Source organism: Hibiscus syriacus, unplaced genomic scaffold (genome assembly GCF_006381635.1).
Source record: "Hibiscus syriacus cultivar Baekdansim isolate YM2019G1 unplaced genomic scaffold, ASM638163v2 tig00110220_pilon, whole genome shotgun sequence".
NCBI classification, from domain to species: domain Eukaryota; kingdom Viridiplantae; phylum Streptophyta; class Magnoliopsida; order Malvales; family Malvaceae; genus Hibiscus; species Hibiscus syriacus.
In genome coordinates, this window is record NW_024062634.1 from 503,626 (window position 1) to 628,863 (window position 125,238).

At 34.5% G+C, this 125,238-nt stretch overlaps 8 protein-coding genes and 5 pseudogenes across 9 annotated transcripts; 8 read left to right on the forward strand and 5 right to left on the reverse strand.

Moving 5' to 3' along the window:
• Window positions 1-15,900: 15,900 nt before the first annotated feature.
• Window positions 15,901-24,047, forward strand: LOC120114143 (ATP-dependent DNA helicase 2 subunit KU70). The gene is made up of 19 exons (XM_039135137.1): window positions 15,901-16,064; window positions 16,166-16,243; window positions 16,532-16,648; window positions 17,112-17,226; window positions 17,434-17,539; window positions 17,665-17,782; window positions 17,902-17,985; window positions 18,078-18,136; window positions 18,520-18,653; window positions 18,742-18,785; window positions 19,839-19,915; window positions 20,672-20,819; window positions 21,637-21,698; window positions 21,837-21,897; window positions 22,206-22,298; window positions 22,377-22,497; window positions 22,970-23,072; window positions 23,181-23,358; window positions 23,640-24,047. Exons 1-19 carry the CDS (start codon window positions 15,999-16,001, stop codon window positions 23,751-23,753), a joined length of 1,878 nt encoding a protein of 625 aa, XP_038991068.1. The 5' UTR covers window positions 15,901-15,998; the 3' UTR covers window positions 23,754-24,047.
• An 8,860-nt stretch (window positions 24,048-32,907) lies between these two features.
• On the forward strand, window positions 32,908-34,021 carry LOC120114079 (the record flags this gene model as incomplete). Its single annotated transcript, XM_039135096.1, has 4 exons — window positions 32,908-33,015; window positions 33,162-33,286; window positions 33,431-33,560; window positions 33,720-34,021. Coding segments are annotated over 4 exons (489 nt in total), but the record flags the coding sequence as incomplete, so codon positions are not given.
• A 2,923-nt stretch (window positions 34,022-36,944) lies between these two features.
• On the reverse strand, window positions 36,945-37,877 carry LOC120114113. Its single transcript, XM_039135113.1, has 2 exons — window positions 37,563-37,877; window positions 36,945-36,977 (listed from the first exon to the last, which is right to left on the reverse strand). The coding sequence occupies exons 1-2, from the start codon at window positions 37,875-37,877 to the stop codon at window positions 36,957-36,959; spliced, it is 336 nt and encodes a 111-aa protein (XP_038991044.1). The 3' UTR covers window positions 36,945-36,956.
• Window positions 37,878-43,644: 5,767 nt separating this feature from the next.
• LOC120114061 lies at window positions 43,645-50,653 on the forward strand (annotated as a pseudogene).
• Window positions 50,654-53,791: 3,138 nt separating this feature from the next.
• On the forward strand, window positions 53,792-55,774 carry LOC120114144 (cytochrome P450 87A3-like). The gene is made up of 8 exons (XM_039135138.1): window positions 53,792-54,097; window positions 54,218-54,539; window positions 54,610-55,014; window positions 55,091-55,156; window positions 55,227-55,305; window positions 55,379-55,484; window positions 55,551-55,678; window positions 55,749-55,774. Exons 1-7 carry the CDS (start codon window positions 53,901-53,903, stop codon window positions 55,561-55,563), a joined length of 1,188 nt encoding a protein of 395 aa, XP_038991069.1. The 5' UTR covers window positions 53,792-53,900; the 3' UTR covers window positions 55,564-55,678; window positions 55,749-55,774.
• A 751-nt stretch (window positions 55,775-56,525) lies between these two features.
• Window positions 56,526-58,484, reverse strand: LOC120114081 (receptor-like protein 43). The gene is made up of 6 exons (XM_039135097.1): window positions 58,379-58,484; window positions 58,050-58,265; window positions 57,880-57,979; window positions 57,753-57,817; window positions 56,864-57,381; window positions 56,526-56,762 (listed from the first exon to the last, which is right to left on the reverse strand). The coding sequence occupies exons 1-6, from the start codon at window positions 58,482-58,484 to the stop codon at window positions 56,526-56,528; spliced, it is 1,242 nt and encodes a 413-aa protein (XP_038991028.1).
• A 410-nt stretch (window positions 58,485-58,894) lies between these two features.
• On the reverse strand, window positions 58,895-61,932 carry LOC120114082 (annotated as a pseudogene).
• A 26,566-nt stretch (window positions 61,933-88,498) lies between these two features.
• On the forward strand, window positions 88,499-92,774 carry LOC120114146 (axial regulator YABBY 5-like). 2 transcript variants are annotated; one of them, XM_039135140.1, is made up of 8 exons: window positions 88,499-88,527; window positions 88,969-89,058; window positions 89,896-90,015; window positions 91,523-91,649; window positions 91,759-91,807; window positions 91,888-91,963; window positions 92,252-92,320; window positions 92,554-92,774. In XM_039135140.1, exons 2-8 carry the CDS (start codon window positions 88,984-88,986, stop codon window positions 92,587-92,589), a joined length of 552 nt encoding a protein of 183 aa, XP_038991071.1. In that variant the 5' UTR covers window positions 88,499-88,527; window positions 88,969-88,983; the 3' UTR covers window positions 92,590-92,774. The 2 variants fall into 2 exon arrangements, with proteins under 2 accessions (XP_038991071.1, XP_038991070.1); XM_039135139.1 differs by lacking the exon at window positions 88,499-88,527 and having other exon boundaries at window positions 88,889-89,058.
• Window positions 92,775-93,682: 908 nt separating this feature from the next.
• LOC120114145 lies at window positions 93,683-97,247 on the forward strand (annotated as a pseudogene).
• A 1,220-nt stretch (window positions 97,248-98,467) lies between these two features.
• Window positions 98,468-100,225, reverse strand: LOC120114147 (multiprotein-bridging factor 1a-like). The gene is made up of 4 exons (XM_039135141.1): window positions 100,010-100,225; window positions 99,771-99,854; window positions 98,761-98,843; window positions 98,468-98,653 (listed from the first exon to the last, which is right to left on the reverse strand). Exons 1-4 carry the CDS (start codon window positions 100,149-100,151, stop codon window positions 98,534-98,536), a joined length of 429 nt encoding a protein of 142 aa, XP_038991072.1. The 5' UTR covers window positions 100,152-100,225; the 3' UTR covers window positions 98,468-98,533.
• Window positions 100,226-104,801: 4,576 nt separating this feature from the next.
• Window positions 104,802-106,696, forward strand: LOC120114104 (annotated as a pseudogene).
• Window positions 106,697-107,424: 728 nt separating this feature from the next.
• On the forward strand, window positions 107,425-110,342 carry LOC120114148 (annotated as a pseudogene).
• Window positions 110,343-114,002: 3,660 nt separating this feature from the next.
• Window positions 114,003-114,606, reverse strand: LOC120114083 (protein LIGHT-DEPENDENT SHORT HYPOCOTYLS 7-like). Its single transcript, XM_039135098.1, has one exon. The coding sequence runs from the start codon at window positions 114,567-114,569 to the stop codon at window positions 114,003-114,005; it is 567 nt and encodes a 188-aa protein (XP_038991029.1). The 5' UTR covers window positions 114,570-114,606.
• Window positions 114,607-125,238: the final 10,632 nt, after the last annotated feature.

Sequence of the window (125,238 nt, forward strand, 5' to 3'; positions counted from 1 at the left end):
TGTGTGGTAGAGCTGTTTGAACAACTCCCGAAGCGAGTCAACCCAGCACCAGCCATCTTAGCCGAAACCTTTCGATCTCTCAACCATTGCAGAAGAGCTGGCGGAGGAGGAAGGTTCCTTGGGTGTACACAGCTTCTTCAAGTCTGGATCCACAGCCACTTTTGGAAGACTAACGGGGTGGTCTATCGCTGTTCAGCACTACCTATTCACCTTTGGAAGAATTCATCACTAGGAAATGACATGAAGATGCTTCAAAATAAAGTGGATGAAAGTCTTTACACATCTTCAGGATCATAATATTACCTGGAGAGCCCCTTGGTTGTTCCTCGGTGACGTTATTTTTCGATGTGGGGATTCTGACACTATGACCTTACTCGGACTTTGGGGTACAATTCGGTATGCTCCATTGTTAGAACTTAGACAGTATGGGGCACGTCAGTTTTTCCTAGCAATAAGCGGACTAACTAAATCAGAGTTTGTGTATAGCGGTGATAGTTATAAGAAGATGATCAAGGAAACAGCTGATTCGTGGAAAAGTATTTCGGATGAATATTGTAGCTACAAGAGACATGCTTACTCCAGATTATGTGAAGTGGCAAAGGCTGAGAAAGAATGATAACATCCCGGTGCCAGACTGTGAGGACACCCGGACCATGGAGGAACATCTCAGGCTTGTCTCTTCCGGACTTGAGATAGCCAACATAGTTTGAAGTTGTGAATAACAAGCTGAAACATAGAGTTAAGGAACTCAAAGCTGAACGTTATCAATGGAAGCTCGATGCCGACTCTCATAAAGATAGAGCAGACAAACTGGAAAGAGAACATAAAAGAATTCGTTTGAGCTCGAAGATTTAAGAAAATGGTATCAGGATAAAGTAAATGATAACTCCAAGTTGAAAGTAACATCTGAATACTGGAAAGACGAAGCTCACAGTCTGAAAAAGAAGTTCGAGGGGCCTGATGAAAGAGCTTGGAAGGAACAGATGAAGACTGCTCAAAGGCGTTTGGCAGACAGTCAACATCAGAACCAACGCTTGAGAATCCGTGGCTGACTTAGAGAACAACTTGAAAAGGATGGCAAGACAATAGCTGAATTATAAGCTATTGTAGATGGGTTTAAGAGGCAAGCGAACGAGCTCCAGATAGTGTCTTTCGATGGAGGTTTACAGTGGTGTTTCCGTTGGGAGCAAGCACAACGAAGGGTAAGGGCCAGAGACGCAACCATCCGAGATTTCCTGGAACAAGTACAGAAGGTGGCTCGTCATCTTCACGGCCTGGCAAGGGAAGCAGGAGTGGTTCGACAAGACATTCAACCAGTGACAGATGAAGGCAGAAGACTTGTCAACCTACTAGAAGCTGTTAGTGGTCTAGAGGATTTCGTCCGAATGTACCTTTAATTTGTTTTTATGTCTCTTAAAAGATAAAACATTTTTGTCTGAATAAGGATTGTTTATAATAATGGACACTTTTCTGGATCAATGCCCAAATTGCATACATCATTCATTGCATTTCTTGCATTTATATTTCATGTTTGTTTTTATTTTATATTTCCATGTTTTTACATTCGTATTAACTAACATGACATGTCTCAGACATCAGCGTACCACCGCAAGCATTAGATACGTATCACCCTCACAACACTCGTTCAAAAAAACAAATGGATGCCAGAATCGAGAAGATTGAGGAGAACATGGCAAGACTGCAGAAAGAATTGGAGGACAAAATGGCTCAGAACAGTCAGCGTACCATGGAGTCCATTAAGAAAAGCACGGAGTCCTTAATCGACCAGATCGTGGCTAAGTTATCTGGTTTACAACAACAGACAAGTGCATCCGGAGAAGGTGCATCTGAGGGGATAACCATACCACGACCCCACAAGTGGTTGTCTCATCCGGGACCTTACCCGGACTGCAAGGTGACTCATCTGCCGCTAAAGGGAAAGCTGCATCAGTGGAAAATTTACAGACTTCTGCGGCAAAACCTGACAGTCATCCGGACGACTGCCCTATCCTAGATTTTGACGATAAGGTAAGGAAGATGGAAAAAAAGATCCGGATGTTAGAAGACCAAATGAAGATGGTCCAAAGAGACCATGATTATTATGGTGTGGATGCAATGGAACTAAGTCTAGTTCAAGATTTGGTACTTCCACCAAAATTTAAGGTTCATGAGTTTGAGAAGTTCAATGGGAAAAACTGCCCTTCAGCCCATATCACTATGTTCTGTCGGAAGATGACAGGGTACGGGGGAAATGACCAACTCTTAATCCACTGCTTTCAGGAGAGCCTGTCTGGTTCAACTATCCGGTGGTACAACCAGCTCAGCTGAACTCATATCAAGACGTGGAAAGACTTAGCCAAGTCTTTCTTAGAGCAGTACAAACATATCAATGATATGAGACCAGACCAAGTTATACTGCAGAGCTTGGAAAAAAAGCATAACAAAAGTTTCCGACAGTACGCACAGAGATGGAGGGATTTATCTGTGAAAGTTCATCCACCCTTGGATGAAAAGGAAACTATAAAGTTGTTTGTGTAAACCCTGAAGGCACCTTACTTCGGGCATTTGGTAGCAATCACGTCGGGAAGTTTTCAGATTTAGTCATGGCCGGTGAGATGGTTGAACTGGCCATAAAACAAGGAAAGATTGAAGGAGGTGACTCTAGTATAAAGCCTCCCGTGAAGAACAAGGACCGCGAGATCAATAATGTCAACACCTACACAACTAGCAAAGGTGTTATGATCTCAAAAACAACTGCAGTTGTACCATATGGTACTTCTAACCAATCTCAGAGAGAACCAAGTAGGGAAAGGGAAAGGGAGCACTTCGATCCCATTCCCATGACATATAAAGAGTTATATCAACAACTCTTCGACATTCACGCAGTATCACCCTACCCAATGGATCTGATAAAGCCCCCATATCTGAAATAGTTTAACGAGAACGCCCCTGTGAATATCATGGAGGTATGCAGATGCATTCAATTGAAAATTGTCTCGCATTTAAGAGACTGTTACAACGAATGCGGAACAAAAATTGGATTCATTTCAACTCCGGAGCACCGAAGATATTGACAATGAAGACAGATCCGGTATATGCCCCCTGCCACCTGGGTTCGTGCCTAGCAGTTGGTCGGTGGAAGAACTACCTGTGGTTTATAAGAACCTTTCAGAGTAATATTAGAACTATCCCTATTTGCCTATACCCGGGGCAATATGTGATCTTTTGTAAGGGTGAATAAACATTTTGTCTAAATTCAATAAAAGATGTATTTTTTTCTTATGTCTATGACAAACAAATTTTCTTTTCATTTCTTTCTAAATTCACTGTCTATTTTCTTCATTTCAGCACTTCATTTCCATTTTTCTTTCGAATTTGATTCTTGACTGTTTCGTGTGAGATATTTCCTCTCACACACCCATACCTTCTTTGTTCCTTCAGGACCCCAGATAACGATAATGTAGGCACTGATGATCTTGATCCGAAAGTGGATTTTGAATCACCCATTTGCCTCGGGGAATTTGATGAATGCAACACTGAAGAGGAGTGTAACTTGCCTACCGAATTGTTGAGGATGGTAGAAAGAGAAGATAAGCAAATTCTACCACATGAGGAAGCGATAGAAATCTTGAATTTGGGCACTGAAGATGACAGAAAAGATGTTAAAATCGGCACAACTCTCTCGACTGAAGTAAGACAAAACCTAATAGTCTTACTTCAGGAGTATAGAGATGTGTTCGCCTGATCATATCAGGACATGCCGAGACTAGGCACAGATATGGTAGTTCATAAACTTCCAATTAAGCCAGAATGCAAACTCGTGCAACAGAAACTAAGAAGGATGCGACCAGAAATGCTCTTTAAGATCAAAGAAGAAGTCAATAAGCAATTTGATGTCGGTTTTCTTCTAGTGGCCAAGTATCCGGAATGGGTGGCCAACATAATGCCAGTTCTGAAAAATAACGGGAAGGTTCACATGTGCGTCGATTACCGTGATCTTAACAAGACGAGCCCCTAAAGACAACTTTCCTCTACCTCACATTGACACGTTGGTAGACAATACAGCCAGGAACGCTTTCTTTTCATTCATGGATGGATTTTCGGGATATAACCAGATCAAGATGCATCCTGAAGACATGGAGAAAACCACGTTCGTCACAATATAGGGAACCTTCTGCTACAAGGTGATGCCATTCAGACTAAAGAATGCTGGGGTAACATATCAAAGAGCTATGGTGACCCTGTTCCACGATATGATACACAAAGAGATAGAAGTTTATGTCGACGACATGATTGTCAAGGCACAAACCGAAAATGAACATGTCGAGAATCTGAGGAAGCTCTTCCAGAGGTTGAGGAAGTTCCAGCTACGACTGAACCCTAGCAAGTGTACCTTCGGGGTAACATCTGGGAAACTGTTAGGCTTCGTGGTCAGTAGAAAAATGCATTGAGATTGATCCTGACAAAGTTAAGGCTATCCAAAACCTACCTCTACCTCGAACACAAAAAGAGGTTCGAGGTTTTCTAGGTAGACTAAATTACATAGCTCGGTTCATATCTCAGTTAACCGATAAGTGTGACCCAATCTTCGGTCTTCTCCTAAAGAACAATCCAGGAGCATGGGATGAAAAATGTTAGATTGCATTCGAGAAAGTAAAAGAGTATTTGTCTCACTCTCCTATCCTGATGTCCCCTATTCATGGCAAACCTCTATTCTTGTATCTCTCCTTATTCGAGAACTCCATGGGGTGTGTCCTAGGACAACATGATGAATCCGGGAAGAAGGAAAGAGCCATCTACTATTTAAGCAAGAAGTTCACCGATTGCGAGGTCAGATATCCTCCTATCGAGAAGGTCTGCTGTGCTTTAGTCTGGGCTACAAAAAGACTCCGATAATACATGTTGTACCACACTACTTGGCTGATTTCGAAGTTAGATCCCCTGAAGTACATGATGGGCGTACCTGCTCTATCTGGAATGTTAGATAGCAGATGCTCTTGTCAGAATTTGACATTGAGTACGTAAGCCAGAAAGCAATCAAAGAAAGTGCCATATCGGAGTTCTTGGCCAGTAGAACCGATGAGAATTACGAGCCTTTGGACTTTGACTTCCCAGATGAAAACTTGATGGCTATCTCCTTAGAAGAAGCAGAGACTTCAACGGACAGTTCCTGGAGAATGCATTTTGATAGTGCGTCAAATGCATTAGGACATATCATCGGGGCAGTCCTAATTTCTCCAGAAGGGAGTCACTACCCATTTACTAGCAGGCTCAACTTCGATTGCACCAATAACATGGCAGAGTATGAAACATGTGTCTTAGGAATCCGAGCTGTTCTGGGGCAAAGTATAAAGACCTTGCGAATATATGGGGATTCGGCATTAGTAATCTATCAGCTCCGCAGAGAGTGGGAAACCAAGGATGTAAAACTGATAGAGTACCGAAAACTAGTATTGAATATGCTCGAAGAGTTCGACGAAGTCACCTTCCACTACGTGCCTAAAGAAGAAAATCAAATGGCTGACGCTTTAGCTACCTTGGCAACCGCATTCAAAGCTGGCGGGAAGTCTGAAATGATGCTAATTAACATGCAGTCGTATGAGTACCCGGCTCATTGTTACCAAATTGAAGAAGTAAAAGACACTAAGTCTTGGTAATACGACATTTTGCAGTATATCAAGCATCGGAGTTATCTAGAAAAAGCCACTGAAATTAATAAGAGAACCCTTAGAAGAATGGCAACTGGATATGTCCTTGACGGAGAGGTTTTATACAAGAAAAGCCATAATCAAGTCCTGTTAAGGTACGTCAATACTGAAGAGGCAAAAATGATAGTGGAAGAAGTACATGATGGAGTTTGTAGAGCACATGCAAATGGACATATGATGTCAAGACAAATAATGAGATGCGGATATTTTTGGTCCACACTGGAAAGTGATTGCATCAACTATGCTAGAAGATATCATAAATGTCATATTTATGGAGATAAAATCAATGTTCCACCTCATCCACTTCATGTAATGACGTCACCATGGCCTTTCTCTGTGTGGGGCATAGACGTTATCGGGCAAATCCATCTGAAGGCTTCGAATGGTCACTATTTCATTCTCGTAGCAATTGATTACTTCACGAAATGGGTAGAGGTTACATCATATGCCAGTGTCACTCAGTCCATTATTTGTAAGTTTCTGAAGAAAGAGATTATATGTCGGTATGGTCTACCTGAAAGGATCATTACCGATAATGCTACAAACTTGAACAACAAAATAATGAATGCTGCTTGTGAACAGTTCAACATAAAACATCACAATTCCACTGCTTACAGACCAAAGATGAACGGATCAGTAGAAGCAGCAATCAAAAACATTAAGAAGATAGTGGAAAAAACGACTGAAACTTACAAAGACTGGTATGAGAAGTTGCATTTCGCTTTGTTCGCCTATCGAACCTCGGTACGAACCTCGACTGGGGCAACTCCATTTTCACTAGCTTATGGAATGGAAGCAGTGCTACCCATTGAAGTAGAGATTCTGTCACTCCGGGTCTTGACAGAAGTCAAACTGGATGATGCAGAGTGGGTACAAACCAGATATGATCAGCTTAATCTGATAGATGAAAAGAGACTGAAAGCCATTCATCATGGTCAAATCTATCAGAAACTAAAGATCCGAGCACATGACAAAAAGGTGGGCCCGAGAATATTCCGTGAGGGAGATCTGGTGCTAAAAAGAATTTGGTCAGTCCATAAAGATTTCCGAGGAAAATGGATGCCAAATTGGGAATGACCTTATGTCGTGAAAAAGGCCTTCTCTGGAGGAGCCGTTGTCCTGGCTGAAATGGACGAACTTGAACTGCCACATCCCATCAACTCGGATGCAGTCAAAAAAGTACTTCGCTTAGGATGAAAACTTGAGAGGGCGTCCTAAGTTGAAAAAAAAAAGAGGAAAAAATTGTTTATGGTGAAAACCCGAAAGGACGCCCTAAATTGATAAAAAGAGAAAAAACAAAAGAAAAAGAGAAAAATAAGGTGGGTTCAAGATGAAAACCCGCAAAGGGCGTCTTGCAACCAAGGATGGGTCCAAGTCGAAAACCCGAAAGGGCGATTTGGATATCAGTTCAAGAAATTCAGACAGTGGAAGCATCCCGGCATATGAATCTTCTACAAACTCAACAAATTAGAGGAATGTTGCACTCTCCTGAACGTTGTCGCAATTTCAAAGATCCTTTGGCAAAGGTTGCATTCAAGGTCACCAAACGGCTTTTCAGCTCAGAAGTGCCCACATTATCGAGATCTAAGACATTCATTTACACCTCATTATGTATTCATTTTTCAGAATGTTTGTCATATATTATTTGTTCTTTTTTCTCATGAATAAAAGACAATCTCTTTCTCTAAATCAATTCCTTTTGAGCATCTTGGATTGAGCTTAAACTTAATGATTTATTTACTTACGCAAAAGATAATTGCATATTAATGTACAAAGATTCTTTGAAAAAAATACAGGTACCCGAAGCCGATCAAGGCTCATGCACATACTTAAGATGGTCGAGAAGCATTTCCCAAATCAAGAAGCAAATAGAATATGCACATCAGATTGAAACATTTAAAGAATTCAAGATCAAGGATCAGAACTTCAAGATTTCAAAATCAAGAGTCAACACGATAGGCAATCGGAGATCGAGATTTCTCTCCAGAGTCCCAAGATAACATATGTTGCATATGCATTTTAGGCACACCTAAGAGCATTACATTCATAACATCGAATATATGCATATCTTTGCAGGTTTTATCTAGATCCAATTTCAACTTCACAGCGAAGGATATTGGACTCAAAAAATGACACAATTTGCTCTAGAGTAGATTTCAACTTCACGACGAAGGATATCTAGCTCAAAGCCAAACTTCACAATAAAGGGGTCATACACGGTTTCAACTTCACGGTGAAGGGAATCGTGTCCACCCGCAACATACAATACTTGGATTTCAACTTCACGACGAAGGATATTCAAGTCAAGGCTCAACTTCACGACGAAGGGGCCATCCGCGATTTTAACTCCACGACAGAGGATATCGTACCCACACATCTACGATTTCAACTCCACGACGGAGGATATCGTGCCATTCAGGGCTCAACTTCACGACGAAGGGGCTTCCCAATTTCAGAACCAATTTTAACTTCACAGCGAAGGATATTGGACCCAAGACAACACAAGCTCAACTTCACGACGAAGGGGCGGCTGATTGTCAACAAACAACTTTCAGAGTCAATCTCAACTTCGCAACGAAGGATATTATACTCGAGACAAGCACAAGCTCAACTTCACGGCGAAGGGGCGGCTGACTGTCAACAAACAACTTTTCAGTTTCAGAGTCAATTTCAAATTCACAAAGAAGAATATTGGCCTCGAAACAACGCAACTTACATTGGATTTCAATTTCACGGCAAAAGATATCCAATTCCCAGGCTCAACTTCACGACGAAGGGGTCGTATACGATTCTAAATTCACAAATAGATTAACCCAACTTCACGACGAATGAGGTATCTGTGACACATCAACACCAAAGTTTTCAAGTCAAGTTTCACATTCACGACGAAGTATCTTGAGCAAGAAGGCGATCCATGAGTCATTTGCCAAAAGCTTCGAGTTCGATTTCAACTTCACGACGAAGGATATCGTGCTCAGAAGTTTTCGGTTCAACTCGACCTCACGATGAGGGAGTCATTTCATATTTCAGTTCAAATTGACAAACCAACCTTACATCGAATTTTAACTCTACGACAGGGGATATTCGATCTGGCCGAAATTCGTGTCTTTTAATCTTTGCTCCATTTTTGTTACATGGAAATGAGCAAAGAGGGGCAGCTGAAGACACTCAATTTCTATGATGCTATTAATATTATTATTATTTGATCATATACAGGCCCAAATGTTTCCAGCAGTCTGCTATGGCCCAACAGTGGACCCAATAGCTGCACGTGAGCCCAAACATGTAGGGACTCTAGAAACCCTAGCAAGCCTTCACTCCCCAGCACCGCAAGCTCCCTTGACCGAAGAATCCTCATCGTGTACGCCCCTCCCCACTCGCGTCACCGTTTTTTCTGGTGAGCATAGCTCCAAGGCAACCATTCACCGAGGATTAAGGCACCCATCACCAACAAACACCAAGAAGTTAGAGTTCTAATGGGAATCAAACACCAAAATCCTAAGCTATAAATATCCAATGTAATCATACTCAAATGGACACGATTTTCATACGAATATTACGCACAAAAACACACAGAATAAATACCAAAAATCCTAGAGATTACGCGGCTTTAGAGCACTTCGTTGTGAACATTTCAAGAGAAATAGAAAAGGTATCGATTTTTTTTACCTTGTTCATCCATCTATAGCCCCTGCATGTTGATGTTTCCTCGAGAGTTGGCTTAAAAACAATAAAACAAGGAAGGCCGAGGACCCGGGGAGGGGCTATTCGAAGAGATCTCTCTAGATCTACCCTTCCGAGGCCATTTTTTAAACAAAATATACCATTTTTTTCTTTTGAAAATGTGACCCTTGTTCGTCGCTGTTGAAGAGAGTTTGAGAGGAAAAGAGAAATAAGGGAAGGCTTGGTTTTGAACTGAAGAAAGAAATGAAGCAAAATGAAATTAATTTTTTTTTCGTTTAACCTATATGCAACCCACAAAACTTATGGACCCGATCCATGGACCCACAAGGTTCGCGTGTTTCCATTAAAAAAGGGGTGAATTCCCTTATTCATCCCTCCGTGTTTTTAAACTTTGATTTTACCCTTTAAATCTCGTTTTCAGTTTTAATTTTCTTTCGAATTGTGCTATTAGTTTTGTTTTAGTTTCAAGATAACCCATATTATTATCATGTATATTTAATTTTTTTTCTTTTTCTCTTTTATTTATTCTTTATTACTTTTTCAGTATGTTAATATACATATATATATATAATATATATATAATTTTATATTATTATTATATTCATTATTATATATATATAATACGTATACGCTTAGTATCGTATTTACATTATTTAAATCTATATATTGTAATTACTTTTATTTGATTATTTTTTATCACATTACATTGTACATATGTATATTTTAGTTTTTTTATTATGATTATTATTACTACTACTATTTTCATATATATTTTTATATTCTTCATTTTCACCTTTTTGTTTGCCTTTATATTTATTTTATACATGTATTAATTAATTAATTTTTTTTATTGTTCTTATTTGTTTATTTATGATATATATTATTATTATTATTATTATCTTTCTTCATTTTATTTGTTTTATTTGTTTTATTCATTTTTTACCTTTACTTTATTTTTTTTATCTTCTTCATTTTATATTACTTTCATCATTTCATTCGTTTTTATTATTTATTTTCATTTTTTTAAAAACATTTTTTAACTTTTAAATGATACGTTTTCAATCAATTAGAGGTAAGCAATTTGGATCGTTATTTCACATTTTAACTTAAACTTTCAACTTTCGCAATTAAGACAACTGGAAATTACATAGTACCGAAAGGGCAGTTCAAGGGTGCTAGCCCTTCCTTGACTGTAATCGACTCCCGAATCCGACACATCTCTGTTAAAATGCAGATCAGGTAAGAAATAAAGTATTCGATCTACCTATTTGTTTTAAAATAAAAGATCGGTGGCGGCTCCAATCCATATTTTTCAAGTCGAATCCCAATTCCGGGACCCAACCGAAAGACGGTTCCGACACCTCTCATCTGATAACCATAGTATCAAATTGTGGTTGTGAAATTTGTCGCGGTCACGATGTTGCGGTTGCGGATACTGCAAACGTTACGTAACGCATCGTGATTGTCGCAGACATGATTTCTTTCTCAAAAATCATAATATTTCTAAAATATTATATTTATACATTTTTACAATTATCTTTTAATATTTAAATATTAATATACTCTTTTAATAGTTTATTTAAAATAAAAGTTTAATTTCATAGATAAAAATTTATTAAAAACAAATACAAACCATACAAGTGCTTAGGGATGGTAAAATAGCCCGAAGCCGACGGGTTTCGACTATACCCTATAGGGGCAGAGTTTTTTTTTTAAAAATTTTGGGCTTTGGGGCGGGGCGGGACGGATTATATGATAAATAATTTTGGGGTGGGTCAGGACTGGGTTTAAGGTGAAAAAAATAGCCCGATCCGACCTGATTTAAATTATTAATTTTCTTTTATATTTATATAATATATTTAAGATTTTAAGGATTTTTTTATTATTAAAATATATTCTTTAATTATTAAAAATATAAAAATTATTATATAATATATTATTTTAATAATTTAAAATATAATAAATAATTATAAATATATTATTTTAAAATACTAATATATTTGGGTTTGGTTGCTTTTTTAATCTAAAAATCGGGCGGAGTGGAAAAATATTAGAATTTATTGGGGCGAAGTCAGGTTTAAATAATACAATTTTGGGTTGGGATCGGGGAGGCAAAAAATCTGCCCCGTCTCGTGCCTATCCCTACAAGTGCTATCATACTGGATAATGGGTAATAACAATTATAATATTAATGAACAACATATAAATAATATCACTAAAAATATATCAAAGTTATCATATTTTAACATAAAAAATTCATTATACATAACTTAGAAATGAAAAAAAAATACATAAATATAAATATAAAAATTTAATTCTTATAGTTCACCACCAAAATGAATGTTGTATGGTAAATGATGATCAAAATAATTTAATTTTAAAACGTGAATAAATAATTTAATTTTAAAACAACGTTAATAAATAATTTAAGTAATTCAAATTTAAATAACTAATTTTAAACATAACTATTACGATATTATTCATTATATATATTTATAATCTATTTTTAAGGATTAAATAAAAACATTTCATCTATGTAATTTTATACTTTGGATAATTTAAAGTTTGTTGCGGTATTATGGCGTTACGGCACAATTTATAGCATGTTGCGGCTTTACGTTAACGGTTTAAGACCACAATAATCGTGATACAGTTTCCTTATCGTATTGTGCCGATATTACATCGTGATAACCTTCAAAATCATTACGATACGAGCATTACATTACATTGCGGTTGTATGACACGCGTCGTTTTTCGTGTCAAAATAATTCATTCCTCTCAAATAATAAATTCATGATAGGTAATTTATTACTTTTATAAGCAAAAGGTTATGAGAAAAAGAAAGAGCAGGAAAGGACAATAAATAAGAAAAAGAAAGGAAACAGAAAAATATGAGAGAGAAACTTCCTTTTATGTGTTCATATTGTTTCTTTACAATTATACGAGGAGAGGATTAAGTTTAAGGGATAAGAATTGTAATTAAAACAGTTATAACCATTACATCTACTAGTTTTAGGGGTTGTTTGTTTGGCTCTGAATAGAATCATTCAGCGCTGAATGTTGAACCGTTCAACATTCAGACTGTTTGTTTCTCACCTCTGAATGATTCAGTGCTAAACTGATTCAGCAAAACAGTGTATGATTCAACACAGAAGTATATTCTGAATGATTCAGAGTCATTATCAAATAGTATGTCACATTCAGAGCTAATTCATACAGAGTCTCTGAATCATTCAGCATTTGAATTATTCAACGTTTAATCATTCTGAAGTAAACAAACAACCCATTAGTCTAATACGGGAGAAAGCTTAATTATTGAAATAAATTTTAGGGTAAACTTTTAATTTTTTTCAAAATCACACCTAACGTTTAATTTTCATTTTATTTTAGTATCCCGTTAAAAGTACTTAAACTATCAATTTTGGTCCATTTTAGTACCTACACTTTTAATTTTTTTCAAAACTTAACGTTAATTTTTGAATGAAATACTAAAATGAAATAAAAACTAAAGCTTTTAATGGTGGAGTACTAAAATGAAATAAAAATTAAACTTTAGATAAGATTTTGAAGAAATTAAAAGTTTAAATATTAAAACATATCAAAACCGATAATTTAATCAATAAACGTGTGGTTTACCCAAAATTTTATAAGCGACAAAATGTTTATCACAATAACGTAGTGTATCCGGTCTCAAACTTTTAAAGATCTTTTGCCCATTTTTTAATCTATTGATTCAACATGGCTACCCCATTTTCCTTTTGGGGGTACATGGTTTGCAGAAAACACTGATAAAATAATATAAAATAATTCACTATATAAATAAATTATTATTTATTCCAATTAAGCACTCATCAATCAAAGCATGACTAATTAGTCCCTTAAGTTATAAGGGTTTACTTGAATATTTTTTTATTCATAAGCATTTTCTATAATCTAAAATTAAAACTATATGTTATGAATGTCCAATGAACAAATAGAAATTGTAAGTAGATAAGAACTCAGGGTTGGTCTTGACTATTTTTTGGCTCAGGACGAAATTAAAAATATGAGCCCCTAATTAAAAAGAAATTTAAGAAATATATAATATTAAATTTCTATTAAATTTTTTATTAAATAAACAAATAATAATTTATTACAATATTAAAAATGTCAAAAATATATTTAAACATACAAATACTTATAAAAAATATTGCATTGGAGCATTTCTTGATGCAAAATTATTGATGATATTGTCAACATTAATATTTTCCAACATATTTTTCTCAATACATAATATTTGGAAATAAAATAACGATCTTATCTAAAATTTAGAAATATATAATAAAAATCAAAAAGAAAGAATTGGAAGCATGATCTTACCTAAAATTTCAATAACAATCTTCAATATGATTCAAGCACCACAATTGATGATAAACAACTATGACTTTGTGTTTGTGAGAAATATTAAAAATTAAAAAGTGAAAGTAATAATTTTTAGAGGAAATGTGAAATACGAAAGAGAAAAGAAATAAACTAATTATACTTAAAAATACCAAAATGTGAGAAATGTTTTCTCATTGAGTTTTGAAGAGGAAAATAAATAACGTTAATAAAAATTTTCATTGATATGGAAAATCGAGAAAGAGATTTGGTGCATTGATGGTGGGAATTTGGAAAGACCAAAATTAAAGAGATTCAATTGATTTTTTTTTAATTTTGGGAAAGAAATATTAAATTAAAGTTTTATGTGAAATGGAACAATTTATTAATAATATTACATTAATATGAAAATTTATATTAATGTAATAATGACAATTGATACCTTAAAAAACTCATGGGTCTTATTATTTTATTTTTAAATTTTTTAAAATTTATTATTAAAAATAAAGGAAATTTTATACTAAATATTTTTTTTTAATTTATGGGCTCTGGAGGAGTGTGTCTCCTCGTCCAGAGCCAACTTTGTAAGAACTTACATATTCCTCAATGTAGAATACTTTCATTATCATCAAAATATGACTTAATATTTTCTCTTTCATACAATTATTATTTTATTTTTATTTTTTTAAAAAAATTAGTTTGTTAATGCTAACAATCTTTATTTTTTTCAGTAGTTTTATTTAAGTACTATTTGATTAAAGTAGCAAAATGAAGGAAATGACTCATACTGTTAAATTAAGATTTCATTTGGTATGGTAATTGATTTGATTTTATATATACTCTAATAATTTTTAATCATTAATTATCAGGTGCTATAAAAAAATCTTTAAAAAATCCTAGCGGCTTTCTCCTCCTCCTCGTTTTTTTTTTAACAATTAGTGTTGATCAATCCAACTTTTTCTTCTTTAATTTTGTTTAATCGACGGCGATACTGATTTTAATGTTGTTTGCCGCCCGTCGATTATTTTTTTTTTGATTTTTTTATTAAGAATAATTATGTATTTGTAACATGTTATCTGCCTTTATGACACGTTTATCTCTACCTTTGTGACATATTTTTCTCTGCCTTTTGGTAGCTTATGGTTTTTTTCTGTTGTTTTTCTTTATCTTTTTTCTCAAGGTTGAATTTGACATCGTCAAGACTGATCTAGATAGCGCTTATTTATTATCACGATGATCTTCCATGCTTAAGACCCTCGGATTGTTTTGGATACGTGTTTTGCGTTCGTAGATAGTTTTCTTACGTTGCTTGACTCTGATTTACGATTTATCGATAATCTTTTAGTAGCTTCATCCTCTTTTGTGGTTCGTTTAACGCAATCAGATTTGTTCGTATCTTTATTTTATTCGAGTTTTTTAGTTATGTTTTTAACATTTTCCTTCTTTAGTCCTTATGTGATATAGGTGGCTAATTTTTGTCTTAAAGATAATAAGAAAATGTCATAATTATATTTTAGGTTTATAGTAAGTAAATCTTCATTGTAATTTTAAATATTTTCTATTTTTATTAAAACTACCGACTTTCTATAAAAAATTATCAAGTGCTATAAGAATTATATTCGCGTGTATACACGTCAAAAATGTTATTAAAGTCTTAAATCAAATAATAATACTTCAAAACAAGTATCAACTTATTCTTTCTTGAACGTTATAGTAAATATTAAATCAACTAATTAATTTGGGATAAGTATAAAAAAATATGTTCAAATATAACTCTCTGACCTCTTGACATTAAATCTCGTACCCCTGATATTCTCGGTGCTTGAATACATATCCACAAGAAATAACAACAATTCATTTACTACGTATGTCACTTAATTTGTGCTATCAGCTAATTAGTTAAGACTCAATTAATCATATATGTGTTATATTTTTTCATTATATTATTAATTTATTAATAAAATGAAAATTTAAAATTTAAAATTAATAAAATTTTATTCAATATATGAAATAACATGATTTCCTATTATACATAAACAAGATCATATATTACAAAAAAAAAACCCTGAAAACATAACAGGCCAAGCCTGCGTGAAAAGGCTATGTAGCCTATAGCAAGCCCATGAATACCTTTAGCTTGTCCGAGACACTTCAAAATTTCGAATTGTATTTAAATGGATAGGAACTGGGAAAGTTAGCTCTTCAAAAACCCCGGCAAAAACCTTTGAAAAAATTTCATCTTTAACAATGGATTTGGACCCAGAAGATGTTTTCAAGGACGAAGAAGATGACCCAGATAACGAATTCTTTCAGGTTCCCTCTCTCTCCCTCTCTTTCATTTCCCTTCTTCTGTTTTCTTCTTCATAGTTAAGAAATGAGAGGTGTAATTGTTTTTTTTTGTCCAATATTTGCAGCAAAGCGAGGGTTCCAAAGAATATGTTGTTTACTTGGTCGATGCTTCTCCGAAAATGTTTAAGACGACTTCTCCTGGTGTAAGTTTTATTCGTAATTGATACAGATAGAAAATACCCATTTGCTTTTCTTTACTGGTTTTTCTTTTCCCTTTTTAAGTTTTTCTTCTCCTTTTTATCATGCTTATTTTAGTCTGGGACTTGAATACCAGTAAATCAGTTGGTTTTCTAATTTTTTTTAATGGATTGATATGGTAATTAAGCTATTACATGATGGATATGTCTTTTGACCAATCTCTAATTGCCTTCTTTTTCACTTGAAATGTAATCTGACTTGCAGTTGTTGATTTTTTTTTGAAATGTTGACAGAAGGATCAAAAGGATGAAACTCATTTCCACGTCGCTGTCAGCTGTATTGCAGAATCACTCAAGACTCAGATCATTAGTAGATCATATGATGAAGTTGCAATTTGCTTCTTTAACACTGTAAGATGCAATTCTTGCCATTTAGGTTGATATGTTTTTTACAAAAGAAAAGTTACTGTAGTTAGAACCTCTAGTCTTGCTGTACGTAAAAAGACAGGGCCGAGGCTTTCAACTTAGAGCACAGAGTAAATAAATGATTGCACAATTTTGAGATGTGGCAATCGACTAAGGATTTGACTTTATCACCTCGTGCCTTTTCCAATTTAAACCAGAGGATGAAACAGAAGAGTAACTAAAGTGGATGCCTGTGGTTTATTTGAACCTTGTTTGTATTTTAACTAGTTCAGTGTGGTTGGAAGATGCGCGACTTAAGTAGCATGTGCAAAAGGATGTATGTGTTTCTAGTGGAGGCGTTTCCCAGTCTGAAATAGGCTTTGTTTGGTGTAATTTGCTGTATGCTCAGAATGTATGCTCTTTAAGTCCCTGTCATATGTTTTCTTACTATTTTGTGTTCTTTCCGCAGAGGGAAAAGAAGAACTTGCAGGATTTAAATGGTGTTTTTGTTTACAATGTTGCCGAAAGGGAGCAACTAGACAGGCCAACAGCTAGGCTTATAAAAGAATTTGGCTGTATAGAAGGTAGTTTTAATTGCATTATTGGTGATTAATGATGAAAATTTGATTCTGAGCTTGTGCATGCCTTCTTTGACTTAGATTGTTTCTACAACAATACCCTTGATGATTGTGAAGTGCTACTTTTAAAAGGCTCATCACATTTTCATTAAATTTACTAAATGCAATATTTTATGTTCAATTTTACAATTTTTTCTTAAAACTATTTTGCAGAAACATTTATGAAGGAAATCGGGAGTCAGTATGGTATTGTTCCTGGGTCTCGTGAGAATTCCCTTTACAATGCCCTCTGGGTTGCCCAAGCTCTTCTTCGTAAAGGGTATGGGCTATGGATACCTGTTATATTTGTGTTATGATAAAGCAGTGCATGTTTTAGTTCTTCCTTTGTTTCCCAAGGTTACTGCATCTGTTTTTTGTTAGTTTTTGACAGCAAAACTCTTTCAGGTCTATTAAGACTGCTGAAAAGAGAATTGTTCTCTTTACTAATGAAGATGATCCCTTTGGGGGTCTCCAGGATGCTGCAAAAAAAGATATGACAAGAACTACATTGCAGCGAGCTAAAGTAAATTAAATATAAAGTTGCACATGCTTAGTGGTTTAGTATTCTGAGTGCATTCAGATTTATTTTCTTTACAATGTTATGTCACCAGCATTTTTCCCTCTCTTATTGTTCCTCTCCAGGATGCACAAGATCTTGGAATCTCAATCCAACTTCTCCCCTTGAGTTGTCCAGATTCGGAGTTCAATGTTTCTGTTTTCTTTTCTGTATGCTTATTTGTTCACCTTCTGTTTTCCTGTGCAGATTGAATGGGTGGTTTATATTTTTTCTTCGGATAATAATCTTTTTTGTCTTTCAGGATTTGATTGGGTTAGAAGGTCAAGATCTTGCTCAATTTACGCCATCTGCCAGCCAGAAGTATGTATTTATGGTTTTCTATAACATTAATTTCATCATCTTTTTTCAACTACCATTGCCATCAAGTGAACTTAAAGTCAGAAGGGAGTCACTATCTCGTGCATTGGCATAAATGCATGTTGGTCAGTGGTGACAATGTTGTTATGGAATTAGATTGCATTGATTGCAACAATGAGTTGGTCATGCTCAAAAAGTACGGCATGAGTTATGATGAGATTTTTTTTTTTGATGCTAAATTATGAGTCCCACTCTTTTCTTCTATATGACAGAGGAGGTTGCTACATTCTGCTCACATATAACTCCTTCTTGCAAACATTTTTTTAAATACTCATGTTCTACTCTTGACATTCCATTTTAAGGTTATGTTCATAATCTGAATCCAGATTGGAAGATATGAAAGATCAACTGAGAAAACGTATATTCCCAAAGCGGATTGTTAGAAAGATTAGATTTCATATTGCTAATGGATTATCAATTGAGCTGGATACTTATGCTATAATTCGTCCCGCACTTCCAGGTAGATAATTCTACATGTTCGATTTGAATTTTGAATGTCAGGTGCTATGCTAGTTAACTTTTTCCCTATCACTTTTCTATGTTCCCAGGGGAAATTACATGGCTTGATTCTGTTACAAATCATCCTTTAAAGGTAGTTACAAGTTGTCCTTTTATTTCTCAGATTGCACATAGGCTCTTAGCATTTGGTAATTCTGAAAAGATACGTGCTATGTGTGACAATTTTTATCCAAGTTCTTTTTGGAGCATTGATTATGTTCCCAGCTTTTATCTTCTTTATGTTCCAATTTTCTCTACATTAAATTTCTCTCTCTCTTGTTCTTAGGATATCTCTGAGCGATTTTAATTAAAAAAATTACAATTAGGATGTAAATGTAGATCTATTATACTTTGAGGGGTTCCTTGTTCTGTTTTATACGAGTATTATGGACTATGGAGTAAGATAGCCTTAGGGTTTGATATAGTTTTCTAAATGGAGTAGAAGAAGTAATGTGTTTTCTATAAAGCTGTATGATTTGGTTAATAGTGTTTGCCGAGAAGAAAGTTCGTATCATTTCTCTTCATGAAATCCTTACTTCTCTGCATTTAAATACAGTCACTAACATAGGCTCTTAACATTTGGTAATTCTAAAAAGATACGTGCTATGTGTGGCAATTTTTATCCAAGTTATTTTTGGAGCATTGATTATATTCTCAGCTTTTATCTTCTTTATGCTCCAATTTTCTCTACATTAAATTTCTCTCTCTCTTGTTCTTAGGATATCTCTGAGTGATTTTAATTAAAAAAATTACAATTAGGATGTAAATGTAGATCTATTTTACTTTAACTGAGGGGTTCCTTGTTCTGTTTTATACGTGTATTATAGACTATGGAGTAAGATATCCTTAGGGTTTGATATAGTTTTCTAAATGGAGTAGAAGGAATGTGTTTTCTATAAAGCTGTATGATTTGGTTAATAGTGTTTGCCGAGAAGAAAGTTCGTATCATTTCTCTTCATGAAATCCTTACTTCTCGGCATTTAAATAGACACACACATATTTATATAATGAGGAGTAAGTAGAAAGAAATGTTATCGAGAAATACTGCTCTTGTGGACCCATTGTGATTTGATCTTTCTTTTTCCAGATGTCCAACTGAAGCCGTCTATGATAGATTTTAGTTGATTATTTTAATGATATTGTGCAGATTGAAAGATCTTTGATCTGTGAGGATACTGGTGCTCTGATTCAGGAACATCCAAAACTTTTTCAGCCCTATAGAAAGTAAGCATGGCTATTATTTATAGTTTTTTATCTAATTAAACATTGAAAGATGCATGCATATGTCCAGTTACATGTAAAATATTGGAGTTAACTCTTATCGGATGTTGACCTTACTAGCAGATTGAATATGCTATGACAATACTATGGCATTGTATTTCTCTCAGTTACATGTAAAATATTAGAGTTAATTCTTATTGGATCTCGACCCAATTAGCATATTGAGTATAATATGACATTGTATTTTATTTTTTGTAGGAAATTATAATATAATATGTCCCTTTCTTCATTTTATTAGATTTGTTTCTGATATTGGGATGACTAGGGACGAATTTGTTCAAGAGGTTATACAAGATATTTCTTCATATGTTATTTGATATACCATAAGCCTTTTTCTAATAGAAACTAATTCATCAAAAGGTTAGAGATAAAATTGTTATTTTTTAATTTTTATTATTCTGTGACACATTACAGTGGCCAACATGGCAACATATGTTCTTGTTTAGTGAAAGCAGTTTTCCTGTGTAGAGTCTCATACTGTTGGTCTGGTGCTTGTGTTGTTGGTCCATCAGGGTTAAAAAATGTTCTCTGATTTAGGGGGAACTTCCTGTCACTATAATGGTTGGGTTATTGATTGTCTGGGAATAATGTAGTTTAAGATTTTGATATATGTTCGTAAATTGTACTTGTTAATATTTTAGTTTGTTTTTCTACAACTTTTTCTTAATCAACCCTCCTTTTTTTCCCCTGATATTTCAGTGAGAATGTCAAGTTTTCACCAGATGAAATAGCTGACATAAAAAGAATATCACCTGGACTCCTTTGTCTTCTCGGGTTCAAGCCATTAAGTTGCTTAAAAGATTACTACAACTTGAGACCGTCCACATTTTTATACCCCAGTGACCAGGTTAGGAAAGCGAAGTGTGATATACTACAATCATTTTACATTGGAAGATAATCTTGATTAAGATTGCTTTATCAAACAATGGATCAAAAGTTTATTTAAATCTATTGCTTGATGTGTGTTTTCTGTAAATGACTGGAACTCTAATGCAATCATGGAAAAAGAAGGAAATTGATCTAATTGTCAACAAGGCAGATTTAACTGTGGCTCCTAATTCCTCCTTTAAAATAATAGGATCTGGTGGTGAAGAGTTTATCAAATCAATATCTTACAGATATGTCCAGAGTTTGGTTTTGTTTTCTTTATACTTGAACAAATAATATGATTAAATTGTTGCTTGTGAAAAAATATGCTGAGATATTTAGTTTTTAACTAAGAGCACTAGATTTTTCTCCATCCATCCTACTGACCTTCAGTAAGCTCCCACCTAACCCTTTTTTAAGATAGTATTGTAAGATGTCCGCCTAGGTTTACAATATGTACTCCTGATAAAGCATATTTTCAATATAGGTGAACATATATGGGGCAAATAGCTGGTCCAAGCTTAGTTCAATTTTGGAGTACAGATTAAGTATCTTTCGAATTGGCCTTTATGCTTGCAAATGAGCTTAAATTATTATCTTTAGGAGTCAAACTAACCTGATTATCTTCCGGTTAATTAGTTGCAGCATATGATGCTGTAAGAGAGTCGCTGGTATTATGATGTGGATCTTATGCAGGCGTATATTTGTTATGGTTGTCCTTATCTTTAATGAAACTTGCTTCTTTCTTATCTTATTTTCTTAGAATAACTAAAAATTTTGCTGCTTTTCCAATATAGGAAGTGGTTGGTAGCACTAGTGTTTTCATTGCCTTGCATAGGTCTATGCTACGGCTTAAGCGGTTAGTATTTTGCAACTTCACCTTCTATATGCCGGTCTACTGTTGTTCTTCGAACAGAAGCTCCAAGAAGTTGATAACTTATTATTGTTCTTGTTACTTAGTACATAATACTTACGAGTTGCTTTTGCATCATTGCAGTTTTGCAGTTGCATTTTTCGGGGCTGTATCTCATCCTCAATTAGTTGCCTTAGTTGCCCAAGTAAGACATCTGTTTCATCTTTGACTAATGCATCTGGCCTAGCCATCTTGTGAAAGTCTTTATTTGGGAAATTGTTGTCCATTGCTTGTCTTGCTATATGTTGTCAACTTATTATTTGTTTCAGTTTTCCCTCACTAAATGCTTAGATAATATAAGCACCATAGTGTACTTATCCTCTCCGCCACATGACACAATTAGAATGGCAAATTATGCTATTCAAAACTGAAGTATAAAATGGGACCTTTTCCTTACATTTTTGTTCATAGAAACAATTGTGATGGCTTATCAATCTTATTGAAACTTCACAGGATGAGGTTACTAGTGCTGGTGCTCAAGTGGAGCCGCCTGGAATGCACATGATTTACCTTCCATACTCTGATGACATTAGAGATGAGGAAGAGGCAAGGAATTTTTTATGAGTCTATGCTAAAAAAATTTCTGGTCGTGTTATCAATGATAGAATTGGGGATATTTCACAGATTTTTCCAGATACAGCTGATGATGCACCTCGAGCTGATGAGGATCAAATTCAAAAAGCTGCTGCTTTAATAAAACGTATTTACTTGAAGGATTATTCCAATCACCAATTTGCTAACCCAGGTAAGCTGTTATGTTTCACTTGTATGCCATCTTTCTGTTGCATAGATTCACAGACTGTTCTTTTCCAGTCTAATGAAAATCCATAAACGATTTAATACGCTGTAACCCTGGAATTTTAGAAGGGGACGTGAGAAGCAATTCTTCTGTTTCAATATGATTGAAGTTATGAATCATAATACACATCAGTCCTAAGTTATGCCATGGAACTGCAATTTGCTTACGAACCTGAATATTAAAACATACGTGGACAAGGTTAAATCATGAATTGATATAATTTCAGTCGATTGCTTTTCTTCTATATGTGCAAGTTTATGTAATTACCACTTGTCGAATAGTATTGGTTTCTTTTTTTCAAGCAATGTAAGTAATTTTGAGGTTTGATAATAGCAAATTCCAAGGTATCCATTTTTTTCCTCGTTGAAGTGAACCTGTGTTATACAGTTATACTATGTTGAGTCGGTCACTGTTTCAGCTTTGCAGAGACATTATGCGGTATTGCAGGCTCTAGCTTTAGAAGAAGACGATATTCCTGAGATCATTGATGAGACAGCACCTGATGAGGGAGGTTTGGCTAGGTAATAAGGATTTGGCTTGTATTCTTAAATTCTTTCATCCGGTTCTGGTCTATGATAAATTTTTTTAGCCTACCCACTGGTCACTGTGAGGATTTTTCTTTTGCACAGATCAGCAGTTGTTAAGGCAATAGAAGAATTCAAGCTTTCAGTCTATGGGGACAACTATGATGAGGAAAGCAACAATTTGGGTAAAGAAAAAGCGGCTGAAGCCTCTAGAAAACGTAAAGCGGTTGCGGAAGATGCAGCCAAGGGTTTTGATTGGGTTAGCCTTGCAGACAAGGGGCAGGTGAAATTTTAGTGTTTTATCCATGTTTCCATAATGCTTTTCATTTCTTCTCGTCATCGAAATGGGTTCTTTTGAACTAAATTTGGGGGTGATTTTACAAATTTGAATTGGGTTTTCGGATTCTATTTCCCTCTGAATTTGGAATGAACATTAGCATGAAACATCGATTTCGTTGTTGCTAAATATCTGTTCTAAACTCTGTTGAGAAAAATGAAGCCTCGTAAGTTTCTCAATGTGGTAAGAATGCTGTTGATCTTACTCATTTGTTCCTCATTTTGCAGTTAAACAATTTAACAGTAGCAGCTTTGAAGAATTACTTAACTGCTCACAACCTTCCTGTTGGTGGGAAGAAAGAAGCCTTGATCGGCAGGATCTTATCCCACATGGGCAAATGAGCAAAGTTGAAGCCGATAAATTATCGAAGACCGGTATCAGATAAACCCACAAGTCCCTCTAATTGTAATGTTACATTATGTATGGCATTTGCATTTTGTGACTGATTTTCCAGGATAAACGTCTCTTCTAGCGTAGTCATCAAAGCTCTCTGCGCACTTTAGGTTTCCGTAGAACTAAAAATCCGGCTTCGGAGGACTTTGTTAAAGATCAAGGAGAAAAGGTTTTATAGCCATTATGACAATGAACGCCAACTAGTATCCATGATCCATTTTGTGCAACGTTTTGCATATGAAATGAAAGTATCTTTTGATCTGTATATATCTGGATTCAACGGCAACTATGAGTAGGGTTGTTCAATGGAGTATTATGCATAATACATCTTGTGAATCTCTGTTGCTTCCCTTTGGCACAGAGATGACCTGGGCAGGAGGCTGATCGGCCGGTTGGCCGGCTCAAATCAACCGAGCATAGGAGGGCATCTAATATGATATTTTGGTGTGTAGGGTAAAATAAATTATTGAATATCTAGTTAAAAATTATACGAACATGTTCAAAAGTGATTTTACATACTTCTAATATTAAGTACTTCTGAAATTAAAATTATAGTTGGATTCAACCGTTAACTGGAAATATTATCGGTTCGACTCTTGATTTCTTTTTTCTTTTTCTCGAAGATCAGGCACTTGTATTTAGCCCGAGATTTCAAGATTGAAAGTCTAAATACTTGTAATGGCAACTAGTTAAATTATATTAACTGTAGCATTTTGACGATTTATGACATAAGCTTAAAAATGTGTCATTTAAAATTAATTGTATATAAAGCATTATTTTTTTTATTATTTAAAAAATATTTATGAAGAAGATTTTAAAATTTTATCACATAATTTTTAAATTGATAAAATAAAATTATTTCATTAAAATAGATCCCATAAACCAAAACTTATATGAAAAATAAAAAAAAAATCATTAAATTGTTAAAAATTTTAAAAAAATCTAATCGAATCAAATATACACACTCCTACGACTGATCTGTCGTTCACTTTTTCAAAGTGTGAAATCATGTATACATAGAAGTTAAGGAAGAATAAAGACCAAATTCGTCTCTTCGTTCTTGCTAGCCATTATTATAGTATATAACTAGAAAATTGAGCACTAGTATTGGTCTATTAATAGACTAATCTAGATTGAGTACTGCAGAGGTAAGGGTGGGTGTATTAACCTAGTTTGTTCAATTCGCAAACGTGAAAGTTTGAACCCTTGACTTTACTTAAAAAATTTAGTGTCTAATCTCAATATATCAAATGATTGTTAGTGAAATAAATTTTTTTAAATGAAAAAAAGAGAAAATAGAAGAAATATAAACCACATCAGGCCCATCAATATTAATTCCAAGCACAAAATTTTTTATATTATTAGTAAATTAGATTTTCATAATTAAATTTAAATTTATAATAATGTTTTATTTTGACCTTTTTATTTGTAAAAGGTATCATGGTTAGCGATGTCTTTGTATTTTTATAGTTTATGATTTAGGGTTTAGGAAATTTTTTTTTCCCTTTTTTTTTCTTTCCAAAGGTCAACAATTTATTTATTACGTTGTAGAAACTTTCAATTAGAGATAAAATTTGAGTAGTTAGATCTTTGCAGAATAAATCAAGAAAAGAAAAAAGTTCCCTTTTATCCTTTTGGTTTAATTTATTTATATATTGAATATTATATTTAATTTATTTCTATATTATATCTATTTTATATATATTATATATATACTAAGGGCCACTTCTGGTACCACCAATTTCCACACAAGTCTTCTTAATCTCGAACAACAGATTGACCGGAGAAATTCCATCTTCTAAGTGGAATATCGGGTTTGATTCTAATACTTTTGATTTGTTTCATAACAACTTGAGCGGAGCAATTCCAAAATGAATGGCCTATGCAAAACTTGTTTGTTTATATTTGCATATGAATCATTTCCATGGAGTCATCCCTGATTTTTTGTGTTGCGTAAAAATAATTCATTCTTCTCGATTAATAAATAAAGGGAATTTAACTTAGTAAAATAAAAGTAAAGGTCGATCTCACATAGACTAAGGAATCTTCCCTGTTTATTCATGCTTTGTTTAATCTTTGAGCCAAGAAGTGGAAGTAGTAGAATTTGAGTAATGGTGGGGATTTCAAAGAAATAAAATAGAAGAAAGAAAAATAAAAAGATTTCAAAAAAGATTAAAAAGAAATTTGAAAAGAAAGTTTAAAATAAAATTCAATATGGTAAAATCAACCTTGAGTTTTTGCTCTGACTAAATTTCCTTCGAATAATCGAATTAGATTTTCTCTTCGGGATTCTCGTCAGTTGCTTTGTCTACAAGGCCAATCCTCGTGACTCTTCTTTGTATACCGAATACCCAAGGCAATATTTGATTCCAACTTCGGAAATTGATCTGATTAACATCAATTGTCGAATATCAATAACCGTTTAAGTTCGTGAAGACCGACTCGAATTGTTGTTTCAACAACTACTAATTACAATCTCAATTCCCTCTTAACAATGCAATCTTGCCAAATGTGTTCTCAAGAAGTCGAATGTGCTTTCAATAAGTCAATCATTCTTCTCATACATTTAATCGCGACAACATCTTGACCAAAGTCAATATTTGATTTTTGAAAACTGTTTTGATTTTGAAAATAAGCTCAAAGATTGAGAGAGATATTATGAAGTTATTCAAATGCTTTTCAATTCTCACGTTGGAATTGAGTCATCGCAACATCTTGATCAAAGTCAACATTTTTATTTTCAACCAAAAGGATAGAATTGGTAGAAGAATTACTATGTTGTTTTCTTTGCAACTGATTGAGTTGTTTCAGGGGTAAAAGGTAATGTTATTTTCTCTCGAGGACTCTGGTTTGAGCAACTACGTTTGTAGGGTATGTGTTCTAAGTTCTAAACTAGAAGTAAAGACTGTTGATAAAGGTATCTATTTGGCGTGATTTAGCTAGTGTAAATTATTGTTGCGGAAGACGCCTATTGGATAGAGCAAAATCGCAACTAATAATTTGAGAAAATAAAAATGAAGATAAAAGAGACATAAAATTTACGTGGAAACCCCCTAAATAATATAGGGTAAAAACCACGGGCAACGGTAGAAGAATTTCACTATGAGAAAATAGGAATTACAACTTCTCTCGACCTACCAAGGAGAAAACAATGATAATTCTCTCTTGATAAAAAGGAGAAAACAACTCTCAAGAAACTCTCTAAATTCTCTCTAGTATTGGAAGAAAGCTAGAATGCTTTGGGATGGTTTTGAAGCTAAATGAGCTAGGGTATTTATAGTTGAAACTTAAGGATTAATCTTGTAAATACCCTAAAGTTCAATGACTAATTGCATAGTTTTACCATCCAAAATATTCAACAATTTGGTGGCCAAATTTGACTAATTTTGCCGCCCATTAATGCTGCCAAATTGCCACCCATAATGTTGACTAATGATGCTATTTGGAGCCAACTTTCAACAATCTCTCACTTGAAGATTTGATTGGAACAATCATATCTTCACACCATTCTTTCTACTTTGTACCTTTCATATTGCTTATGTCTCTGACAGGCCACAAGAGGATCGACACCAAGTAAATTTATCAGCATTGATTGTCTTCGTCATGAAATCTGCTATGTTGTCTTTGGTATGTATTTTCTGCATATCTACCGTCCCTTCTTCCACCTTTTCACAAATGAAATGGTAGTGAACTCGTATGTGCTTTGTCCTTGAATGTAATGTTGTATTCCTTGATAGATGCAAGACGCTTTGACTATCACAAAACAGAGAGACATACTCTTGATTGTGCCCAAGCTCCTCCAATAGCATCTTCAACCAAATTGCTTCTTTATTGGCTTGTGTAGCTGTTACATATTCTGTTTCTGTTGTTGACGTAGCCACAACTGACTGCAATTTTGAAACCCAGCTTACAACCCCCAACAACTTTGAACACATATCCTATAGTAGATTTGCTTTTATCCAAATCCCCTACATAGTCGGAATCTACATAACCATTGATTAATAAATTTGATCATCTGTAAAATAATGCAACATTTGAGGTCCCTTTCATGTATCTCAGGATCCTCTTTACTATATTTCAATGCTCTTTGTCTGGATTCGCCATGTACCGACTAACCACTCCCACTGCTTGTGCAATGTCTGGTCTTGTGCATATCATAGCAAATATTAAACTTCTCACTGCTGATGCATACGGTACTCGAGGCATCTCCATCCTCTCTTCTTCACTGCTAGGACTCATACTGGAGGATAATTTCAAGTTAATAAGAATAGGGGTAAAAATTGGCTTACAATCTTGCATGTTGAATCGTGACAAGATCTTCTTCAAGTAATTCTTTTGTGAAAGCCAAATCTTCCTATTACTTCTGTCTCAGTGAATTTGCATCCTTAGAATCTTGTTTGTTGATCCCAAGTCCTTCATTTCAAATTCCCTAGCCATTTGTGCCTTCAATTCTTCAATATGATCTTTGTTGGGTCCTGCAACCAACATGTCATCCACATACAACAGCAATATAACAAAATCGTTATCACCAGACCTCTTGAAATAAGCAAAAGGGTCTGCATTAAGTATGTTGTATCCAAGGCACATAATGAAGGAATCAAATCTCTTATACCAACACCTCGGTGCCTGCTTTAGACCGTACAGAGATTTGTTCAACCTACAAACCAAGTTCTTCTTTTCTTTTTCTTCAAAACCTTTAGGCTGAAGCATGTAAATTTCGTCTTCAAGATTTCCATGAAGAAAAACTATTTTAACATCTAGCTGCTCTAGATGTAAGTTCAATGTAGCACACATTGCCAAAACTACTAGAACTGTTGTTAGTCGAACCACAGGAGAAAATATTTCATTGAAATCAATATCTTCTTTTTGAGCATATCCTTTGACCACCAGTCTTGCACGATACCTCTCAACTTGATCGTCACCGTTTCGCTTGATTTTGAAGACCCATTTGTTACCAATTGGATTCATTCCTTGTGATAGTGACACAAGGTCCCATTTATTATTTTTATGAAGGGCTTCAATTTCTTCTTGCATCGCCATCATCCACAGTGACGCATCTGAGCTGTTTATTGCCTCCTGGTATGTTGATGGCTCACCGTCATCTGTTAAAAGGCAGTATGCAATATTACCTTCTATAACATAATCTGAGTGCCAATTGGGACGTCTTCTCACACGATCTGATTGACGAGTTATTGGAACTTCATAACTCTCTGATTCTTGTTCATCATGTGCTGGTTCTGCTTCAAAAGAATCTTCTTGTTCAAACTCCTTTTCCACATGTATCTGTGTAGTCTCTGACTTTTCAGCGCTATCATCGTCTTCTTTTCTTTGTAGCTTATCTTCTACAAAGATAACATCCCTGCTAATGATCACTTTACGGGCAGTGGGATCCCACAAGCGATACCCCTTTACTCCATTAGCATACCCCAAGAATTTACATTTCCTGGATTTTGGATCCAACTTTGAAATTTCTTGGGCATTGTACATCACGTACACAATACTGCCAAATACATGTAGGTTTGAATAATCAACTGGTTTACCAGTCCACATCTCCATTGGTGTCTTCAACTCTATTGCAGTTGATGGAGCTCGATTCACCAAATAACATGCGGTATTGACTACTTCTGCCGAGAATGATTTTTCTAGGCATGCATCCCTCAACATTGCTCTTGTTCTTTCTAACAAGGTTCTGTTCATCCGCTCTGCCACTCTATTTTGTTGAGGAGTGTTTGCCACTGTGAACTGTCTTTTGATGCCTTCTTTCCTGTAAAAGTCATCAAATTCTTCACTTGTGTATTCTCCTCCATTATCTGTTCTGAAACACTTGATCTTATTTCCAGAATCAAGTTTCACCCGCTCTTTGAAATTTTTGAAAGTGGAAAACACATCTGACTTCTTCTTAATAGGGTACACCCAACATCTCCTAGAGTAGTCATCAATAAATGAGACAAAGTATTTTGCTCTACCTAGGGATGCAACTGGTGCTTTCCATATGTCAGAATGAACCAATTCTAGAATATTTTTGCCTCTAGAATTTGATGTGTTGAATTTCAACCGATATTGCTTACTTGTTATGCAATGCTCACACAAAGGAAGTGATACCTTTGTTAAGCCTTGAAGTAGCTTTTTCTCCACAATGACTTTTATTCCTTGTTCTGACATGTGTCCAAGTTTCTGATGCCATAGCATTTCAGAATCTGAACTACATGAGGTAACAGATGCTTCTGCTTCTAGCAAAGTTTCTCCCTTCAGCATGTACAAGTTTGCAGCTATCTTTTCGCCTTTCAGCACCACAAGCTCTCCACGGAACACCTTCATGATTCTTTTTCGTGTTTCAATCTTGCTTGCATTATTATCCAACAATCTGTAGGATAATAAATTTTTCTTCAGACCTTTCACGTGCCGCACATCTCGAACAACTTTAATTGTTCCATCACACATCTTCAATTTGATGGTTCCCACGCCAATGATCTCTAAGGCATGATCATTGCAACTATACACAGATCCTCCTGAGATAGGTTCATAATGATGGAACCATTCTCTTCTTGAGGTCATGTGATATATTGCTCCCGAATCAATGAGCCATATGTCTGTATATCTCTTTCTACCTTCTACGGTGGTTGACACTTCACAGCATAGAGCATCTCCATCATCTGAAGTGTTTGCAGTATTGCCTTGTGGATTGAAGTTTTTATTTAGACTCCAATAATCCTTCTTCAAGTGACCCTTCTTTCCACAGTTGTAGCACTTTAAATTCTTCTTGCTTCTCGACTTCGGTCTACCATGTTTGTGACTGCTGCTTTGGCCACGTTCTGTTGATCTCCCTCTCATTGTTGTCAACGATTCTGCTTGTTGCAGATTTACTTGTCTGTCTTCCTTGTTCTTGTGCCGATTTTCTTCTTGTAGAACAGTAGCTGCAACGTCATCGAAGACTAGACTGGTGACATTACTATTTGTCAAGTTGATGATGAGTTGATCATACGAATCCGGTAGACTTTGAAGTAGAAGTTCAGCACGTTCTTGTTCTACTATTTTACAGCTTAAGGATGTAGCTGAGAAAATAAAGTGTTCAGTGTGTTTAAGTGTTCCGTCACTAAAGTAGATTCTGATATCCGGAGAGTATACAATTTCCTCTTAAGGAAAATTTTATTGTGCAATGATGTGGCCTCGTACAATTTGGTGAGATGATCCCATATCTCCTTAGCTGTCTTCTTCTCCTCGATGCTTGACAATACATCATCTGCTAATGCTAGATGAAAGTTTGTCATAGTATTCCCGTCCATTTCGATCCATTTGTTGTCGTCTGTGAAATCTACCAGCCTTTCACTGATAGCTGTCAGACAACCGTCTTTCCTCAGGATGGCCTTCATCTTCAATTTCCACAATGAGAAATTTCTCCCATTAAATTTTTCAATATCAAATTTTGTTGTCATAACTTCTATTACGGATAGGTCCCACTATTTCACTATCGTGAATAGTTCTCTGGAACCTTCAAAGAATGAGTAATAACTTCTTACTTTCGTATGTTGGAGGATCCACCTTTTGGTGGCAACCACAAAAACAATAAGCAGATATTACACACTCAAATCTGGCTCAGATACCAATTGTTGCGGAAGACGGCTATCGGATGGAGCAAAATCGCAACTAATAATTTGAGAAAATAAAAATGAAGATAAAAGAGACACAAAATTTACGTGAAAAACCCTAAATAATATAGGGTAAAAACCACGAGCAACGGTAGAAGAATTTCACTATGAGAAAATATGAATTACAACTTCTCTCGATCTACCAAGGAGAAAACAATGATAATTCTCTCTTGATAAAAAGGATAAAACAACTCTCAAGAAACTCTCTAAATTCTCTCTAGTATTGTAAGAAAGCTAGAATGCTTTGGGATGGTTTTGAAACTAAATGAGCTAGGATATTTATAGTTGAAACTTAATGACTAATCTTGTAAATACCCTAAAGTTCAATGACTAATTGCATAGTTTTACCATCCAAAATATTCAACAATTTGGTGGCCAAATTTGACTAATTTTGCCGCTCATTAATGCTGCCAAATTGCCACCCATAATGTTGACTAATGATGCTATTTGGTGCCAACTTTCAACAATTATGAGTAATTTTCCCCCTTTATATGACTAGAAAGATGGGATAATAGCAGGTTAATTGTCTGTTAATTTTGTTTTCATTTTGAACTGAATGAGAAACTTATTTGTGGTTTTGACTATGGTACTTTTCATGTATGTTCTAGTTGATTTTTTCTGTTTCGTTGAGGTTAATCTTTATTGGCAGCAGGGGCTCATAAATATTACCTCTACATATGAGAGTAGAACACGATATTTGCAAAGTAATTTGGTTGCGAGGGGAGACCTATGGAGAGTAGAGGCATCAAACGGCAGCTCAACATCAGGGAGTGACAACTCTTTGTTTCTTCTTCAGCTTGGACCAGTACTTTTCATTAGGGACACAACACTTCTTTTACCTGTCCATCTGTCAAAACAACATTTGCTTTGGTACGGCTATGATAGGAAGGTGTGACAATAATTTCATGGAATATTTGTTGCTAGTTGTAAGATTTTACATGTTGCGAACAGGAGTACCAAGAAATATTCACTTATGTTCTATTAAGTTTAATTCTGCTAGGCCTTGTGGAACTAAACTGTTGAGAGTTATGCTCAATGTGGTAATTCCATTAAGTTTATATGGATTTTTTTCCCGTTGTACATCATTTGGTCTTTAGTCTTATGTTTAGAGTTTCCTAGGCTAAAATCTTCTGATAGCTATCACAGTTAGCTCTCTAATTATTGTAATAGTAAACAATAGTTCTCATCTAGAATATAAAGATGCTAAGGGAAGATATAAAATTCCTAGAAATCTGGACAATGGAATATATTTTAATTTGAACTGATATAGGATCTTGCTTAAGTTAGAGTAAAAGCTTTAAGGTTAAGTTTCATTATCTTGAAATTCTATTCTTATTGTTTTTTCTTTTTCTTTTTTCTTCCCTTCGAGTTTTAAGCGTTTGGGTCAATTAGGTGACTTCATACATCATTTTTCTTTCTGATAAGACACGTATTCATTTTACATAGTTGTGCATGTATATCTGGTGAGGGGCTTACTACAAGTGCTTTCCAACCACTTTGTGGGGGACTTCTTCAGGCACAGGGCCAATATCCAGGAGAAATGAGATATAGCTTCTCCTGCAAGGTCAGTTCCTGAGCTTTTAACTGCATTACAGGAAGCAAAGAAGTAATTAGTTAGGATTTTGTTAAACGAATCTGCCTCTAGGATTTATTATTTCATTTCGGGTGCCTTTTATGAGTGCTGAAATTCTTGTTTCGATATTTCATCAGAATAAGTGGGGTACTCGTATCACACCAATGGTGCAATGGCCAGACAAATCATTTACACTGGGTCTTTCACAAGCCTTGGCTTGGAAGCAAACGGGACTCATGATGAGTCCATCCATTCAATTTAGGTGAGTTTCTACTAATTTCAATGTTTCACTCTACATACATGTTTGTTCTGGTTATCAGTGCGGTAGTCATTTATCTATATTGTTTATGTTTTCCATTTGCATCCTGCATGATGCTAACCAGTTAGTTTCTACAATTATGATCAGTTTGTTCCCAACATTTGGTGGAAGTAATCCGGGGTTGCAAACCGAAGTTGTTCACACGATGAAGGAGGATCTCAATCTGATTTGTGGTTGTGCTCTGGCAGCACATCCTTCTGCATTTGCATCAATATCAGTAAGTTACCTTATTGCGAAATCTTCTATAAATGTCATTTAATATATAGAGTTTTTAGATTTGTGGTTGTTCTACTTGGCTTCTAGAATTGAATTCTTTTCTGGAGTGTTCTTCTCGATGGTGGTGCCCATAGTCAATTTCTGTCTACCAATCATGCAGTTTGGACACTCTAAGTGGAACGGAAATGTCGGAAAGTCAGGGATAGTAGTAAGAGTCGACACACCTCTATCCAATGTCGGCAGCCCATCTTTTTCTGTTCAGATAAACAACGTCATCGAGTTCTGATCGTTTGACATCCAAAGCCTTCTGTTGAAGTGTATATAGAGACTCGTCGCACATAAATTAAATGATACCACATGTGAATATCAGAATGCTACCTGTGTTAACTATATTAATCTCTGATCCAACTTTGGAGATTCATCTGATGGTTTTTACGAGATGATCAGGTCAAAAATATGGTTGCTTAACTTGCTTCCTGTTCCTGAAATGAAGCATACAATGGTTCTTGGTCACCTACAAATCATGTTCCATCTGTGGTGTGCGTGATGTGTATGTTTTGAGTATCAACCTCAGGTGAAATCGGAACAATTAAATATCAGCTCGGCAATACGATATGCTAAAATAATGTCGAAGCACATGTGTGCCAGGACATGCTGATCACCCTTTACAGCTACGGTAGCTAGCGTGCAATTTGCATACACGATTGATTCGCCGTCGCCATGGTTCCATGGTTAAAGCTTCACAGCGGCAGAGTATGTCAAACAGATATTGCTTTGAAATGTGTGTCATACTGCATTTTATCCTCTCCCCTTTCACCTACAGCATATAATCTCTGATGAAGCAATCACAAAGGTCCAATCAGATTCAAGATTTCCTTATAAAATTCATATTACAGTTGATTCATTGTCCCCCAAGTCCCTTAGTGAAACCCTTTTTCCAAATTATAGCCATGGATGAACAGAAAGTTCAAGAGAGAGATTATGTTGCCAATGGTGATCTACCAGAATTTCATATCAGACACTGCGAAATCCCAGAGTCAATCTGATGTGTTACAATGTTGTTTGATCAAGTTCTTGGTAGATGGGGTTGATATGGTATTGAAAGATGCAGAATCTAGGAAAATGAATCAACTTGCCAATGACCTGGATTCTTCTCCGGGGGAATGTAGCTGCAATCCAAAAAATGAGAATACCGAATGTAAAGATTCTTGGAGACATGGATTCTCCTATGTTGAATTCTTCATGAATTTTCTTGCTTTTCTTTTGGTTCTTATGATCAAACTTGTGAGGTTTCAGTTCAATCTTATAGTTTTCTTTTTCACGTTTCCAATCTGGTTTTCCTACTTTGTTTTCATGTCTTTGGTGTTTTCATTACAAGCAGTGACACGTATTGTTATAATGTCAAAATAAATAGCCTTAATCCCAACAAAATAAATAAAAATAAGTAGAATAGTGAGAGTAAGGGTTGATCCACAAGGATTAGGAGTTTGACGATTTCCTCACTTTTGATATAGTTTCGGGAGTGATTTGTAAAAGAAATTATAGAGGGATTTTGGAGAATTGAAGTGAAATAAAAATGATTGAAATAAAAGTAAATTAAGAAAATAAAATTCAAATAGTAAAAATCATCCTTGGGCTAAAGCTTTTGCATTGATTTTAATCGATCATTGAATAAGATTTTACCTTCGAACTCACGCAGGTTATAGTCTAAAGAGCCCAACTCATATCTCAATTGAGAATTTAACCCGATTTCATATCTCAATTCTTTGTAAGTTAATAGCGACAATCACTTATTAATTCAATGCTTTTAAATTCTGGAAAACCCCCGACTCGAATTCTATCGTCTCAATTGAGAATCTAACCCGATTTCAGTTTCTCTTAATGGGCTGCCGCTAAGTGTGTTCACAGGAAGTCGAATGTGTCACAGACCGATCCTTCCAACTATTAATCAAAACCGAAATTCAATTCCAACGTGCACTTTTTGAAACGAAATTGCTTTGATCGTAAAAGGATGATCAATTACTGATCCTTAATTTCTGAAAATGTAACCCTTGAGGGGTATGAAATGCTTTTTGATTATCACGACTTATAATCGAGTCATTGCTCTAGCCCTTTGCTAAGGAAAACTTAGATAAGCATTGTAGAAATAATACTTAGCATTTTGAAAGAAAACTAAAGTAACTTTTATAAATCTAAAGAAAGAAAAATAAAAAGAACAAAAACCTTTTATAAATCCAAAGAAAGAAAGAAACAAGGGAGTTTGAAAATGATTGAATGCTTAGGTGATGAGTTGAATATGCTTTGAGGTTGGCCCAGTATTTTTAGTCCTCAAATACCCTAAAAAATAATATTTAAAACAAAAGATAATTTCTAAAAATAAAAATAAGATAAATCATATTTTAAAATAAAGAATTCGGCACCAACGAAATGAATCCGGTTTAAAAATGAATATTCAAAAAGTATGTTGCATCTGAAATGAATCCTAATTTAAGCTATATTACTTTTAGCATTTCGTGTAAAATATTTCGGATGCAACATACTTTTTGATTAAGTTATAAATATAGTTTTTGAATTATTTTTATACTCAATACGACTCTTAAACTTAAAAAAATGGATGTGATCATTTGATTAACGGGTTTTTTCATGATTATGACGATTGACGTGGCCAATCTATATCATCAATCATGTGAGTAGCTATTGTGGCCGTCATGTTGACAAAATTATCATATCAATACTATAACAATCAAGAATGAGAACTGTTGATCAAATTAATTCATCTGAAATAATTTTATTTTAAATTCGATATATAAAATAAACAAAAGGAGGGAATCTAATTCAAGTTTATTAAAGACAGAAGAGGCCTTAAAACGAACAGAAGGGAAAGAATGTTACGAAACGTAGTTCATAAACGAACCGTTTGTTGCAGTAAAATTTCTCATTAATTTCCAAAAGGCAAACCCTAAAAAGAATTTGTCAGAAAAAAGAAAAAGAAAAATCCTGTCTGCTGGAAAATTCCTTGTGCTTACGATTTGCAGATTACTGCATAAACTTGTCTGCTGATGGGTCACTGTTATCATTTCAAAATCTCCTCTCTACCATTAACAAACATTCTTTTGGAATCTCGAGAAATTCATCAAGCTTTAAAGCCAAAAAGAAAAAAAAAACATGGGAACCGCTGAAAACGATAAATCAAAATAAAGCTTTATAATTTATCAGAGTGTATTGTATTAGAAAGAGGATACTACAGAAAAAGATAACTACCAAACGTAGTTTTACATGCAAGAGTCACGTGCTTAAGCCCCCAAGGCTGAAAGGGTTTGGTTTTCCTTTTTGACCTTGACTGAGACAAGTTGAGAACTTGTAATGTCTAGGGTAGAGAGTTGATACAAGGTTTTCATCAAGAGCAGCACCAAAGGGCCTGCAAATTTAACAAGAAACATAACCCGAGGTCAGCTTCATTAACGGGTTTAGATTAGTTTAGAAAGAAAGCACAAATATTTAAATAATGATTTGATTATCTGTTGTAATGATTGAGATCATGATTTATGGTTAGGCACGGACTTAAGATTTCATACTGAAAAGGCGAACATGTAAACACCAAAACATGTTATCAATAAAAATTTTATAAAAAAAAATTAAAATATAAGGGAATTTAAAATCTTCAAGAAAACTATGGCATCAACCTTCATTCTTGTCTATGATAGTACTTCACTCTAGATGAATATAGAATAAGAGTATTATGTATCATACACAGATGTTTTCGTATCAAGGTTGTTATAACAAGATGATTTAACTTTCAAGCTACTCGAGTTTAGACTCCAAAAATAACTCGAACTCGACTCGGTTATCTTGATTTGAGTTTAGGGTAACAAGAATATGTGTTCAATCTGCTTATATGTTGATAAGTAACAAGAAGAGAAAAATAAAAGAAAGTGTAATTTATATATATATATATGCACACACGCACACGCGGAGTTGCCAAAGAGAGAAGCAATGTACATACACTGAAGCAAGCGATACTGCGAACACGCCACCTGCAAGCCTTCTTTGCATTTTTGAGTTCGGAGAAGGTCAATTCATCTTGAGAGCAAATGACGATGTTACCAGGGGATGTCAAGTAAACGCTTCTTCTCACTGGAGGAGACCATAAACAGCTCTGCTCGTAATCGAAATCGTATTGAGATGCATCGAAGAATTTTCCGAGGAGTCTTTCGGATACCGATTTTGAAACCATCTGTATACTCGGGCTGTTTAACGTTGAACTGCCCGGCGAGGAAGGTGGTGAAGAAGAACAAGGACAAGTTTCAGACACTGCCATGAAAGAAAATATGTTCAAAAGGAAGAAACAAAGAGAGAGGAAGAGAAAGATGGGAGAAGCTAAATTTTGAGGTACCTAGATATATATGATTATAACATACAATACTATAATATTATAGTATCGGGAGAGTTTTATTTATCCTATTCAAAGATTTAATTAACCTAATCTGATTTTAGAAATAATCGAACATTAAATATATATATATAGACGACCGTTTTTATATTCTTTCTTTGCTAGTAAGTTTATAATAAGCCATTTTGAATTTATATATATATATGTTGGGAGTTGGACATATGTTCCTAATATGATGGACAGCATAATTGCAACTTTTGGTTAGGCTGTAAAGTGGCATAATTACTTAAAGGGTTGCATGGTACCATATGGACATCATCATTTTCAATTTTTGGTGACTAAAATAATTTGTATATTCCATTAAATGTAAATTAGTTGTAATTATACCAATATAGTTAGATCATCGCAGATTCTATTTATAATGTCGATATTTTAATTTTTATATTGAAATTAACGTCTAAACTTTGAATTAAATCTTTTTTCTTGCAGATAATATTCGAAGGAACCATGAATGATAAGTTGATTGTTAATTGCCCTTGATCTTTAGAACGACTACTGATATATCAATTATTAGACGATTTCAGTTCATTTTGCATCATCAAGAGACAGAGGCATCAGTTGGAAGGAAGACTTCGGTCTTAGGCATTGAAGGTTCGATCAATGTACCAAAACCAACATTAGGGACCTAATTAATGGACTATATCTCGGGATGGATATGGACTGAGTCAATATTTTGTTCAAACCTATATTCGATCCAAAATTTTTACTTCCCACGTGTAATCCAATTTAATTTAAATTTAGGAAGCAGGTTTCACCCCGACTCTATGGTCTGATTTTTGGGATAAAGATTTTACACTCAACTCGATTTAATATAAAAATTTATAAAAATCTCATTTTATTTGGTAAAATAGGGATTTAATTGCACGAATCAAACGATCTCAATGGTTAAAGGAATGGTTGTTATCCCTAAAGGTCATGAGTTTGAGCACCAGGGATTGTGGGGTATTTCAACGTTCATTATTAAATGATTGAGAGTCTTTAGAACATATATTATCACTTGTAATATAACACCCCAATTTTGGGTCAACATGAGACCCAAAGTTTGAGCCCGAAGGACCTTATAAAATAGTTTAATCGAGTTTAGGGTTAGTGGGATTGGGTTGGGCCCACGAATTTTATTGTGTGGAGATGAGTATTTTATGAAATAGAAAGTAGGGAGACTAAAAGCGAAATTTTCCCATTGTTGTTTTGAAAGCTGAAAACCCCTACTTGTATTATGATTTTTACGTGAACCACCCCCTTAGCTTACCTAATACTCTTCTCATCTTCTCATATTTCTCTCTTCTTCTTCTTTCTAAAGTGAGAAACTTAAAGAAATTCAAGCCTAGTTGGGTCAATCTAAGGTAAGATTATTAAACCTCATCCTTCTAGCTTCATTTTGAGCTCCATTTCACAAGTTTTTAATCATATAGCCCAAAATGAGTATTGAGAGGTTTATGAGAATTAATGGATTCTAGTTTATTTTGGGTGAATTTGAAGGGATTGTGTTTATATTGTAATCAACACACCTAGTTGAGTTAATAACCCATTTTATACCTTGTTTAGTGAAAGATATAAGAGAGAATTCCAAAGCAAGAGAGAAAGAAAAAGTGACTCCTAGTTGATTTAGGAGAAGTTTTAGCAACAAAGGGAATCAGATAACACATTCATAACTCTTCTATACCATTAGTGAGCCATTAGAATTGCAAGATAGCTTAATGGTTGAGTTAAAAACATATTGAGCATGATTATGGTAGAATTCATGTTTTGATGTTTAAGCATGTTATAGAGCCTTCCTTATTATACCTTTTCATTCATAAAACATTAATAATGATTATGAACCTCACTAAGGTATTTGGGTTAGAAGAATAGAATTTTTTGTGCTTATTTTTTCGCACTCTACAGCTTGGGTCTCGATACTGGAATAAAAAATGTTCATCATTCTGGGCAATTTCATTAATTTAAGAGCAGTGGTATCGATACTTATTTAAGAGTATTGATATTTGGGTCACGATCTCGAGACTCCCATGCGTGGTATCAAGACCCATTTTCCAGTAGCCTTTTTAGTTTCGGTACCTTCATAGAGTATCGAAACTAAGTCAATGGTATCGATACTGACCCAACAGTCTGTTTTGGGCAAGAAAGTCCAATTTTAGGGGATTAGACTCGAGGTACCCCAATACTTTTGTATATCAATAAATAAGACTACAAGTGAGAACATTAATGATGCTTAATTACATTTAGAAACGAGATAAATTAAGGGGCATAAAACTAACATTGATTGATGTTTAGGAAACGATCAGGAACCCGAGTTCCTTTAGTAAGATTTTGATGTCGAAGTATATAATCAGTCTGAATATCCTTAAGTAGTGCGCGAGGCACTTAAAGTAACTAACTAGGGTCGAGGCCCAATATTCGCGAGAGGTGGGTTAGTCGAGGGTGTTGTGTCCGATGTAGAGATTTCGGGCCTCATCCTCAGCAGACTAAAAGGGTGCATGAGTTCTGAGATATATAACCCTCAATCGCACCATGATGTCTACCATAGAGTAGAGAGTGCAGTATACGAGTATACTCACTATTTCAATATTATCAGTTAGCTTAAGCATGACATGAACATTTTTATTATGGATTAGTTATTAGTGTGGCACTGGGATAGTTAGCTCAGCATTTGAAATTTGTTTCCTTACGCATGTTAGTTGAGGAGCATTCAAATGACCTTTTTGCCAACAGTGATCCAGATCAGACTAGTGCAGAGTATGTCTCGAGTTCATCTTTAGAGGGCATATATAATTGTAAACCTCGTTTTGTATATTCGAGTCGTAACTTATTTTAAAAGAGGGTATGCATAAGTTGAATTATTATTTTTGGGAGCTCCTGATTGTAAACTATTTATTTAATCTTAGCATGAGTATTTACATATGGTCATTTCAGATTGAAAAATTAAAGAAAAATTTTGGTTAGTCACTCTGGTGGTTCCATGTGGCATTTAGATCGGTCGACTGTGTGTCGTACCGGTTTAGGTGTTATATTTAATGGTATCAGAGCGTCAGGTTTAGATATTCCTAGGTCCCGAAGGTCAGAGTCAGTAAAAATTTATGAATATATGCCTCTAAGGATGTTAAAAGTACTTCTGCTTTTGAAATAGTGATAGTAGCTCCTCGTACTATTTTAATTTCATAGATTAATCATAGATGAGAGCTCATGTCATAGTCAGGAGGGTATGCACGAGAGTAGAGCTTCCCTTGCGGGTGATTTCGGTGATGAGTTTGTCTCTGAGAATGAGTTTGAAGAGCCCAGGGATGCGAGAGTCGAGGAGGAAACTTTCTTTAGAGATATACCGCCACCCTAAGGCGCATAGCTAGAGCCCTACGTAGGACGCCAGCTACCCTATATACCCAACCAGCTCCACCAACCCCACCTGTCGTAACACTGCATGAATTTCCTATTAAGAGGCTCCGGAGATACCATACCACAAATTTTTTCATATGACGAGATGATGACCTCGTAGCGTCTGGTCAGTGGCTAAGAGAGACCCTTAGGACCCTTCGTCAGTTACACCTCACTCATAAGGGTATGCTTAAGTGTGTCACTTCCATGCTGAATGGTGATACAATAGACAAGTGGGAGGTAGTTGAGATATCTATGGAGCTCGAGCGACCTACTTAGGATCACTTCTTGAAAGAGTTTCACTAGAAGTATATAGGAAAGGCTCACATGGACGATCTTAGAGATCAGTTTTTACAGTTGACATAGGGAAACCGTTCCGTGTTTGAGTATGAGGTGGAGTTTATTCGACTTAGTAGGTATGCACCAAAGTTAGTGTCTCAGAGTTTTTTTCTGTAACAAAATTCAGGAAAGGCCTCCGCCAGGATATCCTCACCCATATGTCCGCCAATACACCCAAAGTTTTTACCGAGTTAGTTTGTTAGGAAAAGGTTCTAGAGAAGGTCTTGGGGAGACGAGCTGCAGTGGTGAGTGCTACTTCTGGGCAGGTTAGGAGAGTAGCAGGGTCGTATGTACTACCTCAATCATCTAAGAGGGTGCGAGACTCTTAGGGTTCTTGGAGAACCTCGTCAGGCCAATCTAGTAGACCTGTGCATTAGGCGAGCAAAAGAGGTGGTAGGTTTGATCAACGCAGGAGGACGTTGGTTACCATATCAGTAGCGAGTGTTGAGGGCTCATCAAGGGTACAGTCTTAGCTTGATTGTTCAGTTTGTGGCTTTCCCCATTCCTATATCTGTTATGACCTAGTTCAAGAGAAATCCTAGTTGAAAATCTCAGGATAGGGGTTAGAGTGTCTAGCCGTTTAGGATTAGATGTCCTAGTGGACAAGGTCCATCACAGATGTCCAGTTGAAATTCAAGGTGAAACCTTCCCCTTCGATCTTATGAAGCTGCCTTTCAGAGAGTTTGACCTAATTTTTGGCATGGACTGATTGTCGAAAAACGGTGAGAGCTTGAGGTGTAAGCTTCGACGGCTTAAACTCAAGAAAGAGGATGTGACTAGAATCGTAATGTTTGGTGAGAAGCCCAAGGGTGTAAGGGTTGTGTCAGCCTTTAAGGCGCAAAGGATATTAGAGCAGGGTTGCAAAGCCTTCTTGGCTCATATAGTCATCGCCAGAGTTGCAGTTTTGGGATTATAGGACATTCGAACAGTTAGAGACTTTCCAGATGTGTTTCTAGAGGAGTTGTCAGGTTTACCACGAGATCAGGAATTAGAGTTTGGTATAGAGGTAATGTTAAAGAAGATGCCCGTCCATCTCAGTTGGTAGAGCACAAGGCTCTTAACCTTGTGGTCGTGGGATCGAGTCCCACGGAGGGCATTTCATAATTCGGAGGTCTCCCACGGAAACTGCTCTCAACCTGGCGTTGGGGGCAGCCTACTATCATACCTCTCCCTTATTATATATGGGAAAAAGGGTCAGCTAATTTAATTTAATTTAATATATAAAGGTAATGTTAGGTTTTGCTCCGGTGTCCATTGCTCCTTACTGCATAGCACCGATGGAACTAAAAGAGTTGAAGGTTCAAATTCAAGAGTTGCTAAAGAAGATGTTCGCCCAGCCAAATATTTCTCCTTGTGTTACATGTAATCACCTTATATTAATAAAAAATAGGGACCTAATTGAAAAGAATATAAGATTTTTCACCTTAAACCAAAACTGACCTTATCCATTAAAAACACAACTCGAATCAAATTTAATTTTGGGTTAACTACATGAATGATCACTTTTTTTGTCCACTTTTCCTTACTGATTTAAAAAAATATATATATATGATCACTTAGATGTGGTCAACACGAGTTTAACGACAAGTTAACAGATTAGGTGACTCGACATTTAAATGTTTACAATCACATTTTCCCTATTTTTCATATTCTTTCAATTTAATCATACTTTTAATAGATCAAAATAAAGTTAATCTTCCAATCGAATGATTTCACGTGTCACTGGTATCAAATGTCACCATCCAATCGAATGATGCCAGATATCATTACTATCTTTCATAAAATAACACAAGGACCTTGTATTTGACAAAAAAAATTCAGAGTCCAGAATTGAGTCCAATTCCAAGCCATCACCTCGACGGAGCCCATACATCCCTTGGGCCAACAAATACGCGAAAATGTTTCAACAAAATCCAAATTCCCGCTCATTTACGCTCCTCACTCTCACTCTCACTCTCACTCTCCGTCCCTGACCCGGAGAAAAACCCTTTCGAAAATTTCCAGAAAGAAAGAGAGTATTGAAAAGACCCAGTATTTTTCATCTAAAACAATGAGAGAAGAAGAAATAGAGAAGCTCCGAGGCGTAATTCGAGACTGCGTCAGCAAGCATCTTTTTCCTCCGCCATTTTCTTCGCAGACAAAGTCGCCGCCATTACCAAAGACCCCGCCGATATACATGCAAGCTCAAGCTCTCTTCCTCGGTCGCCACTTCCGTCGCGCTTTCCATCTCCTTAACGCCTCCCAAATCGTCCTCCGTGATCTCCGTTTCCGATACCTAGCCGCCAAGTGCCTCGTAAGCTCATTTGACATTTTCCCTAAAAGGATTATTCTTTGTTCTTATTATTGTTATTTGTTTCTTTTGCTTCATTTTGATAAAAAAACATGTGAGTATTAATATATTTATTTTTTTAAGTGTTCTTTTGTTGATTAGCCATTTAGAGAATTTTGAAAATGTGTTTTTAGGTTGATCGAGGGTTTAGGTTGTTGGGATATAAGTTTTTTTTTTAATTAATATCTTTTGGATTGAAATTTTTTGATCAGGAGGAGCTCAAGGAGTGGGATCAGTGTCTTTTGATGCTAGGAGATGAGAAGCTTGATGAACATGGGGATGCTTATGACATGAAAGATAATAGCGCCATGTACTTGGACAAAGACGGGGAAGATCGTGAAATCAATGTAAATCTCTTATTTTATTGTTTTGTTGGTTGCTACATTTCTATGTCTGCGTTTCTAGTGGGTTGTTTGGGAATCTGGGAAATTTGGTCACTTGGGTTATGGTTGAGTTGTTTATAGTGTCTTTATAGTATTTTAATTTTAACGATGTTTCTCCAATTAACACTTTATAGAAAGAGAACATAACTCATAAATTTTCTAACAGATATCTTCAGCAATATACTTTTTAAGAGGAAAGGCATATGAAGCTTTGGAAAATCGTGCTAAGGCTCGACAATGGTATGTACATTTAAATGCATTCAAGCAAAAACGTAATATCTCCTGAGCCAAATTATTTTCTCTTTTGTTATTAGTGGTCAGTGCATTTCATCCAAAAGAGGACTGAGGGTTTATATTTTGTATTCATTAACCTATACAAGTTATGTATTTTATGATACTATCCTGATAATTAAATAATTAATCAAAGAACAAAAGGATGCATGATATGCATTTATTACATAATATGGCTCTTATGTAAAGAATCTCAATTAGATGGCATACCACAAAAATTTTAATTTAACTCGAGGATTGTTGTGTTTGAAATATAGAGCCATTAATTTTGTGCTTTTGAGAATTGAGATTCCTTTTATAGCTTATATGCACCCTTGAAGAAAGAGTAGGCGCCGGTAAAGGAAAATGCTTAGGCTGGGAAAATTTTCATAGATGAAAATCTCCTATATTTTCTGCTCAGTTTGATGCTGAATAGAGAGTTAGTCCTTATTTTGGAGTCTGGACAACTAGCTTCTTGGTTTATTCCTTCATTCTACCATTTTAACAAAATGACGATGATTTTCATATTCGTTTGTGTAAAGCTTTTCTGCTATTGGGATAGACACAGCTATATTTTTACAATTTCTATGCAGGTATCTTTTTTTTAGCTTGGTTTTGTTGAAAAGAATGTATATATTGGTTGAAACAATTATAGATTATCTACATGATTATGCTTATCTCAGGTACAAAGCTGCTATCAAAGCTGATCCTTTATGTTATGAGGTATGTATGGGATGTTATGCTAGTTGTCAGCTGTTTCATTCTTTTGATTTATTTCATGATTGTATGCCTGTAACTTTTCAGGCTTTGGAGTGTCTAATTGAAAATCACATGCTTACATGTGAGGAAGGTAAGATACAACAGTTTTATTTTTGTTCTCTTCTTGTCATCATCACGTTGAATAGATCCTTGAAGCTTTTTATGTACTCAACTCTCAAATTATTTTCATCAGATGGAGCTATAATTTTTTTTCTTTTGCTACCGGATTACAGAAACAAGTCTGCTTTCTTCATTGCAATTTGGTCCTGAAGATGGATGGCTCTTTTTCTATTCTTGCTTGAAAAAGGTAATGGCAACCTGAACTCTTTCTGTTTTGAAATATAAACACTTCAGATATCCTTTTATATTTGTTCATTTGTTTGTCTTGTTAGCAATCACCAGTTTTATTTTCTCACTTTCTTTGGCTTTTCTTATGCTCTTTCTCCCTCTCTCTCTATATATATATTCAATGCAGAATTACAAAGAAAATGTAGTAGAAGCCAAATTTAAAGAGCTTGGAAAGGAAAGTTCTATAACTAACTTTTCTAGCCCATCCCTGATGTGTGCTTTAAAAGACAACACTGATCTTTTGGCATGCAAAGCTGAATATTACCAATCTGGAGAATATCAAAAATGCTTTGAACTAACTTCTGCGTAAGCTAAATTTGCACTTGTTTTTAATTTTTTAACTAGTAAATTCACAGGCATCCCACACATGATCAACTTTTTATGATAAGGTAGATGCGTATTTTTATCATGTCATATATAGGGTTTATAATTTTATGAGGACAAAACAGAATTGATTGATCTGGTTTTTTCCCCCACTTTTTATTGCAACTTATTGAAATTTTGCAATAATAGAAAAAGGAAAAAGAATTAAACTATAAATCTTTTTAATCTGAAGTTCTGAACTGAAAGTGATTCTGAACTCTACCCAGGATGCTATTTAATTTACGCATCGTATTTTGCCTTGCAGATTGCTTGAAAAGGATCCTTTCCACCTGAAATGTACTGTGGTGCATTTAGCTGCGGCAATGGAACTTGGTCAATCAAATGAGCTTATCTTATGGCTAGCAGTTTAGTAAAGGATCATCCTCAAAAGTGATAATTGTAGCTGTGCATAAAATTTACTTCTCTTTTATGTTGACTTTCGATAGTGTATCACATTCTTCACCTGATTAGTACTTTATTATCAGGGCTTTGTCATGGTTTGCAGTAGGCTGTTACTACTATTGTATCAAGAAATACGATCAATCACGCCGTTATTTCAGGTATATATTTCACAAGATTATTAATTGACCAACATAATGGGTCCTGGAGCTTTATTTTTTAGTGATGTTAATCATCACCTGGTTTGAGACTACCAAAATCTTGCATTTGATAGAAAGGAAAGTACCTATAAAAATAAACTTCGTAAGATGTTTAGATGATAGTATTGCATCTTGGAATCACATGTGCTTTGAGAGGCTTAAACATTGTGGCCATTTTTCTTTTGTTTATTTAGAGATGTCTTGATAATACGAAATTGTTCTAGGGTAAAAGGTCTTATGGGTTGGCCATTGGTTATGTTTGTTAGTTTCTTGGCTTTGCTCATTATCCTTTTCCAATTTCACTGTTTGGTGGTATGCCATAGTTTCTTGGAGATTTGATGCCAGGTTGTTTAATGATTCACTTTTAATATAATATGCATTATACCTTTAATGTCTACATTTGTCTGTACCACTGGTAAAAAGATATTTTAGTTTTGATCTTATTAGGGTTTTGTTTGTTAGTTGCCCATTGTCCTGGTTGGTGATTTGTCATTTTTATTGGAGATTTGATGCCTGGTTGTTCAATAATTTAGTTTTAACATGCATTTCACCTTTAATATTGAGATTTATCCATACAACTTGTATAGAATTTTAGTTTTGAGACTCCCTTGGCAGTTGAGTTGACTGATATTGCTCCACTCTGTAGCAAGGCGACTAGTTTAGATGGAACATTTGCTCCTGCATGGATAGGTTTTGGAAATGCGTATGCTGTTCGTGAAGAGGGTGATCAAGCAATGTCAGTTTATAGGACTGCTGCTCGCCTGTTTCCAGGGTAATTTGTATTATTTGTTATTTCTTTGATCAGATTTTGCTTTATGCTGAAGCTAAAAAGCTATATATTTTCTATAGTACCCTAGTTGGTCAATGGTTCAAATGCCTGCAGTTATACAAAAAAAAAAGACTATGTATTTTCTGTAGTTCTTTTTTACCTTTTACCTTTATTTCCTTGAACCTTTGTTGGCACCCATAATCATCACTCTTATTCTTTCCTGAAATGGTGTTTCCCAATATTTGATTGACATTACTGCTTTTCAGATTTCTTTTTCCTGCTAAACTGGAGACTGCAAGTTCTATGGTTTTCTCCTGTTTCTAAAACTTGCTATCTCACATTGTAGTCAGTGTCAAAATAAAATAAGTTATGTATTCTGATTAACATATGGTTGTCATTATCCAAAATCTCCCCCCAACCCCTTTTGTGTTGTAAGTGTAGTCGAAACCATCTTATCATTTATGGATTGTCCTTTTACAGGTTGAATCTTGATATTCTCTTATTCCAGGTGTCATTTGCCAACTTTGTACATTGGAATGGAATACATGCGGACTCACAGCTTCAGGCTTGCTGAGCAGGTGATTGTCATCTTGTAAACTTGGGCATGTTATGATTTTGACCGAGCCTGGTGAAGGTTAAAGAATTATCATTGCTTGTGTGACGCTTTTTTGGACTTAAAACTTCCCAGTAATTGGTATAAGAGGTTTTTTCTATGGACTCTTTGGAAAACTCTAGGCTTCTGAAGATCATTTATTTTGCAGAATAAATTAACCACACCGTAAGAGCTGGTTACTATTACATTATTTCTGAGAGAATCTGTAGAAATACCATATTACATGGTTTGTATGTTAAGAGTTTACTTCAAACAAACTCAAGGAGGTAGGCATAAGGACTCTAAGAATAGCCTTGATGTTGGGGAGGCCGATTAATGTTTCATGACAAAGTACTTATATAACAGCTAGTATCAATATTAAGGATAAGGATTCAGTCCATTTTAGTTTTTCATCCATCAATTTTCAATACAGTGATAATTACCATTTAAATGTGTATATAAAAGTAATCAATGAGATCCTAACCCAGATATTGTCATTATTTTCAAGTACCTGAAAATTGCCATGTGATTGTGCATTGTGCCATATTCCCAACTGTTAAGGGAGATTGCACTTAGAGCTATATTCTGTAGAACTATAAAATTTCTTAACATTGTGCTTGGATTTTCAAGATTAAGTTTTGGAAACTGAAGCTAACACTAGAAATGATGATGTCTCCATCATTTCTTGAATCAGCAGAACTGGTGTGAGTTGATAGTTTGGCTTCCAAAGCATACTGGTTGACAAGACGAAAGAAATATTTTTCTATAGTTTTATTCATCATTGTGTTTCTCGTTTTGGTGTTGTGGCTGCTTCTGTACTGCTAAGTTTTCTTTGCTTATAATCATCTCTTTTGTCTCTGTTTCATTTCAATTATTTTTTCTTAGTATCTTCAGAAATCGTAATTTCTTGTACGATTAAAATTTTTGACATGGGTATTGCTTTTCAGTTTATCATGCAGGCAAAGGCAATTTGCCCTGCAGATCCACTGGTATATAATGAGCTTGGAGTTGTTGCATATCATAAGAAAGAGTAAGGATAATGCACCTTATCATAGTTGGATTTTTGAACTCGTTGAAGCCTGTTTGTAAGCTAGATAGATTCATACTCTTATGTTCGACACTGAGAACCAGGGAACAATCTAAAATGTATTTATTTCCATTGAACTGCGGTCAACGGATTAATACTTAAACTAGGAGGTTTTTCTTTTTCAAACATGATTTTATAGTACTTGTTTACCTGGCGGGTAGTTATCTCATGCAACATAATTTTTTATTTAAATTGTCATTCCATTGTATAAGTATTTTTGGTAAAGATGTCATTGCATGTCTACCATATTTTAAAGTTACGTTTTCTACTTTTAGTTCTTTAAAACAATATTTTTGTTTCAAAACTTGCAGGTATAATCAAGCTGTTTGGTGGTTTGAGAAAACATTGGCTCTTATTCCGAACCCATTAAGTGAAATGTGGGAACCAACTGTGGTTAATCTTGCCCATGCTTATAGGAAACTAAAGTATGCCTTTTTAACGTTTTTATAACTCTATGCTACAATCAATTTTCTTCCCTATTAACTCCACAGTAATGTTCATGCTTTTTCTGAAACATTTCTATCTTTTGATCCAAATCTTCCGTTAGAAAGAATTATAGATACTGGTTTGATTTCAGTGGTACTAGTTTGCAAAAAGACTTGTGCTGAACTCGATCTCTTAAGACTAGTTATATGGGATATCATGTATCAGGATGTTCCACGAAGCAGTCACATTCTACGAGAAAGCACTTACATTATCAACTAAAAGCTTGAGCACTTATGCTGGTCTTGCATACACATACCATTTGCAGGTCAGTCCACCTTGTCCTACATAATGGAATTATGGAATTTATATCTTGTAACAGATGCATTAAGAATTGAATTTGCCTATTGTTTTATAGACCATACATGAAAATAATGTTTTTAAATTTGTGATTAGCTGAGATTACTTGCTTCAGAACTTAATAAACTAGTAGGAAATGAAATTTAACCTGTAGGTATCTGTTTATGGTAGAATTTTCGATGTGTATATGATTTTTTTTCAACTCTTTGCAGGATAAGTTTAGTGATGCAATTACGTACTATCATAAGGTCAGTAATCTAAGATTCATTTGCACGTATTTTATTTGTAATGTGTTAGACCTTTCCATCTCCATGCTGCATCTCCTTTAGCTCAGTACAATGACTTTTGGTATTAAACTCATGATAGTTTTCGATTTACTGTAAGATTGTTGAAGAAACTGCTTTGTTGTTGCATTTAACCTTTCTCGGTCCCAAATCCCTGAATTTGTTGTTCTTATTGTTTCTTTCCCTAACAGGCTTTATGGCTGAAACCAGATGATCCGTTCTGCTCTGAAATGTTAAATGTGGCTCTTGCCGACGAATGTCGACAAGGCGTTGACCCTAAAATCGATCCCTACTGAAAGAAAAGGTTAAAGCTCCATATCATTATTTTTTTTAATATTGTTTGTATCATTAAATGTAATATTTATGCAACGTTGATATCACATACTAACAGATTTTTTAATGGAAAAGGGTGTTATATGGCACTTTTAACTGATTTCTTGCCTATACTTGGAATATTTAAAAAAAAAGAAAAATTAAAAAAAAGTTCTAACAATTTATTTGCTTAATTATTACAAAAGATACAGATGGGTTGAAGATGAAAATAAAAATAAGTAAAGCAAATATAAGATGAGCAGTGATTTATTTTAAGTGGGGGAATGTAATGGGCAGGCAGAGACAGAGTCTGAAGTGGATGGACCTTTCAATAGGCCAGCAACTAGCTGTGCAGGGTCATAGTATACCTCCACTTCTTCTGCCTCTAGATTTTCATCAACCTGTTCAAGTTAACACCATAATTAGACGAATATATTTGTTTAGACATGGACAAGTATAGCACAAATCGAGTAATTTATGTGATAAATGAATTATTATTATTTTTTGAGATTATGAGTTTTAGTATAAAAAATGTTAGGGGTGTGAGTGTTTAATGTTAAATGATTAAGAGTTATTTTTAAATAGATACGTACGAGGTTTAATCTATTAATTATTAAATTCCTCTTTTTATAACAAATTTTGTATTTTTAAATTTAGTCTTCAATTTTTCATAATTTTCTTATTTCTTTATTTCATCATTTATTTTAAGTTTGTTTTTATCAAATTTGAACCACATGATCATATACCATAGTAGAATACCTATATAACTCTAATTGTTATTTTTTCACTTAAAACGTACTTTTTTTTACTCATTTAACTTTGTATTTTACTTAATTTAATCTTTTGACTACAATTGTTTGAAAATTCTTTCTTCCTATCAATTTCTCAACTCTTCGTCATAATAATATAAATAATTATAATAAAATCCATAAAAAAACTTGAATAAATCGACTCGAAAAATTTCAAGTTAAGTTCGGGTAGTAAAATATAATTGTAAACTTAGGACTTAAGCTTTTAGATCTTTTATAAATCGGTATTTTTAGATCTCGACCTTTTAGTCCCCGAATTTCGATTAGAATTTTATTTTTGACATAATTAATTAAAATTAATATTAGAGTCTCTATCTTAGGCTTGATTTCACATTTAGTCCTTTAATTAGGTGAATTCTTAATTTGATCTTCGCTTTTGCTCGAGGTTCTAATTTAATTATTCGAAATAAGATTTATTAAAATTAATGATATAGCCTCCACTTTTAGTTAGATTTCAAACTAGTCTTTTAATTTAGGGAATAATTCGAGGTGACCCTCGCTTAAATGCTCGAGGGACCATCTCGGTTATTTGATTAAATAAGTGATTATTTGATTCAATAAGTGATTAAAATCAAACAGGATTAATATTAGAATCTACACGTTTAGGTTTGAGCCCCTAGGTTCTTTAATTTCATTATTTGACACCTTAAGTTAGAAAAAGACTTAATTTACTTTTAGTTTAATTAGGATGAATAAAATTTTGTTTGATATCATTTTATTTTTTACTCTAAGACAATGTTCACTTATTAAGGAATTAATAGTATATCTCCCACAATCATGCATAGGGGGTGACTATTTGTAATTCCCGAAATAAGTCGACATTCTTTTCAAGACCTCATCATGATTTTTAAAATTAAGGCAATGTTCGGTTATTAGGTACAATAGCTAATCTTCCGCGTTTATGCTAGGGGGCGAATGCTATCGGCCCTAATAAACGAATACCATTTTCAACTTTTTGCATCCGTAATGATTTTTAAATTAAATAAAGATCGAACTCAAAATTTCTAATTTTAAATATAGGGTAATCAACTATATACCAATTTTTGGGCGCTTGTGGGGGTGTTAATCCTTTCCCACGTATAACCGACTCCCGAACCTGATTTATGGATTTTCGCAGACTCCAAAACTCGATATTTTGATAAAAATAAAATATTTTATTAAAATCACCCGATTTTTATGGTGTTCCAATCGCACCTTAAATGATTGGTAACGACTCCTCACTTTTTGAAATTTCTTTTCAAAGAGAAAACCCCGAGTCGGTATCGATCTTTCCTCACCCTCGCAAAAAACGGTGTCCACAAATGTCAAATGATTGAAAGTTATCTTTAAACAAATACTATCTCGTACTTACCCAAAATTAATAAATAAAAAAAAAGAATGAGAAACCTTAGGTAGCAAATTATGTTAAAAAAGATAAATTTAAATTTGGATATTATCGATTAAAGACTTCAAGAATCTTTGAAAGTGGAAATATTAAATTTAAATAATAATTGCAAAGATTTTAATTATACAACCAGCAGTCTCTTCATGACAGTCTAAGATTTAATTCAGTTTTATAGGTAAGATGCCAAAATTTTAATTAGTTTAATTATTTTAATTACTAAATAATATTGTTTGATGTGAATTTATTTTTTTTTATTTTGAGAGGAATATAAAATTGCGTTAATAAGAAATAATGTCTTGGAGTTGTACTGGTTTACAATTTACACCAATGAGATGACACCGACCTAGCATTGTATATTAGCAAAAAAAATTATTTAATTCAAGTTGATATTAGATATTGAGCAACCTCTTTCTATCTCTTACAAAAAAAAAAAATTAAACGGGTAATTATTTTATACATAATTTGTAAAAATATAATTTATCTAATTAATGTTAACTTTAAAATTTAAAATATGATCTCTTTTAAAACCCTAAACTCCTATTAAGATAAATGACATTATTTTTTAAATAAAAAATTTATATAACTTTAGCTGAAAATGATATCATAAAAATAATGTTCGACATCTATATAGAATAATTATATGCAAAACATATCGACGAAATACTAGATGAAGCCCGTTGTGTTAAAGAATTGGCGATAGTCTAGTACGGAGATATAATTTTATATTAGAGGACGAACTTCTAAAGTTTTATAAAAGAACGAACTTATAAAATTTGAAAGGAAAAAATTGAAAGTACTAACTCCCCCAAATGTACCGGACGCATATTTTGGCATTTTGGAGAAAAAAATAAACATGTTTCATGCGAGAGAAAGTAGACAACAGAGAAGTTAAGACCTAGTTTGTAAATGAAGACAAATAACAATGAGATGCATAAAGTTTTATAGATTAAATTTTACACCGACCAACTTGTATCAAACAATCTCTATTTTTAGAATATAATAATTAATCTCATGGAACAGTTGCATGCATCGACTTCCTATTTAAGTAGGGCTTCTCATGGCTTGTGAGAATCACAATACATGTACATATGATTTAGATATTTGGTGTACCAGAGATGTTGATGCTGTGGATTGGAGCTTTGGTTCTGATTATATGCATCGCTCGTTGGGTTTACCAGTGGAGAAACCCTAAATGTAATGGCGAACTCCCACCTGGTTCAATGGGATTTCCACTTGTTGGCGAAACTCTTCAGTTCTTCAGCCCCAGCACGAGTTCCGACGTTCATCCCTTCGTCAAAGACCGGAGGGAAAGGTCAGATACATCTCCATTGCTTAACATGTTATTTAGTTGCAGGCAGTGGTGGACCGAGGGGACGATCCTTTAATTTATTTTCATCCTCCTAAAATAGTGTAACTTCGTCTCTGGTCGTAGATATGGACCAATATTCAAGACCAGCTTAGTGGGGCAACCGGTGATCGTATCGTCGGACTCCGATCTCAATCACTTTGTGTTTCTTCAAGAAGGGAAATTGTTTCAGAGTTGGTATCCGGCTACATTCACAGAGATCTTTGGACGTCAAAATTTGGGTTCCTTACATGGCTTCCTGTACAAATACCTCAAGAACATGGTGCTTAGTCTCTTCGGACCCGAAAGCCTCAAAACGATGCTCCCTGAAGTCGAGCGAATGGCTCGCCGGAGGTTACAATGCTGGTCGGTCCATGACACCATCGAATTAAAAGAAGCAACCGCTAGTGTGAGTAACTAGTAAAGTTTCAGGATCATCAGAATGTAGTCTAATGAGTAATGACACATTTTCCTTGTAGATGATATTTGATCTAACGGCCAAAAAGCTGATAAGTTTTGACCCGGAGAATGCCACTCAGAATCTGAGGGACAATTTCGTTACCTTCATGGAAGGATTGATCTCCTTTCCCTTGAATATTCCTGGTACAGCCTATCACAAATGTTTACAGGGAAGGAACAATGCAATGAAAATGCTAAAGAACCTGCTAAACGAGAGGCGCCGGGCAATGCCGGGGAAAAGCCGAGGCGACTTCTTCGATTTCGTACTCGAAGAACTCGAGAAAGAGGACACAGTCTTAATGGAGGCAATCGCTCTGGATTTGATGTTTGTTCTACTGATTGCAAGCTATGAAACAACTTCCGTGGCTCTAACTGTAGCAGTACAATCCCTTTCCGACCACCCTTCAGTTCTGAAAAAGCTAAGGGTATGCTAATTATCCCCGAATCTCGAAAATCCGAATTTTCTGAACAAAACAAAACTAAGTATTCCCAATCTTCCAGGAAGAGCACGAAGCAATTCTGGGCTGGACTGGAAAAGAATATAAATCAATGACATACACATTCCAGGTGAAAAAACTGTCCTTTAAACGTGTGTTAAGGATCTATTTGTTTCCATACTGACAAGTGCAAGTTACAGTTCATCAATGAAACAGTTAGACTTGCAAATATAGCTCCACTAATCTTCAGAAAAGCACTAGAAGAAATCCATTTCAAAGGTATGCTTCGAGACCTATTTCTTCCATTGTTAATATGAAAGCTCATAACACATCAAACTTGGTGATAATGCAGGATATACCATTCCAGCTGGTTGGGCAGTAATGGTCAGTCCCCCGGCTGTGCACTTGAATCCAGCAATATACCAAGATCCCTTGACCTTTAATCCATCGAGATGGGAGGGGGGTTCAATACTGGAAATTCCATTTACCTACAATTTTCCTCGAAACTCGCTTGTTTTAACTGCGCAAGGGACATAAATGGAGCCTCCAAGAATTTCATGGCATTCGGTGATGGGATGAGATTCTTTATAGGAGCAGACTTCGCCAAAGTGCAGATGGCCGTGTTTCTCCATTGCCTGGTTACCAAGTACAGGTAAGAGCAATTACAACATGTTCTACTTGTGGAAAGGACTAACGCTCATCGAAATTGCTGAACGTTTCAGGTGGGAACCGATCAAAGGCGGGAATAGTGTGCATTCTTTTTTATAGAATGCTTAACATGAAGTTGAACTGTTTGCCCTTGGTTGGGGGAATATGATCAAAGCTCACATGGCCAACAAAATACAAACATTTAAAAACAGAATACAACCAGGCACTGATGAGCAATTATCTCCTCAATGGTATTTTTTTCTTGAATGTCCTTAAAACTTTGTTGCCTGCTCTTTGAACCATTCCAACAAGCCATTCTAGTTTCCTGATTGTCATATATATCCTGCTGAAAATCCGAACACCACTCCACATCCATAACTCTTCATCACGATTTTCCAATCCAATCCTGATTCAGAATCAGCTTCTTCTTCATCAAAAGTTGATGGTAGTGGCTTGTGTTTAGCTTGTTGTGCTGTATGTTTTTATGTATGTATATCTTTACCACCTCAATGGTTATACTCTTTTTCCTTCATTGGATTGGGAGGTTTTTTAATGAGGTTCTTGAGGTGGTGTACTTTGTTATCCTATTTTAATACAAAGCACCTCTTTCAAAAAAAAAAAAAAAAGTTGATGGTAGTAGTGGTTCATTTGGCCACAGCTTTTCGAAACTGGAAACCCGCACAATCCTGTATTGCCAAAGTAGGAATCTTTCTGAAAGGTATTGAATTGTTTCCCCTTAGGAATTGGCCCAACAAGCTGGTTCTCCGAGGTTTAGCGCCGAAAGAAAATTCAAGTCGGCAAACTGCGAAGGAATTTTCCCGATAAGCTTGTTGTCAGAGAGATCTAAGGATTCAAGTGCTGTCATTTTCCCTAATGAGGAAGGAACGTGACCCAGTTAAATGGTTATGAGAAAAATTGAGCACTTTGAGAGATAAAAGGTTTCCGACCGTTTCCGAAATCGATCCTTCGAATCGGTTGCTTGACATATCAATGGTTGCAAAAATAGTGAGAGTTATCTCGAGTTCGATGTTCACATCTTTCATTGTGATAACCACAGAATCTTCGTTGTAAGAACTCCTGTATCCCATCTGAACTTGAGACAAATTCATCATAATTTTGAAATTTTTGAAGTATGATGTTGGGAGAATTCCAGAGAACTCATTATAAGAGAGATCTAATATTCACAAACTCCAGAAATCCGATCCATTTTCTGAAGGGCTTTTCGACCATGGAAATGATTGGAGCGCAAGGCAAGAACCTGTAGCCGAGGAAGAATTCCTAACCAGTGGGGAAAGGTGCCATTTATCTTATTGTTTCCGAGATTCAGCACTTCCAAATGCTGGCAGTTAACCAAGGATTTAGGGACTGGCCCTTCAAAATCATTGTCGTTGAGGTTAAGTCTATTTAACATGTAATCCTCAACATAGAAATCAGGGATGACTCCATGAAAATGATTCATATGCAAATATAAATGACGAAGTTTTGCATAGGCCATACATGTTGGAATTGCTCCACTCAAGTTGTTATTAGACAAGTCAAAAGTATTCGAATCAAACCCGATATTGCACATAGAAGATGGAATTGCTCCTGTCAATCTGTTGTTTGAGATTAAGAAGACTTTTGTAGAAAGTGGTGGTACTAGCAGTTGCCCTTCTAGCAGGTTGGAACCAAGATTAAGCGTTTCAACATTCTTCCATGGATAATATTCTACAGTTGTCAACAAGTTGTTCGAAAGATCAAGGGCTTGTAGGTTGCTTCCCCAAGTTGTATTCTTGTTCAGTACTTCGGCCTCGAATGTTGTTGTTTGAAAGATCTAAACGAATCAAACTCTCTTGAGTTGTCACGAAATTTGAAAGTTGGGTTGTATTACAAGAAGACATGAGCAATGTCATAAGACCGGGCAAGACGAGTAACGTTGTTGATGTTGCTGAATGATAGAGGACCTTTGTGTGAAAGATCCAGTTCTTGAAGATTTGTAAGGTTTACAAACATATTGGCCTCGATGAATCGGATTTTATTGTGAGAAAGGTCTAGGGTCACCAAGCGGGGTAGATTTCTTACAAAATTTGGGAACTCACTTGTGTTGCAAGAAGAGAGGTTTAATGTCGAAAGATCTGGCAAACAGTAATTGGCATTGCTTGCACTGGTGAATGATAACAAAGCGTTATATGAGAGATAGAGTTGCTGAAGTTTACCTAACCTTACCTTGATAGTTTGTGCAATTCAAAGTTGCCACTCAAATTATTTGAAGATAGATCAAGAAGTGCAAGGTTCACAAGTTCGGAAATCGGATCCGGAATCGGACCTGTGAGATTGTTATTACTAAGGGCCAACCTACCCAAGATTGAAGAGAAACAACCAAGAGGGTACCCTACCACTCAAAAAGTAGTGATCAAGGAGTAGATCAACAAGACGTGAAAGCCCACCAACTTGAGAAGGAAGAGAACCGAGCAAGTTATTATAAGAAAAATCTAGTAATTCAACTTGTGGGAGGTTGAAAATTGAGAATGGAATAAGACCACTGAATTGATTATGTGAAAGAGCTAAAGTTTTGAGTTGTGTGAGGTTGCTAAGAGATGCTGGAATTGGACCTGTTAAATTGCAATCAGAAGATACAATATCTCTAAAGACGTAAGATCGCTGAACTCCGATGCTATCAGGGAGGAGTTGAAATCATTATAGAAGGGAAAGCTCTAGCAGATGCCGAAGGCTGAAGAAAGTGCTGTTAGGGGGATAGGGCCAACAAGGCAGCTGCAACTAAGATCAAGGCCGATCACGTTCCCTGTTTCAGTATAACACTTTAACCCCATCCCACAAACAACAATCTGTTCCTCTATCCCACAACGAAAAGTTGTTGTTGAATTGAATCAAGGCATCGCTTTGGTATCAAGGACACGACGGCTTTGTTTGAGCAGACGAATCATAGGCAAAGAAGTGGAAAAAGAGCAGAAAATACAATGGTATTAACTACATTTTCATATTCTCGCAGGAATGACAAGTGGAACAATAAAATGTGAAGGTTGAGATATAACAAGTGGAATGCATGTACTTGTACTAAGCAAACAATGGCAGCCATTTTCCTTTTTATTATGTTTGATAATACAATAGCAGCCATGTTGACATTTCTTTTTATAAACCACGTTGACAGTATGTTCGATGAATTTTAAAATTATTTGAATTAGTACTATTTGTTGTCACAAAGTCAACAGGTATGCTCCATTAATTTTAAAAGTATTTATGAAACTCGAGTTTAAATCACATTCCAAAATGCCACCATCGACAACACCGATCCCCGACTTTTAGTCCCGCTTAGTTCGAGCAACATCCAGAAGAAACTGATTCAAACGCCGACCGAATATCGTCGTAGAGAATGATTCATTGACATGCTGCCTAGCCTGTTCTCCCATTCTCTTGCCCTCTCTGGGTCTTGAATGAGTTTAGCCATGGCCAAAGCAAAGTCCTTTGTGTTGGATCACAAAGAAACCCGGTTTCCCCATTCTTAATTGTTTCCACAGGACCGCCGCTATTGCATGCTATGATGGGTTTGTGTGCTGCCATAGCCTCTAATGGAACGATGCCGAAGTGTTCATCCTACATTGAATCGGAAATTATCAAATGTTAAAATGTACTCTTCTTTAGTCAGTATAACCACTTTGTGAAAATGATAGACGGAAACGTACTGTAGGTGTATAAAGGACACACAGGCATTGAGAGAGTAGAGAATTCCTTTCTGTAGTCGAGCAAGATGTAACAAAATTAATCCGATCTGCGACTCCTTTCCTCTCCGCTAAGCTTTTGAGCTCCTTCAAGTACTCAACATTTTCCCTTAGGCGTTTATCATATCCACCTAAAAATTAAAACAATAAAAAGTAAAAATACAGACCTCAGTTGAAGTATAGAAAATAATGTGAAGTTCTATCAAAAAATGTGAAGGAAAAATTCCATCCATGCACAGAATCCATCTGTCGGCACAAATTTATGGCAATACTCGTGTTAAAACAAGGAGCTTACCGGCAATGTCAACTCTGCATCAGCAAAGTTCGAACTTTGAACATTTTCTTCGAGGGTGTGAAGCATCGCAAAGCGGAAACTGCTAAATCTATGTTCTTTTTCCTTTCAAAGCGATTGGGAGAGAAAATTCAACCTAGCCATAGGAAACAAGAAATACTGTTCAGAGACATTCTTATGGTGGGAAGTTTTACGTAATTGAAGTAATGTCAGATGAGAGTTAAACAATTTCCCGGAACAGGAAAATAGGAGACCATGGGTGTACAAGTATGTTGGTTACTTGAAAGAACGGGGCTCATCGAACTGATTCACATTAACAGCAGGGTAAAGAACATCAGGTCTAATTCCTCGTGCATGAAGATGCTTAAATGTTTTTGCAAAGGTAGATGCTGTAAATCTGCTATTAACAAGTATCATCTGCCATCCCTGAATTTCGATTTCCAAAACATAACATAAAAGCAAATTATGATGAACTTACACTCCAAATTCCTTATTCTGTAGAAACAAATAGCCAGTATGCAGAAACCAACCTGTCGTCAATTCTTCTATAAAATCAATAGGTTTCCGGTATATCCTCCTCAGAAAAGTTGTATGTTGAGCAAGTAAGATCCGGAAAATGACAATAGAATACAACCTATAACAGAAAAGTAACGTCTGAGACAGATATCACGATACACGACAGATACAATAGAAAACAATTGAAAAAAGCTAATTTTATATACCTTGGTTGACCGTTTAAGTTTCAACAATGGGATGACAACAGAGACCTGGTCTGCTAGTATGAAGTCAAACGATGGCCACATGAACAGTAGACAAAGTGCAACAAAGATGCAGCAAGATATGCACATATGGCATGAAGACGATAGAAAATATGCCAAGGCAGGAAGTCACCGTATACAGTAACTGGAAAGATACCTGTAATTAAACTTTAGTTAAACCAGTGAGTTACTATGAACAAAAGGCGTTATTCAGATATCAGACATTCTTCCTCTTTGCGCCAATGATGCTCGAGACAGAAACCAAGTTGAATTCTATGTTCTGGTTCAGCTATAATCGAGCAATTATTGACTGTTACTAGTTCTAATAAGCTATATGCAACTAAATTTTCCAAAACTTCAAAATAAACTATGCTCTGGATGAAAATGTTCTCCCTCAGCCTGTTTATTCTAAACTCACAATCAAGTAGCAAAAATAATGGAAAACTAAATTACCGGCTCGGGTTTCCTCGAAGCATCGATCATTATCATGGTGAGCTGTGAAAATATGAACATTGTACCCATGGGATGCTAAATTCAACAGCCGCATCAACAATCAATCTCAGCTCCACCTTTAAACAAAAAAGGGTAAGTAATCCCTTTTTTTCAATTTGTAAAAAATAACAAGAATAACTTGCTATGGAACGTATTCATCGACAACGATCAAGCCTTTTTCCACTAAAATTAAAGCTTGAAAACCTATTCATCCACCGAAATTTACTGAAATAAACCTAAAAAATTGTATAAACATACAACTAATAAATAACTAATAAACAAACAATAGAAAATAAGAAAAGAAATTCTAATAGAAAAAGAGAATTGCCTATGCCAAGATCTGTGTAAACACTAATTTTTCGTTTGTTATTATTAAAATTATTATTATTTTAATATTATTATTAATATTATTATTATATTATTTTATATTATATATTATATATTACAAAATTTATCAGGCCCAATCCCGTTAGGCCCAACCAGAACCGGCCCAGACCAAAATGAAACCCTAAACATTTAGGGTTTCAGCTAGGGTTTCTAAACCCTAGCACTGCTGCCGCCGCCTCCAAGATTCCAGAAGAGCCCAGCTGCCGCCTTCAGGTGTTCCACCCCGCTGTAGCCACGACACCACCGCCTCTTCGAAGACTCCAGAAACACCACGCCGGCCGTCCACGTCGCAGCTATGGGGTGAGTCGCCACATAGTTTGGTGACTCACCAGAACTCATCTCTGGAACCGGTCCAACGAGAGCCTCGGTGGTGGCTATAAAAGCCACCCCACCTGCAAGAAAGAGAAAAAACCCACAGCCACAGAGAGCAACGGAGAACAAGAGACTACAACAACGACGAACAAACATAAAGAGGGACAGAGACGGAGAGAGAGACAGAAACAGAGAACAAAGAAACAAAAACAAAGAACAAATAACCCACAACCAGCAGTCAACAACAACGCAGCAACAAAAAAAAAGGGAGAGAAGAGAGGAAAGAAACTTACTCTGTCATCGGAGAACCCCAATCGTCGCCGGATACAACGAAAACCGAAGGTACTTTTGTAGATTTGCTCCGATTGGGAGCTTTTTAAGGAAAAAGAACACCGGAAACGGTTTTAGATCGTCCCGATCTATATTTTGGTGTATTTTTGTAATTTCCGGCCACCATTAACGGTGGCCGACAGCGGTGGTCGGAGCCCGGCAGCGGTAGCTGACCGGGACGGCTTTCTCTCAGTTTAGAGAGAAGCCAGAGAAATCTGCTCTCTCTCTGTTTGAGAGAGAAGAGAAAGGAAGAAATGAGAGGCTGGCCCGTAGGGCCAGCCGGTTTCGGGTATTAATACCCTCTCCCAAACGACGCCGTTTTGGGGAGGGTATTTCTGTAATTTCATAAAGGGTAAACCCCGTCCGCAGTCAGCCTAATTTGTAAACTTTACATTTTAGTCACTAAATTGAATTTATAATCCTTTTAATTCAGATATTTAATTTTAATTTTATTTATTTTAGTCCTTTATATTAAAATAATATATTTAGGGTAAATAACAGATTTAGTCCGTTAATTTTAATAATTAATATTTTAATCCCGAGTTTATATTTTTAATTTATTTTAATCTGATATTCGAATTTTAGATAAGTTTTATTTTAGTCACTAAATTAATAAAATAAGAAAATAGCATGTTTAATCCCTATAATTTTGATTAATTATGAATTAGGTTTTTAATTTTAATTTTACTATAATTTAGTCACTAATTTTAAATGTTTTCATTTATTTTACTGCACTTAAATATATCGTTCTAATTGTATTTTTATTGTTTTAATTTTACTTGTTTAAATATTTTATTATTATTATTAGTCATAATATATATAATAAAATAATTTATATTTTTTCAATAAATTATTTTAATATTTATTTTTCAATATCGAAGAAAAGGACAGTCTTAATACAACTGGATGTCCTATTCTAGTATTTTAAAATTTAAAATTATAAAAAATATTATTTAATTTAAATTAATATTTATTAATATCAAAGAAAAGAGCTGTCTTAAGGCACCTAGAAGTCATTTTCCGATATTTTTAAATATTTTTTTATAATTTTGAAATAATAGGATTATAAATTAAGTATATTTTGAATTTTTAATAATAGAGACAATTTATAATTAAAAAGTACCAATTTTGGGCGTTGTAGGGGTGCTAATCCTTCCCTAAACGTAACCGACCACGAATCCCTTTTTATTATTAAAAAGAACGAATTTTTGGTTATAAACGCAGATCAGTTTATTTTTTAATTAATGTTTTCTTAAAACTCTTTTAAAAAATAATTTTTAGGTATTCGACCTACCTGACCCAAAAGGCCGATGGCGACTCCCAAATTATTTTCAAAACCATTTATTCACATCAATTTTCTCGTCAAATAAATATTTCGTGCCCGGACGAAAACCGGTTACGACAATCTGGATGTATGATGGCAATTTTCAACTTAGAGTTGGAATCGGAGCTTTTCTTCCTCTCCATTTGTATTTGCTTGACTTAACTTCAATTACCTACGGAATACAGTTTATTTTAATGGGTAAATTACGTGTTTTTATTTTTTAATATCCTTTCAAATTTAACGATAGATTTAAAAAATTGAAAGTTTAGTCCTTCAATTTCAATTTTGGTTCAATTTAATTCATATTTTATTTCTATTTTTTATTTAAAATTTGTTCATTATTTCTCTAATTTGATACCTTGACGTCCTTTTTTGTGTTGCAATATTTAATCACTTTTGTTTCTTTTTTTTGTTTCTTTTTTTCTGACACTAATTTTAATCTTTTAAGGAACCGATAAAATTTTAAAGTTCGTTAAGGATAAGTAATTTGGATATAAAACTTAAATTTATATTTCAATTTCAATTTGTGTGATTAAAAAAACTGAGTAATCGAATGGTACCGAAAGGATAATTTAAGAGTGTTCATCCTTCTTTGATTGTAAATGACTCTTGAATCTAAAAATCACTAATAAGACGTAGATTCGGTAAATGATAAGTTCAAGGTGCATGATCCACCTAATTCGAGAGCGAACAGTGGTGACTCCATCACATGATTCAAGTCGAGACGCGAACCTGGGATCACCCGAAGGACTGTTGCCACATTTAAGTTTTGAAGAAGAAAAAACTTAACATTTAGATACTAAAATAGATTAAAATTGATAGTTCATATACTAAATGTGTTAAGTTTTTAACGACGAGATACTAAAATGAAATGAAAACTAATTGTTATGTATGATTTTTAAAAGTTAAAAGTTTAATTACTAAAATGAACATAAAACTGATAGTTTAAGTACTAAATATATAATTTATTTTTATTTTAATTAGTAATAAAAGGGTAGTATTATAATCCCCACTATGCCTTTTTCTCTTCCCACTATTTACTAAAAACCACACTTTTGGGTTAAAATAAATCATAGGTCATTGATTATTAATAAAATTTAAAAATATATCATTGAGTTTTAAAAAATTATAATTAAAATTTAATTAATTTAACAATTATAATAATTAAGTTACTATATAAAATTGATACATCATGTATACTTAACGGAGAAATGATATATTTGTAGTAATTATGATTTTTAAAATGTAATTATTTATCTGTAATTTTATTCATTATTGAGTGACCAGTATTGTATTTTATCTTCGTTTCTTCTCAAATACGAAGTTCTCTCAGCTGAGCTGACCTGACCTGTAACAACCCGAATATTTATAAAATAATATTTAATTGAAATTGGGTGTTAATTGTGAAAATTGGCAAAAATTGGGGACTAAATTGAAAGATTATAAAACTTGGAGCTTGTATTAAAGTTAAAGAGAATTTAGGGACCAAGCCCTGAATTTACCCAATAAAATTAGGTAGAAATGGATGTTATATGCGTGTATTTGGTTTCTGAAAACAGAAATCAAATGCTCCCAATTTCCTCCCCCTTAAGCCGGTTTCCGACCCCGATCCAGACGCCGTCCGAATTCCGATCGTTGTTTTGAAAACACTGTTGTGTTCATCATCAAGCGAGGAACAAACCCTTCAAATTAATTGAAGTGAAACGCTGCCAAACGTCGGGTATTTTCAGTCAAAGCATCGTCGTTTTTTTTAGCTCTATCACCGGGAAAAACTTAAATTCACCGCCGATCGTTGTTCCGTTTACGACACCTCCTGCACCATCGTGTTCCTTGTGTCGTTGCGAGTCCGCCGGTGTCAACCTTGTTCGCCGTAGACGGTGGCGCGTGAGGAGGTGGAGCAGTCTAAGATTCGGCCGAGTTGGAATACGAGCTCTCCGCCGTTCAAAAATTTGAACCGATCGTTGTAAGTATCTCGAAATCGCTCAAAATAATTTTTAGAAAATTTTCCCGGAATTTTACGACACCGTGGAACTGTTCACGCGCCGCACGCGCCGCCGCAGGGAGAGTGAGCTGCTGGAAAACCGGTTTGACCAGTTTTGAACCGGTTTGACCGGTTCGAACCGATTTGACCGGTCTGAACCGGTTTGACCGGTCTGAACCGGGTTGACCCGACCCGACCCGACTGTTGACCCGACCCGACCGTTGACCGTTGACCGTTGACCGTTGACTTCCTTTGACCAAAACTTAAAATGGCTTTGACTGAGCATTAAACGACCGTTAATCTTTTCCGAGTATACCTATCCTGATAGTTTTCGACGTGCCGAATCTGTTTTCGCTGTCCGTTTCATCAAATTCGAATCCGAAGGCCTCCAAATCGACGGTCAAAGTGGTTGACTTTGACTTTGACCAATAATTTGGATTTTCGAAAAGTCATACTTTATATTTTTTCGACGTCCTTTCCGATTCCGCAATCCGTTTGGCCAATTCAGACTCGAAATACCCCAAATTGATAGTCAACTCGGAAAATGCTTAGATACTTAAGAATTTTAGCTTTGAACAATTAAGTAAGATTTGGGGCTAATAAATTATTGTTATTTGAAGGTGCACGAGACTCACCGGATCGTTCAACAGCTCGACCCAGCTCTTCTAGATCAGTTAAACCACGTATGCCAGTATTCACCCGTAAGACCCGTAAATTTTATGATTTTAGAGATTTATTTATGTTACCCATAATAATAGTGTTACTATAAATTAGGTTCGAAAACTGTAGCAGAGCGTGGTGAAACCAGCAATCAGTAGATCTACGATTTGAACCTATTATCGAGGTGTGTTCCCTATTTATTACTGAACTGTTTTATTTGTTTTAATAGTGGTACACTGAATTCTTTGGTTACCGTATTGTTGATGCACCGATTTAATGTGATGATTATGGATTATGACTGTTATCTGATATTTGTTTTGAAATGGTATATGATTACCATGTTTATGGATTTATGGAATTTATAACACGGTGCAATTGAATTTTTGGAATACGAATTTATAATTACAGCTCTGATCAAGCTGGAAAATTTTACAGACCTAATGTGACTCTTAGGTAGGCTCTGCGGCCCTGAGATCATTCTCGGGTAGGCCCTGCGGCCCTAAGATGTGTTCTTAGGTTAGGCCTCACGGCCCCGAATCTATCTTGGGTAGGCTCTCAGGCCCTAAGATGTTCCTTAGGGTAACGCTTTTTAAAGAGATTTACTGCAGTATAATTTTATGAGACTTTTTGGACTATGATATGTTTAGTGTACCTATAGTGATTTTATGGTAATATTGGGACACACTGAGCCTAGCTCACTTTTCGAAAATGTTTTTCTCCTTTCAGATACTGTTGGTTAGATACCCTGGATTGAGCACTTGGAGGATCAACATATCTCTTAAAGTATATCTGATTGTAATGTTTTTTACCTTGCAAGTTGACTTTATTTTGTTGACATGGACCTTATTTAAAGTATGGGATTTTAATATGATGACATTTTTACTATTACTATTCGGTTTATCGTGATTTGATTTTAAGATTTGTTTTAAATTAATTTATTACTTATTGGATTATATTTACAAGTTAGGTTTTTGATATATGATTTATTATAATTTCATGTCATTTATAATGTGATTTTACATTGTTTGAATAACGGTTTCGGAAAAATGTCTTAAAGAATCATAATGTGATCCACTAGACTTAGTCGAAACGCATAGGCGGGTCTAGGGGGTTACATTTTTGGTATCAGAGCTTTTGGTTTTAAACCTCGGACTGTGTATGAGTCCAAATTGGAAATACGATTTTGAAATATTTACAAAATGAGTTACTAAGGTCATGTAACAAAGTTATTAAATTTTTAACTGTGTTCGAGACTCCAAGTGCTTATCTAACCTTAAGTTTATCTTCTGTAGCAACTTGAGATCCATAAAAAATGAGTGCTAGACGTGGTCGTCGAACTAGCCGTGGACGAGGTCGAGTGGTTAGATTTGCAGATCCGATCGATGAGATACGATAGATCCCCCCACCTCCGATAGGTGATCCTGCTCCTACGACCCCAATGAATCTGCCTCCTACGATGGTATTGGCATGACTACACCGATCATAGGAGCGACCGGAACTAGCCGTGGACGAGGTCGAGTGGTTAGATTTGCAGATCCGATCGATGAGATACGAGTAGATCCCCCACCTCCGATAGGTGATCCTGCTCCTACGACCCCAATGAATCTGCCTCCTACCGATGGTATTGGCATGACTACACCGATCATAGGAGCGACCGATATTGAGTCAGAATCTACCGGAGTTGCTTTGGATGAGAATTTTGGTAGACAGTTTCTACAGTTGATACAGGGAGCAGTCAGAGCTGCTGGTGTTGTATCTGAGGTTCCTATTTTGCAAACTCTAATTGCTAATGGGGTCAGGACTTTTGGAGGACAACTTGGAGGAATTCCTACTGAAGCAGAAGATTGGCTACAGGATACAGAAAGACGCATGGATCAGTTGAGTTTGGACTCAACTAAGATATTTGGGGCAGTAGCGATGTTAGATGGCAATGCCCACACATGGTGGGAGTCAGTGACCGGTAGTGTTCCTACCGATCGTTTGACATGGGATTTCTTCAAGGAGCGTTTTCGGAGCCGATTCTTGGGTGAGCGCTACTTAGTCCAGAGACGACAGCAGTTTCAGGACTTGGTTCAGGGTGACATGACTGTTTCAGAGTATGAGATAGAGTTCTTGAAATTGTTAAAGTATGGAATCAGTCTGGTGCCTACCGAGAGAGATCGATGCCGTAAATTTGCCCTCGGACTCAGATACGAGCTACGTAGGCAGGTGGTAGCCCTTCAAGATGAGATTTTTGATGTGCTGGTAAGCAGAGCCAAGGATGCTGAGGAGATGGAGGGTTAGCTTCTGGTAGAGAGCGTGTTGATCAGGAGCGATCTAGGAAATCTTTTGGCCCTACTGAATCGTCCGCACAGTCTGGTAAGAGGACTCGTACTTCAGCCCCTCAGAGGAGCAATACACGCTTCAGGCCTACATCATCATCACCTTCAGCTGTTAGTAGAGGTGGTTCTTCGGTTCCGATTCTAGTGCCTCAGTGTGACTTTTGTGGGAAACGACACAGAGGAGAGTGTTATAGGAAGACCGTAGCATGTTTTCATTGTGGATCTAGTGGACATTTTCGGAGGGATTGTCCTCAGCTAGCTTCGTCTGAGCGGATCGCTACCCAGACTCCTGTGCGTTCTCAGACGTACAGACTCCAATTAGAGATCGTAGCCAAGTAAAGGCTCGTGGTTCAGCGTCCATGACAGACAGTAGAGCCCGACCTCAGCAAAATAGGGCCAACAGTTCTGAGGCTAGACAACCAGCCTTGGTTTATGCCACTAGACATCGTGATGACAGAGATGAGCCTGAGGTTATTGCAGGTACATTTACTATTTATTCCATTTCATACTTTGCACTATTGGACAATGGCTCCACCCACTCCTATGTATCGAGCTCAGTATCTCGAAACCTCAGATTCCGATCGAGAACACTAAAAATACTGTTACAGTTACAAGTCCAGTAGGACAAGCGGTATTAGTGAATAAGGTATTTCGGCGTTGTCCTTTGGAGGTGCAGGGAGAAATTTTCTCGCTGATCTTATGGAGCTTCCTCTAGAGGAGTTTGATCGAAAGGGATAGACGTTCATTGCCTGTATTTTGAACACTAAAGGTGCATTGTCCACATCGAGGAGATTCGTACAGTTAGCGATTTCCTGATGTTTTTCCTGAGGATTGCCTGGGTTACCTCCTGATAGAGAGGTAGAGTTCGATTGAGACTTATCCGGGATCTTCACCTATTTCTATGGCACCTTATCGCATGGCTCCAAAGGAACTTAAGGAGTTGAAGGTCCAATTGCAAGAATTATTCGATCGAGGATTTATCCGACAGAGTACTTCACCATGGGGAGCTCCAGTTTTGTTCGTGAAAAAGAAGGATGGTCTTTAAGGCTATGCATTGATTATCGGAAGTTGAACAAGATGACGGTCAAGAATAAATACCCACTACCTAGATTGATGACTTATTTTATCAACTGCAAGGAGCTACTGTATTCTCTAAGATTGATCTTCGTTCGGGGTATTATCAATTGAAAGTCAAAGGATCTGATGTTGCAAAAACGACCATTCGCACTAGATACGGTCATTATGAATTCTTAGTGATGCCTTTTGGTTTGACGAATGCTCCTACAGCTTTCATGGATTTGATGAATCGGGTGTTCCGACCATATTTGGATCAATTTGTGGTGGTCTTCATTGACGATATTCTGATCTATTCTCGTACTGAGGCAGAGCATGACGAGCATTTGAAAATCGTTCTACGGACTTTGAGAGAGCATCGTCTATATGCCAAACTAAGCAAGTGTGAGTTTTGGCTTCAAGAAGTGTCGTTTTTGGGGCATATTATTTCTGCGCGAGGTGTTCAGGTTGATCCCAGCAAGATAGAGGCTATTATGAATTGGAAACGACCTAAGAACGTATCTGAAATCCGCAGTTTCTTGGGCTTGGCTGGTTATTATCGACGTTTTGTTGAGGGCTTCTCGATCATTGCTTCTCCTTTGACAAAGTGTTAAGGAAGAATGTGTGTTTGACTGGGGCGAGGCACAACAGGAGAGCTTTGAGAATTAAAGGCGGTTTTGACTCAGCACCGGTGTTGATTCAACCACATCCGGGAAGGATTTTACAGTGTATAGTGATGCTTCACATTCAGGACTTGGTTGTGTTTTAATGCAGGAAGTAAGGTGGTGGCTTATGCATCCGTCAGCTGCGACCGCATAAGTGTAATTATCCTACTCACGATTTGGAGTTAGCAGCAGTGATTTTTGCCTTGAAGATTTGGAGACACTATCTTTATGGAGAAAAGTGTTATATTTTCACGGATCATAAGAGCTTAAAGTATCTCCTGACCCAGAAGGAGCTTAATTTGAGACAACGGCGCTGGCTAGAGCTTCTGAAGGATTATGATTGTGATTGATTATCACCCTGGTAAAGCTAACATTGTAGCGGATGCTTTGAGTCGAAAGGCAATATCGAGTTGAGATCTTTAATGGCCAGGATGAATTTAATGACGATGGCACTTTATTAGCAGAATTGCAAGTTAAGCCGACCTTGGTTGATGAGATCAAGGATAACAGCCCCTTGATAGCTCCTTGCTTTCCATCTTTGAGCAAGTAGCAGGGGACAACTTAGATTACGCAATTGATCAGGATGAAGTTTTATGTTTTAAAGGTAGATATTGTGTGCCTGATGATGCTGAGTTGAGGCAGACTATCCTTATTGAGGCTCATAGTCCATATGCTATGCACCCCGGAGGAGATAAGATGTACCAGAATTTGAGAGAGAGGTATCATTGGATTGGGATGAAGAAGACATATCTAATTTTGTGGCTAGGTGTTTGACTTGTCAGCAAGTTAAGGCAGAACATCAACATCCATCAGGTTTGTTACAGCCTATCAAGATTCCTGAATGGAAATGGGAGCGTATTACTATGGATTTTGTTACTGGCTTGCCTATGACTCATTTGAAAAAGATTCAGTTTGGGTGATTGTTGACAGACTTACAAAGTCAGCTCACTTCATTCCTGTGCGAGTAAATTATACTTTGGACAAGCTGGCAAAATTGTATATTTCAGAGATTGTCAGATTGCATGGTGTTCCATTGTCTATAATTTCTGATCGAGATCCGAGATTTACTTCGAGATTTTGGAAGGCTCTACATACGGCTTTGGGAACAAGATTGGATTATAGCACATCCTTTCATCCACAAACTGATAGTCAATCTGAGAGAGTGATTCAGATTCTTGAGGATATGTTGCGGGGTTGCGTAATCGATTTTCATGGTAGCTGGGAGAACTTTTTTGCCTTTGGCTGAATTTGCTTACAACAACAGTTATCAGACCAGCATTCGTATGGCACCTTATGAAGCACTCTATGGGCGTAAATGTCGCACTCCGATATGTTGGACTGAGTTGCGTGATAGGAAAACGTTGGGACCTGAGTTAGTGCGAGAGACGGAGGACACAGTCAGATTGATTCGTGACCGTCTGAAAGAGGCATTTGATAGGCAGAAGTCTTATGCATATCAGAGAAGAAAAGATATACAATTTGAGGTTGGTGATCAGGTCTTTTTAAAAGTTTCACCGTGGAAGAAAGTATTGAGATTCGGACGTAAGGGTAAATTGAGTCCAAGATTTATTGGACCATTTCGTATTTTGAAGAGGGTAGGACCTGTTGCATATCAGCTCGAGTTGCCTTCCCATCTTAGTCGTATTCATGATGTTTTTCATGTGTCTATGTTAAGGCGATACCGTCCAGATCCAAGTCACATCATTCAGGTTGAGGAAGTAGAGCTGAGACCTGATTTGTCATATGAGGAAGAGCCCATTCATATCTTAGAAAGAGATGAGAGAGTTCTTCGGAATAGGCGCATTCCAATGGTCAAAGTTCAATGGAGTAATCGAGGCCCCTCAGAAGCTACTTGGGAGACATTGGAGTCAATGGAGGCTCAGTTTCCTCAACTATTCTCATAAGGTAAATTTCGAGGACGAAATTTCTTGTAGAGGGGGAGAATTGTAACAACCCGAATATTTACAAAATAATATTTAATTGAAATTGGGTGTTAATTGTGAAAATTGGCAAAAATTGGGGACTAAATTGAAAGATTATAAAACTTGGAGCTTGTATTAAAGTTAAAGAGAATTTAGGGACCAAGCCCTGAATTTACCCAATAAAATTAGGTAGAAATGGATGTTATATGCGTGTATTTGGTTTCTGAAAACAGAAATCAAATGCTCCCAATTTCCTCCCCCTTAAGCCGGTTTCCGACCCCGATCCAGACGCCGTCCGAATTCCGATCGTTGTTTTGAAAACACCGTTGTGTTCATCATCAAGCGAGGAACAAACCCTTCAAATTAATTGAAGTGAAACGCTGCCAAACGTCGGGTATTTTCAGTCAAAGCATCGTCGTTTTTTTAGCTCTATCGCCGGGAAAAACTTAAATTCACCGCCGATCGTTGTTCCGTTTACGACACCTCCTGCACCATCGTGTTCCTTGTGTCGTTGCGAGTCCGCCGGTGTCAACCTTGTTCGCCGTCGACGGTGGCGCGTGAGGAGGTGGAGCAGTCTAAGATTCGGCCGAGTTGGAATACGAGCTCTCCGCCGTTCAAAAATTTGAACCGATCGTTGTAAGTATCTCGAAATCGCTCAAAATAATTTTTAGAAATTTTTCCGGGAATTTTACGACACCGTGGAACTGTTCACGCGCCGCACGCGCCGCCGCAGGGAGAGTGAGCTGCTGGAAAACCGGTTTGACCAGTTTTGAACCGGTTTGACCGGTTCGAACCGATTTGACCGGTCTGAACCGGTTTGACCGGTCTGAACCGGGTTGACCCGACCCGACCCGACTGTTGACCCGACCCGACCGTTGACCGTTGACCGTTGACTTCCTTTGACCAAAACTTAAAATGGCTTTGATTGAGCATTAAACGACCGTTAATCTTTTCCGAGTATACCTATCCTGATAGTTTTCGACGTGCCGAATCCGTTTTCGCTGTCCGTTTCATCAAATTCGAATCCGAAGGCCTCCAAATCGACGGTCAAAGTGGTTGACTTTGACTTTGACCAATAATTTGGATTTTTCGAAAAGTCACTTTTATTTATCGACGTCCTGATTCCGATTCCGCAATCCTTTGGCCAAATTCAGACTCGAAATACCCCAAATTGATAGTCAAACTCGGAAAATGCTTAGATACTTAAGAATTTTAGCTTTGAACAATTAAGTAAGATTTGGGGCTAATAAATTATTGTTATTTGAAGGTGCACGAGACTCACCGGATTGTTCAACAGCTCGACCCAGCTCTTCTAGATCAGTTAAACCACGTATGCCAGTATTCACCCGTAAGACCCGTAAATTTTATGATTTTAGAGATTTATTTATGTTACCCATAAGTAATATAGTGTTACTATAAATTAGGTTCGAAAACTGTAGCAGAGCGTGGTGAAACCAGCAATCAGTAGATCTACGATTTGAACCTATTATCGAGGTGTGTTCCCTATTTATTACTGAACTGTTTTATTTGTTTTAATATGTGGTACACTGAATTCTTTGGTTACCGTATTGTTGATGCACCGATTTAATGTGATGATTTATGGATTATGACTGTTATCTGATATTTGTTTTGAAATGGTATATGATTACCATGTTTATGGATTTATGGAATTTATAACACGGTGCAATTGAATTTTTGGAATACGAATTTATAAATTACAGCTCTGATCAAGCTGGAAAATTTTACAGACCTAATGTGACTCTTAGGTAGGCTGCGGCCCTGAGATCATTCTCGGGTAGGCCCTGCGGCCCTAAGATGTGTTCTTAGGTATGCCTCACGGCCCCGAAATCTATCTTGGGTAGGCTCTCAGGCCCTAAGATGTTCCCTTAGGGTAACGCTTTTTAAAGAGATTTACTGCAGTATAATTTTATGAGACTTTTTGGACTATGATATGTTTAGTGTACCTATAGTGATTTTATGGTAATATTGGGACACACTGAGCCTAGCTCACTTTTCGAAAATGTTTTTCCCCTTTCAGATACTGTTGGTTAGATACCCTGGATTGAGCACTTGGAGGATCAACATATCTCTTGAAGTATATCTGATTGTAATGTTTTTACCTTGCAAGTTGACTTTATTTTGTTGACATGGACCTTATTTTAAAGTATGGGATTTTAATATGATGACATTTTTACTATTACTATTCGGTTTATCGTGATTTGATTTTTAAGATTTGTTTTAAATTAATTTATTACTTATTGGTATTATATTTACAAGTTAGGTTTTGATAGTATGATTTATTATAATTTCATGTCATTTATAATGTGATTTTACATTGTTTGAATAACGGTTTCGGAAAAATGTCTTAAAGAATCATAATGTGATCTACTAGACTTAGTCGAAACGCATAGGCCGGGTCTAGGGGGTTACATGACCACTGATTGATTCGCAACCAGCTAAATATATCAGCGCCTCCCGCAAAGAAAAGAGCGGAAATGACGGCAGAAGAAGCGGCGGGTCCGCCCGGACCTAAAGTCCTCCGCCTCCTCATTTTTGTCGGCGCCGGATGTAAATAACTTCGCTCAATCTATCTTTAACTTTTTTACCTAAATTTTTTTAATTCGATTTTTTTGGCAACAGTTCTCTTTACAATCGGAATCAATAAATGGAGAGAGATAGAGCGGGAACAGGCCCAGCAACAACAAGGAGTTTATGAGCAACCGAAAATTTTAAGCTCTAACAATGCTGCTACAAAATCCATCAAATAACCTCCAAGGTTTTTTATTTTGACAAAGAAAAGGAGAAATTTATGTGGCAAATAATGATGATATAATGTTGTCCACTTCATTACTTTTGTTTTGGAATTTTTTTCCTTTATTCTAATGATATTATTTTTAAATTGAATTGTATTTGTGTGCAATACTTGACCCTTATGTTTTGGAATAGGTTTTCAGGGGGCAAAATTTGGTGAAATTTTGAGTCTAGGAATGGATTTGTAAACAAAAGTAAGAGAATTTTCTCTTGTAACACGTAAGATGTCAGTACATGTTGATTGCAGATGTCGATGAAGAGAATCAACAACCTCTTTAGGTGAAAGCTGGGAGATTTAGTGATTTATAGAACTACTATACGTATAGAGAGCATAGCAAAGGGATGAAATGGAAGATATCTTTGGGAAATGAGAAGTCTAATTTAGATATCCATTTTTTTATTCTTGTTATCTGTTTTCTTCTGCCTTGGTTCTATGCATCATTGTGACATTGGCTGTGAATGGAATCTGATGAGTTTGATTGGATGACAACCTTTTTTGAAAATTGAAGTAAATTAGACTATGAAGAAGTTGTGTAGAAGTAAATAAGAAACACGACCCAAAAATAACCGATTCCAGTACCATTACTTTCTATGGTATTTGGCCTCACTTATGATGTGCTTGGTAGGAAGGATGGAAAAATTGAAATGCAATTTTCTTTCCTATCATTGTTTGGTAGAGTTGAAAAATGAGAGGGAATTGAAAAATACTACATATTTTGAACTACCTAACATTTTCTCTCGTCTTTTCCTTCCAAAGTGGGGTGATTTGTTTTTACACAAAAGTGGGGAAAATGATCATCACTTTTATTTTCTTTACTCACTTTTCTTTACTACCAAGCAGGCAAGCACACACAAAATTTATTTATTTTCCACTTTTCCACTATCTCCTTCAATCCTTTCATTTTTCCAATTAACCAAGCAAAAGGCCTTAATGTCTGAATTTGCAATTGCTCTTGACATTTGTGATTAATGTTTTTAAAATAAATCACCTTAGAGGATAGATGCATGGTTGTTTTTCTCTTTCATGGCTCCTCTCCCGATGAGCGTATCCTTGTGTATGCCATTTTCCTTTCCGATGTATGGCTTTTGATGTTCATCATGGACTCTACTGTTTTCTTTAATCTGGAATTAGGTTTCTCTAATCTAATTTTTCATGTAGAAGATTCATTTTTGACGCCGGACAGAATAATGATTATCTTGCAGGCGCTCCAACAGATGATTTACAAAAAAAAATTCGCCCAAAAAATCAGAGAAAAAAAGTCTCTAGGGTTTAATAAAATATTATAAAATCAAACAATCCCCAAAATCAGTCCACAAGCCGGACTGTTATAGCCAAAAATCATCTTTATTCGAATTTTGCCAAAAATAGAAAAAATCCTGAAAATCACTCTAAATTGAAATTTGAAATAAAATAAGCAATCTCCAAAAAATCTGACCTAAATCGGATTTAAATTGTCTTCCTAATTGACAATCGAAATATTACCATAAATAGTAAAAATATCTAAATCTAGTGATTTGGAGGGGAAAACGGCAGAATTTGAGATTGAAAAAAGGCCACATGGAGCGTAGCTCATGTGGAGAGCGTGCGCGTCGAAAAGCTTTCCGGATTGGGGTCTTATGCGCGATTCTGACACATGTAGCCAAAGTTATGGCCAAAAGACTGAAATATACTCAAAACGATCCCAATGAAGAACATGTTACAATCAATTCCCGTCTTTGGGTTGATCTGCCAATTCATGGTATCTCAGCGCCATCAATGTACAATCTGACAGCTCAACATCATCTGTCTCGGATCCCCTGCATCAATTTTAAGCTAAAATTTACTGAAATGAGATCATAAAGTTCCGGAACACGGAGCTGAAAGTAAATTTTAAATTGCGGACTGACCAAGCATATCTACTGTTCTCCCTTCTAGCTTCTGGTTCATTTTTTTATTGGTTCTGTAACCTGCCTTTGTCTACTAGCTATTTTTGGTTGCAACAGCCTCCATAGACTAAAATGGTTAATATTTACCTGCAATAATTGAAGCTAAATTACATGTAAAGGACAGTAGTGGCACTCACCACTTTTAGAAACAAAAGTGAATGTCGTTTTGAGTATTGAGTCTGCTTGCTACACTTTAGTGAAACATTGCCTCAATCATTTTCATGTAACTTCAACCTCTACTAATGCAGTCCTAATTTTGGTTGGTAATTTTGTTGCTGCAATATCTTGGAAAATATAAGTTCAAACAAGTAATATCCTCCAATTTAGAGTTTTTTTTTTTGGTTATGAGCAGCTTAAGCATTATATATATATATAAAAGTTTGGCCAAGTTGGTGCCAACTCAATTAGAAAATTACTAAAAATCGGTTTTATATTTGTTAATCTATACTATTATTCAAAAGTTTTGATTTAGTGCCACCAGTAACTTGTTCCCAACTTAGTTGAAAAGTTACTGAAATACATTTTATATAATTGATAATTGATGCTGTTATTTAAAAGCTTGATTGAGTCGTTGTCACTGGTTAATCGGTTTCAACTCAGTTGGGAAATTGATGAAAACCCGTTTTTATAGTTGATAATTAAAATTATTTTAAGGTTAATTTTACATCATGGACATAGTAAATTCAGTATTATAGAACACTAGAAATGAGCTTAGGTAGCTCCCTTCAAAAACCAGAAATCAGCATCTCCCACTACTATCACAATCATTGCTCCCACACTTCATTTCTTTTACGAATTATACCTTAATAATTTGTTTGCTGTATTTCTCGAACCCACTCTCCATTATTGTGGTTCACATTCACTCTCTTCTTTGCTTTTTATTCACAATGTATTTCCACCATTTTCCTGCATGTTTTTCATAAGCCACTTGTTTGTTTCTTTGTTTCTCTCTCTTTTTACTTATTTATTCTTGATAATTATGTGGTAATTTCTTATTAGATAGTAAATATATGGGTTTTGATTATAATTGCTTGGTTTTTGGCCAGTAATAGAAAGAAGAATGCTCCCCGTGATAAACTTTGTTCGTACAAGTAAATAGAAACAAAAATCAACATGATTTGCAATATCAAGCCAAGCAAGAAAGAACCCAAATATCTGTATATATCTGTCTATATATATATATATATATATATATATATATATATATATGGGTGTGGGTGTAATTCTGTGGGTAATTCTGTGGGTTTGATTGGACTTTTCCTGTTCTCACTAATGTAGACAACAAATCCATGCATCAAGTACAACATGATTAAATATCAAGCATGAGTAGGAGAGATGTGCTACTAATTGTTGGGGGGGTGTATGAAACTTCACTTTTCTTGGATTTCACTTAAAGATCCTAAATGGTTTGCTGGTTAGGTATCCTTTGGGGACCCTTTACAGATGGAAAGCAGTAGATGTCTAAACTTATATGTATTTTGATATCAACACGATGGGTTTTTTTTTAAAATGTATAAATGATAATGATGTTATTGTTTAAGTTAAGTAGTTTTTAAAGAAATTTGTTGATTGAGTTTGTATTTGATTAGCTCAAGGCATTAGATTTTTTAATTTATTTTTCATGTCTGCTTTATCATTCATATATCCAGAGTTCGCTAAATGACTTTAAGAAATTTGACATTAAAGTGTTTATGGATCATATAATATATATGCGTGTGTGAATATTTAAAAAAAGTTATGCAATTTAGGGTTTTCTTCTTTTTCTAACCTATTTTATTTTTAATATTTTTGAGCCACATTCTTCTTTCCCTTTTATTTTGTTTAGCCGACTACGGTGTCAAACATAATATTAGTTGCCGACTGCCGATGATTATTAGTTCTCTTATTTCTTATACTATGTCGTTTGTTTTTTTTCCTCAAGTATTTTTTTTCAATTTTGAATAAGAATCTTTATCCTTGTGGCACACTTTGCTTTACTCTGGTACGTGTTTTCTCTGTTCTTGTAGCATAATCCTTATGGTTTTTGATACGTTTCTTGCATACCTTTTCGGTTGTTTTGTTGCTCGCACAAACGTTTTTTTTATTGTTTTGTCGGTGGTTAAGTATAGTTAGATCCCCTTTTCTAAAAAGATTGTTTTGTTGATATAATCATAATTGTATAGCGAAACAGCCTGTCAGATAATTTAATTTGCTCACCACTTTTTTATCATTCATAAAGTATCTCGTTCGAAAGTGATAATGAGTTTTTATGAAGGTTATTGAATTCTTTTATTGTTTAGTCGTCATTTTCAATGGATGATTTCGTTTTTCTTTGTACCTTTGAGTTTAACTTTTATCTTTATATGAGTTTTTTTTTTGTGTGCGAGTATTATCCCATTTTCTCTCTATAGTTGGGTACATTATAATTCCAAGTGCTTTATTTGTGTTAATCAAATTTAGTTATCGTTATTTAAAAAAAAAGTTATGGATGCAGCAGCATTTGTCATAATATTGCAGCCAAGGTATTGCGTGAAAGGCATGTGAAGAGCTGATATTTTCTTCTCCGTCAGAGCATAATTCTAGCCCTCCCTAGCCTCTGCAAATCTAAACGTTTCAGCTTCTTCCTTTAAACGTTTTATTTTCAGTAAAACACTTCACCATTCTCTCTTCAACTCACATCGTGAGAAATATATCTCTGCTTTTCCTTGCACCACCGACACCAACATCAGTTTTTCCATCGGCGACAGTAACAAAGGTAATAACGTCAGTCTGTAGATGGATCGTAATTCTATTCATAATGCAGTAGTGGGAGTCGCTTCTTCGACATTAGCTTTTGGGACGCTTTTGATTCAAAGATTAAAATCTAGAAATCAATTAACTTGTCAATGTCACGAATCGGGATTATGAAAGAAAAGTTATAACAACAGCATTTATATAGAGGTGATCGTAATTGTATTAATATAATAAGGATGCGACCAATTGCTTTTTTCAATTTGTGATATCCTTACTAGGAACAACTTGTTATGGTCGGGTAGATCGGTGAATGTTAGAGAGCAAACTGGCAAATCGCTGTGACCGTGTATGCAAACCCCAGCAACAACAGTTTTTCTGTGATGGCGTTGGACTATGAACCAGGAGAAAGAGATGCAACAATAATAAATAATGTATTATTAATTAATGATAGCTCTTCCTCTTCCTCTACTCTAAGGTGGTGCTTTTTTACTGTGTAAGGTCTGCAAAGCTCTTATGTCTGCGCCACGCAGACCACGCGCAGCCATTGAGCTTCGCAGACCGTTTGTTTTTTAAAAGACAGAAGCTCTTCTAACGCAGACCACGCGGCGCAGACCAGAACTTATGTCTGCAGACGTCTTCTAACCTCTTCAAACAGGTTTTATATTTAATTTTATATTATATTTGATTTTAATTTTAATATTAATTTTTAAATAAATTAAATATTAATTTTAATATTATATTATATATTAATTTTAATATTAATTTTTTAAATTTATTTTATATCATATAAATTATTTTATATATTAAAAATTTTATATTTATTTTAGTTATTTTGATTTAAGTTTAAAAATAATATTTTTTTTGGATTTGTTATTTTTAAATTATATTTAAACTTTTTTTATACAAAATGTAAGTATTTAAACCACATTGCTTAGGTGGTGTTTGTATAAAAATATAAAAAATTAAGATTTACAAAATATGAAATCATATAATTTATAAAAAGTATTTTCTAAAAATATCATATAATTATAAAATAAATTATGAATATATTTAAAAAAATTAAAAGTATTACATAATTGCATATTTAAAAAATCATATAATTTAATGATCATTTATAAATTTTATTCTATAAAACTTATAAACCTAATAATGCATGTGATTATGTGATATTTATAATAGAATTAATAAGGTGATGTTTGTTTTCCTAAAAAAATTATTATCGTAGTTGTATGAATTATTTAAATTCCAATATTGTAAAACTAAAATTATATTGTAAAACTCTTTTAAGTTTAAAAAATCAGTTAATTCTATATTTCAGTTTATTTTAGCAGTCTGTAGACGCTAAAAAACAAACAGTCTTCTTCTTGCAGATTGCAGACTTTTGGTCCACCTCTTCTTCTGCAGATGTGGTCCGCAGACTGCAGACCTTTTATCTCTTCAAAAACAAACACCACCTAACTCTCGCTCAGAAACAACAACAGGAACCGATCTTATTATTTAAGATTTCGATTTCTCTTCCTTGAGGCTCATCAAAGTTCCTAAGCATCATTACTTTGTTAATTCTTCCATGGAACATTAAGGATATTTTTGTTAATATGAAACTGGAAATTACGGAGAATATTTCATTTAAGGAGAGCTAAGTCAGTACATTGTGTGCTCTGTAATGAATCATTTAGGTGTGCTCTAAAATAGACCAAATTTGCCTGCTCAAAAACCTGTTTTTTTTATACCAAGAAAATGTTTTATATACAATTTTTAGATATTAATCAAGTCAATACATTATAATTTAATTTTTAATTTTATTATATATAATTAAGGTAATCAAATAATAAAAATCTATAATATGTTTTGTTTTACTAAATACAAATTTTGAAAACTGCTTCCAGAAAACTTATCAAACAACACTATAAAAAGATTTTTTAAATTAATTTTTCAAAAAAATATAATTTATTTTTCAGAATTTAATTTTCAGAATTTATTTTCAGTATATCAAATAGATCCTTAATGAAAAAAAGCTCTTCATTTATGGCCATTTGTCTGTTCTTCAACTCTTAGGCTGTCTTTCTTCTTACATGACCATTTGTCAGAATTATTCTTTTCATTCATAAACAAAACCTGTACACGTCGGACTAATTAGAATGCTATTATAGGCTTTTTTTTTCCCCTTAATTTTTTAAGGAAAAATATACAAATGGTCATCCAACTATATAGTGATGTTTTATATAGTCTTCTGATTATTAAAAGTTATAAAATAATCCTCTCAGTGACTATAAGATATTATTTTGTTGAGTCCATTGACTATTAAAATTTATAAAATGGTCACTCGACTATTCATTAAGTTCTAAACTTGTTATTTTCGGTTAAAAATTACAGTAGTCTAAATTGAATGTTAACTTTTTTGGCTATGATATAATAAAGCATCACCCTATAATCGGATGCTCATTTATAACTTTTAATAGTTGAATGATTTAATAAAGTAATATCCTAGAATCTGGGGATTATGTGTGGCCTTTACCCCTTTTTTTATTATTATTAGGGTAAAGTATAGTAATGGTCACTGAACATTTTTGAAGCTTGCATTTAGGTCCCTCAACTTTTAAAACTTGCAATACAGTCTCCCAACATTTATTCTGTTTGCAATATGGTCCCCAACATTTATTCCTTTTGCAATATGGTCCCCCAACTTAAACCACTATTAGAAAATTAGGGTAAATTATATAAACGGTCATTGAACTTTTTAGACACTTGAATTTAGGTCTCCCAACTTTTAAAACTTGCAAAACATACCTCAATTTCATTAAAAACCCCAATTTCCAAAGTAATTCAATTTCATTATAAACCATTGATTCTACTAAATCATAAATGATCATTGTATGAGCAAATTCAGGTGAATCATAAATGATCGCACTGTAAAGCACTGAAGGGTTAGGTACTCAAATCTGATAAAAAAAATAGCATGCAAGAACATAGTGGTACTTAAATCATAATGCTCCAAATGAGTGTTCCGAATTTCATATAGTCAAAAGTTGAAGAAATTAGCAGAGTTTATGGGAAGTTGAAATACCGAATAGAGTGCTTCCATTTTGCTATTCGGGATGTTTAATCAATGCATATTGTTATTCAAAATTGATATAAACAGTTAAACAAACCTCAAATTTATATTAAAATAAATATTGTCAAATAGTAAATTCATGTTCAAAGTTTCAAAACACCTTAATTTCATTCTAAACCTTAAATTCCAAATAATTCAATTATATTCTAAACCTTAAATTGAAGCATTTTAGAATTTGGGGTTTAAAATTTAATTGAATTATTTTGGAATTTAGGGTTTAGAATGAAAATTGAATTACTTTGGAAATTGGGGTTTAGAATGAAATTAAGGACTATTTTGCAAGTTTTAAAAGTTAGGAGACCTAAATTCAAGTGCCTGAAAAGTTCAATGACCGTTTATATAATTTACCCTAATTTTCTAACTGTGGTTTAAGTTGAGGGACCATATTGCAAACGGAATAAATGTTGGGGGATTGTATTGCAAGTTTTAAAAGTTAGGGAACTTAAATGCAAGCTTCAGAAATGTTCAGTGACCATTACTATACTTTACCCTTATTATTATTATGGTGTTTTGACCTAAATAATTTTTTAAAACGATGATGTCGGTAATGTACATTAGTTTGTATGTCTGCCGTTCGTTCATCTGTCTCAAGATTCTCAGTCTGAGACAGTAAGCCCCTTTTCCTTTTATAGTTCAGAGTGAATCAATGAAGTGTACATACATTGGGATCGAAAACGACGGATGAAACCCACATTTTTTAATTGATTAAATTAATCACTACCTCTTTAATACACACAAATAAAGATAGAATTTGGCGTGCTCAGAATTTGCTCGGCTGGTTTGCATTTGCAGCCCAATGATTCTTGCTTGGCGTCTTTTGTTCAAAATCTGATTCATAATCAGAAATAATAATTAAAAGGTGAAAAAGTTAATTCACCGCAGATAATTAACGAGTGTTGAAAATTGTTTAAAGTGTATTGAAAATCTTTGTAATATTTTAAAACTTCAATTTAATTTCTTTTTGTTAAATATAAGTATTTTACTCTTAATATTATATGCATTTTAGTTTATAAATTCATGCACATTTGAAAAGTTAATCTTTTTAATTTAAACATTTTTTAGGTCTCTTTTAATTTTAAATACGAATAAATAGTTTTCTCTCTTTTTTTCCGCATAAATTTAAACGCTTGTAAAAACTAAATGCAAAATTAATTTATATTTCTACTCCTTATAATGAAACAAGCAGGCCCTTGACAAAACTTGACCAAACTCTCCTTTAACTTTTAGCAGTGAAAGCAACAAGACGTGAGCTTCATTGGGGGGTGGGGGGGGGTATTGGTGGAAATGAAATGGGCTCCCATTAAAAAAAACAATCATTGCTCCCGCACTTACTTTTTCTTTACCAATTATACCTTCAATCTCATAATAATTTCTTTCCTATATTTCCTTCAAACATCTCTCCCGCTCCTTTGTTGTGGCCATGGATGGGAATGGGTTAGGTTTAGGGCTGATAATTATTCATGGGTGAGTGGATTATTCACCCGTCCTGAATAAAAAGATGAAAACTCGCTGTGAAACGGATGATTGACGGGTGATGGGTCAAGTCGAATATGAATGAAATTTTTTTGACCCATCACCCGTAGCATCCATCCACCCATTAATATATTCATCTATCCATATTATATATATATATATATTCCTATTACATATGAGAATAGAGTTTTGTTGTTGTTGTTGTTGTATATATATATATTAAAAAAATAAACGGATGATTGTAAATATTCTTATTCACTTAATTCTGACTTTTATCCCATTAAAAATTTGTCTAATTTTTTAATATTGGGTTATCCCTATTGATAATATGATGAAGAGGACTTTTGAGAAGTGATAGTTTGTTGATGAAGATTTGAAGATTATATTTGGTGTACAAGACTATACATGATGCATCTATTCACTTGAAAAATGTATCACAAACATAGTGCACAAGACTATATAAACTATGTTCCATTTTGTTTTTGTTTGAATTTGATGAAAATTTATTGTTCATGTTTTGGTTTCTATGAATGTTTGAGTGTCAATGTTTGGTTTATATGAATGTTAGAAGAATTTGAGCTTAGGATGTAAAAATAGGTTTTGTTCATAGTATCATCCATTTCTCATCCGCTCCACTCGCTGATGATAGATAGAGCAGATATGGATGAAATTTTTTATAGGTGATGGATGCTGTGGATGGTGATTTGGACCACTGGCGCTGGGGCGGATGAAGCTCCACCCGACCCATCTCCGATTCATTGCCAGACCTAGTTGGGTTGAGTTTGATTTTCGGTTAATTTCATTCGATTTTAAATGATCTCACACTTAAAGCTCAATATGACTTGAGTTTAAGGATGATTTCAACATATTTGAACTCGACCTGAGTTTAGAGATAAAACCCGAAACGGATTTGATTTGACCTGAACTAATGTATTTATAAAAAAATATTTTTTTATTCAATAAAAATATAAATCTAATTGAAAAAATAATATAGAGAAAGTTAATATTGTAATTATCCTTAAATATAGAAGGTAAATTTATATTATTTTCGGGTTGGGTTGGATTGGGTATTTTTCATCTTAAACTCGAATCCAACCCGAACATATTTTCCAAAAAATCGACCCAATCTAAACCTAATTTTTTTTAGAAAAATTGACCCGATCCAATTAGGTCGAATCGAAACCGTTGATTTCGGATGCGGTGTCCATCCCTAGTTGTGGTTTTTATTTGAGCCCCCTTTGCTCTTTTATCCGAAGTGTATTTCCTCCATCTTCCGGCATGTTTTCTTTTTCCATCAGAGAATGAATTCTCCCTCTCCTTGGCTTCTGCAAATCTGAAGCTTTCTGCTTATCTTCTTTTATGCATAAGTTTAATGAAAACAACTGTTCATTTATGACCAGTACCTGTTCTTCATAAATGACCATTTGTCAGAATTATTAAAGCCTTTGTCCATAAACAAACACCTAGACCTCGTACTAATTATATATATATGATAAATTACGTATTTAATTACCTAAATATCACTTTGGTTTTATTTTGATCATCTAATTATTATTTTTTAAATCTTATTTAAAGTTATATTTTTGTTTTGTTTTGATTACCCACCGTTAAAAAAATAAACATAACTATTGACATGACAATTTTTTTTTATTTTTTAATAATGATATGATATTATCTTATGATAATATGTCCATATTAACGTTAAATTTTTAATAACGGATGATCAAAACGTAATTTTTAAAAAAAATAGTTAAGTGATTAAAATAAAATTAAAATGATAGTTGAGTGACTAAATAATTTAATCATATATAATATATACAATTAACTTGTATGATGTATGCATGTAAACTAATTAAATTAATATTATAGACATTTTTTAAAAAAAATGTTATTTTTATTACTGAATTTGACCTAACTAACTATATTTTTATTATTTTATTTTATTTTTTTCTTAAATATTCGTGTTTCGTGAGCCGCTTTAGAATATTTTGGAGTTGATGGCTTAGATTTAATAGGTTGAGTGATTCGTTTTCATGAGGTGAGGTCTGACCTTATTCTCAAATCCCATTGATAGATATCATAAACGATTCCGGTTTTATTTTATTTTAAGGGTAAAATGCACAAATGGTCCCGTGATTATAGGTTATTTGACCATTAAAAGTTATAAAATGGTCATTTGACTATAGAATGTTACTTTACTAAGTCCCTTGACTATCAAAAGTTACAAAATAGTCATATGACTATTCATTATGTTCCAAACTCATCCTTTTACATTAAAAAATTGGCGATTGTTTATGTTGTACGTTAACACGATGACTGCGATATAATAGTAATTTGAGATTATGAATAAGAATTTATCATATCACAATCAACATGTTATTGTTCAACTCAAAATACCATCCATTTTTTAACAGATCAAAAGGACTAGTTTGAAACATAATGAATAGTCATGTGACTATTTTGTAACTTTTAATAGTCAGAGAGACTCAACAAAGTAACACTCAATAGTTGGGGGACAATTTGTGTATTTTACCCTTATTTTTACAACTTTTAATAGTCGAAAGACTTATCTTATAGTTGGGGACCATTTGTGTACCCTTATTTTAAATAGTGTTTTAAGTTTCAGCGTTTTATTTTTAGGTTAAATTAATAAACAACTCTATTTATTGTTGATAATGGTCATGATATATCATGTTAGTATGTAAGCATACATGACCAATATCCTGCAAAACGATTGACCTCGAACCGACTTGCATTGTATATCCAGTTTTGGTGAGTGAGTCTCTCAACGTAAATTTTTTACATACACAATGACTCGAATCCGATACCATACTTAAACAATATCAATCTACTTATCTCTTGAACCAATTCACATTGATTTTAAATAACAAATTTTGAAACTACTTATACACAACTTTCTTCCTTGTTCCCCCCCCCCCTTTCTTCTTTATTTGGTGTTTCTTCCTTCCCTTTCCCTTGCTTTTTCTTTCTTCTTTAGTTTGGTGTTTGTAGGGCAAACAATGACATTATATCCCAAATTCATAGGTTTGGAGATATATTGACACAGCATTAATTGCATCTTTCTTTGTTACAGCAATAGCATTTATTAATTCAACCTTTTATCCAAGCTTTTTGGAAATGATTCAATAACTCCAATTCTTTATGCCCTCCAAACTGTTGATTAATACCTGCCTGGTGGTGACATTGGGCAATATAGATATTAAACCATTAAATTATTATTAAAGATGATGATTTAGTAATTATAAAAGGAAAATAAACATGCAACGTTTTAGTATTTATCAAAACAAATAAATAAACGTTTGCTTTCGGTTCAGGTAAAATTGGGTTCGTGTCAATATTGTTCCAACTAGAATTCGAGTAAATTTTGATTAAATTTGTTTTGTTTTGAGTTTTATATCGAGTTTAGGTTCATATAAGGTCTCGACTTGGGTAAATAAGTTAAAGTAATAGAGTTCGAATCAAATTTATTAGATATAATTTTGTTCCATCCATGGGTGGAACCAGGGAGGGGCAAGGGAAGCCTTTCCCCCGTTAATTATATTTTTAATTATTAATTAATATAGAAAATATATATTTTTAAAAAATAAAAAAAGAAAAAATTATCAGGTCCCCTTAATTAAAAAATTGTATTTATGAAAATAAAAAATATTTTAGACCTGCTATAATAAATTCTTAGTTTCGTCCCTGGTTCCATTAGCTTGCTATATGGAATTATTGTTTTATTTTGTCACATATATATAACTATTAAAATACATCATATAAAAAATGTTAATACATCATATGTTTAACTATTACAATAACGACATGAATCAATTTATCTAAGTGGTTAAAAGAATTATTGTTGTCCTTAGAGGTCAGGAGTTTAAGCATCAACGACTGCAGTAGAGTGATTGAGTGTTCATTGTCAAATGATTGAGATTATTTAAAACAAATACTAAATTGATCTCTTTTTTCACTTGGGAATTATAAATTGATGGACGAATGAGAAGTAGACAAGATAACTAAGCTTGGAAATATGTTTTCTCATTTACTCTTTTGTCTAAATAAAAACCATGATGTTTGTATCCTCAAAAATATGCACATTTGTTTGTTTGTCAGCCCGTTCGTCTCTCACGATTCCCAGTCTGAGACACTAAACCCTAGCTGAAATGTATAGACATTGGGATCGAACATGATGGAAGTAGCCATCGATCGAGATAATATATCAAATAAGATTATTGATGAGACTCGAATTTTAATACTTACAAAGTGAACTAAATCATATTCTTATGGTGAGAAATGGAACAGGGTCCATTGGTATTCCATCAAACCTTGTATGGGACACTTTGAAACACACTTTATATTCTCGAATAAAGTAACCATGTCCCCTAAATATTACAACATTTGCATGTGTTTTGTGAATATGTCTTCTGGATCAAACCCCCAAGCCCCCATGATTTTAGTCAAGAATAATTCATGTCATTTCCTAATTCATTATAAACAAGCAAAACCATTCTCAAAGTTTTCTCATTCAAGTAAGTCGTTTCCATTGTAGTTTTTTTGCAGAAGAATAAGTGAAAGAAAAACCAGCAAACACCTTGGAATTGTAAGTTGAATCTACCCTTTTCCCTTTCCTTGTTAGGTTTCTAACCCTAACCCCATATTCTTTGGCCTGCTTTTCCCATGGCCCCATTCTCCATTTCTCTTTCTTCACAGTGATTGCTTGAGTGACTGGATGTGATGTGTTTGAAAAATGTTAACGAGTGGCTGCCTGCCGTGGCTGCACTACAAATCCCACGTTTTTTCTCAGCCTGCGTGCTGCCTTTACCTTCTTTGTTCATATAGTTTCTTCAATTTCACTTTTTTTTCCTCCCATTTCTTCTTTCTCGTCGATATTGTTTTGCGTTTGTTTGATTTATTATGTAAGTTGCGTTTCTTAAATAAGTTATTGTCATGTGTTTGATTTGTTGATCTCTTCATCACGCTTCTCTTCCAGTTCTTTGCTTTAAATTTAATTCAAAGCTTAAAAAACACTGTTTGGTAGCAGAGAAAATAAAAAAACATGTCGAGCTCCAACAATTCTGCACCAGAACAACTCTGCTACATCCCTTGCAACCTTTGCAACATCATTCTTGCGGTATTTAATCTTGATCCTATACCCTTTTTATCTTCTTATTTAATGTGTGTGTATATATATATATATATGTATGTATTTAATCTCATATATCCACATCATCACCATCGTCATCATGTCAGCTTCTGTTACTGCATAACATAATGCTCCGTCTTCAGACGTTCAGTATATATATATATATATATATATATATATGAATAAACCAAAGTTGCTTTTCCAGTACTTAATCTCCTTATCCTCACAAAATAAGTTTATTTCATTTTCTGTGTTCATAACTTCAGAAGAGAATATTAATTTTTAGGGTTTTCTTGTAATGAAGTCAGGTCACTATCCCCAGACTTCTTTTTCTCATTCTTCTGCAGAAAAAGTCATAAACTCCATTGAATTTCCTCTCTTTTGCAGATCTTACCCTCTGATCTCAGTGAAGATATTGAAATTATGGATCTTTATTTTTTTTTTCAAAAGAAGATATAGAGAAAACAAGCATGTGATGATAGTTTCTTCTTTATGCACAGCCGAAAAGTTTTTTTTTTCCTCTTTTCCTTTTAATATAATGGAAAATGAAAGAGACTAGTTATGTCGTCTTCCTCAAAACCCCCATTTTCATGTAGGAAAGATGTTTGAAGTTGCCTGCCCTAAAAGAAAAAAAAATCAAAGTATCAAACAAAGCTCTAGATTTTGTGTACTGACTGGTATTTTAGTGAAGAAAAAAGCTTCAAATACTTCCAAAAACCCTTTATCTTCTTCTGTTAATGATTTTTTTGTTGTTGTTGGGGGGGGGGATTTAAAAGAAAATCCTGAATCTTTTAAGCTAAAATCTTCTCCGTGATTCTTGAGCAGGTGAATGTTCCATGCAGCAGCTTGTTTGAAACGGTAACAGTCCGATGTGGGCAGTGCTCCAATCTCTGCTCAGTAAACATGGCAGCTTCCTTTCAATCGAGGGCCGGAAAAGATATCCAGGTCAGGGTGCTCATATTTGTTTTTCCTTGTAGATCCCATGTTTCTGGGATTTTATCTCTTTCCGAGAAAATTTTTACAGATTTTCCTCGGGGTGTTGAACATCTAGGGTTTCCTTTTTCCAAGCCCTCATTCCTCTCGGACAAAGTAGTTGATTTGCAGAGCATCTTTTTATCAGATCGCTGAGATAAAAAACCTAGAAGCTGCTCTAAGTTAGTTAATTAGGGAAAAGCAAAATTCTAGGGTTTCCCGCTTCTTCATTAATTTTGCCATAATTCTAAAATGCTTTCACTTTGATTTTGACCGACATGAATTTTAGGGTTTATAGGTTTCCTGCACTACACTTTGTTTTTGAAAAAGTTTTCGTACAGGCTAATTTTGATTTTAAATTTGAAAATTCAATTTATATATATATATATATATATATAACTCACAAATTAAATTATAATACATACAAATAAAATAATACACTTTTTAATATTTTATGAATAAGTGAAATTGATCCATGATCATAAATTGAGATCAATAAGTTTAATGTAATTATTTTCATGCTTACATCGATTTATTTCGATCAATGATTGTGTAATTAGTTTTCCCCATTTAAGTATAGGAAAGTTTTTTAAAGAGGTCTCGTTCGATGGATTGTATGAGTTATCGAATATAAATCATACAATTTCCCTTTTCAAAAAATGATTGTGTAATCAGTTATACAATTCATTTGATTAAATTTATAATTATATTAAATTTATACTAATCAATAGCTGTAATTAAAATTTCATAGGTCCTTTTAATAGAAACTTCCTAAGTTTAAAGATAACTCATGTAATTACCAGATTAAATGTGTAATTTATTAAATAATTAATTGTATTACTCATTATATTATAGATCATAATTACATGATTAATTGTATAATTTATTAGACTAAAATTATAATTTATTTTATTATATTTATACTTTATATCAATTGGAATATATCATATTAACATCTATAAATATATAAAAAATGAATTATCCACTAAATAAACTAATTACTTTAAGTAAAAAATATAATCTAATGAATCATACAATCATACAAGTACATAGAATTATAAGAATAAACATAAATACATTAATATATTAATCCTCTAATTACAAATGCGATCTAATCACTTGTACGAAAGCAATGGCAATCCATTGATTAAATGTATTGATGAATTTCCATCAATGTAATTAGTAGCTTAATCAAATGAATTATTCAACTAATTACATAATCATTGATTGAATTGGATCGATATTAATATAAAAGTATTTTTTTGCTCGGTAAATATGATTTTTTATTAATAAAAATAAAAAAACGACAAGATAAATAGGATACCTCATTAAAAATCTCCTCAAACCTAAATGGAGGAAAATACCACATCCTATCCATTAATACAAGATCAGCATGAAACTACGTAGCCATAGACCCCGACGAATTCGACCACAACCCTACAAACAGAGTTAACCTATATTGGTTTGTTGATTGCTTTAGGTGCCTACCTACACCTCATCGGAGTACAGAATCGGCTCAGGGTCTTCCTCCAGATGCAAGAACAAGCAGCTAACGAAGCGGCCAACAAACATAAATACCACCACTCCAGAAAGGGTTGTTAATCGACGTAAGTATTGTTTGCGTTTAGTTCATTTTAATGATCCTATGAATTCTTGAGTTTAGGGTTGATTTTCTACTTATATTTCATGGACTATGATTTTCTCTCTTTTCTGCAGCTCCTGACAAGAGGCACAGGGCTCCTTCGTTGTACAACCAGTTCATCAAGTAATTTGATTATTACCTGTTCTGATTTTGTTGTGATTAATACATAATTATAAACTAAAGAAATTGGGATATCTTGATAGAGAGGAGATTCAAAGGATCAAGTTGGACAATCCTGATATCACCCACAGGGAAGCATTCAGCACCGCTGCAAAGAATGTAAGTTCAACTGGGGGTATAGGAAAAAATTGAAACCAACCCGAATTGTGAAATTATATACTAAACTGAACCAAAATCGAATCACAAAATAAAAAATCCAAACCAAATTGAATTGTATAATTTAATTCAAATTGATTTTTCAGTGTTCTTGAATTCATTACTCATCCCTAAGTTGAGCATCATGAAAAGCTTTTACTCGATTGACATCTTTACTATCATTTAAACATGTAATTATCTCTGTTTAAAAGACCAACATTTGTTTTTGTTTGTTTGGGTCCTCAACTGCAGTGGGCTCGCTTCCCTCGCATTCATTTTGGACTGATGTTGGAGACCGATAATCAACCTAAGCTCAATGATGTAAGTCCTTTTACGTATATATACACAAATTAAAGGGTGTTTATCGAGTGAGTCGATGGTGAATTGGACAATACTTAACTCATACTCGTTAAAAACTTTTGTTACTCGACTCGACTTGTTATTCGTTAAGCTCACCAACAGTTAAACTCGTTAAGCACCCCCTATACACATTCATTTGTTGAACATGCATATGTTCCTTTATCGTTTATTTTTCTTTCAATTTTCGCATGCAGGACTCAACTGAGCCATTCCATCAGCTGCTTAAGTGAATAAATGGCTATTGATTTTATAAGATCATTTTACTTTTATACTATATATTATATCCATAAATGTGATGTTGAAATAAAAGGCTTTCATTATAAGGTCTGCCTGGACTTGAATTTGCTTGTTTAAATGCGTTTGAACAACTTTACTTTATCAATTAATCTATGTCATGATTGGAGTTATTGCTATGAATCTGAGTTTTTGACAACTTTTTCATTATGTTAAGTAATCAGGGTGTGATTTATTTCTACAACACTTCACTATTTTTACATACAAGGCTTGGTAATAGGGTCTTTTAAAAGAGTGAGTACCGAACCATCAACTTCTCCGTAGTTAAAGAGAATATTCTTCTTTTTTGAGATTGTAGATTCGAGCAACTACGTTAATTTACAGTGTGAACATATTGTCAATGATTAAGAAATATTTTGAACAGATACTACTTTGTAATCATCTCAAATTAATAGAAAAAGATTAAGTACTTAGGGTTTGATTTTTTTAATTATGTTTGAGTATGATCTAATCAGATTTACTAAGGATAAGATCATGTTAGGTTGAGTTCGAGTTTAGGATGAAAATAATTGACTCTACTTAGAATAATAATATAATTGAGATTTATATATTTAGGGATTATTTTTGGAGGATTAATTATTATTTTTTAATATGAGATAAATATAAGATAATATCTATTTGAATAATACTTTTATTTATTTAACATTAAACGAATTCGACATTAACTGTTTTTTTATTTTTTTTAATCATTAACAGTTAGCGAAATTAATTTAATTTTACAAAAAAATTGTTATTTTTATTTTAAAATAAAAATATACAGAACGATATCACAGTAAAAATTAAAAAAATTACTATAAATTTGATAAATTTGTTTTACTTAAAAAAAAATAGAACTAAATGACATTTTAGGATTATCGATTCAAAGCAACCGAGTCAAGAATTATAACTGATCCCAACTCCCTCCAAACTAGATTTCACTCTCACCAGTAATTTACTGCCACGTCTCAATAATTCCCGTTCTTATTTGGCCTTCTCCGTTTTCGGTCACCGCTCTGTCATTCTTTCAACCGATTTTTTTCTTCTTCTGTACATTTTCTTAACATAAAATCTCCCCCTCTCTGAATCTCTTCTCTCAAACCAAATTTCACCGAAAACCTTTTTTCTTCTTTTTGAAGTCTTTGAAACGATGTCGTCTTCGTCGTCGTTTAGGAAAACCTCGTTCCTTTCACGGAGATTCTCGAGGTCATTAAGACTATCGACCAAAACGGCGGCGTTAACAACGACCTGGACCAGGGGGAATCTGCCGGAGTCTTCTGATTCGTCTCCGTCTTCTCCGGAGGATGGAGGGGATTCGTGGTCGACGTTGCTTCCGGAGCTGTTAGTTGAGATCATGGAGCGCGTGGAAGCGAGTGAAGAAATGTGGCCCGAAAGGAAGAACGTTGTTGCGTGCGCTTGCGTGTGTAAGAAGTGGAGAGAAGTTGCGAGAGAGATCGTTAGGGCTTCTTCTCAAAATAGCGGCAAAATCACTTTCCCTTCATGTCTTAAGCAGGTAATTCAAAAAAAAAAACTTTCCTTTTATTTTTAATTGAAATTGAGATATAATTTCATAACCTGGAACTAATGTTTTAAGGTAGTATTTAAATTTCATTAAGGTTTGAATATTTTTAGTTTAAGGCAATTTAAATTTTTTAGAATTTTTTATCCCAAAATTTGAGTATTTTGAATGTTTGCGAATTGGGATAATTTGTGGGGAATTGGTGTAAAAGTACTTTTTTTGGTTCGTTTGTTCCGGTTGTAGTTTATGGTAATGTCCTTTACTGATAGTTCTTATTGATTGATGCATTTTGGTATTGGTATTTAGTTTAGAATTACCTTGTGCTTCTTCCCTTGTTTGGGTTGTTTTGGAGAACTATACTAGGTATAGAGATTCCAAATTCGAATCAAATGATATTTTCTAACATATTTTGTCGATTGGGAGTTATTCTGTGAGGATTAGGTTTGTTTTCTGGGAACTGGTAACTATCAGACAATAATTTGTTTCAAATTAGACATTGAGAGCACATAAAGAAAGTAGAATTTCTATCTTTTGTCATCTTCAAGCGAATTCTCTTATTGCTTTTAGTTTGAAGTGGAGTTTTCAGAATTGATATGCTCCGTGGTTGCTGTTTATGAAAATAACATGCATTTAAGATTTAGAGTTGTCAATTCATGAACAAGTTAGCAAGTTTTGGAGTTGATGGTTTTATTCCCTTTTGCTAATGCAGCCTGGTCCGTTGGAGTTTCCAAACCAGTGTATTATAAAGCGGAACAAAAAAACTCAATGTTCTTCCTTTATCTGGCTCTTTCACAACCATGTAAGTATTTTTTTTTTTTTCATAAGCAAAACATGACGAGAATGCATTAATTAGACTGATATGCTGAATACATGCTGAAAAAAGGGTTAAAAGGGACATGATCCGCTTTGTCAAAGCTTTTAAATTGACCTTAGACTTCCATCTAGGTAGGTGCGAAACTGTGGATTTCTAATCTGATACCTTTGACCAAGTCAGTTTGAGTTGGTTTTAACCTTTCAAAATCTCTATAATTGTTTAGACTTTAGACAATGATTTTCAATCTGCTTAATGGTCTTACACACCCATTGGCTTCAAAAGGGCAATGAGATTTCCTCTGCACCTGTTTCTTTTTTATTCATGACACATTATCATCTTAGGTTGGGCTTTTTCATGTGATGATATAGGGCTACCCACCATATTCTTTGAAAACAATATATGCTGGCAGTTGCTAACTTGTTGCTGTTGTGTTACTAGAACTTATCCACACTGTGTTTTATCCAGTCTGTGAAGGGTGTGGAGACATCTCCTGTGCTTTTTTCTTGAAAGATATCCTGTTTATTGACTAATGGTACTTCTAATCTGTATTCTATTACACTGAGCCACTGAGGACTGATTGCTGCATGCGGTCAGGTTTTTCTTTTCCTTTTTTTTTAATTTTTTTTTTGTTTTCTGGGATAGCCTTGTAATAGGCGTAGCAAAATCATTACTGTGGTTTGTGAGAGAAGATACAGGTCGGTAAAAATTTTGGCATGTTTCAAGTTTTTGGTCTCACTGGTCTTTAGGTTTGGTGGCATTATATACGACGTGATGACAGGATAATATCTGTGTTGCGAATGTTGCTGTAACACAGGCTTATGAAGCTATTGCTCAAGTCGTATGGATCTGATCTTTGCCTCTTCTCAGTTTCTTCTTTCTGGAAGCAGCAAATTTGGGCAACGGAAAACATGCAGGATAGGATAACAATGATTTGCTTCCTTTTGGTTATATATTTAACAGTTCACTTACCAAGACTACTGAGTTCAACGTCTTGTTTGCCTTTTGGTTTTACACCTTACATATCTTTTGTTTATAAACTAAGACATTTTTGTCTCTGTTTAGTTTTTCAGAGCATGTGGTAGGGTTCACAACGGTTCTCTTTTTTTTTTCCTTTTTTGTCCAACATGCAACTGAATGACGCTTCTCTTTTTTTAATAATTATTCTGATTTTTATTTTGAGGAGAAGACGATGCTACTTGTTAGTGGTTGAAATCTACCTTCTCAATATTTCCTGATGTTTGGCAGCATTCATCGACAAGGGAAAGTTTCTATTGGCAGCACGAAGATATCGACATGGTGCTTATATTGAGTATATTATATCCCTTGATCCAAATGAACTATCTCGAGGCAGTAGTGCCTATATTGGGAAGTTAAGGTACGAGACTCAAATCTTGTATCTCTTGCTGCAACTCTGTTTACAGGATATGCTTAGTGGATATGGTTTTGATAGAAGTATAATTTACATTGTATACTTTTAGGGGACAAAACTTTCCTTTGTTGGCCGTTAAAAATATTTCAGGATCTTTAAGGAACAATGTTTATGATGCCATTGCTTTCTTGTCTTGTTGCGATAAAAATCAAATCTTTATAGTTTATAGTTCGGTTTATAATTTTTAGCTGACACACAAGTTCGAAATCTTTGTAGTTCGGATTTTCTAGGTGCAAACTTTAAAATCTATGATAGTCAGCCGCCACACAGTGGTGCCAAGCCCTCGAGCAGCAGATCAAGTTGCAGATTTGCAAGCAAGCAAATCTGCCCCCAAGTTCCAGCTGGCAATTTCGAGGTCGGGCAAGTGTCTTACAAGTTCAATCTATTGAAATCAAGAGGTCCCAGGAGGATGGTTTGCTCGATACAGTGCCCTTTTCCGGATGATATGATCGATGATGAGCATCTCGATAACATGAAGATGAAAATGCCAGAGCATGCCGCATCCGGTCATACAACTTTGAGGAACAAAGCTCCGAGATGGCACGAACATTTACAGTGCTGGTGCTTGAATTTCCACGGTCGAGTAACCGTAGCATCTGTGAAAAACTTTCAGTTGGCTGCAACCGTGGAGCAGAGCCAATCGGGAGGGAAAGAAGAGGAAGAAACTGTTCTCCAGTTTGGTAAAGTAGGCTATGATACATTCACCATGGATTATAGGCATCCCTTGTCAGCTTTTCTTGCTTTTGCCATCTGCCTTACAAGCTTTGGTACAAAACTGGCTTGTGAGTGATAGACGTATATATTATTAACAAGTTGTTGTGCTAAATGTTTAATATAATGTTTTTTTTTAATTCACTTTCAAGAATTCTAGACAGCCTTGGCATTATGAGACGAAACAAATCATGTACATGTTCTCTTGTAGCTAATAACATTTACTGAAAATATTGGCTGCAAACATGTCTCTGTTAATATGGTGTAGTTACATCAATTTGAAAGTACTTTATGCAGTTGAAAAATTAGCAAACGAATCCTTTCTTTAGGAAATACTGGGGAAAATTGGTGACAAAATCATATGATTAGTTCTATTTGGTTGTTATTGTTAACTCTTATTTTTTGGTCTTTTGCATCGGTAGCATTGAATATGATAAAGCGAGCAAAACTCGACTCAAAAAATTTATTTTTTTAATTTCGAGGTATTCGATTTGAGATTTTCGAATCAACTGGAATTATCAATTCGATTTTCGAGTTCGAGTTTAACTTTTGAAATTTCGATTTACACGAAAATATCTTACTAGGTATTTTGATAGTTTTACAATTAGTACCTAATTTTATTATTCTTTCAACTCCTTTACTTTAAGTCTCTCTCTCATTTAGTCTCTTAACTTTGTATAATACTTAATTTAATCTTTCGACTACAATTGTTTGCAAATTCTTTATTCCCATCAATTCCTTTACTTCTTTATACTCGTCAATATTTTACCCTCAAAACACTTTCTTTGAAGTATAATACGAGTATATTTATAATGTTAGATTGCATTTATATATTAAATAACATTAGAATATGAATATATATCATATGATTAAAGAAAGTCAAAATATTGAAACAAATTCTTGCCATAATATTCTAAATAATTATAATAAAAATAGTATAAAAACTTAAATAATTCGACTCGAATTTCTTAAACTAGAATCAACTCTAGAAAATTTCAAATTAATTGAGCTGTAAAATACGACTTGTCAACCCAAAATTTTTTTGACTCGACTCGATGCTCACCCCTAGAAAACGACATTCTGGCCGCCATGTTTCTGGACCAGTTAGGCAAAATTATAAGCACTTGGTACAGAGGTTCCCAGTAATGATGTGTTCTTGTTGAAATCGATATATTGATGGCTGTTTCTAGTTGCTTAAACCATCGTTGTAAATCATTCTAAATATACAAGCAAAGCATAAACCAATAAACGGAAAAGAGAATCCCTTGTAACATTCAAGAAAACAAACTTCATAGTTATAGTAATCGGACGGTTGATGACACTGTTATTCCGTGCGAGCCATAGTACCGGTTGAGAATCTCACTAAGTTTTTAGGACTCAACACTGAGCAACAGTATTCGAGTTCTGTTTGATGTTACAATATGACCCTCCTCACTTTTTCCCCCGCAGCTTCGTACCAAGTGCCCTCTCAAGTTTACCGATTATCTGCTGGTTAGGGATAGCTTTTCCGGATTCGTACTCTTGTATGATCTGAGGCTTTTCGTTGATCATCTGTAGGACGACAAGAAAGTTTCAATAAAAGAACATTACAATAAATATGGAATGTGTAACACTCTTAGGGAATATGTATCAGCATGCACATAGACGAAGAGAGAGACCTGAGCAAGTTGAGCCTGGGTGAGTTTCTTATCCATTCGAGCCTGCATGATGGCTTTCTTCAGTTCTGTTGGCACTCGTTCATCTGTTCATTAGTTTAAACACCGATCAAAATTTATAATGGAAACAACGATCAAAACCAGAAGCTGTATAAATGTTTAAAACTAGTGAAAACAATGGAGCTTCAGGTCATATCATAATAGCCAAACATGTAAATGATAAAGCATCTCACTTGTTATGAACGAGATCACCCTTCACAGAGTTTATGTAAATAAACTCCTAAAAGCATAATTTAACCTTCAAAGCAATGGACACATTGAGCATCTCACTTGTTATGAACGATGTAAATGATAAAGCATCTCACTTGTTATGAACGAGATCACCCTTCACAGAGTTTATGTAAATAAACTCCTAAAAGCATAATTTAACCTTCAAAGCAATGGACACATTGAGCATCTCACTTGTTATGAACGAGATCACCCTTCACAGAGTTTATGTAAATAAACTCCTAAAAGCATAATTTAACCTTCAAAGCAATGGACACATTGAGCAAGTAATTTGACTTGCAAATGATGAAAATACCATTCCAAGGAATGCAAGGATGTATGAACCGAGCCATTGCTACTGCAACCATACCGATAAACTCGAAAACCACCCCACCATATCTCGATTTTCTTAACAAAGATTACATAGATGCATAAAGAACTCATTTTTAAACCTTTAAAAAGTTAATAAAATTGCCAATCACTGAACAAACATACTTTAAATCAACAAACACTTGCAATACAGAAACTAAAATCCACCCCAACGCATAGATTAAAAAAGAACTTATTCTATTACTTTTTTGTACACAAAATATTACCAATAAATTCAGTTTTGAAAATATTATTCTCTTCTGAGCAAAAAAATTTTGATTTCATACATAAAAAAAATCATTTATTATTCAGACGTAATTCAGCTACAATTGGATAAATAGCAAAAAAAGAACTAAAGGGAATAAAGTATTCCTTACGAGCAAGATTTTCAGTTTCTTCATCAAGCTTCCTTGTATTCAAAGTGGTACCACTTGATGCTGCCTTGTTCGTACCAGCATTCGCTGCAAGTTCCCACCGACAAGAAAACCGATTTAAATTATCCTTTATCATCAACTAAAATAACCCTAACTGAGATGAAAAATATAATTATGTTAGGTATTTCTTCTTCTTCTTCTTTTTAACAAAAGAACAGGGGTAAAAAGAAAAACAATATTACATTTTTTGACGGATTCGATCTCGGCACCGGCTCGACGGGCGGCGTTGACGACTTTCTCATCCTTTTTGGTGGCGGCGCTAGGGGCTTTCTTCCGGATGACGACGGGCTCCCAGTCTTGAGTTAAAGGTCCGATTCCGGCCATTTCTGTAAGCTCTTAAAATTCGTTGATCGGATGAAAGGAAAGGGAAAGTAAAGAATCAAAAGAGAGAATTTCTTTTGGCTAGAAAAAGATCGCAGCAAAAATATCTAGGGGTTCCCTTTATTTATAGGTATTATTAATATATGAACAATAGAGATGAGTATTTAGCTCAGTCAATAGATTACAAAGTTCTTAACTTTAAGATTGAGGGATCGAGTCTCACAGAGAATATTTCATAATTCGGAGGTATTCTACAGAAACTACTCTCAATCTGATGTTGAGTACAGCCTACTATCTTACCTACCCTTATTCAATTGCATAGTTTTTTATTTAATTAATTTTTATTTATTTTATTCTTCAAATTTTAATTTTAAATTAAGAAAATATAAACTAAAGGTTTAATAAAAACTTTTAAACTATATTTTATTTAAATTGTTTTTATTAAAATAAATTATTGACATTTTCTTCCTTTATCTTTAAAAATTATTTTTAATTAATGTTTTAAGTGTATTATGTACTTTATTTTTCAAATGATTATTGTTTAGACTTTAATTAGAATCGAAATTTCATACTTCAAAAATAAAGGAGGTTAAGAATGATTAAACTATAAAATCTTAGTTTTCTTTTATTAGTGAGTCGTTCATATATTTTCTCTTTCATATTTTTATCGACGACGACATTAATTTTAATGTTGATTGTCAACCGATATTTTTTATTTTTTTCTTTCTAGATTTTATCTTTATTTCATTGTTTTTTATTTTCAATAAGTATGTATGTATTGTACGTTTTCATCTGTTTTTATGACACGTTTTCTTATACTTTTTGACATGTTGTTATGTTCTTTGGTCATTTTTCATTTTTTTGTAAGGATTGATTTGACAACTCTACGACTGATCAAGATGTCACTTATCTAATATCTTATTGATGTTTCTTGCTTTAAACCCTCGAATTGAATTTAGATACCCAATCTGCATTCGTGGATAGATTTTCACGTCACTCGAGTTTGATTTGTGGTTTGTCAATAAACTTTCAATAACTTGATCTCATTTTGTGGTTCGTTTGTCGATGTAATCAGATCTGTTTGTATCTATCTTTATTCAAGTTTCTTGATTATATTTAATTTTTCCTTATATGATTCTTATATGATCTTAAGTTGCTAATTTGTTTCAATAATTATATGAAAATTTCCAAGTTATGAACTTAATTTACGATTGTGATTGTAAATATTTATTTTAATAAAATTAGTTGCTTGTATATATATATAAAAAAAAAAAGAATGATTAAACTAGAATGTCTAAACCGACAAGTACAAAGATTAATAGAAGGATTAAATATGTCTTAACTAATCCAAGTTTTTGCAGAATGGTTGACACCTCCATCCAGGGAGAAGGGGAATCATTCGAATGAAACAATTCAACATACATTTGCACTAGCTAGCTATAATGTTCATTGATTTCTAACACATTTCTTCTACTTGAGATTGTGAGCGTCTTCCCCTGGATTTTCGAAAACTCGGATTCTCCATCTCATTATAGTCCGCTTTAGGTTATGCTATTTTCCTGTGAAGAATTCTTCTGTTGACAATGTTATGGTTGTTATTAGCAAAGAACAAAGCGAGCTTGCAGTTTCAGTATTGTAGATAGATGATTATCTGCGACAAGTCCTCCGATGAATGGCTCCGTGGTTCGCTCTTTAATATGGTTGATGGAAGATGGTCAATATCCCAATTAAGAACCTTACAAATAACCTGCCCGAAAGCTCTATGTGCTCGTTTCCTTTTTGTCTTTGATATTGCAGTCTTTGAAAGTCCTCCAAGCTTTCTTCCCAACCCCACGACAGACCAAACAAAAGAAATCCCCATCTCTACAGTGAGTCTCGTAATAACTTCGGAGTCCGTTGTTCTCCGTGAAAAGCCTCGGAAAGAAACTGAACTCCTCACCGTCTTTAGACCCGTCTTCATTTTTATCTTCATCGAATTCATTATCATCTTCATCACTTCCTGATTCTGCTGTTGTAGTCTTGTAGATAAGAATTGTGTGCAAGCTTCAAAGGCATTCTGCTGGAACTGCACGATGTCGATTCGTATCTGTTCTTCAGAAGAAACCACGTGTGTGAAGGGAGCAGTACAAGGCGTAAAGCTGTGCCATTCTAGAGTTGTTGAAGTGGACTCATTAACAGGTTCTATGCAGGGTCATTCACTGGAAGTGATCTGAGACGAGTCTAATCCCTGTATCGTACACATTCCAAAACAGATAAAGGTTTTGAATTTTGATGGTACCAAAATCGACGACTTTCCAGTTTAACATTCAAAAGAAAGGGTGCAAGTGAGCAAGTGAGGGAATATGAAAGAAGCACTTGCTGAAGCCAATTGATAATGCTTTGTAAGAACTGTTGCATAGCTGAGGAAGGATCAGGTAACTTAGTCAAAGAACACGAAACTAGCACTTCAGCCAAAGTGCATAGGTCAGTGACTTAAGGTTGGAGTAGAGTTTGTATTTAGTTTCTCATTGGTACATGTTTATACTTCTAACGTAGACTTTATTTTTCCCTTTATGTTTGTTACAGTGGAATTCGAGCTGAATCAGAGGGAAGATGCACCATTGCTTCACTAAGATTTGGCTCCAAGCCTACGTTCATAGAGGATAGCTTACTTTTGCAGTGCTTTGAAGATGTGTGGCTTTTGGTTTATTTTATCTTTGATTTGTTAGAATAAAACTTCTATGTTCAATATGTACCGTTTGAAGATGTGTGGCTTCTGGTTTAGCAAGTAAGCTTGAAAAATCTATCTTTCTGCTTCTTTCTTCTCTGGTTTAGCTCCATCGGATTTTCTTTTATAACAAAACTTTCACTTGATCTGTCTCACAATTTCGACCAAATTAGCTTTCAGATGCTTACACGTAACTGATCTAAATTAGAAAACCTTTTCCTTGACAGTGTAAACATGTCTGACGTTGTGCCTGATTCCTTCAAAAAATTGCCTTCATCTCGAAAAGGTTTGAGTCTCTAAGGTGTTGATTTACAGGGGAAATTTCCCAGTGAAACATTGCAGTTTCCATACCTAGAGTATCTTAAAATTCTCGACTCGTCCAACCATTAACTTTGAAGATTAAGAATCCATTTAGTGGACTCAATAATAAAGGGACTGTTATTATTTCTAAAAGGCTCGTGTTTGAGCAGTTGTATCTGCAAAGTATATGTGATTTCTTTCATCAGCTTAGTTGATAGCTTGCTTCGGTTTTTCAGCTCTCATGTAATGTTCTGATTCGTTGTCCTCTTCAAAGCTTACAAGATCACATATTTTGTTTTTTTACCCTTTAGTCCTTAGCATATCCCTTGTTTTTTTTGGATAATTAGAATTTTATTACCCAAAAGCAAACCTGTACAACAACAAGTTACAAAAGAATCAGAGTTTTGAATATAGTGATCAACCTACACAAAAAACAAAGATCACACTATATTCCAGTTCCTAGAAAGAGTAATATTAACATTATCATTGCTATTGAATTTTCTATTACTTGAGTGAAGTCCAACCAAGTCTCTGATGGCATGGAACAATTCTTGAGCATTCTTGGATCTACCTTGGAACATTCTCTTGTTTCTTTCATCCCACAGTAAGTAGATAGTGGCGTTAAAAGATAACTTCAAAATAAGAGTGAGCAATGATTTTCCTTTCCAAGTAGAAATTGCCCTTGCACAAAAAGCTTCCCATGGACATGGGTAAAAGTGAAGCCCTGAAAGAGAAAAAATAGATTTCCAGATTGAGATAGCCATAGGACATAGAAGGAATAAATGGTCCCTTGTTTCCAAAAGATTGTCACAAAATACACATTTGCAGTCAATGATTAATCCCATTCGGTGAAGTTTTTCCCTTGTAGGAAGCCTATCAAGCAAAGCCATCCAAGAGATTAAACTATGCTTAGGAATATGCATAGGAAACCAGACTAATTTCTGTCAGGGAACAATAGCTTTCTTTTCTCTAATGGCATCCCAAACTGCTGTCATTGTCGTAGCTCCAGCATCAAGTATAGGACGAGCTTCTTGTCTCAGTTTTAGGAGTTTCCTTAAGCTCCAACTTTGTGATGGTTGGATATCAACATTCCAAAAATCCTTATCCTTTAAAACATAACATTTGATCCATGCTACCCAAAGAGAACCTTCACCTGCAAGAATTTTTTTAATGAGAAGGAGCATACAAGTTTTATTCCAAATCTTCAAATCTTTGATTTCAAGGCCTCCCTCTTATTTGAGGAAACAAATATTGTTCCAACTAACACGAGCTCCAGAAGCTTTTTGAACAGCTCCTTTCCAGAAAACCTTGAACATAATTGCTCGATTTTTTGAAGGACTGACTGAGACAGGAAAATTTGTCTACACCAAAAGTTGGTAATACTAGATAAAACAGTTTTTATAAGTTAGAAGACCATTGATTCAGCTTAGCTTTAATTTTATCAATGAGGGTAGAGGGGGATGCCCAACTATCTAACAGGCAGACTGCTATTTTTAAAGCCAGTAAGCAGATTGGTTTCTTCCAGCTTAGAGACAGTCATATCCCTTGTTTTTGTCTCCAATAATCTCCCATTTCTAGCTTTTTCCATGCTGTTTTCTTGAATCAAAATCATAGACATTGTTTTCAACTCCGAACCCAAACTTATTTTGTACCCTTTAATATGAACAAGACATTCAACCATTCCCACCAACCACACACCCATCCATGGCTTCCCCTTTCTTCCCTCTCCTCTTCTTTCTTCCCATTCTAATTCTTAACCCTCTCTTCTGCCAAGCCAATCTCCACCATTCCAAAACCCTCAGATCATCCCTCATCTCCCAACCATTAACCAATGCCACCATCCCACCAACCCTCTTTTTTGAAGTCACCAAACCCATCCATGTCCCAAAAACCAAGCCTTGTACCCTCTCTGTTCTTCAACATGACTTTGGGTTCACTTACTGGAAGCCTCCTGTTTTAGCAAACTACAGCTTCCCATCTCATTGCCATTATCATGAATTTTCCAGGATTGTCCTGGAATGGAATGCTACGTGCAAAGGAAGGCAATTCGACCGGATTTTCGGAGTTTGGTTATCTGGTGTGAAGCTTCTCAGGAGCTGCACCGCCGAGCCGACAGCTACCGGGATCATTTGGAGTGTTCAAAAGGATGTAACAAGGTACTCCTCTTTGCTTTTATCGAACGAGACTCTAACTTTTGCTGTTTACATGGGAAATCTTGTTGACAACACATATACTGGTGTTTATCATGTCAATGTGACTTTATTTTTATCCGCATGCGGAGAAAAGTATCGAAAAGGCGGAGAATTTAACTTCTGGATTCGGTTCCGAGGCTGATTTGATCGTACCCTTTTCCCGAAATCTGCCATTGAATGATGGATTGAGGTTTGAGATTGAGAATTCATCTGATGTTAAAGTGAGAGAATTTGACATTCCTTTGAATGTTTATAGAGCTGTGTTGGAGGTGTAAGTCTCATTTCATGAGAATGATGAGTTTTGGTATGGAAACCTTCCGAATGAGTATATTTCTGCCAATAATCTTACTGGTTTTGCAGGGAATGGACCTTTTAGGGAAGTTGTGATTAGTTTGGATGGTGAAGTTGTCGGTGCTGTTTGGCCGTTTACTGTGGTTTACACCGGAGGGATCAATCCGCTCTTCTGGCGAACGATCAGTGGTATCTGTTCATTCGATCTTCCGTCTTATGATATCGAAATTAGCCCATTTTTGGGGAACTTATTGGATGGGAAAATGCATGAACTAAGTTTTTCTGTTACAAATGCCTTGAATGTGTGCTACGTTGATGCCAATTTGCATCTTTGGTTAGATAGTAAGAGTGGCAAGACTGAGGGGAAGCTTTTGCAGCATCATGTTGTTCCTCTTGATGTTTCTTCTGTGTTTGATTTCAAGGGTCTGAATGGAACATTTGTTACGAATACGACCAGGTTCGTATCCTCGACCGGATGGGTCAAGTCCACTTACGGGACGTTCGCGACCAAGTACGTTCAAGATTTAAGGTATAGTAACACAATGGTGATGGCCAAGGATGGGAATCTGCAGATTGTGAATCAGACGATCCGTTTCGACGACAGTGTTTATGCGAAACTGCCGGCTTCGAATGTCGAATCAAAGAAATCACTCAAGAGGTTCCGCTTATCCTTATACACCGACAATGTCTATGGAGGGAACGGGACTCAGCTGATGGTAACCAATGTCACATTGGGATTCAACGAGAAGATGTTCAAAGATGCCGATGCCAAGTTGCCTACCAGTTTGCTGAGGAACTTGCAGGAAGGAAATGGTGTTATAGTTGTGAAATACAACGTGGTTATCAGTGGAGTGGGAAGTACACAACAATCATACGATTACAATGGCGATAAATTTTGCTACTCCAGGAACATAAGCAGCTCGAACTACATCATCGTCGACGACGAAGTACGAAAAACGTGCAACGAAAGATCGAAAACTCTTGTCGGATATGGTCTTACCAGATGGTGGCCTTGAGCTTGTCTAGCATCTCATGTAATTCATCCAAATCGAAATTAGCAGTTCGATTCTTGAGTTGCTGCATTTGGAGTTCTCCAATTAGATTTGTTATTTTTAGAGGTTTTAATTTCGAGAACTAAAGATTATATTTATTTAAGTTCCAGTTTCATCCTCAAATTATGACCCTCATTTTAAAGTTCTTGTTTCATCCCAAAATTATGATTATTTTAAATTAGTCATCAAACTTTTGAATATTTTAATTTCATTCTTAAATTATAACTTTCATTCTAAATTAGTACTAAAACTTTCTGAACATTTCAATTTCATCCCAATTTATATGTATATACTAATCACATCCCTTGTTAATAAAATTGTTAGGCCAAGCTATTATTTATTTTTGAAAAAAATTAAGTTAAATTATGGTTGAAAATAATTACATATCTGGATGAATTTAGGGAGGAAATTGGAATATTCAAAAGTTTGGGGACTAATTTAAAAAGAGGGTCATAGTTTACGGATGAAATTAGATTATTCAAAAGTTTAAGGACTAATTTAGAATGAGAGTCATAGTATGGGTCTGAAATTAAAATATTCAAAAATTTAAGATCTAATTTAAAATTAGAGTTAGAGTTTGACGACATATGATGCAATTAATTATCCCAAATTTTATCCAATAGTCTGACGTGGCAACATCACAAGCTTCAGTTTGACTTAGTATATACCAAAGTCAAACTATCTATTTATTTTCAAAGATAAGCGAACAGTGAGCAACTTCCGCCAAGCTCCTAAATTCTGTCTCGCAAATTCTCCCAAAAAAATGAGCTGCTTTTCACCAACAAGGTCAAAATCCCACTTTTATTAAGGAAAAGAACAGTTTCCAATTTTCCAGATTTTTTTTTATAATTTTCTTATGTTTCTCCAATTGTTCATGCAGTGCTTGCAGTTCCTTGGGAGTTAAATCCTCAAGCTTGACAGTGCGGTTGGGTTTTAACTCAAATGAAGCTAGTAATTTCCCTGGAGCTTTTTTTTCTTCTCCTAAAAGAACGAAAATTAACAAGTTTTCTGTAACTTGCTCTTCTCCTACTACCGGTAAAGTTATTCCATCTCTTTGGTTTTCTTTTTAGTTTAGTTTTCTGGGTTTTCTTATATTTGGGTTCAACGTAAAGATGGTTTTCAAAAAAAAAAAAATAAAGCTTAATTCGGTTGGTTAGTAATTTTTTTATTTTAAATTATGGGTGTTTAGTGAAAAATGGTAAATGGTTGTAATTTAGGAGAATTTTGTTCAGAATCAAATGCATTTTATTCGGAAAATGGATTGTTTAAAGCTATGTTTTTTAGTAGTGTAATGATTGGAGCATGGATGGGAATTGATATGGCTTGATTTAGAATGTAAAACGGTTTTAATATCCAATTGTATTATGATGAAATTTTACAATTTTTACATTTTTTAATAGATGATAATATGGTTTGTAGTGTTAGTTATATAGAAGCTGCGAACTTCCCTGGTAATCAATTTCAGATCTTTTTGTGTAACCTATACTAATTTGACTAATATTCCTCCTCGGTATTGGAATGTAACGATGTTGGCATTTGGCAATCAGAAATGGCAAGAACAGTCTTGTCATTGGACTTTAGAGATGCTATCAACTTATGCTCGTTGTCTCCATTCATCTGTTTATTAGATCCATTGATGGTTAAAGCCGCGAGAGGAGATCCTGTAAGTCGGCCGCCTGCATGGATGATGCGCCAGGCAGGGAGGTATATGGCTGTTTACAGAAAGCTTGCAGAGAAACTTCCATCCTTCAGAGAGAGGTCTGAGACAACTGATCTCATTGTGGAAATTTCTTTGCAGCCTAGGGAAGCTTTCCGCCCTGATGGAGTTATAATTTTCTCTGATATTCTTATTCCACTGCCTGCATTCGGTGTCCGTTTGACATTGAAGAAGTAATGGGTCCTGTCATTCATTCACCGATGCGGTCCGAGGATTGCTTGAAGACATTGCATCCTATTGACTTGGAGAAACTACATTTTGTTGGGGAGTCCCTTAAGATTTTGCGCCAGGAGGTGATCGTCCATTTAAATAGCACGCATTATTTATATAAACATTGTCTTGCTTATTTTCTACAAATCTTATAATTGCCAAATGTCCTTTTCTTATATAAGTTCTTTTTTATGTAGGTTGGAGATCATGCAGCAGTGCTGGGTTTTGTCGGAGCACCTTGGACAATTGCAACATATATAGTAGAGGGAGGTACAACCCGCACTTACACAAACATAAAGAGTATGTGCCACACAGCACCGAATTTATTGAGGGCCCTTCTTTCTCATTTAACAAAGGCAATATCTGAATATGTTATTTACCAAGTGGAGTCTGGAGCACATTGCATACAAATATTCGATTCATGGGGCGGCCAACTGCCACCTGATATGTGGGAGAAATGGTCAAAGCCATACATAACAGAGGTAATGTGGAACTTAGTTGATTGGATAAAGCATCATTGTATTACCTTAATGAATCATTCTTACCTCATTTCTCTGAAATTGCAGAGCTAATTATTTGTTTCCTCAAGCTAATTAAACGATAAGAATTGGTATAAGGTGAAAGAAAATCATATTTCATTAAAATGAGTGAATGACAAAAATGTAAAGCCAATCGAGTATACGATTTGATATAAAAGCGCAAGGGCGAGTGTTGTCATCACTGAAAGTTAAAATTTTAATTATTTGACTTCTTCAAAATTCGTTTTCTCTGAACCTGAACATTTATTTGGCTTTTTGACCATCAAAGCCATATGAAGTTATGAATTTTGAAAATTCATTTATTTTAAGGAAGAATTCTACTTCTTTTAAATTATATAGAAAAAAGGGGAGACAGATACATTTGATGAGACTCTTCTATTACCAGTTACTACTAGCAATCAACTCCTATTAAGTGGTTTGAGAAAATTTTCCTTGGATAACATGTTTCTGTACCTTTTAATGTCTCTCTTATACTCATTGGGTTCTTGAAATTGCAGATCGTGAGCATAGTACAGAATAAATGCCCTAGAACACCCCTTGTTCTCTACATTAACGGAAACGGCGGTCTTCTTGAGCGCATGAAAGGAACTGGAGCTGATGTGATTGGACTTGACTGGACAGTGGATATGGCCGATGGACGAAAGCGTTTGGGTTGTGATATCGGTGTGCAGGGAAATGTCGACCCCGCTTACTTATTTTCTTCACTTACTGCAGTGACGGGGAATTCAAAGGTTTGTCATATGATCATATCAGTTGAACCCTCTGCTTGAACTTCCTCATAATATTGTCAGCTCTTATCTATACTATAAAATATGCTTCGAATTGGTCCAGTAGTTTAAACTGGTGCATTATGTTTTCAGGGTGGTTAAGTGTGCAGGACCGCGTGGGCACATTCTTAATCTGGGTCATGGCGTTTTAGTCGGGACTCCTGAAGAGGCCGTTGCGCATTTCTTTGATGTCACAAAAAGCTTGAAGTATGACAGTTCATCTCAAAATCAAGACATGGAGGAATCTAAATTATTTGTTTGAGGACACCTGAGAATTTTTCTATGAACTAGCCTTAATGGTTTAATTCAAATCTTATCCCTGCATCACAACCTCGTGATGTTAAATCAACTTACATTTTCTTAAAGGGGTTGAATGGAGTTTGGCTCTTGTACATGCCTGCGGATAAGCCGGGAAGTGGCTAGGAAAACTATGTTATAAAAGGACATATGTCATCGTCTCATAAGGTGGTTGCATGCTGAGTCAGATGTCATTAGCGGATTTAATGACGGTGATTAAAATAAATTCTTTTGACAATGATGACTAAATTGGTAATGTTCCAAATGTTAGATGACTTAATTGCAAAGTTTTTTTGAATGACTAAATTGATAACATCCTAAAAATTGGATGACCATTTGGTTGATGGGGGTGAAACTCAGGGTCAATGCCAGTTCTGCTGAGACAGCAAAAGCATAAGCTATATGTATCAAGGAAACTTGTTTTTCAACTCAGAGATGGGGGGTGGAACAATTAATCTTTTGAGTCTGTTTGTAAGGAATTTATCGGTAGGTCGAATTCGACTTCACCTTCAAGCTTCGGTCGACTAATACGATCGAGCTATCTTAAACCCTTGTCAAACCTGGTACAACTTTAAGAACCCTTCAAGAAAACCTACCATGAGGCCAGGACAGAAGGTAGGGTCTTATGAAAAGAGAGAAAAGAGGCAAGTTCATGCTTCTTGCCTATTTGTTTTTAGGTTACTTGGAAATGGTTTTAGGGTCTTTCAACTTGCTTGGAAAAGAAGAAAATGCTAAGGTTGAACTGAATATATTATTAAAAAAGATTTTATGCATATCTAATATTCTAAAAGTTACTTTCTAAAATAAAATAATAGCCGATCAAATCATATCTTTTTTGTCCGTTGATCATAAAAAGAATCTAAAGATGATAAAGTGATAATATAAATTCCTTGATAATAAAAATTTCAAGTCCGAATCTAACTATTCATGAACAGTCAACTCGAAACTAAATCACATTTTAGAAATTTTTTAACCTTTCCATGATTAGAAATCACTATGAAACTTTAATTAGGTTTTTTATACAATGTCTAAATGACTTCTCACTTAAAAATCCAAGGAAATTGTGCACTTAGCACGCTCAAACTCACGTCCTCTTATATGTTACACCATTATCGATCGTGCTAAAACTGGTTCAAACCTTAAATAACATTGAACCAACTAATAAAACAAGAATTTTGTAATCATATGTGTATCAAGGCAGATTTTCTTGCTTCCAAACAGACCATTAGCCCTTATGGTTCATCCTTTAGCCTACAATGATTCTATCTATATACATATTTGCATTTACTTTTAAGCTTAAATGGTGCAAAATATCTGCAACATGCCATTGAAAAACATGTATGCATACAAGACAAAACGAATAAAGTGTTGCATTTTATTGTAATGGAGCATTTGTGTTTTGAAAATAACATGAAGCCAATACCCAATCCCTTTTCCTGCCGCCCCCCCCCAATATTTATGATACTATTCTAATCGCCTGTTTGATGGAACATTATGGAGAAAAAATGTAAAGTTGAAAGTGTCCAATGTTATATGAATATCGCATGTAATACATACATGCATGCATACATACATGCATGTATACATACATACATATCTGAATCTAAACTGCAGTCTAGTAATCAAGATAAACTTCATCATCTTTCTAGTACAATCCGATAGAAATCCAATATGGTAGTGGTTGTGCTATTAAATTGAACTAGTCTAAAAGAATGATTAGGTACATATCAGACTGACAGAAACAAAATTAAACAACTACAAGGGCTCCTGATCTGAATGAACATGGGAGAGAATTCAAAGTTTAACTCGATTCATGTAGTTATGTTTAAGAGATAATTAAACATATTTGAGATTCGAATCATAAAACTATGAAAGCGGAATCACATAGTTTCATGAGGATAAGTAATGGGACAACACTATGTAGCTATATTTTGAACAATTTCAAACTCTGGGGTTTTGTCCCCTCAAGGGATAAGGTTATTTTGTTGAAAATATCAGAAATTTTGACCATTTTTCATTGGAAGTTAACCAGAATTGCAGATAACCAGCTAGTTAGGGGACTTGAAAAAGATGGATTTTGCATTGCAAAAGCTCAAAAGGGTGGGAACTAGGAGAAATTTTATCCTTGAGTGGAAGCAGGAAGGTTAATGACAGTAATTACTAGCTTATGTAATAATTTTTAACCATGAAGAGGGATCCAATGAAGTTACTGTAAAAATCAAAGAACATTATGAAGATGTGGGACAAGTTTAATTTAAGTGGGGAATGAAAAAAAATATGAAATGGGATGAATCATAAAAGGGTCTCCTTATATTATTATAACTGTCATTACTCCTATGTATTATAAAATATTTAAGGTACTATCCTCATAGCACTAGATGTTGAAGAAGATCCCATATAATATTGTTTATGCAGAATTATAAAAATAAAATAAAAAAACAAAACTTTGAACAGTTGAAGTACAAAATTATTAAATTCATCTCCATCACCAATATACAAATACCTGGAGAATAACAGTTCATGGAACATACTTGACTGCGTTGGACAGAACACTACAAATTAACTAACTTGAAAAAGACAGGAAATATAAAATAAAAAGAAGAAGAAGAAGAAGAAACAACTTACCTTCTTCAACTGAAGTTTATATGAATATATATATGTATGTATATATATATATAAACACAGTGCTGATGAACATGAACTAGCTAGCTATTTACCGATATCTTGATCCAAGGAGGAAATGATTATTGCTGATTTCCCAGTAAGCTGGAGCTTTAGCATGATGTTGTAGTACTAGTAGCAAACTGATTCAAGCTCTTGGAATTTTATTTTAAGACCCTGAAATAATACAAAAAATGAAATGATTTTTGGCATAATTATGATGCTTTTGCATTTTTAATACTACTTGGACTCTCTGCAAAGCATTTGTGGGTTATATATAAAAATAGGAGGAGAAACAATTAGCACTTTTTGATACAGACAAAAGGAAATCTAATTCTCTGGTTGATTGCAAATAGAATTATCACCAAAGAGAAGGACATTCACATAATGGCAAGTTAATATTAATATAAATCCAATATATCTTAATCTATTATAGCTTATAAAATATTGAGTGTAGGATATCTTAGTGTTAGCTTATGTTATCTGCTGCGAAAGAACAAAGATGATGAACAAGCATTTTGGGTTTATCCTACTGTCACGAAATCTTCAATCCTGATATTAAGATTGTAAAGAAGACATTAATATATATATAAATATATATATATATATATGTTATGTCCATTAATGGAGAGAACAATCTAGTGCAGAATCCTTAAAAAGCATGGACTCACTAGAGTGAAAACAAAGCTTGAAAATGGGAAATATAGTATATTTATAAAAACCATTAAAATTATTAAGATTTTTGCATGTGTGAGAGAGAGAGAGAGAATGAAAGGGGTGATGATCAAGGAGAATAGTTTTGCATCTGTTCATAGAAAATTAGGGTTTTGAAGCTCTAGGGTTTATATTAATGGGAAAAAATTTCAAAATGTTTGGTCTAAAAGTCCAAATTTTGTACAGGCTTATTAAAAAGAACTGTTCTTCTTCCTAGAGTAATAATTTTCTTAACGGAACAATTAAAGCTTACTTAATCTATTGATTATATTAAAATTCAATTATTTTCATTTATTAAAGATCCATGTATAAGACAAAGCTTGTTGTTGCGGATATCAGATCTTGTACTGTTAACCGAGAATTTTAATGAAGAAAAATAAGAGAATTAATTACATACCATAAGAGAATCAAGGCTGCTGAATGGTGAAGCTTGAGCTAACTTCATTAGTCTTCAATGGATTCCTCCTCCTCCTCTTCTTCTTCTTGCAAGGAATCCCCCGAGCTTTAGCCTGGGAATCCCTCACTTCACGAAGGTAAATCCTTATAGCACAACTGGCAAAAGGATTGGTCTCAGGCAACCCGCCATTCTCTTCGTAAGCGGCCCGGAGTCGACCGATGAGAGAGTCGAGGCTACCCCAAGCTTGTCTGAGCGGGCACGTACACGGCCCCTGCGGTTCCGGTTGCCCGAAGAACACGCAACCTTGTAAGTGCACCTTGGTCTTACCGAATTGGTCGAGGTAACCAAGGAATTCGAGGACATGATCCGCGTTAAACTGCGAAAACCCGACCGGAGGCCTTCGGCTTCTTAAGTACCGCCCAAAAGTGTTCCAGTCCCGACGCTTCTGTGACTCGTACCGGCTCAACGGCGGCGGATTCTGCTTATCACCACCACCAACAGCATCAACACCAACACCTACACCAGCTGGTATTGAAGAACCTTCAGCTATTCCCTTCCCTTTGTTGATTGACATCATTGTATTCACCTAATCAAAGAAGAAAGGGTGAAAAGAAAAGAAAATTGCAGAGAAGATTGAGGAAGATGAAGATCACACTAATGGGAGCTAAATTGAGAGGACAAGTAATGGGGCCATTGAAAGTGCTTTAGTTCATATTTTTCTTCCTTTAATCGTACAATTAACATTAACTATATACTTATATATTTCTATGTATTTATAATTATGGTTCCATCCTCCAAGCAATCATTATAGGCTACATTAGTCTAATTACCACTAAGTTTTAACATTTCTCACCTAGGTTAATTTTTTTTACTGTGATTTAAATACTAGTTGGAATGAGTTGATTTATAACAATTTTTCCAATTCGAGAATTTACCAAAATTAATTTGGACAACATGGAGTCTATTAATCTTAGAGACTATAGGATCATGAGATGAGAAAATATTGCATTAATTATATTCTCCCATCACCACATGCAACTTTATGTTGATGGAAAACAATAGTAAATTGCTATTTTAAATCTTAATTTTAAATTCAAATAATGTATACACATAAATAAAATTATTTAAATATAAATTAATTAAAGACAATAATATTTGAACACCAATAACTGCAAGACATTTAAACGTTTATTATCAAATTGTTAAGAGTTTTTGGTATTTAATGATTTACTCTTAGATTTCAATTTGATCTACGAGCTTTAAATTTTATTAGTCAGACTATTTAATTATCTAAATGATATTGGAAAATTATATATATATATATATATATATATATATATATATATATCAACAACAACAACAAAACCCTATTCTCATATGCAATGGGATAAGGGGAGGTAGGATAGTAGGTTGCCCCCAACGCCAGGTTGAGAGCAGCTTCCGTGAAAGATCTCTGACAGTCAAGAAATTAAAAATAAATATAAAATACATGCATGTATAAATAAATAAATAAATGCATAGTTTATATATATATATATGATGCATATATCCTATAAATATAATTATTCGAATCTTGAATCTCTAGGGATAATAATACTTTTCTTTAGAGGTTATTCAATAAGTTCAATTACAGTACATTTTTCTAGCTGAGCTTATTGACCCTTAAATTGGTTTTATGTTTACTATAATGAGTAGGGACAAGTAATATTCAGGGATAGCCATCCTCTAAAAATATAAAATTATTATATTTTTTAAGTATTTTCATGTATATTTTTATTAAAAATATATTTTCTGTAATTTGATATTTGGATGCTTTATCAGAAATATGCAAAATATGAATAAGGTAGAAAAGGGTGATATGAGTAAAAATGAGCAGTCATACCTGAAATGAAATTAACAGACAAAATAGATTTGATCGTCGTAAATTTCATTTCGATAGATCACGTGGATTTAAAAAAGGTCTCGTGTCTATGCATTATAGTAGACTCGGACACGTGTGTCCAAGGTGCGAGCCTTTTGGAGGCTTTGTTTATCAAAGGGGTTTGTTGAAGGATTTTAGCTAACGAAGTAGTGATAGTTTTCGGAAAGTTATCTTCAAAAGTTAATTGGATTAGATTACTATTTTAATCAAATTTGCCGAAGAAAACAAAATCTAATACATTAAACTCGATGTTTTAGCCCATTAAAATATTAGCCCAAATAATGTTGGGCTTTTTCGGCAATTAAAAATTTTAATAAAAAAACCATGTCTTTCTTCTTCTTCTTCTTCTTAGCAAGCGTAGCGGACACTCCACAAAGATGAAAAGTAGTATAGTATGAGCTTTGCCATCCAACTAGGGATTAGTTATGGGTCGGGTTTTGGTTAATTCGATTTGACTTAAAAATTTTACATCCTTCACCCGACTCAATCTGACCTAAAAAATATATAGTCTCTATCCAACCCGAACATGATCCAATTTTTTAAGATAAAATCCGAATTCAATCCGACCAGACCCGAAATAATAAAAATACTATTTTTATTCAATAAAAACAGAAATAATATATATAGGGGTATTATTGTAATTATACCTAAATATATAAGATAAAATTATATTTTTTGGGTATGGTCGGATCTGGTATATTTCACCCTAAACACGAACCAGACCCGACCTAAATATCACATTTAAAAAATCCAACCCGAACCACATTTTTTTTAAAACCCGACCCAATCAGGTCAGGTTCGGGTCCCATGCCATCCCTACGTCCAACCATGCGTCGAATTGAATTGTAAGCATTGAGGTCCCTGAAAGTCTCCGAGTAACGGTTGTTGTCCTTGGGAGGAATATGTTTGCAGAAGTCGTTGAATAAAGTCACCACCGCGACTGCCCAGCCGGTTGATGATAATTCTTTTCCGAACAAGTAAGTCCACATCATCAGTAGATCTGATGAGATATTCCATTAGAAAAGCGTAGTCACAAATGTGGGTTTCTTCTAGATAATAGCTTTGCTCTCACCCCATGATGTTTCTGAAAAATGGTTCGGTCCATTCATCCACTTCCAACGGTGGAATTGTGAGCTTACCATTAGTTTCGTTAAATTTTATGTCAAGCAAGAAGAAGAAGACACGTGGTTTTTTAATTGCCGTGCAATATTTTCGTTAAAGGGTTAACAGAAGTTCACGATTAAGGGACTAAAATTAAACCGATTGATAACGTTAGGAACCATGTACCTTTAATTTTTTAAATCGGTGACTAAATCGGTAACAAAAGAGATTATTCACATGGTTTAACCTTTTTAAAATATATTTTTAAATAATATATCATATTTAAAAAAATAAAAAAATATGAACGACAAGTATCACTTAACGGTTCTTTGTAATGGAAAAAACTTTAAGCACATATTTTTAACGAAAATTTTTTTAGATACCAAATTTAAATTTGGGTATAATTTGAACACTTATTTTTGTATCAAGCCTAAAAAGGAAAATAATATATACTAGGGAAAATTGTATGTTTAGTACTTAAACTATTACTTTTGTTCCGTTTTAGTACTTAAACTTTTAATTTTTTCAAAATCATGCATAACGTTTACTTTTTATTTCATTTTAGTACCCGTTGTTAACTTTTTGTATCATTTCAGTACCCCGCTATTAACTTTTTGTTTCATTTTAATACTTAAAGTTTTAACAACAGGTACTAAAATGACCAGTCTAAAACCCTAAGTGACCCAATTCGATCGGCCCATCTAAACTGAATCGAATAGGTGCGAACCAAACCAAATCCAATCGAACAGAATTGTTGTCATTGGCCGTTAACCGACGTTTACTTTGACCGTTGGTCGGCGTTGACTTTTTCTGAAAACCTCCTAAAATGAGCCAGTTAATCGAAAATGCTTAGTATTTCTAGCATTTTTGCATAGTTATTCGGGATTTGATTATGGATTTGCTAAGATTCTAATTTTATGAAGGTATTTGTAATTCCCCTTATCGAGGGCCAACTAGGTCCGACGCTTCCTGTCCAATAGATTCATACGATCCAAGTTCTTTAGGAGCTACTCGTAGGTTTCCGTAAAATTTTTAATTAAAGGTTATTATTTATTTTGCTAAGATTTTGATATAGTTCTTCTGACTCATAAGATCTAGCACTTCCGTCGACCGTGATAGGTAGACCCGATAGAATGCTATCGTACTTCCGTACCAGACTTAATAGATCGATACTTGTGTATTTCTGATGGTGTTGCATTACTGTTTTGAACTATCTGTCTAAACTATTTTGGAATTCGGATGATTTTAAATATTTTAACTACATGATATTTGGTTTTCCGTATGCATTGAATTCTTATATCTGATTTACTGTATATTTTTTTCATGGTCTCTAGTTACCGTATTTTTATATCTGATTATGAAAAATGACATGTTTTCATGTTTTAAAGAATTAAACTATTGTTTTCACTTAAACACATGCATATTTAGTGTAATTGGGGATATTATTGAAGAAAGTATCTCAGGTCTAGTCTTTCACTTGTAAGATTTTACCGCATGCTCCTCTACTTTGTTTACAGGGAAAGTTCTTACCCCATGCCCTTATGCTATCTGAATGCCTCTAAATCATATATTACATGTACATAGTCCGTGTACTTCAAAGTGCTTCTGAATGCCTCTGTTGAGTTTCACAGAAAAGAAGGATCTAATATTCATTGAAAACTGAGTGAATAAATACACAGCCTGCTATCTCTATTTATACAAAGTTCATGCAGTCAGTTAACCCTAGCTGAATGAGTAACAATCTTCCCGCTTAAACTATAACAACAGATAACTTCTAATATCACTCTCGCTCTCTCTAAAATAGGCACTGCCATTATACCCTTCAGTTTACTCGACGAATTGAGATGTCATGTACTATCTATGCATCATATTTGTTAAAAACCTACTTTCTATAACCGTTCTTATCTCCTACCTTCTTAGCTTTCTAATATCAAACTCTCTCCCAGCTAGTTGGGGAAGTTCATATATAATCATATGAATTTCTAATAATTTGCAGTTGGTTTATAATCTTCATTCTAGTAGTGTCCGGTCATTTGTATTCTTCGTTTTTGGTATGGAAAAAATGTATTATTCTCCTTTCATTTCAATATGGTGAAGTTTTTGTTCTATATAATTATTTTCTCTAATGAAATTTAAGAGGAAAATATTTATTAGAATTAAACATCTGATAGCATGTTTACATGCTCTGGCTTTCGGAAAGTCCTTGTTCATACGTTATCACTGCCTTGGCCTCTACTACCTTGGTAGCTTTGAAAGTCTTACTTTCACGTAGAAAGAACATTTTTCTCTTGCGGGTGCCATTGCCTTTGACTAGTAGTGCGGAACCAACTATCGTCGGCGGTAATGATCTAATCAATGCTTGCTCACCGAATTGAAATTTGTTTGACTGATGAATGGCATTTGAGATTCGTTATCTTCTTGTGGTTGGCACTTAATTGTTTGGCTTCCCAAGATTGGCACTTCTATCTCGCTCACTATTCATTTTTGGTGATTGAACTTCATTGTCTGGTTCACCTGCACCGATTGAAGATGTTATTAAGTAATTGCAGTGTAATACTGATTATTATCCTTATTGCCGGCATTCAAGCGCTCTTGAGTGATCCAAATCCTGATGATCCACTTTCGGAGAACGTTGCTAAGCGCTGGAAAACAAATGAGGCTGGTGCCGTTGAGACGGGTAAAATTTGCGCTTGCTGTCTTAGATCACTACCGGAATCAAATGCCGATATGCTGCCATACTTGGAACTGTCTGTTGATTTCCTCGATTATTTGCAGCAAAGGAATGGACCCGTTTGTATGCGAGCGGAGCATAATACGAGTGGCGGAAACATCACCCCCCTTGAAATAACTTTTTTCATGCAATGTAAGCCATTCAACGTGGAAAATTCGGAAGAATTAACGTTGAAAGAGTATGATGTTCGCAAAGCTTCCGGTTGCAACCTGTTAACTCGCTTCGGTTCCGGGTCGGAAGCAGTTCAATCTCATCTCCGAACTTGTAAGATAATAATAAATACATTGTGCTCTAAAACCCTGAAATTCCTATTAAAGTTTAGTCAGTTTCCGAGGACTCATGTCCATCCCTACTCCCTATGGATGGTCAAATTCGAGCTTTGGTTTTTATACTATGTTCGTATTCGATATTCAATCCTTATACAACATTTTAATATCACTTCATGTTTTTATTTTTATAGTGCCATCAATTATTTTAAATACCAAAATAACTTTTTATGTGGCCATTATTCTTAAGTAATGATACTATAAAGGTACAATACCAAATTATAATATTAAAACAACATCTGAAAGTGGAGTATGGTGGAGGGATCAAAACCATAATTTGACCAAAACAGATATCAAGGAAGGTTGTTGTCACTTTGGGATGCCAAATTGGCAAAGTTTAGATCGAACTTTGTGAATAAAAAAAACCCTAATCTGACTTTTTCCCACATAATCAATACTCCAAATGAATCCAGGGAATGGTATAAGTAATGTATACATACGTACATACATACATACGTACATACATACATACATACATACATATACATTGAGGTTAAAATTTCAATGATAAGAGGTGCCATGTGAAGGACATGAAGAAACTGCTGCAGAAAAAGAAGGAAAAAACCCTAAGAATGTCTTCATCAGTGATGTAAGAACGTACGGACACATCAAAATTTAAAGGATTAGATCTACATACAAGAATGGATCGAGGAGGTGTTGGGGGTGCGATCTCACCCCTAGAATTTTCAACTTTCTTTATATTTTAGAATTTATCTTTGTATTTTTTTATTATTTAATTTTACACCTTCTAAAATTTTATAACTTCAAACCCTTAAATTTTTTAATATAATTTCTTAAGTTCGTAAATTTTTATATCCGTCCCTAACTGCAGACTCAATAGGCAATAACCATGGGTCAGGAACCATCATGTTCATCATAACATGAGACACATACAAATCATAAATAAAAAACCTAAACAACGTAGAAACTCGGAAAATAAGAAAGAGAGATGAATTTTCCTGGTACAACCCATTCCAGATATGAATTTGAACACGAAAATGATACTGTTATTTTAAAAGTTTATTACTTCTCAGAATAAAATAATATAACGAGGGATCAAGTTGAAACAAAGAAAACAAGCAAGAATTATTAATTAAAGGGAAGTACCCTTAGTTTTAGGGGTGTGTTGGGGGGGGGGGCGCGGTCCAGTTATGGCAACTGTCTGAAAACAACATGCAGATAAAAGCATAGAGAGAGGGTGAATGAATGAAATGGCAGATGACCTAAAGCCGTCACTGTCTGCTACAGAAAGTGTTCCTTGGATTCCATTCCTCCTACGGCAGGAAAGTAGAGCTTCATTCATTCTAAATCATAAGATTCTAAACCCGAAGTAATACACATTACATTTAGATTAGAGATGTATATAAATTGGGTTAGGTAGAGTTTTTGGTCAATTTGACCAACCCAAGAAATCTAATTAATTCATTTGAAATTCGATTCGACTTGGATTTAGAGACACTCCATCAGGCCCGATATGTATATATATAGTCATTTTTATTCGAAAAAGTTTAAAATATATAATAATAATATAATTTTTTTTTAAAAATAATTGATTCATCCTTAAATTAAATTAAAACTCATCAAATTCAAATTTCTAAATCAAATCAAATGCCTAATTTAGACAAACAAAATTACACAGTCTAAATATTAAACCTCATGCCTACCAATTATAAATTTTGTAATGTTTTTCTACTAATGCAGGATTTGTATTTGATTAAGATGGATTTGAGCACGTGGCACCCATCTTATTATATATATTAAGCTTCGTAAAACATAATAAAACTTATAATTATGGTTCTAATCTATAATTACTTTCTGTTTATGCTTTGCTTTAAGATATTTTCCTAAATTTTTTATTTTATTTTTGTCTTCCTCATGTGCATGTGCATGCACACGTGAATTGACACGTATACATAAAAAACCAATAATCATGGTTTTAGTATACTTAAAAGTTTCCTGGACTTTGGTATATTTTAATTAATGGAATTCATCAACTTTCCCACCATCCTCGAACTACTTAATTACCTTAATCATGATTTAGTCATCTTAAAATATAAATTAAAAGAGTATTTATTAAACGATTTAAATATTATTTTCTCTAAAAGTATCGGATTTTAGCAGTGGTGGATCTAGAAATATTTTTTAGGGTAGGCACATATATGTTGACAGTATAAATTTTTTGAATGAGATGAGTATAAATAAAATTTTAGCGTGAAAACCATTAATGAAATGGGTCACTGATAGAAGAAAATTCAGATTTCAAGGTGGACACAACAAAATTACAGGGTGGACACCATTAATAAAATAGTAGAATAATCGAAGAAAATTCAGATTCCTCATCCATGAGTGTATCCGCCACTGGATATGAGTAGTTACGCCTATAGAATATGTGAAAGACTCTGAACATATACTACCTTAAAATTACCCTATACCATTCCATATATATTTAAATTAAAAATCCTTTTGGTTCTAGAAATGATGATTTTATAACAATATGATACATTCAATTATTATGTTATAACCTTAGAAAACTTAATGGATAGAAAAATTATTTTAATATGATTTAAGTGACATTTTAAAATTTTATTATTTTAAAATTTTTATTCATTCCTAAATACTGAAAAAGGAAAAAATGTAAATAAATTTTAGAATAAATTATATGGTTAGCACCTAAATTATTAGTTTTGGTACATTTTAGTACCTAAACTTTCATTTTTTCAAAAATATACCTAAAGTTTAGTTTTTAATTCATTTTAGTATCCGTCGTTAAAAACTTCATTTTTTGTTACATTTTAGTACCCTCTTTCAAAATTTAACATTAAGTTTTTGAAAAAATTGAAAGTTTAGGTACTAAACACGTTCAGTTTTTAACCGCGGGGACTAAAATAAAACTAAAAGTAAGGTATGATTTTAAAAAAAATGAAAGTTTAATTACTAAAACAGACTAAAACAGATAGTTTAGGTACTAAATACATAATTTACCCTAAATTTTACATATTAGAGTTTGGGCCCAGTTTCTTAAATGGCATTTATTTGCCACTCATTCAAAGGTGGACAAAAAGGGGGATCACGGGCCACATGTATCTTCATGTTGCATTTGATTTTTTAAGGTACATATGATTAACTGTATGAAAAAAAATTAGAAAAAATATTAGAAAATAGGCTACTAATCATTATTTTCTTAAAATGGACCAATCAAAATAGCAATGGTTTATTTAATTATCGAATTACTCAAATTTAATTAACCAAATTTTTTTCTCCATTAACTGTTAACTGAACTAATTTTTTCCTAAAAAAATTAATCAAATCGAACTAAGTTGGATTAATTGATCGGTTAACCAAATTAACCGAAATTTATAAATAATATATATTTAATATTTAATATTTTTTAGTTTATTTGGTTAATTTGGTCTGTTAATTCAGTAAAAATTGAGTTCAAACACCCCTAAAGCTAAATATATATATAATATATATATATATATATATATATAATATTAAATATTTAATAATTTTGGTTAATTCATTTAACTTATTTCGAACTGAATTAACCGAAACAGAGACTTGAAAAAAACATAAACCGTTAATAGACCGAAATTTCGGTTCGGTCGATTAATTCGATTTTAACCGAACAGTGAAACACCCCTAATTGCTTCACTTAAATTCCACTTCTTATCCCACTATTGGTAAATATATGATTCCCTTATCGCTTAGAAATCATTAGCTATTTGTAAATTTAATAATAATAATAATAATAAAACTTCACTTCAACTACACTCTTTTATTTTACCTTAGTTCTACATACCAATATATATACCACACATATATAGCCTAAAATATGTATATATTTTAGGGTAAATTACACATTTAGTACATACTATCAATTTTAATTCGTTTTAATACCTAAATTTTTAATTTTTTTCAAAATCATACCTAGAGTTATTTTTTGTATCATTTTAGTACCACTGTTTAAAATTTAACGTTACAAAAACTAAACGTTAAGTATGATTTTGAAAAAAATTAAAAAATTAGTTATTAAAACATACAAAAACTGATAATTTAGATTATATATATGTACTTTACCTTATATTTATTTATAATGTCTTATCGTTATCTTCCTCAACTTCATACGATTATAATTTAAATTATTTTCTATATCCCTATCCTTTCATCTCATGGATTCTTTGTTTTTACTTCCTTTATTCTATTAAATCAGTCCATTATTGATTTTTTTATCAATTTTTTAGGTTTGACTTATTATTATTTAAAATTTATTATCGATAAAATTATGAAAAATATTTTAAAAACCTTCAATTAAGTAGTTTTTAAACATATATTTTATAATATCTAATTATTCAAAGTAATTTAAATTTAAAATAACACAAATACATAATTTGAAATTACTTAACATGAGATAATCAAGCTTAAAAAACTCTAACTTTATATACATATATATGATCTTAAACTCGAAATTAATTTACATTCAAAATAGTCAGAGTATGACATTTTTTAAAAACTTAAAAATCTAAACTGATAAGATTTATATCAATTCGATCTAAAATCGAATCTATTGGTTCAATGCATATATATATATATATATATATATGATTGATTTCATGTATAGAAATGTTGGTTTGATGAGTGGGGACAAAGCTGGTGGATGCCATTGAAGCTAAGCAAGCTCCACTTGAATGATAGGGTAGAAACGTGAGCAACCCCATAAACAACAAGTCATTTCTTTCTTTGTTAATCAGTCCAACGAAAAAAACATGCTTTTGTTTTATTGATTTTGAACCAAACGAAGGGAGCACAAGGTGCTAGAAATAAAGCAGGGATTTGGGAATTGGATAAGCTTTAGAGAAACCCACATGGCAAACACACCTCAATGATATTGATAAATGGGTCCATTTGTTGTGCCATTTATATGATAAAAGTGTATGCATGAGTAACATCTTAATGTGCTTTACGTACATCACGTCTTTCATTTGTGATTTGTGTATGCATGGACTACCATATGTATTTTTAAAAATTATATTTTCATTAACCCTACTTTGAGAAATACCTGACCGAGGTTGATGTGAAGAAGCAAGTGGCGATTCCAAGCGACTTCTGTCGTAACCGGTTTTCGTCCGAGCACGAAATATTTATTTGGCGGGAAAAGTGATGTGAA

Coding starts and splice junctions, on each gene's coding strand:
- LOC120114146 (XM_039135140.1), top strand. CDS start 88,984: ATGTCGAGCTCCAACAATTCTGCACCAGAACAACTCTGCTACATCCCT. Junction 91,650..91,758: donor AGAAAGGGTTGTTAATCGAC/GTAAGTATTGTT, acceptor TCTTTTCTGCAG/CTCCTGACAAGAGGCACAGG. Junction 91,964..92,251: donor TCAGCACCGCTGCAAAGAAT/GTAAGTTCAACT, acceptor CCTCAACTGCAG/TGGGCTCGCTTCCCTCGCAT.
- LOC120114144 (XM_039135138.1), top strand. CDS start 53,901: ATGTTGATGCTGTGGATTGGAGCTTTGGTTCTGATTATATGCATCGCT. Junction 54,540..54,609: donor TAAAAGAAGCAACCGCTAGT/GTGAGTAACTAG, acceptor TTTTCCTTGTAG/ATGATATTTGATCTAACGGC. Junction 55,157..55,226: donor CAATGACATACACATTCCAG/GTGAAAAAACTG, acceptor TGCAAGTTACAG/TTCATCAATGAAACAGTTAG.
- LOC120114113 (XM_039135113.1), bottom strand. CDS start 37,877: ATGGCAGTGTCTGAAACTTGTCCTTGTTCTTCTTCACCACCTTCCTCG. Junction 36,978..37,562: donor GCAGTATCGCTTGCTTCAGT/GTATGTACATTG, acceptor TTAAATTTGCAG/GCCCTTTGGTGCTGCTCTTG.
- LOC120114083 (XM_039135098.1), bottom strand. CDS start 114,569: ATGATGTCAATCAACAAAGGGAAGGGAATAGCTGAAGGTTCTTCAATA.
- LOC120114143 (XM_039135137.1), top strand. CDS start 15,999: ATGGATTTGGACCCAGAAGATGTTTTCAAGGACGAAGAAGATGACCCA. Junction 18,654..18,741: donor AATTCGTCCCGCACTTCCAG/GTAGATAATTCT, acceptor CTATGTTCCCAG/GGGAAATTACATGGCTTGAT. Junction 20,820..21,636: donor TTTTATACCCCAGTGACCAG/GTTAGGAAAGCG, acceptor TTTCCAATATAG/GAAGTGGTTGGTAGCACTAG.
- LOC120114147 (XM_039135141.1), bottom strand. CDS start 100,151: ATGGCCGGAATCGGACCTTTAACTCAAGACTGGGAGCCCGTCGTCATC. Junction 99,855..100,009: donor GATCGAATCCGTCAAAAAAT/GTAATATTGTTT, acceptor GGGAACTTGCAG/CGAATGCTGGTACGAACAAG. Junction 98,654..98,760: donor CCCAGGCTCAACTTGCTCAG/GTCTCTCTCTTC, acceptor GTCGTCCTACAG/ATGATCAACGAAAAGCCTCA.
- LOC120114081 (XM_039135097.1), bottom strand. CDS start 58,484: ATGGGGTTAAAGTGTTATACTGAAACAGGGAACGTGATCGGCCTTGAT. Junction 57,818..57,879: donor GAATTGCACAAACTATCAAG/GTAAGGTTAGGT, acceptor ATCATTCACCAG/TGCAAGCAATGCCAATTACT. Junction 57,382..57,752: donor CCTCTCTTCTTGCAACACAA/GTGAGTTCCCAA, acceptor TGACAACTGTAG/AATATTATCCATGGAAGAAT.